Genomic DNA, 144,179 nt, shown 5'->3' on the forward strand with positions numbered 1-144,179 from the left:
GTATTAAATAAAACTCCTCAAATATATTGTGAGCACGGGGGCTGTTCGCACCCCTAGACGATACGGCCGCTCCTCAAAAAAAGCTGAAAGATTACCTTCACATTGCTCCTTTCCTTGCTGGGCTTACTTGTGGCTGCTTTGTCAAGCGATATACTTCCTGCATGGTGCTTCGCATACTTAAAAGATCAAACAGCATGTACTGATTTTTGATTGTTTGCTTTTCTCTCTCTCTCTCTCTTGCTCTGACATTCTCTGCTCCTGAAGGAGGGGGTGTGAGCAAGGGGGGCTGTTCGCACCCCTAGACGATACAGACGCTCGTCTAAAAATGCTGAAAGACTACCTTCACATTGCTCCCTTCCTTGCAGCTGCTTTGTCCGGCGGTGCTTCGCATACTTAAAAGCCCAAACAGCCCTATTGATTTTTGATTGTTTCCTTTTCTCTCTCTCTCTCTGATATTCTCTGCTCCTGACGCGCACTCCTTTGAAGAGGAAGATATGTTTGCATTCTTTTAATTGTGAGACAGAACTGTCATCTCTGTCGTGAAAAAGAGACAAATGTTTGTTTGCAGTGTTTGAATAAAGTTCCTGTCTCTCTACAACCTCCTGTGTTTCTGTGCAAATCTGTGACCCAAGCATGACAATATAAAAATAATCATATAAACATATGGTTTCTACTTCGCGGATTTTCACCTTTCGCGGGGGGTTCTGGAATGCAACCCCCACAATCGAGGAGGGATTACTGTATTATCATACACTGATAATTTCTGTATTATCTATATCTATTATTTATTATTTATGTAATATATTATATATCTTACACATCAATATTGCTGCTACTCCTTTGTCTTGTCTTTGCACAATGTCTTGTCTTGTTTGTGTTTTAATTTTAAATTTTAATTTTAATTCTATTTTTAATTTATTATTTGCACATCATGCTGTTACACTGTGGACCCTGAACTTCGCAATTTCGTCTATCTGTATACTTGTATATGGTTGAGATGACAATAAAGTTCACTTTGACTTTGACCTTTAAGAGAAACAGGTGAAGCAGAGACCCTTGGGGTAGTTTCTTAGAATTGGTAAAAATGAAAAGTAATTTATGGATGTTTGTAGTAAATACAAAGTGACTAGTGGTGTTTTGTTAAGTCAATGGGTTTCTCATACAGTTGTAAAAGTTGCTGCTGTATATTTGGTATTCATATTTTTTTTACATTTCACTGAAGACATCAAGGACAAATCACAACTAAAGACCATATTCACTTCATAGTAAAAAAACATTTTTCTTCTTGCTTTGTACTACACTCCTTGATGGGCCATAGCCTCCTCTGCAACTCTCTTTGGATTTAAATTTGATTTGATTTGATTTTAATTCTTTGATAACAACTGTAGTTGGTACATGTACATACTTTTTAAAAAAGGGCAAACAATATTTCATTTATGTGCACCATAAGGGTTCTACTTCAGAATGGTACAGTCATAAACCAAACACCTGATCTGAACTTTTATTAGTTATACACAGTAAATACAAAGATTTATTTCTGACAGTTTAAATGAATATAAAAAAACTGTACAAGGCAATGTGTAACCTGTGGAGTAAATGAACCAAAAATATTCATCAGACCTAAAAGCAGCCTCATGTTAAAAAAATCATGCAGAAAGACAGTTATAACACACAAGTTTAGCTCATCATGGGACCCTGAAGGCAGCTTTAGCAAAATGGAAAAAAACTTAACAAAAAGTAAATAAACAGAACAGGAAGCAAGTCAAGTGAAATGATTAAAGCAACAGGTCTGGTGTACATATTAAGGCAATACAATTCCTACTGATACATTCATCCCTACTGGGTATTCACTCTGTTTCCAAACCAGGTGAAGAATCTTTATTTTTGGACTTTCTGAAGATTTGCTTGACATCTGTGTTCAAATGCATGCACATTTCAACCAAAGGATCCCAGATCACTCTGCACTCCACATGGGATTACAGAGAGATGCGAATGATAATTATTCATACGGGCTGACAATACTAAATGAATTTAAGAGCCAAATCTTTTAAGTCAATTTTAATGGTAAATTTTCCTTAGTCTGCTTAGCTTGAACTTGAATATAATATGGCTTAACACGGATAAAGGAATATTCAGTTTGATCCACTTTATGTTATAGAAAATGGAATGTTCATAATCTTAACTCTGTGTGACAGTATAATAAAAGCAGAGCAAATGGAGCTATATAATCAACAAAATAATGAAGAAACAGACAAGATCAGAATTACATCAAACCTAATAACTAAATAAAGTATGAACTTTATTAGCTTTGCATGGTCAGTAAACTTCCAAGAACGGTAATGTTTAAAAAACATTCCCTGGTGCTGTATACTAAGCTGGTGGTTCTTGTCAGCATAGACACCCGATACTGTGTCTTCTCATAGACTGCTCTGAATGTTTTTGGCAGACAATAAAAGTCTTTTTAGCATTTTTAAAATGTTTCCCAGCAAATCATTATCTGTTTGTGCTGACATCTTACACAGGGTAATCCTCCCCCAGTCATATAAAAAACTGTAAGAAATAAGGCTTGTTTACTCTTAAAAAGTACACAAACTCAGTTGGAGAATTGGTTTAAGGAGTTTCCGCATAACTATCACTATTTGTTTTGTAACCTGATGTATTAAATTATTTTCACAAAGCAATGGAGTCTCATATACATAACTAATTTCTTCTGCCTTTGGCAAAAAATCATATATTGTAGGACACATTCAGTACTTAGTACATCCAACCATCCATTCATTCACCCATCCAAGTTGAAAAGTTATTTCAAATCAGTGCAACAGAGACAAGGAAAAGGTCAGAATGGCTCCCCAAATCACTATAGTACACATGTACTCAGAGAGAAGTCAAAGCTGCTTCGTCAACCCTTAGCTCACACTAAGTGGGGTCTTCGTTATTAGGATATACCTGAATTGGGATGAAAATATTCTCAATGCTGCTTCTAGTGCTGTGAAGTTGCCAAACACCGAACCATCATTATATTGCTACTATTTGCTTTATGTGCACTTGTTTTTTCTATCATCCTAAAGATGCACAGGGTACACTGATTCACAACTCTAAATTGGCCTAAGTTGAGTACGTATGGATGTGTGAATCAGTGTGCCTTGTAATGAAGCAGCTTCACAGTGTCCAATAGGACCTGGCTTCCTGGCATATCTCGGCTTCATGGAAGTGGTATTATTATTAGTTCTTGTAAATTCACTGTAGTGAACTGGTTTCAAGTCAAAGGCTGGTTTCAATCTAGATAGCATCCAGAAAACAAAGATAATATTATTTTGGCAGACAATATGGTGAAGTGGATAAGGTGTTGGCCCCTCAAATACTGGGCTAGTGGTTCAATCCCAGTCTCATTGAGTGAAGCTTATTTAGCCATTCATGCTGTCTTCGCACAAGTGTGTGACAACTGTGTCTTGGATGATGAATATAAAATGTAATCTTGTGATAATGTAGCAAAAGGGTAGCAAGGCTGAAAAGGGAGTGAGAGTACATTATTTGATAGGACACTGCTGCAGTTAGAAATAAGAACCCAGATTACTTACAGTACTTGAACAGAAGGAGTTATCCTTAGCTCAGCTATGTAAAATGGTATTTTCTGACTCTAAATCCGTGAATACTGTACATGGATAGCCTCTCCATATGACAATGTGAAACAGAAAGGCGTGGTGCCTGGAGTTACTTCTCAGCAGTGGCAGGTTAATAATACTACATATGGACACATGAGAATGTGGAAACTCTATAAAATTGCTAACAGACCATAAATCAACCTAGTATCCTGGAGATGTGAGGCATTGACATGCTATACTGTGCCACCTGAACTGCTGTGGACTCACTCCACAGAGCATCTCAGTTGGCAGATTTGCACTGTGGTGAACTGCGGAGACCCTAGTTCAGAAGCAGTCTACTTACAGTGTGAGCTAATAGAACTGCATCTAGTCTGAGCTGTGCTGAGACCGTTTCTGAACACTTACGAGTACAGCAATTCCTGGTGATGTCAGCTAAGCACTCTCTGTCTCAGCCCCAACCTTCTCTGCGTAACACTGCTACTAGCCCCATCAATCCACAGAGCAAATTCCATCCTTGTTGCCAAATGTACTATCATGGACTCACACCATGAAGCATCTCAGTTCACAGATTTGCACTGAGGTGAACTGCTCATGGTCAACTGTGAACAAACAAAATCTGGCTTAGAAGTGGTCTCCTTGCAGCATGGATTCATTGGAGAACTCAGTCTCAGCTGCATAGAGCACAGAGAGCAGTGCACTTTCTGGTAACGCCAGTTGATCTCTCTCTCTCTCTCTCTTACGGGTATCCCTCAGTCATGTTGGGATTTTCATATATTTTGGGACTTTCCTAGTTATTTTAGCCAGCTTCCCATTTTTGTGGCTGTATAGGCCAGAACAAACAGTTTGCAAGAGGAGCAAGTTGGATTGAGGTGTGCCTCTTCTGGGCAGGCTGGTGAAGATCTTGACCTGCCTTTTGTGAAGCATTTGGAAGCATATGTATTTATTTAATATAGTGGGCTATTGCAAGCATTCTGTTTTGATTAGCACATGCTCAACATTGTGCATTTGTGTCAGACACGTATTCTGGAAAACAGTATCCAGAATTTCTGCAAGAAGCAGTTATTTTAATTCAACATTCTCTAAAGTTATCATCCTCTCAGGAGTCTGTATCTAACCTGTGGTGACTGCCTATAGCATGTGATGGCCAAGACTTACAGTATGCACACTCTACAGATGATTCGCCAATCAAAGCACAGTACTTGCTAGAACCCACCCTCTCAACTTTGATGGGTGAAAATTAAAGTTTTAATTTCAAACCATTTTTTAAGTTGCGTGCAGGGTCACTGAAATAACTAAATAAAGAAATAACTAAACAAATACATAAAGAAATAAGCAACAAAACATTTCATAATAAATATAATTATTAATGCTCACATATTATCATGTTTCAATTTATTAATTTCACAATACATTTATTATTTGCATATGTATTTAATTTTTGTCCAAAGCATCCCAATGTAGGACATCTTCACATAATTGTTTACTTCATTATTTACACTGAGGACGGCATGATGGTGCAGTGGTGGTGCAAGCACCTCACAGTAAAGGAGATCAGGGTTATGTCCCGGGCCCTCCCAGTGTGGAGTTTGCATGTTCTCCCATGTGTAAGTGGGTTTGTTACGGGTTCCTCCCACTGTCAAAAGACATACAGGTTAGGTAAACTGGCAATGCTAAATTGGCTCTGGTGTGTGTTTGGTGTGTGGGGTGTGTTCAACTTGCAGCCTGTCAAACCCCTTGAGCCCTGTGATTGCTGGTATAGTCTTCAGCCCCATACAAACCGGATCAGGATTAAACGGGTTACAAAATGACATGACATTTACTTTGCATTACAGTTTAATCATTCCTTAAACTATCCTGTAACCTTACCCAGCTGGTTCTACTTTCATGAATCTGTGCTGCTTTTATATGTGCTTGCTATTTTTTATTTGTCCAACTACATCATAATACAATTTAACTACAAACCTATGAGGTGTGGTTTGCCTGCCTCATAGACCCACCATTCTAGGTTTGAACTTGGTGCCCCATTCAGGATGGGCTCCTGCCCTGTAGACAGTTCTGCCAGGATCGGCTCCATTACTTAATATCCTGAACTTAATTAAGTGGCAAGTGAAGTATCCAAGTAAATCCAAGTACATTTCCTCATTCCCGCTGAACTCCCCTTATAACAAAGACACACATAGCTACTTAAGTAAATTTTCTTTTGTGATCTAAGCCTGAAATCAATATCTAGCATTAAAGGATTACAGGTTTAAGACTTTCTAGTTCACTTTGCGTCACAGCATTAAATCATTTAAAGTGTCTTTAGGCCGCTATGGCAATTACAGTGCGTTTAAATGCATTTCCGATGCAATAATGATATAATCATGTCTGAAAAAAGATAGCAAACGGAAAAAACATACACGTCAGAACAATGAAAAGTTTTGTTTAGACTAATGCACAAATAGCTCTTTTCACTTTTGACTTAACTCTCTGTTGACCACAGCGCCTTTAATCCATCCTAATAGCAAGCCCCCGCTTGTCGAAAAGGTTTAAGACATGAAAAGTGGAGATGAAAGGAAAAATGTTGATTCCTAAACAGAGAAAAGTAATATCTAGAGCCGTATAACGTTACTTACTAAAAGGTAATCATAATGAATCAGTGTCCCTCGCGATCCTCAAATGAAAAGGTAAAAGAAAGCCGAGTGGCTCACGTACCGTTGTCATCGTAGTAGTAGTAGCTGTTGGGCTGGAGGTCGGGCTGAGCCAACGAACAATTCCCCAAAGCGGCCATAAATACCTGAAGGAGAACTGTAACCATGAATCCAGGCATCCTCTGTCTCATTTTCACTTTTAAAGAGAATTCCTAAGTGGGACCTTAGAAAGACGAAAGGGGGGCGTCGACGAGTTTTAAGCCCAAATTTAGTTTTTTTTTTCTTTCTTGTAGTTTTTACCAATTAAAACATTTCAAAAACGTAAATAAAGGGACTTTGAATTAATACAAAGTTCGCCGATTTTTACCCAAGCTCCAAGCGCCAAGACAAAACAAGCAGAGCGTGAACTTCAAGCGCCCAGAATCTCTGGAGCATTTCCCTCTGAAGATCTCTAATGCACGTGCCCGCATACACTGAAATAAATATAAAGCTACAACTGGGCACCCTGCCGCATCCCTGTCATTGTTCCTGCTTGTTGAGAATCGAGTGAGTCTCGCAGCTTCCTTTCTTTCTCACATACTGCTTCTTTTTTTCTGCTGGCCCCACTGTTTCTGAACTTTTTAATTTATTTTATTAGGACAGTAGTAATTTACCCCCTGAAGGGGTGGGATGTGTGTTTCTGTGAGAGGTGGGAGTGTGTGCTTTTAAATCCACTTCTGGGCTGTCTAAACAAAAAAGTGGTCTGGATCCCAGGACTGGAAGAAAGAAAAGTTCGCAAGATGAAAATAACGCACGGATCACCTCTCAAAGGTGACCTCGTTTTGCCCTGCCATTTCAATCTATTGTGACTGCATGCTTTCAAGTCATCCATTTCCAGCTGAGTAAAGCTCAATGAAAAAACAATGAATGTACTGTATATAAGCTATAGAAACATTTAAAAAAATACTCTTGCTGAAAAATGCTTCTGTTCCTTGAACTGTTAAAAACTACCCACAGGTTTGCCAACTTCAGTAAACCTACACACTGACTGTCTGACTCTTATTGTTATTTAACCTGTCGACCATCTTTACACTTAATTTTTAATCCTTCTTATCCCAGTTTAGGGATGCATGGTCTGGAGTCTCCACAGGCATGGAAACCAACCCAGAACTTGAACCTGAAGTACTCAAATATATCAATCATTTCACTTTGCATTTTTGATTTGTAGCTTGATTTGGATAAATTATCAAGCATATTACTGCAAAGTCTATTAAGGTAAAAATAGAGAATTACATTAATCAGAGGTGAGTGGATTACTGATACTCTGCTTAGAACGTTTGCCTCACAGTCTATTCAGTTTCTATGTGGAATCTGCACATTCTTCCAATGTACATGTCTTTTTTCCTGAAGTAGGCCTACATTGGTTTCCCTTTTCATTTAAAAGGTATGTGTGTTCCAGGTAAGTTGAAAGCTCTGAACTAAGTATAAATGTGTGTGTTCACTTTGATGCACAAGTGTTTATCACTCTGCACAATGAGCTAAGTTGCTGCTCCAGTGGTGTATAACAACTCCCAACTTGTTCACTGCCTGTGTGCCAATAGGTATCTTCTATCCTTGGTACCCTGGTCTCCTTGAGCATGCCAAAAATATGTGTGTTAGGTTAATTGACATCTATAAATTGGCAAAACCTGAGTGTAAGTTTGTCCCATGACTGATTAGATTATTGACTCAGGGATATTCCTGCCTTATGTTAGCATCTCTATAGTTTTCTACCATTTTTTCATAATTAATCTTATTTATACTTTATTATTATCTCATTTTATATGTTCCTATGATTCTGCATGTCAGTAGCACCAAGGCTTTGTGTTATATGTGTTTGACATCACAGCAGTCTTCTTATATAGGGCCAAGTGGTCAATTCAATAATGTCTGAATATTATGTAAAAATAAATTAACAAATCTGTGCAATTGACTCTTCAATTCCACCCGGAGGGGTAAACGTTAACATTATATAAAGTTATTGTCTGTTTTTACCTGCATTATTATCAATCTTTAATTTAATATTGTTTTTTTGTATCAGTAAGGTGCTGCTGGAGTATGTGAATTTCCCCTTGGGATTAATAAAGTATCTATCTATCTATCTATCTATCTATCTATCTATCTATCTATCTATCTATCTATCTATCTATCTATCAATTGAAAGTTAATTATTCATGAAATCAATACATTTAGTTCTGTTAAAGGTTCTTGATTAAGCTAGCCTTTTTATTTTTCAGAGTTTGTCTGCTCCTTTTGTTTTGCTTGTCTTCTGCTCTTTCCCAATGTTTACTCACTCACCACTGACAACAACTCATTGTGCTGTCAACCTTTTTAATGCTACTGGAATGGGCTTTGGCTAGCATGACCCTGAAGTGGAAGATGCTCCTGTTTCCTCCTATAGTCCAAAGACATGCAGGTTTGGTGAATTGGCGATCGTAAATTGGCCCTAGTATGTGATTAGGATGTGTGTGTATGTTCGCTCTACAACAAACTGGTCCCCTGTCCAGGGTTTGTTCCTGCCTTGCTCCCTATGCTAGCAGGGATAGGTTCCAACAGACCTCCACGACCCTGTTCAGGACTAAGAAGGTTAGAAAATGACTAACTGACTGACCTCAAGGGAATTAAAAAGTTGTTTAAAAGGCCAACATTTGATATACCTATAGCAGTCAATCATCAACTTTATTTTTTAATTGACATAACACATCATCACAAGGTACAGTACTTTACAAAGCAAACAAGAGTGGAGCTTAAAGAAATTGAATAAAATGCAACATTAAAAACATGTCAGATGATTAGTGTGCTGTAGTGGCTAAGGCTGTTGATTCAAATCTTGCTTTCAATTCCCTTTGTGACTGTAAGTAAGTCTCCTAACCTGCCTGGACACATATTGTAAAAAATTGTAAACTGTACTTTGGATAAAGGTATTGGACCAATATAGAACAGCAGAGGTTGACTCTTATCCAGTGCATCTGGAACTGCAGTCTATGTGGAGTGCAGGTATAGGAGTGCTTCTTCAAAAATACCCACAGTTGGTTCACAGCTTCCACACCCATGAGGAGAACAGCCTGGGAGACGTTCTTACTACCCTTTCTGAGCTGTTGAATGGTTTCCCAGAACTTCAGTTTACTGGTAAGTGTGCGATGGACAAAGGCATACTAGGCCATGGTATGTCAAGCTTCTGGTGGGGAAGGAGGCAGAACCCATGCAGGAGGTTGAAAAAATCTGCAAGATATAGTCAGGCTTACACCTATGCACACTATTGGCTCTGAAAGAAAACTTCTCAATTAAGGGTCATGTTTCTTACACTAAAGATGAATAAGCCCCCAGCGAGCATGAAGATACTCATAAGCCACTGTCTAGGTGATGTACAGTTAAAGTTTGTTTCGGTTGACGAGGGGAATGTCTCAATTTCTTTTCATGCTGTAGAGAAAATAATTTTGAAAGTTGTTTGTGTGTAAATACTCAGAAAGCTATTCAAAATATTTCATCTTTTTAGTGACATTAAATTCTATGTCCTAAAATTTGCCATCTACTGATTCTGTAGTCCTACTGGGAGACTTTAATGTGTCAAATGATAGGGATAGTTGGACGGGTGTGATCATGAGGAATGGCCTGCCTGATCAAGTGGAAAACTTAACAGAATTTCTGTGTTAGTCATGGATTGTCCATAGAAACACCATGTGTCAAACAGAAGGATTCTAATAAGTGTACCTTTGGCTACACATCAGTGATCAGCTCTGTGGCCCTGTCATCTTATCTGTGGTTGTATGCTCTGAAGGTGAGCTGTCAATTGATTGCTACTTGGTGGTGAGCTGGCACAGATGAATAGGTCTCCTCCTAGGCAGACATGACTCTCAAAAGGGTAGTGAAGGTAATGTCTGCTTAGGATCTGTTAAGTGGTAAGGGAAGCGGTCAAGATAGAGAAAGATACCTTTAATGCATGTTTCCAGGAGATTCTCCAAATTTGATGGAGAGGAACAGGCCAGAAAAGTGACAGTTACAACTTTCAACTCTCACTATTCCAGAAAACATCACAATTTCACCAATCTCAGTCCCACAGCATTTGTTGAAATCTCTGCAGCTATATTTAGGTTAATAGCTCCTATTACATAAAGTTAGTATAACACAACCATTTTTTCTGGATTTTTTTTTCTTCTCATGGATCAATTCAACCTAAAGTTTTTCTGTGAATTCTATAAGTGTATTGTCTGTCAGTCTGTCCATATGCTGTATTTATCAGCCAAATAGTTTTTGATATTAGTCAATGCTTATTAATTATAATATTCATTTAATGAAAATATTTGTACTTTGCATTCATCCATTCATCCATTTTGCAAACCTTCTTTTGCCACTACATAGTGACAGAGTACAAGAAGCTTATTCTGGAAAAATCAGGCACACTGTCAGGAGCAGCCTTGGGTGAGTTGTAATTTTATTGCCATGCATCCTCTTATATACAACCGTACTTACAGTATACTGGGATAATTTGCAGCAGCAGAATTTCTTTGGACCATGGGATGGACCAGGAGCGGAATCCCAGACAAAACCAAGAAAAATCAGAATACAGAGCATGATTAATTTGATAACTAATAATAAAATATTAAGTTAAACTAATTTAGTTAGTTTAGACTTGTGTTGTCCTAAAATCTTATGCAGAGATTTCTTTTTTAAATTATTTTGCATTGTTAGTACAAAACATCCATCCATCCATCCATCCATTTTCCAACCCGCTGAATCCGAACACAGGGTCACGGGGGTCTGCTGGAGCCAATCCCAGCCAACACAGGGCACAAGGCAGGAACCAATCCTGGGCAGGGTGCCAACCCACCGCAGGACACACACAAACACACCCACACACCAAGCACACACTAGGGCCAATTCAGAATCGCCAATCCACCTAACCTGCATGTCTTTGGACTGTGGGAGGAAACCGGAGCGCCCGGAGGAAACCCATGCAGACACGGGGAGAACATGCAAACTCCACGCAGGGAGGACCCGGGAATCGAACCCAGGTCCCCAGGTCTCCCAACTGCGAGGCAGCAGCGCTACCCACTGCGCCACCGTGCCGCCTACAAAACATATATTTGTAAATTAATATGTTGTGTATAATTAAATATTTTAACAGTTAGTCATATTCAAACAACCTCTGCTACCACAGAGAAAATAGAGGAATAAAATAGAAATCATTTAAAGATGTCAGAATACCTAGAAGATTTACAATGATTATAGTTTCACCAGTAACAGCGCACTGCACGATAACGTGCAGTGAATACACTTGACTTGACCATCCATAGTTTTCATACTTTTTCTCTGTACGTTTAGCATTAATTTGCTCAGAGATTGATGCGCTTGCTGCTTCCTGAGCAGCTCTTCTTTTCTCCACCCTAGTGGCCCGCTTCTTCTCTTCTTTTGTCGGCATCTTTTTGCGTTAAAACTTATTAAGTCATTGTGTTATAATTACTTAGTATTTTTTCTTTACTTTTTCACTTAAGCTGGCACTTAAGTCTTCAATCTGCCTCAAGAATGATTTAAAATATGAAGAGGTATGGGAAGTGATGGCAAAGATGGTAGGGATGAGAACGGCGCCCATATGCATGTTCCGCATGGCCGCCCTGCTGGTTGCTGCCGAGAGTTGATTCTGCAATAAAATAAAATAAAAAAAGGAATAACCTTGGAGGTCAATCACCACCCAACCCCCCCAAAAGCGGATAGTAGACTTCACGTAGTATATGTGTACCAAATTTCAGGTCAATAGGTCAAACGGTTTGCGAACTATAGGTGATTTAAAATCCTGGACAAACAAATGAACAGCCACAGTAGCGTATTATATACAGTATAAAGATACTTTAGGATGTTATTGATCGAAAGCTGTCATATGCTGAAAATGAGTTTTTTCTCTTTTGAGTCTTTTCTTCTTTTCTAATTTTAAATAATACAAAACACAATTTTCCCATTTTACTACTGTAGATGTGTTAGGCTTTATCCAGTTGAGATGACAAGCTAGTAATATTTAAAGACCAATAGTCTTTAAATATTGGTGCACCCTCCATTATTAGCCCAAAAAGGGTTATTAAAAGATGAGAATTAATTACAACTCAGTTGTAGGTAATGTAGGTAGGTAAAAATTGTAAGCTGAGTTATCTGATGGTTTAAAGGAATTCAAACCAGTAGACTTTCAGCAGTCAGTGTCAATGTAATGTAATGTACAATGTACAATTATGAACTGAATTAGATAATGTCTCACACTGTTTTAAGAACAATGTATTCTTTTTAGAGATGCCTTTCATTCATTGACAGAGAATCAAATTGTTAGATCCTGTTCTCTGTATTCTCTCACATTATCAAGAGATGTATTGAACTGACAATGATTTTTTTATTTTTAAATAACTTTGGGGTAGAGAGGTACTGTGTATTACATTTAGTAAAATGTCCACCTTGCATGTAACTGATGAAATGTAAGTTACTGTATATTTGTAACTGTATTGCACACTAGGTTCAATTATATTGTTGATGTAATAGTCTCTTAAGGTCTTCATTCCATACATGTATCATGTATTAAATACAGTGTACTTACTTTAGTGAAGAAAATAATACAGTACATGGAATATATTCTTCTGATTGCAGATTAGTGTTGAAAGTTGAATAATTAAGTTTTTGCTATTTTTACAGCAATTATTTTCACATTTTGCATATTCGTAAATGAAACCTTCTTTCAATGCAAGCCATGAAGGTTGTAGCTCCTTCCACATTTATTTCAAAAATGTATTCAGAATTTGATAAATCCAGGCCTCCCCCTCTTTTCCTATTTAAGATCTCTGAAGAAATTTTTTTTTCCAGCCACGGCCTTTTACTATTCAGTGCAAATGTTACACATATATTCAATTAGTTTAAGAGATTATAAGGTTTTAGGTGAGAAATTAATTTTAATAGTATTGCTTCTCTCAACATTAGTTGGATATGGACCCAAAAAGCACGATCTTGTTTATAGTATTCCAGAAGATTCTTGAAGTTGAGTTTGAATAAATATTTTAACTACAGTATAGCATAATTATAATTCTTAAGTATGTAAACAGATGTGAGACTTTTAAGAGGAAATGTTCAAAAATGGTTTTACATCCATAAACATTAACAAGAAAAAACACGCTCATTCCTAAATTGATGTCAAACTCATCTGTCTTTTAGAACTTACCTATTACATTTAACCCATGGGCAAGTGATGTGTCCAGATGTGTTAGCTAAAGCGATATATTCATCAGATTATATTCTCATTCATAATTTTTTGTATCAATGATCATTTATGCAAAAAAAATATGTAAAACAACTGGGGAATTAGGACATCATTGTACAGTGCTACATCCAAAAATGTTGGGTTTAAATAGGTTATAGAAGCTAAGACCTCAGAGTTAGAGTTTGATCATTTAATGCTGTAACAGAGTATTCTGACATACTGTCGGCATTGAGCAGCATTAATTCATGGATATTTTGTTTTTTCCTTTATTTTATGTCATGTCATTTTCTAACCCACTTAATCCCGGCCAGGGTCACAAGGGGGCTGGAGCCTATCCCAGCAAGCATAGGGCACAAGGCAGTAACAAATTCTGGACAGAGCATCAATCCAACTTTTACCTTTATTATTTGACATCTATCAGCATTTATTCTAGTTTACTGCCATGAAAGTATACCTGGTACAGATGGTGTTTGGAAATAAGCTCATTTTTATTTATCAGTAAAAATATCAGATTTATGAACATTCAACTTCTGAGAAAATGTGTATTGCACTTACCTGTGTTCATAAATTAGTTTGTCATTTCCTTTCCATTATCTGTTCCTTTCATTACATATCAACATAAACTGCTATATCATTTTTACAGTTAAAACAAGTTTACCAAGCAAATTTCATACAAGAACAAATTACATTTAAAGACCTATGAGGCGGAACAACCTGCATCTGCATTACCATTACACCTTTTTAAACATTTCGGTTACTTTCTGAAATTAAAATGCACATTAGACGCAATTCCTAGCTTCATTCATGCTTTGTTACTTAAACGTTTATACATGTCAATTGCCATCTAAGGGTCTGTTTTATTCAGATGAGGGTGACCTACTTTTTTTAAAATGATAGATATAAAATGTAAACCTTCAAAAAAACACCTGCATTTTTTCATACTGTGAATGAAATTTGATAAATGCTTCACTTAAAAAATAAAATAGGGTTGATTATGTGTTGCTGTCTTGTTTCTTTATTTCAGAGGCTACACTTACAAACTCACTAACGTACAGCACACAGTACATTTGATTTTTGAATACTGCTTGTCCATTCATGCTGATTCATTACATCATATTCTTAAAAATGTTTCTTTCCTGCTCTTTCTCTTTTCTTCTTCCAGACTCAGATTCCATATGGATTTTCCTTAAAAGCCCTGAAGTCATTTGTTTTAGTTTCAAGCTTAACATTATATGAGTCTGTGTCTTCAAAGGTTGGTAATCGGCCAGTGCAAGATAAAACAAAGATCAATTATTAAATCTGTAATTGTTCTGTCATAATAGACAGGTAACTGCCAGAAAATATTATGGGCTCTCTGGGTTGTGAATACTCATACTAATTTAGGTAATGGGAGTTTAACTATTAATAGAAAGGGCTAGTTTTAGTCATTCCAAATACAACAGCAATAATAGAATAGCTACAAGTTCAGTCTTTTTTAAGAAAGCCAGAATAGTATAAGTTTTAAATTTTATATTGTTGATCATTGGCTTGACTCACACCGCTCTCACTTCACTTTGCTCGAGTGCAGCCCCACATCTGTGTATAGTATGTTTACATTTTTTTTTTAGGATTTCCCATAGATTTGAGAGGTAGTATTGTGGGGCAGTGGTTACCAGCACTGCCTCGCACTTCCATGGGTTTGACTTTGAATTTCCGCCAAGTGTGTGTCTACATATGGACGTGAACATTAGCTTGATTGATCATTTTACATTAGAATGGTGTCTGGTTGTGCGTGTGTGTGTTTCCATGCCATGCAATAAACAATGTTGTTTTTAACGTCTACCTGAGGCATCTGAGGTAGAACACCAGTACGCCTTTACCCTACAGTTAAATAAGTGAATCTGAGTGTCTGGAAAATGGATGAACTTATGACCAATCAAGAAGTCCATCAACAGAAAGTGCCTGAAGAAACTAAACCCCGGGGCTGGCTGATGATGGTCTGCTTATCTGTTATGGTGTCATAAGGCCTGGCCTTGGGTTGTCCAGTCAATAACAGAGACTTATTACAAGGGTTGAGATAAAAGTAACACCTGGACTATGTAAAATATGAGAAAAATACTGCTGCTCTATTTTTCAAACTAAAGTAAGACCCAATTAAAAAAGAAAAAAAATGCTCAAGTATTACAGAGTATAAGGAATACTAAGGAGAACATGATTTAAAGGATATTATAGTGATTGTGTTAATACTGTATATGAAATGATTAATTATTAGTTTTTAAGTTTTTAAATGCTGTTTACTTTATAGTGAAGTGATATGCCTATAAAGAGTCTTACTATTTCATTTTAATGTCATTTGAATTATGCCTTTACTGTGGTAAACACATTATCAATATAAAAATTCAATAAATATTGTTCATTTCAAATTACTCACTACTTCTGTACTGCTGGTGTACTGCCAAAAATACATATGGTATAAATAAAATTAAATGGCTGCCAATAATTATCTTTATACTTACTGTTCTCTGCTACTCAGTGACTACTACACACTTTTCCCTCACTGGCACACACAAATGTGCATGAAATTTCATGTTAATGTTTTTTTTTCTTGGATTTACTTGTCAACAGACTTTTGTCTTAGACCTGTAGCACCAGAACAAAGAGCTACATTGTCCCATATCTTCTGCAGCTGCATGACCTCTGTAACCCTTTCATCCAGCAACCTCTGACATGGGTTATACCTCCACTACATGAACTCAATCAGAAGCTTAAATAAAGACATATGAACATGTTACCTTAAATGGAATTGCAAAGTCACTATTTTAATTGATGTTGGCTACACATTCCACATGTCTGCATAGCCCCCCAAATATTCTGTAAATTTATTTAACAATGCATGTATTAGCAGTATTTAAAGTGTGTACTTCTTAACTATAGCAATTTAGATTACTGGTGTTATCATGTCCAGAGTGGCTGGATATCACAGCTAATCTTAAAATCAATGTTTACAAAGCAAAAAGAGAAAGCCACATGATTGATTTTTGAAACCTCACGGCGTGTGTAAAGCAGAATGCATCACATAAATATTTTTTTTCTCCTGCTACAACTCTACAATGCTAGATTTGGCCCACACAAATTTAGCAGGGTCAATGGGATACCATTTGTGGTGACATTGAAAGGATGTTGCCACTGCACCATTTAAGATGCATAAATCCAAAAATGTGCACTTAGATTATTCAAACTTTTGGCAGACAGCCATTAACATATGAAGCATGTCTAATGCATGTGGAGGTACATTAAATAGTGTAAAGGACAACACGCATGGGCTGGTGTCCCTGCCGGGATTGTCTTTACTCCCTTACAATGAAGAGATTGGGGAATGCTCCATATTTAGGCTGTATGCTACCCCGACCCACTAGATGGCAGTATCCCTGGGCTTCGGTACCATTTGGACACCCAAAGGGAATGCAGGAAGCTGTAGTCCAGTAGGACAGCCCTGCTGGGGTCCAAGGGTGCCTCTGACGGGCAATGCTCTGGCACCAGAAGTACTCCTGGGTCTTCAATCAAATGAAATGCAAGTCAGGAGAGGAGGTGGATAACACTCGCCTGGGAAGAGTGGAGAAAATAAAAGAAAAGAAAGGGAGAAAAGAACTGTGTATTTGTGCATGAACAATATATAAAAAGCCTGTTTTTTGTAAGGTGTTGTTAATAAAACATTTTATTTATACCAGCACTTGTGTCATTGTGGTTGTGTGTAGGGTTTAGGGTGCTGCAAAGCCCCCTACTGGTCAAAACAGACTATAAGCTGTATGTCTAAGCGCTGCTTGTTCACAGTTTATTTGGATAAATATCATAAGTGACACAGATTTTTTATTATTGTAAAATCTGAGACATACTTTATTGCACAAGCCAATATGCATCATAAATAAATGAGTTCATCTAAGTAATGCTCTACAATAACACAGTGGTACAGTCATTAGTGCTTTTCTAGGTATCCCGGTTTCCTCTTACAAATCCAAACAGTTCAATTGATGAGCCAGTGTGGTGTTCCTCACAGATGGCATTAAAGAACATGGGGTTAAATTGATTGTCATGTCCTTTGCTACACTACTAGGACACAGACCTATCCTGCCCATCTGGAGGAATCCCAACCCCTCTTCTATAACTGAGTGGGTAAGCAACATTCTATAGTATCTCAAATTAGAAAAAAATCAAATTCTCTCTTAGAAGTTCCAAAATATTTTTAAAACATGGCAACATGGCAATAATTTTTTTATATTTTTAGAATAAGCATGCTGGGCATGTGATTGGCACTCTTAAGCTATTATTTGTTCCATTATATTTATATTTAAAAAGTTTTTTTTTCTCTTAGTTGGGGGATAAATTTTTGTTTTGCTTTTTCTTCCTTTGAATTTCCATTTTTCTTTTGTTTTCTCTGTATTGATATTAAAGTAGATGTAGCATGCCACTGTAATGCTGTGCTTTACAGAATAAAAAAAATATTAAATCTACTCTATATATATAAAATCCTAAGCCTAAAAGTGCAACGATTTTGTGCAACAATCTTATGTAGCATTTTTATGTCGTGTTTTTTGTCACGCTTTAAATCAGGCTTATTTTAAAACATTTATATGTTTGGTATCATTCTTTTCAGAATTTATTGAACTTTTATGTGACATCATTAGATTTTCAACCAGGGCCAGAAATAAAAGACAAAGAGTAGGACAGCTGCTGTACCGGCTTTTAAATGTTCGAAGCGCAGAGCAAGATGCAGTTCACGTGGCACGGCAGATGCAACAAGCCAGTAGCTGATCAAGCAAAGAGGAGGTAAAAAAAATATTTGTCTTCCATTGTATCACCGTTTAAGAGGGGGTTTCCTTGGGTTATGTTCAGCCCCCCACTTCACAACAAGAGCGACATAGACACAAAGTGGCTGGCGCGTAGCGTAGGCCGGGGGGTTGGTGAGTGAAGCGAGCAGGGGGGAACCCCCTAGTAATGAATAAAGAAATAAAATATTTGATAACCCATTGCAAGTGTATTGAACAATGGGCCCAGCCATACTCTTCTGCCCCCCTTTTTACTCTGATTTGGATAAAGCAGGTTTAAGAATATTATAACTATTTTAACAAAAAAGTGCATGTTTAATGCTAAAATACCAACAGATTCACAACAATATATATGTATAAAATATGGTACACTCAGTGGTCATATTCTTAAATGATCATAGGCCATTGTATTAACTTCGGTGTTCATGTTAAGATTATTAGTAGAAAAAGTTAGAACTGATGGACATGTTTGGTCACTCTTGTTTACCAGATGCAGGAGACAGGTACAATAATTGCTGTCTATTTCTTTTTTAATCATCAATGAAGTTATGAAATACTGAAATTATACAGTAAGAGATTTTTAACAATTCTAAGGCATTTCGTAAGGGTGGGACTAATTTTGCGTTTCAGAGCAGTTTAACATTGATAAATAACGTCAAGGACTGCAGGTATTTTTGAAGCTAGTTGGTAACAAAAGCCAGAATCTGTGACAAATGAAATAGTGAAGTAATCCTCATATTGGCAATAGTCCTTTCCTAGCCTGCTTTCCCAGCATTAAGCTAAAAAGGTCACCAGCTGCCAGTGATCTATTGTATTCAATCCTTTATGCATGCAATGTGCAGTGGGCACAGTGACCAACTAATAAAATATAGAACAACAGAATCACTATGAGGGTATTTGAATTTACACAGGAATTTACTCCACCATTAGGTCATAACCAGAAGTACCAGAATACTGCAACAGTGGTACAGCTTGGCAGCATGCTGTCACAATCCAGGTGGTAAAAAGTGGCATTTGTGATACTGAAACTTGTCCAATCACAACACAGGCACATTTACAGGTAAGAAATTAATAAAGCAATTTAGTGTCCATAAATAGAAAGCCTAGACCTGAACCCTGCAACTCTGAAATGTATTAAAGCTGGCTACTTCACCTGAGTTTTACTACTTTTACAGCCTGCCATAATTTTGAATTAAGTGTAAAATCTAAAGTCTGTTTGTCCAAAACCATACACGGAGGTAAGCTAACAGCAGGGGGAAAATACAACAACGAACAGGAAACAAACTCAATGCATTCATTCTATTACATATTAGAAACATTCACACATAAGTCATGAGAAAATATTGAATTCAATTCAGAGTCACAGGAGTCAGAGTTTACAATGGTAACTTTGGGTGAAAGGTCAGAAATAGCCCTGGACAGGGGGTGCCAGTCAATTGCAGGGTCCAATTAAGCACAAACTCACACTCACACAGGGTTAATTTAGAATCAGTAATTATAATATATGCCCATCTTTGGAATGTGGGAGGTAAATCTGAACATCCGGAGAAAAACCCATACAGCCAAAAAAGCTCCACACTGACAAGAATTGAGCAGGTGATTGGAACTATGAGACAGTAATGCTAACCGCTGCACTACCATGACACCCTATTTAAAAATAAGTATCTTAATTGACTTATATATAAGCAATTCTCAGGTTATTACTTAATGTATATCAGTGATGCTATCACCTTGTAATGAATTGGAATAAAATCAGGTTTCCCTGAACTTTCTTAAGATAAAACCAATAAAATGCAGAGCTTTAGTAATCATTTACAAAAGACCACAAGTCAGCTTGCTTGACTTTAATGCCCCCCAGACCAATAAGCTCAAGCAACTCCGGCTGTTTACTATGAGACTGCCTGCTGTTTTGAGTGATTCCTTTCAAACAGCACTGTTTGAGAGAAAATCAGAAGGCTTTGAAGTATCATATACTGTCTAAACTTTAAAAGCTTTTAAAAGAAATGTGGTCTCAGTTGAAAGAAAAATGAGCTGATAGGTCTGCACCTTTTCTTTATGATGTGCTAAGTATCTTCAACAATTCAGTATCTCCGTCATACTACTAGTATTGTCATGGTATATGAACTCCATTGTGGTATTTCTAATTGTAAACCAAGCAAAGTTCCCAACATGTAACACTCGTAGCAATACTAGAAATCCAGCCTAATCTCTCAGTTTGCCTCCCACGGCCGCAGACAGAAATCACACTGTCAAAGGTGACCAGATGGCTCTATAAATTGTAGAAACTGCACCACAGGAAGGGCTTTAAAATTTGTCTCTTAAACAAAACTTGAATGAGATTCAATTTGCACAATTAAGAACAGTAAAATGAAACTCGAAGCTTGCTGTCATCTATCAACTCGGTGGTAAAGGATGACTAGCATATTCACAGGTTACACAAACAGGAAAAAAAATGTTGAATACAAAAAATACTTCATTTCTCAACGTCAATTTATGTTTCATTCTGTGGAATGCAAGGTATACTTAACTATTCTCTGGTTTACAACAAAACAAAAACAATTCACACAATGTGTTCAGAATGTTGGTTGAAGATCTTGATGGCCTTTACTTTCCACTAAGGTACACTACACTCTAGTTACCTATTTTTTTGTCAGTCTCTCCTTTTACTCTTTGCTCAACCTGTTTGGAAAGATTTACCTCATCAACCATTCTTCATACTCTGTAGTCCTGAAGAAAATGCCATGACTCATCTCCTGATTTTCTCTTGCCCTGATTGGGTCCTTATTATACTAGTTGTCCTACACGTGTGTCTGGGAGACAATTTCAATGCTTGTGGACTTGTAATTCCACCCCAGGCCATGGGTTAGCGCTGCCTTATAATGTTTCACCTCTCCTTCTCTCTGTATATTTGGAAACCAACAAATCAAGGGCTTATGACATCACTTTCGGTTCTGGAGCTCCTGGAGCCACTCCTTTCTTCTCATCGCCTTCATAACCTGCACTACTACCATCTTTCTCCAGTCTAATGTTTGACTCGCATCAGTAAAGACGTTTCTCATACTACATGATAAATTGTGTTAATTGTTTTTGGTCCATGTTTGTGTGACTTTTTTCCCTCTTAAGTGTACATTTTAACCATATTAGGTGTGGTAAAACAATCTTGTAAGTGTGAGTTCAGATGTATGCACAAGTGAGTCCTATCTTGTGTCCAGTGCTGCTTGGATATGCACTGGCTGTTGCAACCCTTAAAATGAAATAAATGTGTGGATGTCAGAATTTGTAGCTTCTGCAAAACCTTTTCACATAGCAATCTGTCCACTGTATTAGGTACAGCTAGCTAGTATCAAACAATATCCCTTTTTGTCAGCACAACAGCCTGAATTCTTTGAGGCGTGATTTCAATAAGGTGCTGGAAAATTTTCTACAGATTTTGCTGAATGCTGTCTCAATAGCATCAGCCTCACATTTATGCTGCAAACAATTCCACCTCACTCCAAAGAAGCTCTATTGCATTGTGATCTCTTGACTGTGCAGGCCTTTGTCTTTCATAATCGAGGATAGGATGATGTGTGCTTTGTGCCATTGCACATTATCCTACTTGAGATGCAATTTGGTAAAAAAAAGTAGGCTGTAACCATGAAAGTATCCTTACGTATGCTGTAGCATTCAAATGATGCTCATTTGTATTAACTGGCCTAATGAATGCCAATAAATCATTCCACTATCACCACCAGCCTGTACCATTCCATTGACAATAGGCAGGCAGTTGCATTCATTTTGCTTATGCCAAATTGTGACCTTTGTGCATATCACAGCAGAAATCAAGTTTCACTAGTGTAGACAACATTTCAGTGGAGACAACTCATTCAGTTTTGGAGATTGTGAGCCCACTGTAGCCTCAATTGCCCCTTTCTCAGCTGACTTGTGTGTATCCTGATCCGGTTTTCTGCATCTGAACCCCAAAGTCTGACATTGTTGTACATTCAGAGATGCCCTGCTGCATATCACTGTTCTGAAGAGCAGTTATGTGAGCATGTGGGGCATTGCTTTTAGTTTGTACAAGTCTAGTTGTTCTTGTCCAGTCTTTCTGAATAAAAAGGTCTTTTTTTTCCCCACTGCTTCAACTCACTAGATGTTTTTGTTTCCTGATGCCGATTAATTCCAAGCAACTGGCAGAGAGAGTCATAAGTCAGGGAGACCAATCGTGGATGACCACTCTCACTCTCTGTAAACTGTAAACTCTATAGTTCACAAAAATCCCAAAAGGGCAGCAATTTCTAAGACATTTAATTAATTTAGTTATTATTAATATGGCCAAAACACCCTGCATACTGTGATCAATTATTTCAAAATCACACCTTCTGGGGACTCCCTCGTACTGCTGGGAGACTTCAATGCTCACGTGGGCAATGACAGTGAGACCTGGAAGGGCGTGATTGGGAGGAATGGCCCCCCCGATCTGAATCCGAGTGGTGTTTTGTTATTGGACTTCTGTGCTCGTCACGGATTGTCCATAACGAACACCATGTTCAAGCATAGGGGTGTTCATATGTGCACTTGGCACCAGGACACCCTAGGCCTCAGTATGATGATCGACTTTGTGGTCGTGTCGTCAGACTTGCGGCCACATGTCTTGGACACTCGGGTGAAGAGAGGGGCGGAGCTGTCAACTGATCACCACCTGGTGGTGAGTTGGCTCCGATGGTAGGGGAGGATGTCGGTCAGGCCTGGTAGGCCCAAACGTGTTGTGAGGGTCTGCTGGGAACGTCTGGCAGAGCCCCCTGTCAGAAGTAGCTTCAACTCCCACCTCCAGCAGAACTTCGACCACATCCCGAGGGAGATGGGGGACATTGAGTCCGAATGGGCCATGTTCCGTGCCTCTATTGTTGAGGCGGCTGACCGGAGCTGTGGCCATAAGGCAGTCGGTGCCTGTCATGGCGGCAATCCCCGAACCCGTTGGTGGACACCAGCGGTGAAGGATGCCGTCAAGCTGAAAAAGGAGTCCTACCGGTCCCTTTTGTCCTGTGGGACTCTGGAGGCAGCTGATAGGTACCGGCAGGCCAAGCGGAATGCGGCTTCAGTGGTTGCTGAGGCAAAAACTCGGGCATGGGAGGAGTTTGGGGAGGCCATGGAGAACGACTTTCGGACGGCTTCGAGGAGATTCTGGTCCACCGTCCGGCGTCTCAGGAGGGGGAAGCAGTGCAGTGTCAACACTGTGTATGGTGGGGATGATGCGCTGCTGACCTCGACTCGGGATATTGTGGGTCGGTGGGGGGAGTACTTCGAAGACCTCCTCAATCCCACTGACATGCCTTCCAATGAGGAAGCCTGGGGACTCGGAGGTGGGCTCCCCCATCTCTGGGACTGAGGTCACCGAGGTGGTCAAAAAACTCCTTGGTGGCAGGGCCCCGGGGGTGGATGAGATACGCCCGGAGTTCCTCAAGGCTCTGGATGTTGTAGTGCTGTCTTGGTTGACACGTCTCTGCAACATCGCATGGACATCAGGGACAGTACCTCTGGATTGGCAGACTGGGGTGGTGGTCCCCCTCTTTAAGAAGGGGGACCGGAGGGTGTGTTCCAACTACAGAGGGATCACACTCCTCAGCCTCCCTGGAAAAGTCTATTCGGGGGTTCTGGAGAGGAGGGTCTGTCGGATAGTCGAACCTCAGATTCAGGAGGAACAGTGTGATTTTCGTCCTGGTCGCGGAACAGTGGACCAGCTCTCCACCCTTAGCAGGGTCCTGGAGGGTGCATGGGAGTTTGCCCAACCAGTCTATATGTGTTTTGTGGACTTGGAAAAGGCATTCGACTGTGTCCCTAGAGGAATCCTGTGGGGGGTGCTCAGAGAGTATGGGGTACCGGACCCCCTGATAAGAGCTGTTCGGTCCCTGTACGATCGGTGTCAGAGCTTGGTCCGCATTGCCGGCAGTAAGTCAAACCCGTTTCCAGTGAGAGTTGGACTCCGCCAGGGCTGCCCTTTGTCACTGATTCTGTTCATAACTTTTATGGACAGAATTTCTAGGCGCAGCCAGGGTGTTGAGGGGGTCCGGCTTGGTGGACTCAGGATTGGGTCACTGCTTTTTGCAGATGATGTTGTCCTGTTTGCTTCATCAGGCCGTGATCTTCAGCTCTCTCTGAATCAGTTCGCAGCTGAGTGTGAAGCGGCTGGGATGGGAATCAGCACCTCCAAATCCGAGACTATGGTCCTCAGCCGGAAAAGGGTGGAGTGCCCTCTCAAGGTTGGGAGCGAGATCCTGCCTCAAGTGGAGGAGTTCAAGTATCTCGGGGTTTTGTTCACAAGTGAGGGAAGAATGGAGCGTGAGATCGACAGGCGGATCGGTGCGTCATCCGCAGTGATGTGGGCTCTGCATCGGTCTGTCGTGGTGAAAAAGGAGATGAGCCATAAGGCAAAGCTCTCAATTTACCAGTCGGTCTATGTTCCTACCCTCACCTATGGTCATGAGCTATGGGTAGTGACCGAAAGAACGAGATCGCGAATACAAGTGGCTGAAATGAGTTTCCTCCGCAGGGTGTCTGGGCTCTCCCTTAAAGATAGGGTGAGAAGCTCAGTCATCCGGGAGGGGCAAAGAGTAGAGCCGCTGCTCCTCCGCATCGAGAGGAGTCAGATGAGGTGGCTCGGGCATCTGATCAGGATGCCTCCTGGACGCCTCCCTGGTGAGGTGTTCCAGGCATGTCCAACCAGGATGAGGCCCCAGGGAAGACCCAGGACACGCTGGAGGGACTATGTCTCCCGGCTGGCCTGGGAACGCCTTGGGATTCCCCCGGAAGAGCTAGAAGAAGTGGCCGGGGAGAGGGAAGTCTGGGCATCTCTGCTCAAGCTGCTGCCCCCGCGACCCGACCTCGAATAAGCGGAAGAGGATGGATAGATGGATGGATGGTATATTGCCAACACAATACTTTTTCATTCTATCTTTTCTAAATAAGGTATATCCATTTATATTATACTCTTTCCTATCTCTATGATTTAGCCACATTTTTCTTATTGCAATAATATCACATTTATGAATGACTGCATACAACTTCCATTTCAGTAACATAGTTTTTCAGTTACAGTTCAACAACTTTATCTATACTATATCTTCTGTTAAAACAAGCAATTTTATTTTCAGCAGGAGTAAATAAAATCAAAAGGGCAACTACATCAAAAAGACAAGGATAAGACAAGTGAGAAAATTAAATGTCACTGATTGAATCTATGAGTACCAATTTCAGAATACAATAGAGAAAAAGACATGGCTTGAAATACACACTGAACTACATCAGACACCTTTGGGTGTACATGGTCCTTAGCATGGAGCAAAAGGGGCTTCTCTTTATAACCAAACTAATCATTTTCTCCTCTAACTTTACAATGTAACAACTGTCTATGAAACTAGAAATTGTCAGAAAAGAATGTGTTCATCCTTTTGTAATCTTAAAGACATGAGACTACTAAATTCACAACTTACAAAAGTGCTAGAATGTTTTGTGCCAGCTTTAAAGGATGTAATAGGAAAAAGGGAAGTTTATCAATTTTCATGTCTCAGATAGAGAAAACAAACAGATGTTTCATATTGACCCACACACTCATACATATACTGTGCATGGTGTTTATTTAGTGGAAGTAGAAATACATATTCGAGCTCCAGCTTCACTAGGCCTTATGTTTTGGGCATGGACCAAATTAACATTATTCTGGACCAAAATCTGTAAATGCCTTTCAGTCAGCCTTGGTGTCATAATCCTTCCTAATCCATTAACAGCTGTGTTTGGTATACTCCCAGATGGGTGTAAAGTGGAGAATGACAAACAAACTGTAATTGCCTTTACTACACTACTAGCACGTAGACTTATCTTGTTCAACTGGAAGAATCCTAGCCAAACTCTTTTAAGTCAGTCGATAACTGATATTTTATACTATTAGTAACTGGAAAAAATCAAATTCTCACTTTGAGGATCTGTTTAAAACTTTTTAAAAACCTGGCAGGGTCTAATCAATAGCGTTTTAGAATAAGCATTTATATTGGATAGAAGGACTCTTTTGTCTCTTTACTACTCTCAATACTTTTACTCTGGCTTCCTCTCTTTCTCATGGGTGGGGGTTGAACTGAATTTAGTTTTGTTAAATTTGACTTTGATTGTCACATCACACACCACTCATACTTTCTGGTAGGATCATTCGGGGAACAGTGAACAAACTCAGTCTTTCTATTCTTAACATGTCATAATGCCATAAAAAGGTCCTCGTTCTTTGAGATTCTTGTTCTACAAGTCTAAGGCTCCTGTATCTCAGGAGTCGCTTTTAAACACACAAACAGGGATAGTGATCTAGCAACCATGCCAAGAATTTAATGGCATTCACTTTTTCATGCATATCAGGATGACCGGGTAATTTCCAGTGTCAATAACATTTATAAATGGAGGTCTCAGTTTGAACCTCAACACCTTGAGAGTTTTGGGAAAAAAATCCTTAGTATTTAATGTTTTAGTAACTTTCTCTAGACGAAAATTGAAAGATGATCACCATTGTTCAAGCATTATGTTTGCTCTAGTTGTTTATTTATTTATAATGTATTAAAAAAATAAAGATCCATTGAAGACATAAAAATACCAAGAATGACCAACTAAAAAAAGAACATGTCATGACTTTTAGGATTTTTTCATGTAAGTCCTAACAGACCACTTTAATTAAATCAAGTGACAGAGATTTAAGTGGCATTACAGAAGGGAAGTCACACATAGCCAAGATGAAAGCATCAAAGCATGGTAAGGCAAGAGACTAAGCTAAAGACAGCATATCAAATATGAAGTCAAAAACAAATATTTTCTTATCATGCAATTGCTCAAAGTCCTCAGAGCCTTTACTTTATATTTCTATAAAGTTCGTACATGCTTGAAAACACATAGCGATGCTGTCACACTTCACAAAATGCATACATTACGTACCAAGTAACATATAGTGTCCTAATGACACAAGGCTCCAAGATGGTGACAACCATGAAAAACAAGCACACCAAAGCTAACATACTGTAACTTCATGGCTGGTCCTTTTATGTGAACATCAATAAATTTAATAAAAAAAAACTATTACCTTATGTGTGCTTTACACAGCAATTTAAATGCTTGGTTTACACATTTAATGATCTAGGAAATTTCGGAGAATTGTTTTAGATTTTCATCTAAGAAATTACAACCTCTCATCAAGCCTTTCAACTAGGAATTTATAAGGTGAATGTTATTTTAAATTAAAACAATTTCGTGATTATGGTATGCTGTCATTTGACTCAGATACTTGGTTGCTCAGAAAAGTTGCTACCGTAATTGTATAACAAAGTCTCCTCACACAACTTCCAATTATATCTAGATTTACATCTGACAAATTATGAAACAAAATCTTAAAATTTGTCAAATATGCCCACTTAAAAGTGACAAAACTGACAGTTTCACAAAACGTGCTTTCTGCATTTCAGCGGTATGTTTATGATAGTAAAACAAAGGTTGAAATCATACGTTTATTAACAATTTTTGGATCTGTTATTTTTGAGGAAAGATTGCTAGTTCTTCTTCATTTAACTAGTGTGTGTGGTGTTTTCTTGCAAAACAGGCTGACTAGAAGCATTCTAAGGTAATAAATCCCAAAATATCTATAAGTAAATGTGCCTGCTGATATTTTGCAAAAAATATTGACACAATGCCTATAAAAAGTATTCATTTTATTGTTATGCAACATTGAGTCACAGCAGATTTATGTTGGCTTTTTTGACACTGATCAACAGAAAAAGTCTCTTTAATGTCAAAGTGAAAACAGGTCTCTGCAAAATGGTCTAAATTAATACAAATATAAAACAAAAGTAATTAATCACATCAGTATTCACCCTTTTAATATGACACACCTAGGCCATCACTGGTGCAGCCAATTGGTTTTAGAAGTCACATGATTAATTAAATAGAGATCTCCTGTTTGATCTCTTGTTTTTGGTGAGTCAGTATGGTGGCCTAACATACACAATGAACACAAAAGAACACTCCAAGCAACTCTATACTGTAAAAAAAGTGACTGAAAAGTATAAGTCAGGAAATGGAGGCAAGAAAATTTCCAAGTCGCTGAATATTCCATGGATTCCAGTTAAATCAATCATTAAGAAATGGAAAGAGTATGGCACAGCTACAAATCTGCGTAGAGCAGGCTGTCCACAATGCAAGAAGAAAAGTGAGGGAGTCCACAAAGAGACCTGTGATAACTTACAGTTGCAAACTACAGTGGCTGAGATTAAAGAGTACTGTGCATACAGCAACTGTTGGCCAAGTGCTTCACCAGTCACAGCTTTATAGGCAAAGTAAAGAAAACGTTGGTAAAAAAAAAAGAAAGTTTGCTGGAAGGTACATGGGAGACTTTGATGTCAGCTGGAAGAATCTTGTATTTAACAGGGGACACATGCTCCCTGAGAATATGTTCTTTTTGAATTGACTTATATATGAACCTGAACATATCACTTATGATTAACCACTGTGAACATATTAAGACAAGATAAATACAGTACAAAACAAAGGATACTGTATATGTAACTTGCTTTAAAATAAAGTATATAATATAATATAATATAATAATTATGTGCATACAGCCAAAGAGTCCCAAGTAACAATACAGTTGTCATGTAGTTCTTCAGTGGGGTCTTTGACTATTGCATGTTCATCTTTCACAGGGGTCAGAGGCATTTCTCTTAGCAGAGAGCTGGCCTCACAATGCCCATCTACATTGCCTGGCATCTGGGACAATGAGGCCCCTGAAATTCCTTATTTATGCTCATGACACTCCTGGTCCTTAAAAGTAATCCTACACTCTTTCCACTGACCGATACTACATATGGATTAGGCTCTACTCCTACTTATTTGGGATATTCACTGAGCTATTTGAATGCCATACACAGATTAGTCTCCCTTCCCCATTTAATTATCTGCTGCACACTGCATCTGCTCTAATCACAAAGATTTTTTGGCTGCTTTTCACACTCACAGCTGACAGGTAAGTGTATTCAACTTTTACTGAGTCATATACAGTTTACTGCAGAATTGTATGCACTGTATACATGCATGCATGCTAAATATATCGTATATACTATATATCAGTCTCACAGATCACAGTATTTCATTAAACATTCATGCTTTTTTGAACTCTGGCTACAAAGGTTCCATGGTCTAATACAACTAAAACTGAGTTTCTTGGCCATCACACTAAATGCCATGTTTGACAAAATTCAAACACTGTACATTATCAAACACATACCATCCCCACCATAAAATATGCTGGTGGCAGCATCACACTGTGGGGATTCTTCTCTGCAATAGGCCCTAAAAGGTTTGTGAGGGTATAGGGTAAAAGAAATGCAGAATAATATAAGGAAATCATAGAGGAGAATCTGATATGGTATGCAAAAAAACTGTGCCTTGGGAGATTTGTTTTCAAGCGACTACTGCAAGCACAAAGCCAAAGATGTATAGGAATGACTTTAAAATAACAAATCATAATATTCTGAAGTGGCCAAGTCAGTGTCCAGATCTCAATAAAATTGAGAATTTGTGGCTGGACTTAAAAAAGACTGCTCACTCACAAACTCCATGCTGCCTAACAGAGCTTGAGCAGTTTTATAAAGAAGAATGAAGCAAAATGGCACTCTCCAGATATTGTCACTCATGCATGCCTGGAAGACAACTTCAGAGCTCATGGACTTGTAATTCCACTCTGAGCCAAGGATGGAATGCCTCACTTCACCTCACCTCTCCTTCCCTGTGCAGATCGAGGGGATGTGGCATCACTTCTAGTTCTGAGACTACTGAATCTGCCACTTCCATCTCATCAACTTCATAACCGGCACACAAGTGCCATCTTTTCTAATAACAGACTCGCATTGGTGAAGATGTTTTACACAATACACGTTAATTTGTTTTTATTATTTTGTTCTTTCATATACAGGGTTTGCCTGAGGCTGCCACAATCCTTTATATTTGTGCTGAGTTTTATTTACAATATGCAAAACTGATGGACACTGTGGACACAGACTTAAGGCTGTCAGGGCTGCTAAAAGTACATGATCTGTTAAATAATGATTTGAAGGGAGTGAAAACTTATGTGATCAGTTATTTGCAATTTACATTTGTAATTATTTACACCACTTTGCAAAGATCTGTTTTCACATTAAATATCAAAAAAGCCAAATTAAATCCACTGTATTTCAATGTTGTATAACAATAATATGTGAAAAATTCCAAAGGGGTGAATTCATCTTATATGCATGGTATGCTGTATATACAAATATATGGTAATGAGAATATAAGGTATTTTACTAAACTTCCCATGAAACCATTTGTTATCCTGATACTTTGAAGACATGACTTGTTGTATTTCAACTGGCTATTAATATACTAATCAGCACTGCAGCAGTGGCCCCATTTCACACATGTCAGGCCACACTGTAACAGGTAATCACTACAGATTAAAAGGGTTCAACAATCTAACTTTATCATATGAAAGTTACCTTCTCTATATGGCCCTTTCAGGCTTAATCACTTCTTCAAACTATTTATTAGGGAAAAGAAAAAAGTTCTTACTACTGCATGCTTGATGATGGGTGTAAGCTCATGAGAAATGTTTTGTTCTCTTTTTTAATATACTATTATTAAAAGGTTGTACATTAATTTCTAATACATTTCTTCTTTGGTGTGAGAAAAGGGAAACCTTTTATTCAGATTGGTGTCTCCAATCTTCAAATGGCTTCATTAATCTTAGACATTAGAAATAAGAGTGAAATGTTAACACATACTGAGAGCTTAGGAGATCTAACAATACCCTGTGGATAAAGTAAAAATCTGAGAGAGATTTTATGTATTAGCATATTAAATGTAGAAATAGCAAAATAAAGCATTTTAATTAAACTAAGAAACCAGTGGCAGTCAGGAATTTATACCTGAATATTTTATAGCTTGGAAGAAAAACAAACATGACAGTTGTCCTCCGGGATTGAATCTGAGAACACTGCATTACAGGGCCATAGGGAGCTGGAGCCCATACAGGCAGTATCCAGAGCAAGGCAGCAAGGAGCTCAGTTTATCACTGAAACACACATTCACACTGTCTTACACTGGTTTAATAGACATTTACTGATTCAAGGTGTCAGGGATAACACATGCAGACACATTCATGATCAGTAAATCCATGCCAATGTATTTAGGATAAGTCAGTAGAGCTGGGCAGCAGCAGTATTAACCCTTAGACCTTTGTGCCAACCATTTTGAAAATAATACTTCCTTTAAATTTCATAAGTGCACAATTTTAAAACCAGTTTCCTTTTTCACATAGAAGTGTTCAGTACTTCCAAAATTCTGGAGAATAAGCATCATTTTAGAAATATCAATGGCAGATAAGCTTTTTAGGATTGTCAGATATTTAATTGATTATGTGGCAGGGTGATGTAATAAGAAATGTCTTATACTGGATTTCAGCTACAGTTCACATGATTTAATCGACTAAGGCATGTCATCTAAATAGATCATGCTTTGCCATACTTGTGATTAAGTCTTCGATTCCTTTACATCCATCCACTTCCTAGTCCTTTTTTTACTAGTCCTGTATTCAAACCTGGACTACTGTATGTCATAAATGCACTGATTCCTGGTATATAATCCACAGAATCACAACATCTATATTACTAAACGACAGTTTAATTTATGCACGGCGGACGCACCGAGGCGCATGCACACAGCGACTCGGCGCCCCAGAGTCAAACCCAGCGGCTTCCCAGAGTCAGTAGGTGGCGCCCAACCAACACAACCTGTAAACTAAACTTGCTCTAATCCACAGTGCCAGCAGTCAGTGTGGCATATTTGGATCACATGACGGTAATTCAGTATTAACCCTTTGCAGTCGTATTTAATTTTCAACGTCACGCTACATTAGTCGTAATTAATTATTGAAAAAACGCCAATAATTACAGCAGTTATTTTTTTCAAGCACGTAGGAATAACACAGGCCACTTTTCTCGACCAGGCGACTGTGCAAATCGGTCAGAAACTTGCAGGGCCACCAGCGGTGGCCTGACGACCTATAGCGCACTTTTTACTAAGGCCAGTTTTCTGGCCTAACGACCGCAAAGGGTTAAAAGTAAGTTCTATACAGTATTACTAAACGACAGTTTAATTTATGCACGTCGGACGCACCGAGGTGCATGCGCACAGCGACTCGGCACCCCAGAGTCAAACCCAGAGGCTTCCCAGAGTCAGTAGGTGACGCCCAAACAACACAACCTGTAAACTACACTTGCTCTAATCCACTGTGCCAGCAGTCAGTGTGGCATATTTGGATCACATGACGGTAATTCAGTATTAAAAGTAAGTTCAATTATGATTCCTAACAGTAAACAACGTCTACCTAACGGCACAGCCACAGAACAACAAAGACGAGACCGCATAGATAAAAACAATAAACGGAGGCTCCTACAACACGCTTCAAAAACACCACACGCAAAGAAGTCACGGCTCCACACAACAAACACGAGACCGCATGGATAAAAACAATACATGGAGGCTCCTACAACGCGCTTCAGACACACCAGAAGCAAAGACATCACGGCTCCACAAACAGAAAGTGATTGCCATTCTTGGATTTGTGATTCTTTCGAGAATCACGGGCTTGCTAGTATTTAAGTTTATATGGTATTAGTCTCTGAATTGAAAGACAAATTACTCTGCATAAAACAATACACAATAATGATGCCCCCTGTGTGTGATCCATTTCCCTTAAATACACACTGTTGAGCATGGCAGCACCATGATGGTATCAACTGATGTCCACTAAATTTGAGATGCAGAATGCTCAGGGATATTTGTAAATGACCATGGCAGGCAGTGTGGTGTAGTGGTTAAGGCTTTGGATTTCAAACCCTGAGTTTATGGGTTCAGATGTTGCTACTGACACTGTGTGACCATGCACGAGTCACTTGAAAAGCTTTTGCTCCAATTGAATAACCAATTGTACTTTAAATGTTGTAGGTCGCGTTAGATAAAGGCCTCAGCCAAGTATGTTCATGTAAATGATCAAAGGTTCTGCACAATACCTATGAGATAGTTGGCCTTTGCTTACTGTATGTGGGAAATAACTCTGTAGCTGAATGGGGTGAGTGTGATGCTGACATTGATTTTGTAAAAGCCATAATCATTGTCACTATAGAATGAACAGTTCCTCTAAAAGATGCTCCTGCATTATTCTTCTGATATGTTCAGGTAGAAGACACAACACTTATAAAAACAAGCATAGAGGCCTGCAGGACAAATAAATCTATATCTGTATAAATCTTTTTCCCTTCAATCAAGTAGTCAAGTCAAGTCAAGTCAAGTCAACTTTATTTATAAAGCACTTTACATACAACAGCCGCTGACCAAAGTGCTGAACATAGGCTAAAATAAATTTTAAACAAAAACAAAATAATAAATAAGTAAATAAAATACAATAAATGAAACTAATTAAAACATAGTAAACACAACTAAACAGAGTTAAAACAGAGTAAAATCAACTGCTCACACAGGATCAAACGCCAAACCAAAAAGGTAAGTCTTAAGAGCAGACTTAAAAATGGGCAGTGAGGAGGCCTGTCTAATGTGGATCGGCAGTGAATTCCAGAGCCTTGGAGCCACAACGGAAAAAGCCCTATCCCCCCTGAGCTTTCGCTGATAGATAGAAAGTTGACAAGAACACAGATCCAGAAGCTGTCAGACTTTAAAGGGGTTCAAATTAAGGCATGTTATAAGGGTGGCAGGTCTATCTGAAATACTGCAGAGCAAACTGAGTGGAATGTACCCACTGCAGAATGTGCAAGATACCAGTGGATAGCTGAAGAGGCCTAGAACAAGACAATAAACCAGGAAGTGCACCGAAAAGCATACGAAAATCTCCATTTGAATTTAAAAAGTTCCCTTCTTTTTTCATTTGCAAAAACAAAAAAAAATCTTCAAATCTTGCACATAACAAAGCTGACATCATCTGAATCTTGCTTAATCTATTAAAAAATGTGACATCATCTGCCTCTGAGCATAAATCTCCCCTTTATGATGTCAGAGGCTATGTTTAAAGCTGATTGATTGAAGGGGAATGACTGTCCTGGAACAACAACTCTGATGATAAAACCTCTAGATATACATGTAGCACAGGTCATATAGCACTGCTACCTCACAGCTCCAGGAAGCTGGAAATCATTCCTTGGACTGGTTACTAAGAGATTGCACATTCTCTCCTTGTCTCAAAGGGTTATATCCTGGGAATCAGTTCTCTTTAAAAACAGTATGGTATGGTATGATAAAAATGTGCGTTAGGTTAATTGGTGACTGTGAACCAGTCTGGCATGTGTGAATGTATACTTATGTGTTGCCTGTATTGAATGGAAATCTAATTTCAAGTTTCTTCCTGCCTTGGAATTGATGCTCTGGGTGGCTGCAATCCTGTAATGGAAATAAAGTGATGTTGTAAAAGTGATAAATGGATGTAAATTCAGTTTTAATTAATAAATAATAGTATTTTTTAGTAGAGAAGAGATTAATCTTATTTTAAAATATGCACCAAACCAGCACATCATCACACTTGTAGCAGAATTGAATAGATGCATTGTGGACCAGTAAAGTTTTACTTTTAATTAACTAAAGAGTCCCTAGAAGCAAACAAACAATGTTCTATTTGAATAAGTCAGAAAAACATCTTTCAGATATACCACAGTGACATTACGGCACATTTGTCTCCTGCTATACAATATATTCATCTCAGAGGACATTGTTTTGGTCAGGTAATTCACCTAATACAGGCTTGTGGTGTTTTTCAGTAATAAACAAATTTATAAAAATAAAGTGCTATGGCATTTTAAATTAGTGCCTTTCTTTTCTGAGAGAATCCAGTGTAGCAACAGATGAGTTTCATTTTCCAACATTAGTCCAGGAATCTTGGCAGATTTACACATTATCAGCTGAATAATGTTTCTAATTTTGAGAAATGGTGACATCTAGTGGATATGAACAGTAAATCAACTTAATTTTTCAGTTCTCTTTACAAATTGAATGAGTTACAGAGTTACAACAGCAAATTGGGTAATTTTACACTGGGTGTTTAAAATGAATATTAAGAAGCTTATGTAATGTTATTTTTATTGCAGATATACATATAAGTATCATAAGAAATTCACAAATCATAGATTTACAGCCTAGTTTGTTTAATGGCCATGCACCTCTTCCAATATTGGTTCCTGCTTTGTTCTCAATGCTGCCAGACCAGACTCTGGTCTTTTATAACTGTACCTCTGCTTTGAAAATGGACAGATAGTTTTGTTTATTTAACTTTTCTATGGCTTTGGTTCCGTTTTTAATAGAATCACATGCTATGATTCCTCCTTAATAGAAAAAAAAACATTAAGTGAAATTCACAATTAACTAAATTTTGCTATTAATCTCCATACGGATTGATTGTATGCATGCTATTATGTTGTATTAACAAAGACATTTACCTTTGTCTGCACCATATTAAGTTTGGGACATCCTATGCAGTTGCGACCATAAGGTGGCCTGTAATGTGCCCACAGGCTGTAATCTATACTAATAAAAGGCAAAGCCCTCACTGACTCACTGACTGACTGACTGACTGACTGACTGACTGACTGACTGACTGACTCATCACTAATTCTCCAACTTCCCGTGTAGGTGGAAGGCTGAAATTTGGCAGGCTCATTCCTTACAGCTTACTTACAAAAGTTAGGCAGGTTTCATTTCGAAATTCAAAGCGTAACAGTCATAACTGGAACCTATTTTTTGTCCATATACTGTAATGGACGAGGGCGGAGTCGCGTATCGCGTCATCACGCCTCCTACGTAATCACGTGAAATGCCTTGGGGCCGATCTGGAAGAAAGTAGCACAGCGCCTTGATTTAAACGATTCCATGTCTTGGTGGGTTTAATACTGTGTAAGCATACATATTAACACATGTGCAATTAAACGTGTGCATTTACGGGGTGATTTCTCAGGCTTAAAAGCTCGCCTTTTATTAAAAAAGTAAATGCAAACTGTTTTCATTCTGAAGGGCACAAACCACGTTGGATTTTGTAATGATAGTTGATTAGTAAGGTCTATTAAGGGATACTTACAGAATGATTAGTAATGCATGTGAATGCCGACGCAAGTAGGAGAATGGGCGTGAACTAAAGAACGAGTAGTAACATGTACAGTAAATGTCTCTAAAGTCTGTCTATTAAAAAGTTATTATATCTTTCAATCCTGTGTATCGATTAAACTACGAACCTAACAAGATCACTACATGGTGTCAGAAGTGGCGGATTGGAAGAGGAATGTGAAGAAGAGGTTCAGCTTTTGAATGAGTCTCATGTCTGTGAGTAACCCGAAAACGTGGTCAGAAAGCGCTAAGACGTTCTAGCAAAAGAGAAAAAAAATATGGAAGGATTACAGCCCCCACCAAATCTCCAGTTAAAGGAAAATGTAGCTGAAAATTGGAAAAGATTTAAACAGAGATTCGAGTTGTATCTTGCTGCGATTGAAGCAGATAGGAAAAGTGAAAAAATGAAAGCGTCTATGCTTCTACATGTAATTGGCAAAGAGGCGCTAGAGGTGTATAACAATTTTCAGTTTGAAGAAGATGGAGACAATATGAAATTGAACAAAATAGTTGAAAAATTCGAAGTGTATTGCAACCTAAAGCGCAATGTGACGTTTGAGCGTTAACAAGTTTTTTACATGTTCCCAGAAAAGCGGCGAAACAATAGACCAGTATGTGATGGAATTGCGTAATAGGAGCTGTTCTAAGAAGAAACCGTCGAGACATCAAAGGACCAATAACCTCTAATCTGAACACTAACACCAGCGAAACAAATATTAACGAGAAAACAAGTATAAATCAGGAAAGAACATCTCAACTGCAAGCACAATTAACCAGAAGATCAAAACGTCAAGTAAAAGTGATCGCCCGCCTATCGCGGAAGTTAGTTCTAGACCCATCAGTGATAGGTGAAAATCCGCGATATAGAAAGACCATATAAATAAACATTTTATAGTTTAAGCCTTAAAATACCCATCCCACACGCATTAAACACATGTAAACTTATAAAACACACTTTGTTAACACATATGATACGTGGATGTCGGACTAAGGATATGAGTAACATCTCTCTATTATAAAACATTTTAAGTTCATGCAAGACAAGGAAGTGAGACAAGAAAACAGCTGCTGTACAGGCTTATTGACATGCAGAGCGACAAGCAGCACAAAGTCCATTTCTCCTTAGCGTGCATTCAGCAAGTCCGCTCCCCCGCCCCCCTCCTTCACAACGCGAAGTGGCAGGAGCGAACGTGCGTTCAGCCCTCACACCCCCCACCCCCACACACACACACACTCCTCCTCCTCCTTCAGAATGCTCAAAGCCACAAGCAGGCATTTTGGCAGAAGCAGCACAAAGTCCACCTCTGCTTAATGTGCGTTCAATGCCCCCCTCTTCACAAAGCGAGTGGCAGACACATCAACGTCTGATCGCTGCGTGTAGTGTTGCTCTGCGGTGTTAAGAGTGTAGAAAGTGTTTAAGAGCATAGGAAGTGTTTATAAGAGTGTGGGAAAGGTTAAAAAGAGAGACAGAAAGGTTTATAAGAGTGTGGGAAGGGTTTATAAAGCCTTAAAATATATATAAATAATAAAATAAATATAGGTCGGTACTTCGCGGATTTTCACTTATCGCGGGGGGTGGGGTCTCTGGAACGTAACCCCCGCGATAGGTGAAGGATAACTGTATTTCTGTTTTATTTAAACCTTTTAAATTCGTTTGCATAGCCCCATTTGGCTGTTTTAGTTTTTTTTTTCTTTCTTCAGTAATATTTAATCTCCTTAAAGAAAAACAACATATGCATTTTAATTTTTTTTGTATCTCTTTAGTAATATTTTAGTGTAAAAGGATAACCAGTATTTAAACCTTTTATGTTACTTTATAAAGTTATTTTACACAATGTTGAAAAATTAATAAGAAAGCTACATATTTTGGCAGCTGCTGCTTTAATTTTCAATGAAATGAAAAAAGCTCTCCAAGAGAAAACCTCAATGAAGAAGAAATAGTTTGCACTATCTAAAAATTGTCCTGCGGTGGGTTGGCACCCTGCCCAGGATTGATTCCCTGCCTTGTGCCCTGTGTTGGCTGGGATTGGCTCCAGCAGACCCCCGTGACCCTGTGTTCGGATTCAGCGGGTTGGAAAATGGATGGATGGATGGACTATCTAAAAATCAGAAACCCTCATTTATAAAGGTTTGCTGCAGATGACTTAACTGAAAATAAATGAATAGTTCCTATGTGTATAATACATATTTATCTATTTGACTTATGCCTTTATTCCAGCAACTTGCAACATCTGAGGTACAATTTGTTACATTACTTTTGTTTTTTGCAGCACAGGCAGGTCAAGTGACTTCCTCAGGGTCACACAAGTGGTGTCAGTACCAGGATTTGAACTGACAAGCTCCGAGTTTGCTGAAATATTACTGAAGAAAGAAAAAAAACGAAAACGGGCAAATGGGGCTATGCATACAAATGTCCATTCATCCATTATCCAACCCGCTATATCCAAAATACAGGAGCCAATCCCTGCCAACACAAGGCACAAGGCAGGAAACAAACCCCGGGCAAGTTGCCAGCCCACCGCAGGGCGCACACACCCACACACCAGGGACAATTTAGAATCGCCAATGCACCTAAGCTGCATGTCTTTGGACTGTGGGAGGAAACCGGAGTACCCGGAGGAAACCCAGACAGACACGGGGAAAACATTCAAACTCCACGCAGGGAAGCGAACCCGGGTCTCCTAAATGGCACCTTTCACTGCGCCACCATTCCGCCCGCATACAAACTTAAAAGGTTTAAATAAAACAGAAATACAGTAATCCCTCCTCCATCGCGGGGGTTGCGTTCCAGAGCCACCCGCGAAATAAGAAAATCCGCGAAGTAGAAACCATATGTTTATATGGTTATTTTTATATTGTCATGCTTGGGTCACAGATTTGCGCAGAAACACAGGAGGTTGTAGAGAGACAGGAACATTATTCAAACACTGCAAACAAACATTTGTCTCTTTTTCAAAAGTTTAAACTGTGCTCCATGACAAGACAGAGATGACAGTTCCGTCTCACAATTAAAAGAATGCAAACATATCTTCCTCTTCAAAGGAGTGCGCGTCAGGAGCAGAGCCTGTCAGAAACAGATAGGAAAGCAAACAAATCAATAGGGCTGTTTGGCTTTTAAGTATGCGAAGCACCGCCGGTACAAAGCTGTTGAAGGCGGCAGCTCACACCCCCTCCGTCAGGAGCAGGGAGAGAGAGAGAGAGAGAAAGAGACAGAGAAAAACAAACAGTCAAAAATCAGTACGTGCCCTTCGAGCTTTTAAGTATGCGAAGCACCGTGCAGCATGTCGCTTCATGAAGCAGCTGCACAGAAGGCAGCAACGTGAAGATAATCTTTCAGCATTTTTAGACGAGCGTCCGTATCGTCTAGGTGTGCGAACAGCCCCCCTGCTCACACCCCCTACGTCAGGATCACAGAAAGTCAGCGCAAGAGAGAGAGAGAGAGAAAAGTAAGCTGGGTAGCTTCTCAGCCATCTGCCAATAGCGTCCCTTGTATGAAATCAACTGGCAAACCAACTGAGGAAGCATGTACCAGAAATTAAAAGACCCATTGTCCTCAGAAATCCGTGAACCAGCAAAAATATATATATTTAAATATGCTTACATATAAAATCCGCGATAGAGTGAAGCCGCGAAAGGTGAAGCGCGATATAGTGAGGGATCACTGTACATACCTTTATTTTTACTTCCTTAACTTGTGGAGGGTGTATCCTGTAGCAAAGCCCTAAGTTTTTTCATTAAAGCCTCTTTCAGTCAATAAGCCTTAAAAACAGGTGTAAAGCTAAACTTGCAGCACCGCTATTCAATTACACTTGCCTAACGCCTCTCCTAAGGGGACATACTGTGGGATCTAGGCATCAGTCAAAGCACCAATCACAGGCCGGATTAGAAAGCGGGAAGCTGTGATTTGTCGTCTCCCTCCCATGTAACAATCACAGCCCGTGTTACAACGCACTATGTATGTATGTATGTATGTATATATGTATATGTGTGTGTGTATGTATGTGTGTATATGTATGTGTATATATATGTTGATATGTGTATATATATATATATGTATATATATGTGGATGTGTATATGTATGTATATATATATATATATATGTATATATGTATATATATGTATATGTAGATATGTGTATATGTAGATATGTATATATATGTATATATGTATATGTATATATATGTTTACATAACCTCTTTAACACACTACTTCTCCGCTGCGAAGCGCGGGTATTTTGCTAGTGTATAATAAGTTTCTTTTAAAACTTGTGTGGATGACTAGGGTTTTAAAAATTGTAAAGTGGCATGAGATCCAATGCTGAGTTTTGTTCCTTATCTACATGTAGAAAGTGTAGCTTCTTCCTAAAGAAGCCCCATTTCATGATCAGTACAGGAGGAATGACTATCACATCTTGTTCCTCAGTGAAACAGGCACGTGATTATGCTGATTCTGTTGTTGCCAATAATTTTGGGTGCATGACACCGAGTCTATGATACAGAAGCTCATGGAAAGCCATGGCTGGCAACCCTCTTTGGCTTAGGAAGTTTGCCTGCTCAGAGATTTGGAGGGTCTTTTCCCAGGTAAGACATTTACAAAGTGAGTGATCCTTTGTTATTTGTGGGTGAACTGTCATTACCAGCAATCAGTCAGACAACTATATAGAAAATCCAGTAAACAATCACAGTCAATATACTTTGTTATTTTCTCACTCTGATTGGTTAATAAAACAGTATTAGATATCTAACAAATGCTAAATACAGCCTATTGTTTTTTTCCTTTGTGTTGCAGTGCTATTTTTCTAGTTCAAGTTGTCAGTAGCATTATTTCGTTAAGAACCTAGCAGATGTAAAATTGAAAGTCTACACTACAGTGTATGACCCTAGATGGTGGACAATATACAACACAACGTACAGCTCAACAAAACCAAAAGGAGAGCTTTTAAGTGGGAAAACACCACAGCACTTCACATATCACAATCTTCGGTACAATTTGGTGGCATACATTGTTTTTTTTGCAATATGAGCACAGTTAAATGAGTCAGTTAGGCATTGAAGGCATTGTAAAGGCAATTTTTAGTTTAAAGTCAACTGCCCTTGGATACAAAGTGATTTATTTGGTAACCCTGATCGAGCCTGCGGGTCATATGGCATGCTGTCCCACTCAACACAGTATCCATTACCTGTTCATTCAACTCTTTTAATTTTCTTCTCAAAGGTTTTCTTCTAAAATTAGTAATAGACTCCATCAGATTATCAATATCCTTATCAATATATACATTTAATCCCTAAAACGTTTTTTTGAAAATTTTTAAATATTAGACTACCAAACCCTCTATCTGCACATTTACTCAATATAAACTGAGATCTTCCAAAGCACATCTTCTCACTCATCCAAAAGCATTTCTTTTGGCAGGTGCTGATCCAATTTGTGGTGGTGTCATGATGAGAGATGTCCTAAACAAAAACAGAACTAGGACAAATTCATATTCCAAAATATGGTCTTGTTATGTAGTAGTTATTTATTGTACTATTGTTTATAACTTGTTGTGGTTGAGCTACAAAGACTGCTGGGTATGTGGGTGTGGTTGTGCCTTAGAAAAAGAGGCAGTAAAATAATGGTGTGTGTGTGATGCTGACATTGACTTTGTAAAAGCCATAATCATTGTCACTTGAGAATATACAGCAGACTTGTATGTAATAAATTTCCTCTAAAAGACACTCCTGCATTATTCTTCTGTTACCTTCAGGTAGAAGACACAACACGTATAGAGACACGCATAGAGGGAAGTTAAAGAAGGAGAAACAAAATGAAAGAGTTAACATTTGACTGTCCTGATGTGCCAGAGGGGATTAACAACTAACCTGCTTTCACATTAATCAAACAGTTTGTTTCTCTCTTGTTCTTTAAATACTCCATTGACTGTTCTTTTACATTATGGAAGACTCTTCACACAAGTAATACATTAATTTAGGAATGCATTAGAAGTAACTATTAACAGCTTATCCTTGTTTTCTAAGTTAGTAGCCAACCCGCATCATTGCATACGCCGCATAATTATTTATTGATGGGTGAACACCTCCTGAACGACACAGTTGTCCAAATGGGGTGGGTCTGAGGATACGACTGTGAGTGAATGAAAAGATGGAACTCTGGAGAGAGCAACATACAATTGTCTGTGACTGAAAACTGGTTTTGGCAGATACAGGCATATCTTTTTGAAAGTTTGTCCCTGTGTCTTATTAATTGTCATTGCAAAGGCCAATCTAACAGGAAATTGTCTGCATGTAAAATTAAAGGGCAAATTTGAATCTGATGGGGTCAAGGATATCCGGGGAATAAGGACAGTTTGTGAGGTAGGAGCTGCGATAGTTTTACACTCCAGTACTGTATATATAGATTGCGCGCCTGTGTGTGTGTCTCTCTCTCTCGCGCGCCTCTGTGTGTGTGTGTGTGTGTGTGTGTCTCTCTCTCTCTCTCGCACGCCTGTGTGTGTGTGTCTCTCTCACGCGCCTGTATGTGTGTGTCTCTCTCGCACGCCTGTATGTGTGTGTCTCTCTCGCGTGCCTGTATGTGTGTGTCTCTCTCGCGCGCCTGTATGTGTGTGTCTCTCTCTTGCGCGCGCCTGTGTGTGTCACTCTCTCTTTCTCTCTCTCTCTGGCTCGCTGCACAGGGAATGCACAGGGAGAGACTGAACACGTGCGGAAATCATCGGCGTGCACGGCTGCTTAGTGAATTGTTGGTGGGCGTGGCTCTGTGAGTTGGCAGGTGTGGCTCTGTCTTCCGTGAGTCTTGCTTGCCATGGACTTAGTGAATTATTTATATAGATGTTCTTGTCTATAGTAAATTAATTACTGGAAAGAGTAAAACTCTTTAAACATATCATTGTCACTTTACATGATTTCAAATCAGGGGTGTCCAACTCAGTGGCTGCTGGCTTTTATTCTAACCCTTTTCCTAATCAGCGAGCAGTTATCACTGCTAATTAACTCCCTTTCCCTTCATTTTAATAGCCCTGCTTTTAAGGATTCAGTCCTCTGAATTGATTTGTTTCTTCATTAAATGGCAGTCAAACAGAAATGAGTTGTGAAACAAACCAAAAGATGGCCAGTTAAATAAGGGCGTCAGATTCCAGCCAATTTCACTCCAACCAGTTTCTTAATGAGAAGCCAGTTCTTGCTGTTAATTAAAACTATCACTGAATATCATGATTTGTTGCTGCTCTCATTCTGCCACAGCAGACTTTTGATTTTCTCATTTTTCTAAGACCACCGTCAAGATGTTTTGGTGACCTGAGCAGACCAACATGACTGAGACCTTCACCTTTCTTTATTTTCAGGTTAGCTGGTCATGTGGAGGCTTTTTTTGTGTCTCATTATTGTATGGCTGCTTATTAAGGAAAATGAAACAACTAAGGGGTCTGAATCACGTCAATAAAAACTAAGGCCAAACAAGTTAATCAGCAGCAAAAACGGCTCACTAATTAAGAAGATGGTTAGAATGAAAATCTGCTGCCACTGCGGCCCAGGACCCGAGTTGGACACCCCTGCTTCAAATCAACTTAAAAATATGTACAGTGTTTTTTATGACACACAGTATGTGTCAAGCTTTTAAACATGACCTTTTTTATTTATAACAATATGTGTAAAGTTTAAAAAAATATTATTAAAGTAAGAAATAAAATAGATTACTTAAATCCTTTGTAAATAATTCCATATGTCTAAATGACTAATCCTGAATTGAAAAGAAAACCTTCAAATGCTGTTGAAGTAAAGTCTATCTCATAAATAAGGATTCTAAATAAACCAATCCCAAACTCTTCTCATAGGTGCCAGACTCAGAAACAGTTTAAATTTCTAAGTAGTATGTGTCTTGTATTGAGTGATCCACCTGATTTGATTGACCACTATCCTACCATAACAAAGAAGCCAAATAAGTAGCTGAAACCAACATAAAATACATTTTAAGGGGTGTTCAAGTCCAAAACCCTGTGGCAACAGAAACACTTACTCTGTTACCCAGCTTAGAGGCAAGTCAAGGAAGCAGAAATTACATTTGAAAACTGTGGAAGTTCAGACAGATATTCTTTTATCAATGATAGCAGGGTATGGTAATCAGCAGATTCTAAGACAAGGCATGGATGGGTGCTCAATGGATCCCTGAGCACCTTATAGCTTGCTTTATCTTTTTAGTGTCTGTGATGGTGCTTAGTGTTCCTATGACTGGATGCATCATCTCATATGACAGACCTGTTTTTCAGACATTTTCTGTTCAGATTAAATGTTGTCATTTGCCATTGTATTTTGAATGTGGCACTGCCCTAGGCCAGTTGGACTGAAAGCGATTGGGTATGTCCATACACATACTGTAAATATACTGTATTTGTTATTTTCATGCACATTGGATTATATTTCAACATTATGTTTTGTGTTTATGTTGCACTTACTGTATTTTTATCACACTTTTTTTAGTAAATATTGTATAATATGTTAGGATTATAAGTAGAAGCAAGCTAAATAAGTATAAATGGAATTGAACTAAGTCCTGTAATGATAAAAATGGGCTCAGAAAAATAGGAGGGTTTTAAAATAACACAGTAGGTCTGGCCCTGCAATGTCTCCAGCAGTTTTAAGAAGGCTGTACTTTAAGTTCTTTCATTTGCTAACCCGCTTAGTCCTATACAGGGTCTCGGGGGGTCTGCTGGAGCCTATTCCAGCTAGCATAGGGGACAGGAACAAACCCTGGACAGGGCGCCAGTCAGCTTCAGAGCGAACACACACACACTGCCCAAACATACACTAGAGCCAATTTAGGATTGCCAATTCACCTAACCTGCATTTCATCGGAATTGTTTTTTTATACACAAAATAACTCACTTTTCTGCACATATTAGTTGTCAAGCAGCCCATACCAGTTGCATACCATTTGCACTTCAAAAGCGGTCATCTACCAGAACCTAAGCATGTTTGGGCCTTGCCAATATTTGGATGGGAGACTGCTTGGGTTGCTGCTGGAAGAGGTGTTGGTGAGGCCAACAGGGGGCGCTTACCCTGTAATCTGTATGTAAATCTGAGTGCAGTGACAGTGACACTGTGCTATAAAAATGGTGTTGACCTTCAAATGAGATGTAAATCCGAGGTCTTGACTATCTGTGGTTATAAAGATCCCTGGGCATTCTTCATAAAGAGCAGGGTGTATCCCATTATCCTGGCTAAAGCGACCCTCTAATCATCCCCTTTCTCTAACTGGCTATCACCCCTTTACCACCTAACAGCTAAGGTGTGGTGAGAATACTGGCACAAAAATGGCTCCTGTTGCATCCAGGCAGATGCTACCATTAGTGAAGTGGTTCCCCTATTCACTTTGGAAGCACCTTGAGTAGTGAGAAAAGCTCTGTATACATGTATATACATAGATTGATTGCTGAGTTGGTGCAAAATCCAAAAGAAAGTATTTACAAATAGAAATAAACTTATACACCCATGGATTTTTGATTTTGATATACTTTATTTATACACAAGGGTAAATTTTCATTTTGCATGACCTTTGGGGGCCAGAGCACAGAGTCAGCCATTGTAGAGTGCCCCTGGTACAATTTTCAGGTTTAGAGCTTTGCTCAAGGGTCCAGAGGAGTAGGATCCTTTCTGATAGTTGATAATCAAAAAAAAAAAAGAAATTTTATGGATATTCATTTTTGTTAAGACAGATGTAACTTTTAATGATCAAGCTTCAGTAGTATTTTCTGAAGAATGTGGCTCAGTTTACTATGCTCGCCAATAACTTTCATATAAACAACCAATAGTGGAAGCAGTTTCTGAAAGTGCATTTGAAAATAGTAATTTGGTATTAATGCATTTAAAAAATTAAAAAGAGTGAAAAGTTATTGTTCACATGTTTTTAAATTAATTACATTTGTGTGTTTTGTTTGCTCCATGCGATCGATACACCTAGGCATCTCATCAAGGTAGCTTATCATACTTCCCTACACAGGTAAAGAAAAAACAATTGAGTATTTTAACTCAGGGACAACATACATATTGCATCTCCACCAGATATGGAGAGGGATTTCATCTATATACAACCATAATCCTCTAATCCATTATGTTAGTACATAGTAAGAAGGACTCTAATTATATCAGTAATCTCTGGAGTTGACATATCTAAGAGAAAAGGGTGAAGGTCAGTAGTGCAATGTTCAGTTTACACCATTACGTTGTAGTTAATCATAGTTATACCAGTGTTGAGAAAGAGGACTGCTGGAGCAAGGAAAAACTTGCCGTGATTGTCTTCGCCTAAATTAATCATGTGTACAGGTACTCCATGCATTTCACTTTTTAGTTTACTGATGACGTCCTGACTGTTCCTAGTTTATTTACAGGAATGCTGGAGGAGTTCTTAATGGGGAATTTAAAGATGGTAGAATGAAGCACATACTAAGAGTAAAGGGCACAGAAGAAGAATGTGGCCAGACCTTGACATTTAACCTGTAGATTTGGATGCAGTTTGGGAGAAAGGAATGTGAGATATGCTGTGCATGCATCCTGGACATCGGTAACAGGGCGCTGTGTCATGCTCCTTTGTTCTGTGTGGCTGGCCAGCATATTGGGTCCCAGAAGTGCAGGAGCGCTTTGACAGTTAATCATCTGGAATGATGTGATCTTTTAGATGTGCCTTTTAAGACATCTTATTTGCTTGGTTTCATAGTAATACAGTATACTGTGTGTATATATATATATATATATATATATATATATATATATATATATATATATATATATATATATATATATATATATATGAATGATGCAATTTGATATGGTGATTTCTATGTAACAATATTACAAAAAGTCATTACTGTTTTGTAGAGAATAATACAATATGATATGCTGATTCATAATACACTAATTAAATTAATGATGCACCAAACTAGCAATACATTCATGAGGCTTTGTTTTTGAGAGCAAACCACTCGGCATTGTTGCATTTTTGTTGGAATAAAGTACATCTAAAGATAAAATAAATAGGAAAGTTAAAAATAAACCATTCTTAAATTCAAGAAAACTATGTAAAGTCATTAAATGATGTCCCAAAATAATAATTTTCATCACAAAATGTTTTAAAACAGAAACAGCACCCTGAAAAGTCTTCAACTGACTTATCAAGGGCTAAGAATTAGATTTAAATCTCACCCTCTCCTGGACTATTTTGAAGATTTTTTCAGAAATAATAATCCTCATTATGAACAAAGAGAAAACTGCTAAGTGTGCATTCACCAGAAGTAATAAAAGTGGCACACAGATACTTTTTACAAAGAAATGAAATTAGCTCTTTTTCAGCAAATATGTTTTCCTGATTTGTATTTGTCTCTCCATTCTTTAGTTGCTGTTTTGGAGTGTGAATTTTTCAAAAATATTTTATATTATTTACATGAAGGCAGCAATGAAGTAAAATCAATAGTCAATGATCACTGTGGTCTGTGTATTTAATAAGCTTTGCATTCCTTTTGTTTTTTAAATATTATTCTTTTATATGCATTGTTGTTATTATTATTATTAGTAGTAGTAATACTAGTGGTAGTTTTGGTATCATCATCATCAGGGGCTGCACAGTGGTTTGCTTGCTGCACGCTCTCTGCATGGAGTTTACATGTTCTCCCTGTGGCTTCATTGGTTTCCTCCCACAGTGTAAAGACATGCAATTTAGGTGAATTGGTGATTTGGTGATGCTATGTTGGCCACTGAAGAGTGTGCATATGTTCACCCTACAATGGACTGACACCCTGTTCAAGTGTTGTGGTGTCCTGCCTTGAACCCAATATTTGCTGGGATAGGCTCCAGCTGCCCTGTGACCCTGTCCTAGATAAGGTGATGAAGAAAACAAGTGGAAGGATTATAATGATTATGTTATATTGTTTGCTTTTCCTTTTCATATGTTATGTATTATTGTCTTACTCTTTGCTTTCACTATTATGCTGCATAAGTCTGTAAAAAATGATTTCTTGGCCTCTGCGAGGAGAAACACAGAGGAAGTTCTTTGTTTCCTGTGATTTCTTGAAAGGAGACATGAAGCTCCTTGTTAGACACTTATTGGCTCCATTGACCAAAAAAACTCTGGCTTAAAAATATAAAAAGCTGTACCATAACTTACAACTGCTGTACCCCAGGGTAGAATGGAGCATCACAGTAAAGGAATGAAGGAAAATGAAAAATAGAAAGAAAAATCTAAACAGGCAATGTAGTGAGCACAGAAGGTATAAATGCACGCAAAAAGACTGAATATGTAATTGCAAACCTGGAAATGAAAAAAAGCACCATAAGTTTAATCAAAAAGAATAGTCAGGGAAAGGATGAGGGTCAAATGCAAAAAAAGAACAAAGAAGAAACCTTTCCCACAAGTTCAAAACACTACAACAAAGAGCAAAGATCTAAAGGACCAGTGTTTGAAATGGAACCAACTTACTGGCAGTACTCTGTTTATGGTGATACAGTGACATTTGATCAAATAGGTATAGTTTTCCCTTGTAAAGATATCTGAAGAGGTGCCGGTACTCACCAGCACACTAAGAAAATGTTGACATTGGAAGAGGTGAGTACCGGCCTACTTCAAAAACTGCTATATATGCTCAAAACATTAAGTTTTATAATGGCGGTGTAATGATGTCATACTGGAAGTCCATACCTACAAGATGTCATGCACCTAACCTCGTTCCACAGGCAATAACAGCAGTTTGGCTATCATTATAAATAAAGAATGGGAAGCAGTGATGCCTATTAGCCAAGCCCCACAAGAAAATTATGTCATGAATGTTATGATGTCATGAACTTTATCAAAAATGATAAAACCTAAACAATAATAATGATAAAGAACAATCACAAACTTATCCTGGATGTAACTGACATGATATTCATTACACAGAGTTGTACTCTTAATGAAAGAACAAACAGATTAAGTTTTTTAAAAATGCTTTGAAAATCAAAATAAAAGAGGAATATGATCAAAAATATAACAGGTAAAAGGCTGGTGCTGTGGTGCCTCATGGAGACATATGGAAAAGAGTTTCAAGCCATTCCACAGGAGTCACAAAAAATGAATGAAGAGTGGTATAGCACAACTTGGGAAAAGCAGTAAGACTGTCTAGCAGTTTTATATCAGCACTGCGTTGTACTGTATATGTAATGCACCATGTAGTGCTCATCCAAAGCACACACCACTACTGTCATAAATGTTTCCTAAATAACAGTACTGTAGCTAGACAGTATAAATAATGTTCTGTTTATGAAAGAGATTCATGTAAAAAAGGGACACCTATTTATTTAATTATAAAGTTGACTGGAACTGAAACTGAATAGCATGTAAAAGTACATCAAGTCACCGAAAGTAAAATAAGACAAAAGGAACAATTCTGGCTAAGCTTCTTTCCATGCCATTTAAAGAAATATCCTTTAAAATCCAAATGCTGTTATTTATTTATACTGTATACATTACAGTTCAAAGTGTGCCATGTGTCAATAAGAAAGCACAAAGTTTCCCAGTCTGCCAGTGCTAATGTAAATAGGCTTTCTTAAGCAGGATTTAGGAGCATTATGGGATAAGTGTTCAAAACACAGTTGTCTGCAGTCATTTCTTATGGAGAAAGCAGACAGTGAACCGCATACATCTGCAACGGTGGTTTTATCCCAGTACACAGGAAGGAAAGCTGTCACACAACAAAGCCATTTTAAAATACTTAAAGTACATGAAACTGCATTTCCTTGATTGTGGGATTTTAAAATTCCTGCCTTTGAGAGGAACAAAGAGAAATCCTTCCATTGACATTAATCCCGACAGTATGCTAAGACTTTGGAGGATCCTTCTTTGCCAACTGACAGCAAGTATATCCTACCACATTGGAAAAGGTAGTGTGTCACTTTTGAATGTTATATTTTAGATTAATTGAACTGTGTAGGTTATAGAAATACTGGATGCAGTGTATTGTATAGGTATTTGCGGAAGTCTGCTACTATTACAGATAAAAATATTTTTGATTTTATGGAAAATGTTCTCATTTAAGAACCAGAAATACATCAATTTACAAGTTAACAAAGATATAAGGACGATAGTAACATAAATGATGATCAGGGACAGTTTCTTCTGTCCACTCTAGAAAGTCACCATATTTTATTATCATTTACTAAGGGTCTTGCGTATTGCATTACTAAAGTATTTAGGCCAATCTCATCATATATTGTACCAATCTGATTCCAGTTTTATGATACCTAGAAAGAAGGATCAGGTGAAAATAGTGTTTGAATTGATATATAATGTATTCTGGAAAAAAATCCAGTTTTAGCTTTCTACTAATGTTACTATTTCTTTTTCTATTCAGGGTGAACTACCACTCTTTGTTAAAACATTTTTATTTAAAGGTCGTTTATTTTAATTAGACAAATTTTAAAAGTTGATTTAAAGTTACTGTAGCACAGTTTATGAATTGAATCCAACAAAAATAAACAGTACTATAAAAGCTAATAGGTATGGGCAATTGTAAAGCAACTAAATGACACAAATAAATTCCTTATTTACTGGCTTTTCAGAAAATCATCAGAAGCCTTTCCTTAATTGAAAAAAAAATGTAATACTTTCATTTTTACCTTTTGGATGCCGGAGACTGATTATGATTGGTTCCATCAGTCAGAGCAAACACTGTAGTTTATCATACAGAACAAGCAAATCCATTTAAGTCACTATTGTAGTGTAGACATATATTTTCTGTATGCTAGCCATTCATCCTTCTTTTGAACCTGCTTTTTCCATGACAGCATCCTGGGGCGTTAGCAACCTATTGCTTTATGCTAGCATAAGAAGGTATTCAACTATTGGCACTATTGGCCAATTTCATAATTCTATTAATTTCTATAAATATTGTACAATAACATAAAATTAATTGTATACAACAGGGACAGACAATTAAAATGCATTTTGCATTGGTGCAACATTCATCCATTTTCTGAATATGCTTCTTCCAATGTAGATCTACACTATACTGTATATTCTACACTGGCCAGGAATGAGTGATAGTGCATGTGTGTATAATATCTGGCATTAAATTTCCTCTTCAGGGTTGTTTCCTACTTGCACCCAGTGCAGTCAGGATGCTGTCTTTTTATTTTATCCTTCCATTTTCAAACCACCTAATCAAATTCAAGATTGTGGAGAACCAGAATCTATGCCAGATGTATTGATCAAATGGAGGATATCAAGCCTGCACAGTGTGCCAGTCCATCACAGGTTACACTCACACACACATGCACACTCATACGTGACAAATTAAGAATCTCCTAAGGGAGGGATACCAGAGAACTCAGATAAAAACTAACATAGGCAAAGAGAGAACCTAAAGACTCTGCCCAGGAGCCAGGCTGAGATTCAAGGCCAGTCTCCTAGAGCTATTAGATTACAGTACAAGACTGCCCCTCCACATTTCACATGAATAAAAAAAATTAATGTGGTTAAAAAGTGCACTTTATTAATTTTTATAAAATAAGGAGGGAAAGGTACCATCTTATTATTGTGTATTGCCCTGTAAATTACCACTAGCATGAACACCAAGATTGCCTTGGCAAAGTGGGAGCTATGCATAGTTTCATCTAAAGATTTACTGGTCACTTTACATTAACATATTCACCTCTGGTTACTGGCTGTGGGTGGTGACTGTATGAATGAGATCACAAGTATACATTGCTGAAGTGAAGAGCCTGTGCAGGGTTTATGTACCCACCCTATGAGATAGAGTGAGGGGCTCAAAGAGGACCTTGGAGTAGAGCCGCTGCTTCTCTGAGTTTACATTAGCTAGCTGAGAAGACTTTGGCTCACATGGGTGATGTTTCATGCATGGGCTACTAGAAAAAAATGACAGGCTGACCAAGAATCTGCTTGAAGGATGATATGTTTTGAATGGCCTGGAAACAGCTGGTAATTCTTCAGAAGGAGTTGAAAGAAGTTACTGGGGAGGGATAAGGTTGCCTGGTTTATCCAGCAAAGTATGTTGCCATCACAAACCTTTTCAGAAATTGAGAAGAGGATATTAGCACTAGAAGGACTTTACTGTAATGAGAAATATATCTTAATACATTTATTTATTCCATTTATTTCACTAGCCAGCCTGTGTTTTGGAGGCTCTGACATTATAGCTGCAATTAGAGAAAACAGTCCACATGGAGTTTTTATTGCAAACATCACTATAGCAGGAGAACCCAGGGCCAGCAGCATTCGTCTGTGTATAACTGGGGAAAATTCTAATTGGTTTTACTTGGAAGGAAGAACAATAAGACTGAATTCTTCTTCAACACGTATCTTGGATCATGAGGTATGAATATTTTTAGTCCTACCATTCACTTTTAGGTGCGTTTGCATATAAAGTACAAAGTACCTATTACAAAAGCCCATGTCTGTCTGTCTGTCCGTCTGTCAGTCTGTTCACATGAAACAACTTGGCTCCTCCGTGGACCAATTTTGTTGAGATGTGGCACACTTGTTCTTCAAGGAAATTTCTTGAGACAGTTCCATTTTTGTTTAGATATCTCAAACAGATTACACTGCACAACATTTTAAAATTTCCATTGAAAAGCATTGGTGAATTTGCCAACTTGTCCATCGTAAAACAGAGAAATGTTCTGTGCAATATCAACTAGGAATTATTTTACGCTTTCAGTTTCACCTTGAGAAAAGTTCCTTGAACTTATGCATTTTGTATATTTTCCTATTTACTTGTCTGACAGCTGCTCGGTGAGTCAAAAGTGAGTCAAACGGCAGGCAGAGAGTGCACATGTATGCAAAATAGCCCACACAGCAGCACCTTTCTCCTGCTGCTTTGGGTAAGTTAACTAAAAGAGCACAAGAAAAGTAATTTCTCTGGGAAAAAAATGGATGTGGAATGCAGCTTTGTAAGCTTAAGTAAGACTGCATTGATTAAACAATATCATCTGCAGACTATCATTTTTAAGAACCAAAGTTATCAATCTGCAGCTAAATGGTGTTTGAACTAATTTATGCTCCCCTAACTGATATAAACTTAAAAATGGACAGCGTCATTAAAAGGTGGGAGGTTCCAGTTGCTTAAGCCCCTAGATGGTAACTTATTTAAGTTCCTTTTCTCCTTTCATAGGGAAATATTGATACTGGATTTATGCTAGTACTGGTAATTTTGAATTATTAGATATTTTTCAATTTGCTAATTATTGGATACTATTCTATTATATAAAAAAGTCATGTATAAGAGAATTAAATAACAGTTACTTACAGACCCACCACAACCATCACACATCAGTTGCTGCCATTTTCACATTACTTGAACTGCTGTCTGCTGTATATAGAAACTATTAAGCAACCACACGCCTCTTTGTGCTCTGTTTTAAACTCCATTGTAAAGTGCTGTTAAAAAGCATGCAATTAATGTAGTCTACTAATACACGTGAATGCTTTCTATTATCACTAATGCTTTTGAATACGACTATGTTACATAACTATTTAATAAACAAAAACGTAATAACTGACTCTTGGATGAAGTAAATAAAAAAAATGTGAAATGTTCCAACATTCATATCAGTTACCTTAGTCACCGAATGCACCTGAATGTTACACCGTACATACATTTCTAATTTGTTATAACTTGAATAATCCAGTTTTTGTGTTATAATTGAAATAGTACATTTTTGAAATGTATCTAATTACAACATATGCATGATTTGATACAAATGTTTATTTTCTTCTACTAATGAATATTATTTATTTTAATTTAAAACCACTTATTTCACTCGGCCATCCATTCAAAAACTGAACAGATAGCCAGACAGGAATTCAGCTAGAAAAGAATATTAATGTTTTATGATATCCCCATAATTATGAGGGATTTATGGTTAACACTAAAATAAAAACAATAATAATATTAGGTACTATAAAATTTGTTTCAGATATTTGGTTACTAGCATTCATTTTACAGCATTTTCTAATTTAAAACACAATTATTCAGATGATATACTATATATGCAGAAGAAACATAATATTTAAATATATCTATTTTTATGCTATGTTTTTCTACAGCAAACTAAAAAGTGACATAGACATTTTTGTAACAATATACAGTATAGCATATGTGATAGTTTTCAGTGGGCCTTACTTGTAGATGTGACTCATGAGTAAACATGTTAAGTCAATCAGCTTCACAAAGAACCACATGCATCGACACTTGCAAGGTCAAATCAAATCTTTATTCTGCTCTGCCATATGATCTTTAAACAAGTCAGCTTAGCTTGTTTCTCAGCTTTTATGACAGTGTACTGTAAAGTGCAATGCTTTGAAATAGTGCAAAAACAAGGCTGAATACTGCAGTGAATTCTGCAGTAAAGTCAGAATTGTTATAGATGTCCATAGTCAGAAGGCCTATGGCTTTGCAAAGTCAGAAGGAAAGTCAATTACTGTTTATTTTGTATTGATGATGCTTTGATTTCTTTATAATGTAGTTGTTTTTATATTTGTACAATTTGAGAGCTGACTGCTTAAGTGTTCAAGCTTAGACAGCATGTCAATAGTACAGACTGAGCCACCAACTTTGTGATTTATAATACAACATCAGAAGCACTAGGAAGTATCAACATTGAATAAAATTAACTCATCTTGTTTGCTGTCATTACTGATAAAGCCTATTTATTGTGTCAGTTTCACCTCTTTCGTCCATTCATTTTTATTTCTCTGCTAGGTGCAGGGCTCTGTGTTAGCTGCTTCTTTGTCTTGCTATGAAGACAACTCAATTCAGGTAAGAATGTTTATATCAAATTTTAATCTATACATTTGAATATGTTTACAGAATTTTACTATATTGATTAAAATAAAGTTTCTGTGTCAGGGTGAGGAGTCCATCAGCTTGTTGACGCATGTGGCTTTCTGGGCTTACACTATTATTTCACATAGATGGTGACATTCCAAGGGATGGATAAAGTCAAACTCCACAACTGAGAAATTTTGCTCACTTTGCTTGAAGGATACATGTAAACATCCATCCATCCATCCATTTTCCAACCCGCTGAACCCAAACACAGGGTCACGGGGGTCTGCTGGAGCCAATCCCAGCCAACATAGGGCACAAAGGCAGGAACCAATCCCAGGCAGTGTGCCAACCCACCGCAGGCATGTAAACATTTACTAATTAAATAATAATAAACTAAACAAGAAACATCCAAAAAGAATAATGGAAAGCATTAAGAAATAAAATACTTCAAAATAACTATACTTGAATAATGAACTGAAATTGAACTAGAATATGGAATATAACTAATATAGTGACTAAGAAAGAAGGCCAATAATCAACGATTAAATAAAGAAATATTAGGAAATTAACATAAACAAAGAAAATAGTCATTAGCCCAGTCTAGAAAGCTGTCACGCAAAGTCCAGCTCATGTAGCAATAAGCAGCACAATGCCATGGTGACACAATGAACAATGAAAGATTCCAGTTTATCTTATATATAAACTTCTACACGTGGAAGTGTGTGTGTCTGTCTGTCCAGCACGGAAGTGCGAGGCTACAGCATGAAGCACAAAGAATGCGACTCTATCGCCAAAGTGAAACCGGCGCAGCTGATGCACAAGCGAGGTGAGCACATCGGCAAAACGAAACCTCCAAGGAGAGAAAACTTGCTTAGCTGCTGATAGACCACAGAGATGAGCACGTCAGTAAAACAAAACCGACGCGGAGCCGCTGATACTCAACTGATGTGATTGATTGATTGATGTGCCAGAATCCATGGTTTCTAGGAGCCCAGGCTTTTTACAGCACTGGCTTATACAGCTAGTACAGTATAAAAGTAAAAAAGTACAGTATAGGGACATTTGTCCTAACCTCAAGCATTACCAAAGCAACCTACAGCTCCATTTTTGTTTATATATCTTGAACAGAATGTGCTGTGCGAAGTTTTAAAATTTAAAAGTTCCCTTTTGAAAATCATTGGAGAATCTGCAGACTTGTCAATCTTAAAACAGAGAAAAGAATTAACATTTATGTGTAATGATGACTAGTTACAAGCAATGTCACTTGGAGATCCACACACACACACACCCCAATTAATAGTCCTGAACTAATGATATCTCCTTCACTAAGTCTGCATAGTCCACATGTGTGTGACAGTGCTAACCAACCTGTCATGTATGGTACACTTGAACTCACTTTTCCTTGGATATAAGCATTATGTGAATGTAAACCAACTGCACATTTTTGTGCCCCCAAGCACAAAAGTAAAAGTCAAAAGTAAAAAATTGACATTATATACAGTATAGTGCATCATGGAAAATTTGCTTTGTGTTTAAATGCATAATTAACATGGAATGTTTTTCATTAAGACAATTTTGCTTGCTTAACAGCAGTACCTCAACCTGGATGATGTAGGACACCTTATTTTTTTAACAGTTAAACTCTGATTAGATTAGATTAGATTAGATTAGCGGAGTTCGAGAATGTTATGCTAAGGTCTGTTGCAAAACTGTTAACAACTATTACTACAGAATATTATAAAAAACACATTAATTACCTATTGCCTTGCATAAACAGAAAATATAGAAACATTTTCTCATATTCAAATATATATGAATGAGTAAATATTTCTAATGTAAAATAGCAAAGTCTCAGTTATTATTGCAGCAGACAGCCTTAGTGTAAGTAAATGCTATTTCTTTCACATTTAATTCATTGTTTCCGTGAACATTGAATTGGATTTTAAATATCTAAAGTTTATCTTTCTATTGAAATGGAAAAAAACAGATGCCATGCCACATACCTTTTTTTGGTTGCCTCATTTACTCTCTATTTCATATTCTGGGCTGCCCTTGTAAATTAAAGCACATTTTAAAGCAGCACTCTGCTCTTAGACTTCAGCCAGTCTTAATGCCTTTTGCACTTTATACCTCATAATCTCAAATAACTTCACAGCTTTCTTTTTTAAGCTACAACTTTCATTACTTCACTTGAAAAAAAAGTATCTGTTCCTAACGTTGATAACTATCTTTTTCCTACTAAGCAACGTTACGCTCCCAGAGCATAACTCCTGACGTTCCTGACAGTCTGTCTGCTTAACCGGATTAATCTCTCCAAGCTCCATGCTTGACCTTTCACTGTTGACTGCATGTAGCTAAGTCCTACCATGAACCCAGCACTGGACGCTAAACTGATTGTAGCTGGTGAATACTTTAAGTGGAATAAAAGGCACCATGGAGGGAGCAGTCAATTACGTAGCTGCTGCTATTATCATGGACTACTTTTTTCTAATTCTTTCAAGTATGCCTAACATTTTGATGTGCATTATAGGAAAATGCAGTTTTTTCTTCACTATTAGGCATTGATTATAGTGTTACATTTTATTCAGCCCATAGCAGACCTCCTTCATCCAGTTAAAGGTTGCTATGGCCAGAGTCTATCCTAGAAGCATTGTGTGCAAAACAAGGACCATCTCTGAACAGAGTGCCAGTCCATTGCAGGGTACACACAAGTACACCCCTCATTGTGCAGTTAGTCACTAATCAACCTAACTTAAATCTTTTTGGGGTTTGAGAGTGAACTAATATCTCTGGAGAAAAATGCACATTGGCACAAGAGACTCCACACTGACAGCAATTATGCTTGGATTGAAGCCCAATACACATGGACTGTGAAGTAGAAGCACTACCTATTGAGATACCTATGCTGCCTCAATTAAAATGCAATGTCATTAAAATTTAAATACTACCATATTACTATGACTGGTAGAATTGACACATTTTGGTGAAACCTCATAAGCTTTTAGTTTGTTTAGTTCTAGCAGAACATTAAAATGGAACATAGAGTTAATTTGGCCATGTCTTATTACAGCCATTTTACAATATGTTTATCTAGCATTTCTTTGTAAGGTTAGCAATTTTTATGCATTGGGAAGAATGTGTCAGAATCACTGGTTTAAAATCACTGGGATTGTCCAGATCACACCAATCCAACTGTGGATGAATCTTCTGGATATATAGTATGTGGTTGTGTCCTTTACAAATCTGATGTCAAGTGTACTGTCTCAAGAAAGAAATTCAGGCCTGCATCTAAATCCGTTAAATTAAGTAGAAATGGCTAAATGGGTTTAATGTAAGTAAAATTAAGAAATACTTACTGAATTTCTGGAGTTTTCAAATTAATCCCTTAATTAAAATGTGACTAAAGTTAACACAAAAATAAATGCATATCTTTGTAAGAACAAGTCACACAATTTAAAGTACACCATTTACAACCAAAAGCTAATAATTTTAAAGGAAAAAATAGAAACAACTGCGGTGGGCTGGTGCCCCTGCCCGGGGTTTGTTTACTGCCTTGCGCCCTGTGTTGGCTGGGTTTGGCTCCAGCAGACCCCCGTGACCCTGTAGTTGGAATATAGAGGGTTGGATAATGGATGGATGGATAGAAACAATTGCCCATCATTAACAAATCCACTTAATCCAGTTCATGATTATGGGGACCTGAACAGGGTGTGAAATAGTAACATTGCAAAAAAAAAAAAAAAGCTATACAAATATGAACTCAATGCTTTATGGTGATGTTAAGTAAAATATTTTAGAGTAGGGTAAGAAGTTGAAGCATTGAAATAAACCAACAGTAAACCAATTGCAAGTACATCTTTGCCTTGTGGTTGAACTCATAATTTAAGTCGATGCTGTTGTTAGTTAGGCCATGATCCATTTCAGAACTTAAGTTGTATCAAAATCCTTTCTAACCAGTCAAATCCATTACAATAAGCCCTGAGCCGATCACTGCCTTACATTTCTGTGTCTCAAAGAATGCAAATAATCCTTTTTAATGTGACTATTGTGGTAATTGATATGAAATAAAGGAATATCGAATAACATTGATGTATACCAGTAAAAACAATATGTAATTCTGAAGGGCAAGCTGAATGACATTGTGCAAAGTGATGACGTTAATAGGCAGCCCTGCTAGGCCAACACAGAATAGAAAGATTTGAACAAATTATACTCAACAAAACAAGATATTCATAGAGTAACAAATGAAGCCAGCACTAACCCAGTAAAGCCAAGAATTTCCCAGCCTGTTTCAAACTCAGTTCATTGGTCTTAAAAAGGAAAATGAGTGTCGAGTCGCTTTGGCTTTGGTTACAATACTGCACATGCAGCACTCCAATCTAAATAAAATCACATCATCTTGTTTATGTTGCAATGTACCATATCAAGTTTACAAAAAAGTGTTGATACCTCAATATCAAGATCAATTGGAAGAGTAGTAAAAACAATTTACAATACAACAGAAACTCAAGAAAAGAGCAAAATAATATTTGGTAAAATTGTTTGTAACATTCTTTTTAGTTTGCATAATTCTGATAATGTTAAGTTCTTAACCAACTGAATCAATTCTCTTAATAATTAAAGTATTTAAAGCATGCGTAAATTTATTTTCCGCATCATTTTAGCTACTTAGCTCTGTCCGGCGAAATACCCACCACAAGGAGAAAATCGTCAAACCCTGGCTAGGGACAAAGAGGGCAATGAAGAAACTTTATAAATAAAAAGATTTACTTTAACAAAAGGCTCTGTTAAACAAAATTAAACTCCAAGGAGCAAAGTCCCAATACAAAATCCATAGAGTGATAATAATGACACAGGAAAGATCACAAAAATCTAGTAATACATAATAATGAAAAAACAACAGATACATGAAAACTCACCACAACCACCACGAGTGCATTCAATGAACCGCAAAGGACTGTGGGTTCTCCTCAGACTTTATAGGGTTGAGGAAAGCACCATCTTGGGGAACTACCCACAAAACAAAGGAGCATAGCAGAATACACGTCAAGAAATGAAAACTAAATAATCCACACTGGTAACATAAAAAGAAACAAAATAGACCCAAATGAGACAACTGAAACTCAGCCGGCACTGGGAACTCTGGCTGAAACACAGCTAGTATTAATCTAATATACATGTATGTTTTGTCTATTTTGGAATTTTGGCATGTGAGGAATCTATTTCTGGCATTATTTTCATAATTTGTCTTGAAATTAATAATGTGATTTTCATTACCATCTTGTTTTTGTTTATACAATGCCTTGGAATTGATCACTTGCATTTGATCATCATGCTAATGACATCACAGGTAGTGACACTATAAATACGACGGTAATTATATACTATATTAATCTCTTGGTGGATACAAAAACTCATTGTTCTTATTGATAGTTGACTTATGACCTAGTAGGGCCCAAGCAGTAGAATATTATGCTCTGGTTACAACTTCTTTCTGTATTTGACTTTTGTCTTTCTCCTTTGATTTCTAGTTACTTGTTTTCGTTTGGCTATTGCAGGATTCTGTCCTTTGCTTGTTATTAGCCATAGTTTCAAGCTTCTTAATCATCTCCCGAATTAAATGAGCTTACAATAATCTTTGGGAACTCTGTATGTCCACAAAGGCCGTATGATTCTAAAGTGACTCATGGACCTGGTACAAACTCCAGCCCATTCACTGTGTTTGCATGCCTCCCCATGTTTATATTTTTTCCAGCTACAGATTACATACAGGTTCAGCTGACTGAATATTTCAACTTGGTTTGGTGAGAGTGCGTGTGTATGTCATACCATAGACAGTTAACCCATTTTCTATGCCTGTATTAATAGAAAAAAAACAAAAAAAACAATGACATACTGCTAATGTATTTGAATACAGTATAGTGAGGTGCCTGGTCAGATTCACAACTGCAAGCAAGCTGAGAGCATTACAGGTTGGTCAGAATCCAACAAGACCCTAAAATGGAAAAGTTCTTTTGCAGTTCATTCAATTTTTCAGTACAGCTCAAGGGCAGCCACTGTTTTTCACAGCTGTTATCCATTACATTGGCATCCAAAACATCTAAAAGTCTCAGTATAGACCTTCCTACTTATTGCTATGTAAATGACAAGCATTAATAATGTCTACTCATTGGGGGTTAATTAACAGATCACTTAAAAGCAAAAACAAAGACAGGTTTGTACCACAGAAAAACGTATGACTGTCAGCATGAAAATATTACGTCACATACTCAATCACCATTTACATCATCCATTGTTTTTAATATATTTTCTCTAACAAAAATCCTAATTTAATAAGTTGTAAGCCTGATTATTTCCTTCTCAGAAATGAAGAGCATAAGCATTTTTCTTTTTAATTAATAATTTTACATGAATAATATTTAAAAAAAACTATTTCATGAAAGCTACTGCTGCCTCACGGCTCCAGAGGCTTTTGTTCAGATTCCAGCCTGGCCACTGTTGGTACAGAACCTGCAGTCTTCCTTATCTGTGTTTCTTTTTCACTTGTACATCTGGCCTTTATTGAATAAGGATGAGAGTGTGTTTTGTGATTAGCATTCATTTTGTCTAAGTTCACTTTCTGCTCTGTTATGTGATGCTGCTAATATAAATACTGACATCTTATAACCCTGATTTGAAATTAGGTATTTGATAAACTGGAATGTCAGATAGATGGATTTTACTGTTTGGTCCATTTTTGTTGGGAGGAAGGACTCGAGTTAAAAGCAGTGTTAGGGTAACAGACAAGATCCTAGCTAGTGCAGGTCTGCAAAAGGGATCTTCTTTAAGTTTTTACCTTTTTCATCTGGTTATTGATGTGTTGGGCCATGAGATAAAAGACCAGGGGCCTCATGTATAAACTGTGCATATGCACTGTGGCGGGCGGCCAGGACCCATGCCCGGCCAGGACACCAGGAATAATAATAATAATTCATTACATTTATATAGCGCTTTTCTCAGTACTCAAAGTGCTATAAGGACCTGGAGAGGGACAATACCTTCCCTGGACCACAGGAAGGCCACTGCCAGGGGGGCACAGACAGTTGTGGAGCCCTGGAGGCCAGCACTTCCGCCACACCTGGAGGGGGAAGGAATTCCAGGGACACCCGGAGTGCTTCCGGGTGCTCATGCAGCACTTTCGCCGCACCAAGAAGTGTCGCCAGAAGTTCATTGGAGAGCACCTGGGGCACGTCCAGGTGAATATAAAAGAGGCCACCTCCCCCGAGTGAGAGAGTCGAGACAGGAGGAAGAAGGCGAAGCTTGGGAGGAGAGGTGGAAAGGTGGAAGGAGAAGTCCAGAGAGGAGAGAAAGGACTGAACAAAAGGTGTTTGGTGCAAGAGCACTGTGTTGTGTGCCAGACTGAATTAATTAAAATGTGTGTGTTGGAGCATTTGGTGTCTGTCTGTCTGTGTCCGGGGCTGGCATACCACAGTGCAAAAAATGTTGCGTACTCCCATTTCCATGCTCACATCGCGATGTATAAAACCTAAACTTGCCATAAAGCCACGCACATTTTCATGCCAGCTAAATGCTTGGCTTACACAAGTTCTCCACTCAATTTTGCAAACTGCCAGCACCCAGCGTCAAAGCAGTGTTTTTGTTCAAGTGTGGTTTCCCTTTCTTTTTTAGATCCACATCCCTGACATGGCTTTATTATATACACTGAAATTAACCGCATATTGTTTATTAGTTTAAGGCATCTGATTGTAATTAACCTGTAACAATATAATGGTCCACGGAATGGACAAACTATTCCAAATACCATAGCTGCTTTAGCGTTGTTTCTCTCAATGCACCAATCAGAGTATTTATATCACTGTATCTCAGTGTGGAATCACAGCTCTACAGCAGCTGATCGGAAAGAGAATTATCGGTATACAGCATCAAGCACAAACTGCCTCAACCATGTGCACAGTTAAACGGCAAACGCTTCAGAGCCTTTTCTGTACGGACCTCAGAAACAGTTTCATCCCAAGAACTATAAACGCACTCAATCAGTCCATCAAGTGCTCTTTGTAGAACTGTTTGTACTTATTAGTACAATTACCTCACTGTAAACTTGCGATACAGTTATAATATTGCACAACCTGAGCCTCTTTATAAAGCGCATATTTAAATATGATGATGATATCATTTTTAAGATGAAATGCAGCAAAAATATATTTATTACATTATACAGATAAAATGTAAACATCATTTAAATAATCTATATTGTTAATAATTAAACACATGAGGACATGGTGGCGCAGCACTAGTGACGATCTGGTGCCCCATTCCGCTTTTCTCTGTTTGCCATGTTTTAGTGTGAATTCTACGCATGGCGTTATGCATGGGGCCCCAGTCCCCTGGTGCATACGTTGTGTTGATGGCACTGTGCTGTGTAACACCAAAAAAGAGGAAGTGGAGAGGAAGTTGGAAAAATGAAGAAGGGCTTTGGAAGACAGAAGGTTGAAGATAAATAGGAAGAAGTCAGAATATATGAGGTTTAATGATAATCAGGATTCAGATGTTAGCATGCAGGGAGAGCAATTGAAAAGTGTGGATACATTTAAATATCTAGGGTCAGTGGTAGCCCAAGAAGGAAAATTAAATGCAGAGACAATCCATAGAGTGTCATGTGGATGGAACAATTGGAAGAAGATATCAGGGGTGTTGTGTGATTGAAGGTTAAAGGTAAGGTTTATAAGACAGTTGTAAAATCAGCAGTCACGTATGGAGCTGAGACATGGCCAGTAAAGGGAGTGCAGAAGAAGAAGTTAGATATGGCAGAAGTTAGAATGTTGAGATGAATGAGAGGTACAACAAAAGTGGGAGATATATCTAAGAAAGTACAGGAAAGTAGGTTGAAATGGTATGGATATGATGAGGAGAGATAATGAATACGTGGGCAAAAGAATGATGGGAATTGAAGTACAGGGGAAGAGAAAATGAGGGAAGCCAAAGTGGGGGTAGTTAGATAAAGTAAAAGAAGAATTAAAGGAAAGGGGCTTAACTGGCAAAGGGGTGCTAGACCGAGGTGTTTGAAGAAGGTTGAAGGTTGATCAGGCACATCGACTCCACATAGAAGTAGAAAAAGATGAAGAGGAAGAAGAAGAAGGAAAAGAAGAAGAACATTGATTTCCTAGTTTTTATTTCTTTTGATCATTTTCTAATTTGGGATTTTTTTTTATTTGGACTTTGGTGTGCTGATTTTTGGATTGTCTTTTCTTGGATATTTCAGTTTCTCTTGTTTATTTAGTTTTTAATTTACTTGTTTTGTACTTTTTAAATTTTTGTTGTGTCTTTGGAATTTCTTTTGATATTTTTAATTTTATATTTTAGAAATCTTTGATTTTTTTAGCATCTTTCTTTAAGGTGTTATTTTTTGATGGCTTCCCTCCCTTTTTGGCAATGCCCTTGAGGCAAATTTTATCACAGGATATGGGAAAGAAACCACACTCCACAAAACTAGAAATAAAACTAATCTAGAATTCTTGCACTAAGTCATTCCTTTATTGAAAACAAAATGACAACATAAAATGCATGATGGCCATCCTTATAAAGATGGTAATCCTTACATCAAACACATAATACTACACATCGCATTCATAACTGTACACTCTAGTAATATACAACTTAACAAGAAACAAAATGGTTCTAAAAACACATCAAAAACATAAAAAAAGAAAACAACAACAACAAAAAAGCAACTTCATTCCAGTTATACTGCACAAAACAGGTTCTCTGCACCTTGGACAAATGCAAAAGAAAATTAAACAAATCTCATCAATTCAGCCATTCTGAACTCATCCACTGTGAAGAATGCAATTCAGATGTGCCTGAAATGAAGTTCAGACATATGTAAAGACAGCACACCAATCTGTGTGGACCTCTAGCAGTACAATAGTTGATGACAACTGCTCACTCAATCACAGAGCATAAATAATATCCTATGGCACAGATAGCTCCAGAAGATGAAAAAGAAAAGACAAATAAATAATAAGAAAAGTCAACAATAGTAAAAATATAAAATAACTGAGTGTACACAGTAATTTTGAAAGTGTATTCATAAGTTGAATACCAAGACATTAGTTAAAACTTAAAATAAATACAAATAAATACAGGGATAACTGACTGGCCAAAAAAAATGGTTAAGGTGATAAGGATGAGCCAGACTGACTTATGTATAGCATCCAAAAGTAATTCTAACCTTCCATATTTAAATTAAGCAGAAAATGGAACTTGATGGCATTATATATCGTGCTTTAGCAAAATATATCTTAAAGTGTCTTAGCATGGTGGAGGTCAGTCAGTCAGTCATTATCCAACCCACTACATCCTAACACAGGGTCACGGGGGGCTGCTGGAGCCAATCCCAGCCAACACAGGAACAAATCCCCGAGCAGGGCACACGTGCACACACACCAAGCACAATTTAGAATCGCCTATACACCTAACCTGCATGTCTTTGGGACTGTTGGAGGAAACCAGAGCACCCGGAGGAAACCCACGCAGACATGGGGAGAACATGCAAACTCCACGCAGGGAGGACTCGGGAAGTGAACCCAGGTCTCCTAACTGTGAGGCAGCAGTGCTACCACTGCGCCACCATGCCACCCTATGGTGAAGGTATCTGTGTAATGCAGTCTACCATGTGCTGCATTTCATTTTATATCCTACTTTGAAATGTTTTATTGACACAATATAATTGTTCATGACTGTCACAGCAATAAACTGTAATACTTAAAAGGAATTTTGGTTGTGCCTCAACAATAGTCTAACGACATCAGCATATTGTAAAAGAGATCTGACATGATATGGCACACCATTGAAATGCACTTGAAAAAGCAGCCTGACCTATTGGACATAAATGATTTGAGGTGATACAATGAGAGCTACTCTATGGGTTGTCTGTGTGTAATTTTTGTCCTTTTTTGAGTATTTTTAATGAAGAATTATGTATTTTTGTTATGTTGACTTTTTATGAAATTAAGGATATTTTATATATAACATAAATGAAATATGATACATTTTTGTAACTTGCTGATCCACTTTTATGTATTAATTATGGAAGATACTTTTACACTTTTTTGGACTCCTTATGATGTATGTGTTGGCTTATTTAGATTGTACTGTATATGTGATGGTGTTCATGTTGTTCAGAGTTGTCAAATAGAAGAAGCAAATTTCCTCTTGGTGGATAATAAAGGCAGTCTAAATTATTTTGTTAACTGCTTTTAATATTTGTTTCACCACAGACCACATACAGAATAATGGTGGAGATCCTTAATGAAAATGACAACAAACCTGAATTTCTTCAGCAGACAATTCAACCTGTTAATATCAGTGAGGTAAAACCTTTTTATTCTTTTGACCTGACCTTTTTACTTTATGTTTGCTGTATAACTTTGACCATGCCCTTCTGATAAATTTCTGAGATGTTGTTTGTAAGTCATGATCTTTTCTTAACATTAACTATTAATTGTCTCATATTTCCTTGTCCCATTTAAAACACTATACAACAGCCATGACACAAGGACTATTCACCACCTCTTCTGTGTTTCCAGTGCACTCTTTTTTCTTTACTTTAATTGTTCAAACACTGACTGAAGTGGCTACATGTCATTACTTTCTTACTGCTGGAATGCCAAATTGCAGACTGTAAAGCTGGTTACTACTTTATTAATTGATTTAAGGGTTATAGCACATCAGTCAGAGGCAGAGCTGGACAGATATTTAAGCACTGGTTACATCCTTTATTAAAATGCAGGAAATAAAATTAATTCTCAAATTTACATGGCATGGAGGCTAATATGCTAAAGCATCTTGAATTTATGATATTCCTAATTATACATTCAGATTAGAAGTCTGAATTGAATCGATAACCTAAAAGCTGAACCATTTAATTATGAGCATATTTTAACTCTTACTTAACGCTGTTACCAATTTCTTCCACAACACAACAATTACATCTTAACTGTTGATGCAACTGGAATGTATCGATATGTTGAAAATTGTAATTAATGCAGAAATAACTTTGTGCAATCATAACACAATCAAGTTGCAAGAATGATAACATACATTTCAGAGACGGCATCTGCATCATTATTTCTTTTTTTAATTATATTTTTAACTTCTGTGATTATAATTTCTGAATAAATTCATTTTTATTATTATCCTATTTCTGTTGTTTTTTCTTGCTTGTTTATTTTGGATAGTTTTCACCATGTTGTGACTGTTTCTGCAGGACATCAAGTGACATTTTTAATCCCACCTATATAAGATGGTGGCACAAGTTTCACATTCAAAGTGATTTTTTTTTGTCTAAGTAATTTTTTGGGTTAGTGAATAAAAACAATGAAATGAAATCAAATTTTATTTCCATCCATTCATTTTCCAACCCGCTGAATCCGAACACAGGGTCACGAGGGTCTGCTGGAGCCAATCCCAGCCAACACAGGGCGCAAGACAGGGAACCAATCCCAGGCAGGGTGCCAACCCACCGCAGACATTAACATTTAAGGCTATTAATAATCTTGCTCCTGCATATCTGTCTGACCTTCTTCATGTTGCCATTCCCTCCCATACCCTTAGATCCTCTTCCATATACCTGATCCATCCCTCTCGCTCGTCCAACCACCATTGGGAGCAGAGCATTCAGCTGTTCTGCTCCCAAGCTCTGGAACTCATTACCTACTGAGCTTAGAAATATTGAATCAAGGCAGGATATAATCAATAAAATTCTAGAATAAGCTCTTAAAACACAGAGGAAATAATTATCTCCGCATTTGTTTTTCCTCTCCATTCATCTCTACTGGCCTATTAAACTCATCAATTTAGGCATGTTTACAAGCCTTAAGTTTTACCCCGTTGGCCATGCTCTCTCTCTCAGGGGTGGGGGTCGACTTGTTTTTCAATCCTATTTTTTGTAAAAATCGATCAATTCGTATGAATGATCACAATAAAATTAATAAAATTAATAAAAAAAAAAAAGAAATATTGAATCATTTTCAATTTTCAAATGTGAGCTTAAAACCCATCTGTTCAAAATGGCTTTTTCTTTATGATTACGGCGGCTTTGTTTGGTTTTAACTATTATATTTTCTGATGTTGTAAATTTTGTTTATAATGCTTTTTTATTTATTGTTTGTTCGGTGTTCTTGAGTGCTTAGAAAGGTGCCTTTGTATAAATATAAATATTTATAATATAAAAATGTAGTACACCCTGGGTCTTACTACATATTTTAAACATTGCATTTATCAGAGCTCCTTTAGTCTCCTGGAACACTGGGATTGTTTAATCTCACAATGACTGCTGCTTGCATGTGGTGGTTGCACATTTGAAATTTACCAATTCAGGAAACAGCATTTCCAATCAAAGTAATTTATGCACATAATGTTGCCTAATATTAGAATTCAAATTTTTCAGCAGTTTCTTTTTTAAACATTTAGCATTTTTCCTACACTGTAATCTCTCCTTAATGCAACTTAAATTTCCCTGTTACTGCAATTACCTGCATCCTGCCCTGCAAGCAAGTCCTCCAACTTGCAGGAAAAACTAGACACTCCAGCCACTGTAAATCAACATCACACTGTTCCAGTGTGGTGCTGAGGTGTCACCCGCTGCACTTGGGTCCTAATTTGGGATCCTGAAGTGGTTTGTCGTGTGGTGAGTACGGCACCACACTGTATCAGTGCATGCTCCCAACCTCTTCTCCACTCTCTGTAATCTTAGTATAAATCCTTGCAGTACATTAAAAGTAACATTACATATTTAACCTGAATGCAGTTGACCTCTAGTCTGAACTCGGTGATGAAGGTTTTTCTGTGACTCACACATTTAAGACGCTGTTTTCTACTGAACAGTGTGAGTCATTCCATCCAGCTTTTGAATCCCATCTGTACTCTTTAACAACATATGGCTGAGAGGCTGAACATTCTCATCGGATTGACTGGCCAGTAGCCAGGGACACCCAAGTAAGCTGCATAGATTGGTTTGTTCTGTATGTTCCACTAACCAGGATACAAGCACAGGCTCTGAGGAAACACAGATAAGATGAATGTAGCAGACACTGACAAAATTCTATCGGACAATCAAAAATAAAGACAGGAATTTGATTCTCCATTCAAACTGAAAGGGATAGTTATGACTTCAGTTGTAAATTGTGTAAAAATAATCTTTGATTTCTTGTAATTTTCTATTTATGTAAACTGCCATTATACAATGGCGACCATAAGAACAGAGAAGCATGAAGAGTAAATTGAAAGGGGATAACTTTCTTTGTTTGATGGTTCCTAAAATAATTAATCCATACAGTGGTTTCTACACCGCGCTTACCGTAATATCCCTAAGTTTTCAAAATATTCATATTTATGAAAGGTCCTGTAGCACATTTGTTATGGTTGTAAAAGTACAGTGAAAACCTTTATATATTAGTCAAGAAAAGAGTTTATGAAAGTATGAACTGCTCTGAAAGTTCATTTCAATTTGCAGCACACTTCCATTTACAAGCTCAAACTGTTTCATACAGCTATAAATATTCATTTATTAACTTATTAATTTATTCATTTCATTAGTTTTTCTAACTCAGTTATTCTCAAGCAAGTTTCTCAGCGCTGAACAGAGCACCACATCTAACACTTGCAACTGCTACTTTGTATGGGTCAAGTGATTCATCAGTTAATAACATGGCATTAGACGATCATATTATATTACAGTTGTGGACATTATGGTGCGGCATATAAAACTGGAGAAGGGAGGGAATGGCCAGTCAGCCTACATCAGCTGTCTGTTATAAACAGCCATCAACCCACCAGTTAGTCAGAGAGATAGATAGATAGATAGATAGATAGATAGATAGATAGATAGATAGATAGATAGATAGATAGATAGATAGATAGATAGATAGATAGATAGATAGATAGATAGGATAGATAGATAGATAGATAGATAGATAGATAGATAGATAGATAGATAGATAGATAGATAGATATTGGTGTTTATGTAAGTAGATGTATGGCTATGCATGCCATATTTTTGTATGTGTGAAAGTGTGAGTGCCTGTCAAGAATTCACAGTCTTATTTAAGAATAAGCTGAATGGCTATAATAAGATTTTTATACAGACCTGTATGCGGCATGGTGAGCACCAACTGAAAACATTAGAATGTCACTGTAAATATTTTACTGAGAAATATACCTTAAAATGTTTAGCAATAGAAGTTTAAGTGTCCTGCTTATTGTTTAACCAATGCATTAAATTTGCATCCATTTTTTGCTTCTTAGTCCAACAGGTTATAGAGTTTGCTATACTGTCTTACATTTCTTTCTTTTAAGATTACTAGGTGTTTTAACTTTAATTTGATTTACTGTTAACTTTACCTATTTTCTCCAATTTTAGTACTGTGTTTATGTTTCTACAGCTGACTCCAGTAAACACGATTGTATTTACAGTAAAGGCTAGAGATCGAGATGAAGATACAATTGCGTATATCATTGACAGATCATATGTAAGTAATGCTTCTCTGACATTTTAAAGCATTCATGGAAGGGTGTTTAAAGTAATGTCAAAACCTAGTTATTGCTCTGTTATCTGCCTTCTTTCTGAAAGTGAACCCTTGTGACTTCAATCCATAGAAAGATAAAGCCTGTTAACACCCTAGTGGGACTGACTGCCAGGACATCCCCAGTCTGCCATGTTTATACTAGAATGTGTTGAAGCCATTCAGTAGCATAGCTCTCATTATCTCACCTTAAATAACTATTTCCAAATAATTTATGTTGCTTTTCCAAGTGCATTGTTTTCATTGCCAGGGTTTTGCACTAGGATGTTCTGTTTTTAGGAGTAAAAGGAGGAAGGGGAGAAAAGTGGGCCCAAGAGAGAGCGAGACAGAATGTATACAGTGTAAATTTGTGCCTGTTTGATTATTAAACAGATAAAGGTCTTTAGCTGATTTATTACCTTTATACCCACTTACACTGGGTTAGTGTTGACATGTAAAACCTTCATGAAATCAGACCAAAGTTTCGAGCTTGGTTTCAAGCTCCATTATACCCACACAGCAAAACACATTTATGGAGCCAGGCATTCTGAATTAGTTTAGAGCTGCTTGCCTGTTGGTGTACAAAGTAAATCCCTAGTCAGTGACTCCCAACAGGCGAGGTCTGTTACTATCTGTACGTTCTGGGATTGATTCTTGATCCTCTTCATTGGGGAAATGATGGTATTCCTCTCTGTCCAGTTACCTGCCTGGTGATTACTCCTGCAGGGGGTTTCTTTTTTGCAGAAACCCACTCTGTGGATTTTGGCTGTGTGGTGTATGTGGTACAGTCGATGTTAGCTTCATTTATCCATATGGACATGTATCCATTATTACTACAATTAAGGTTGTAAGACATTGCATGTTGGCACATAAGGTAGTATTGCCTACTCATAGGGTACCCCATGTATGATGACTTTTGGGGAGAATCTATGCACCCTTTCTGAATTCACATTGTTTCCTATGTATAATTTAGTTTACTCAAACAGTTTTCAGAGGTGCTATAAAACTGGTGGATGACCTGTGTTAGATCAGCAGTGTGAGTCTTGTGCCTGTTGCTGCCATAATAGGCACTGGACCCCCTTGTTCGTGGACTAGGAAATACAATTTTAAAAAATGAATTGGTGTAATCTAAAGCAAGAACTCTCAATAATAAATCTGATTTTCTTTGTAGCCTGATGCCATCTACTTTAGGATTGACCTTCCAAACAGTGGCAGGGTTGTCTTGGCAAAGCCTTTGGACTATGAAACGAAAACAAATCTGGAAATCGTCATTTTTGCTGTGGTATTATTATTATTATTATTATTATTTAATAATGTTATGTAATGTTCATTTGTCTGAAAAGCTAGAAATCTTTGACATTACATAAAAACTGTATTGTTTATACCAAAACCTGCATATTTTTCTTAGTTCTATATAACAAATGAGTTTAATAAATAAAAATTAAATTACAATGAACAAAGCAAATCATTTATTGGTTTGAAAGTTCAGAAGATCTCTGCAGTATTCAAACAGATCTTCATTTCATTTTCTTGTTTTTTTGTCTTCTTTAGAATTTTATTTTTCATAATCACATAAAAAAATTTCCTTGGCTGATTCCATCTTACAGGAAATGAATACCGAAGAGAAGCAAAACACATCGGCCCTTATTAAAATCAGAGTTCTGGATGGAGATGATCAATATCCACAGTTTCTACCCTGTGCCCTCTTGTCACATGACCAGACCAGAGTCATCTGTGCAAATCCAATTTACACGGTGAATGTTACAGAAAAGACACAAGTAAGAAAAGGTGTCCATTTTATTGTTATACAACATATGTTACATTCATTTATTGTAGAGTAATGACTGCAGAGATGCAGCAAATTTCAGTGCATGCCATCTGAAAAAATGCTTTCCTTATTAAAGTTTAAACTTATGTTACATGTAATTCAGAAGGTTGATGCAGTCTTGTTCATTTACTGTATTTAAATAAATGAAAGCCTTAATTAAATTAAAGTGTTTCAAATAGATAAAATGCCGCAATTACATATTTAGTTATAAAGTTTAAAAATGATGAAGTATGAAATTAGCATACCTAACTATTTTTTATTAAAGAACTCAGAATTAATTACTATATTGTAAAAAAACAAGTGTGATGATAGGCCTCAAATGTGTTGCAATTTATGCCTATAATTGTTTGGAAAGCTGAATATTAAAAATGTCTTATTTTTACTTTTTCATTAGGATTAGTGTGTGGCTGTGTGGGGTTTTTCTCTTTGTGTCTCTGGTATTCCTGCTGCATCCCAAGTAGGGCCCCTTTAATGACTCTGTATGAATGGATTAATGCTGTGTTAGGGTCAGTGGCGTAGCTAGGGGCGGGCGGGAGGGGGCGGTCCGCCCCAGGCGTCACATTTTTGGGGGCGGCATTATTGGCCAAAAGGCTCAGAACACTTCACGTGTAAGCAGCAGGGTTTGGAAAAATATCACTCATGAATAAATTCTCTGATTTTCATCCACAAATGCTTCAAAAATCATTTTCAGACGGTCCTTCTGTGATGGCATCAGACACGGCAGTTGAAATTTATGAGGCAATAACAAAAATAAACAGAAACATTAGATAGATAGATAGATAGATAGATAGATAGATAGATAGATAGATAGATAGATAGATAGATAGATAGATAGATAGATAGATAGATAGATAGATAGATAGATAGATAGATACTTTATTAATCCCAAGGGTAAATTCACAAATTCATTACACCGATAATAATTTCTAGGAAGATAAAAAACTAATTCACAATGTATAATTTCATTTCGTTAACAATCCGAATGCGTTCTTGCTCATCCCTACCTATTACTTGTACACCACACCGGTTCTGGTTTTCGCAGCGTAATTATATTAAACTAATAATCAGAACACGGCTTATCAGTGCATCTGTACTATATTCTTGTCTAGTTGATGCTTATAAATAATTATATGTGAAAAAATATTGCTGTTTCTCTATATATAAATAAATCTATGCAAAATGTATCTTAATTTTTCTCTATACGTCATTTTAATTTTCTATTTAAATAGGTTAACATATTCAGATACGTTGGAGGGCGGCAAATTGAAGCCCCGCCCCGAGTGGTGCGAACTCGAGCTACGCCACTGGTTAGGGTTAGTCCTTATGTTGATTTTGATGCTCACGCAGATGTGAATTAAGATTGTTCGATACGGGATAAATGAATATTTGAGATTAACTTTTATTAGTTTTGTATGACAGTAAAATCATAATAATAACCATTTACTGCATTGTATGTTGAATTTGCAATGGTGAACGCTTTGCACCACATAATAAATTTCTTCAACTCCCCAAGGATTCACATTTTATGTTAATTGTTGCCTCTAAATTTTAAAGGATGAATGAATGAGTCAGGGTGTGTGGATGAGGGAACCTTATAGTGCCCTGGTGTCTCTGCCAGAGGAGACTCTAAATAGCCTTTAACTGGCATCTTTTGTTCCATTGCTGCTCTATTTCTTTAATATTTTCACATTTTGATTGGTCTGTCAATCTGATGGGCAGCTACCATGCTCACATACTATCTTTAGATAGCATTGCAAGAAGTCACTCAATGTATCATTTTATATACTTAGCACCGATTAAGTGAGGAGACACTGTGTTCTTTTGTACTTTCTGATAGTTATAATAATAATAATTCATTACATTTATATAGCGCTTTTCTCAGTACTCAAAGCACTATCCACACATGGAGGAGCCAGGAAGCGAACCCACAATCTTCCACAGTCTCCTTACTGCAAAGCAGCAGCACTACCATTGCATCACCTGTTAGTCACATGAGTTTGATATATAACTTGGACTTGTAGTCCTCTAAGAATTATTAAAGATCAAACAACCTAAAACAGCAATAGGCTAGCTATCATAGAGTGATCTTGATAATATCTGTTGTTCCAGGGAATTCATGTGTTGGATACATTTTGTACTCTGATATTCATGGGGCTAGTATCAGATCAGAAATAAAACAATGATGTGACATCAGTTCCATATATAGGACCACTTCATATATTTCCTTTATTCAGCTTTTGTCTTTTTTTAATAGACTGGCGTTTTACATTTTTCCCCTGGTCCAATTCATGCAGTGGATGGTGATAAAGGCATAATGGATTCAGTAATATATACAATTCTGTCAGGTAAGCAGACAGCTTCATTTAATCGATTGAAGTATTTACTGTTTTCATACAGTATACTGTATACTGTATATATACAATCCCATTTACTGTATCGTCATCTGCCAGTTACACTCTGTTGGGTATATTAACTGTGAAAGTGCCATTTATTTGAATGTATTTTGTAATACATGTAGTAATAAAATGCATTGCATTTTTCATTCCAACATATGTCTCATCGTACACATTCCTATTATAATGTGTGCTGCATAACTGAGGCAACAAACTGACATTATAACTTAATAAAAGAAAATTTAAATAGAAAAAAATATAGGAAATAAAAAAGAATAATAGAGGCAGTACTAAGCTCATTCATATTCATTAAATATTCAGGTGATCTGATTTCATTAACGTAGCAAAATCAGAGCAGTTGTCAATGGCGAAAATGAGTAGCAAATTCTATTAATAGCTATAAAGAAGTCATGCTGGCCTTCCAGGAGCCCAATCTAAGCCCCTGTGTTGTAAAAGGCAATGGGCTCCAACAGGATCAGTAGATTTCTCTATCAGCTTTTCTCACTTACCTATCATTTTTTAAAATTAAAATTCCCTAAAGTGGTGATATAATCATATATATGCCATGTGTTGGAATGAAAAATGAAATGCATTTTATTAGTACTGACCAAAAACACCACAGAACAAGCATATCGGGAATGACTCCCTTGATTTAGCATGTCACATGTGGTGAAATAGGTATTGGGGACTGTAGTTACACTCCGTTGAATTCATTTCAATTGAATGACCCTGCTACACTTAGATTTAAGGTCTAGATCAATAGTTCATGATTTATTGTGGACTGGTCCAACTAGCAATATAGTTTAAGACAGCTTAAGATTTGGGGACCTGCCAAGGTTCACGGGAATTGTAGTCAGACATGATAGTCCTGTTGAGTGCCCCAGGGGCTGCCGAGGGGTTCTACCAGGGGAGGTCTCCATTACTTTATGGATGCTTCGCCTGATCAGGAGTGGAAGGAGCGAAAAGGAAGAATTATATATTGTACTGTGCTGCACTGGATTGACTGAAAGAAGCCTGTCATTGTAATCTGGCAAATAAAATAATTTTATGTGAACGTGTAACTGTGGTGCTTCAGTTGCCTCTGGAGGCCACAATAGATAGACAGTAAATAGATACATTGTTTATTGGAGAGAGAGAGAGAGAGAGAGAGAGGGAGAGAGAGAGAGAGAGAGAGAGAGAGAGAGAGAGAGAAAGAGAGAGAGAGTGACTGCAAGGGGACAACCTGAACCCCAAACTGCAGACACAATTACACCCAACGCATTCATGGGTCCACATGAAGATTGTTTATTTGCACAGTATGGCCATTAAAGTGACAATCACATTGCAATTACAGGGCAGAAGCACCTCCAAGTCCTGCAGAAGTTCCCCAAAGTAGGTTAGACATTCACCAGGCACACTGACTGGTGGGACCCAGGGTTGCCCTTCTGATCTAAATGTTCCATGAAGCCCAAGTCGAGAAGCAGGAGTCCAAACTGAGCCTAAAGCAGAGTAATACTGCCACTTTTTGCCCTGGGAGATAAAATGTCCCTGATAACCAGTCACCCCCACCATCCATCTATTATATGATTGCCCCAACTGAGATAGCAACATTTTTATTTACATTTAAGATCGCTAGGTGGAAGCCCTCCTGGGTTGTTATGGCACCACGGATTCCCACAGGGCACACTGGGAATTGGAATTTGCAGGCTCATTCCTATTGGGTTCCAGAGGTGCCGCCAGGGTGTGTTGCAGGGACTCCTGAGCCCTACATCATCGGGCTCCCACCTTACCCAGAAGTACTTCCAGGCCAATCCTATGGGACACCTGAAGTATTCCCGGGGATTACATAAAAGGAGCCAACTGCCACTGCTCAAGGGGCCAGAGTTGGGAGGAAAGTGATGAAGCTTGCTGGAGGAAGAAGAAGGCAAAGAGAGAGAAAGAAAACAAAGACTAAGGGTTGTAGAGTGTGCAGCTTTGTAACTGTGCTTCTTATACTGTGTTGTGCAGGGGGATTTGTGCAGGTAGGGAGCTGGTGCTGCCACTTGCACACACACACACACACAACACACATATGTAAATATTTACAATAGAAAAAATATTTTTTTGTCACACACATATTCAAAAAGCAGAAATGATTTACATATTACATCTTATTGATCAAATACAATCTGTCTGCAGGTCCGCATTGGGATTTCCTTTTTTTAAACTGTAAAATAAACCATAGAAACCATGAAAGACTAAGACTTAGCCAACACTTATTATTATTTTTATTTTTATTATTATTGTTATTATTATCAATAATTGTGTTTATATAACGCCTTTCTCAAACTTAGGGACACATTACAAAAATAGTTTAACACATAAGAATCTAGAAACAGATAACAATAACAAAATAAAATAAAGAACAAAACATACAATATAGTCACAGTCTAGTTACCTTCTACATGGGTTACAAATCTAAGATTGAAGAAAAATATTCATTAAATAGAAAAGTTTCTGATTTAATTTTAAAAGAAGAAAATGAAGAGCAGTCACGTCAGTGCTGAAGTAAGGAGTTCCAGATGCAGAGGACTATGTCACCCATGAAGAAAGTGTAGTCTGCAGGACCATTAGGAGCTCAGTACTAGAGGACCTAAGGGCACATGGTGGATTATATTTGTGAAGGAGATTTGCATGATAGGTATATGCTATATCATGTAAAACTCTAAAAGTAATGAGTGTCAGTTTATATTTGACAGGCGATGAAACAGGCAGCCAGTGCAAATAGTAAAGGACCAAAGTGAAGTGCTCTGTTCACTTGCTGTGTGTGAGAACACTAGCAGCTGAGTTCTGCATATCTTTATAGTCTAGATAGTGTTTTAAAAAGAAGGCCAGTTCACAGGGAGCTATTATACAGGCAGTGATTGTGCCATCCAAAATTTCATAATTAGAGGGAACTAATTATTAAGACAAAACAAAAATGTAGCTACCCAGTACAGCTACTGTATGTTACCAGTCATCACTGGATTAGAATCTGAGACATGTTTAACAAAGATGCTGGAGTCAACAAGAAATATTTCATAGCAGTAGAGCAGTTTAGAGAGTTTTAAAATATTTTTGATAAAGAACTCAATGCTATACACATCATCAGAGTATGCCAAACTACAGGAGTTGGAGACGTAGCTCTCATTTTATGTTTCAGCTACATTCATTTTGAATCTCACTACACGTAGTCAGCAACAGAGCAATTAGCATTTCCTGCCTTCAGTATCTCACAGGTTATCGTTGGTTTGTAGTATTTGATGCAGGAGCGTTAGCCATCAAGCAAACCAGCAGCACAGCAAAGCTTAGCAAAAAAATAAATGAATAAATGGTACTTGTGTACTAAACGGAAGTATTTTGATGAATTCATAACATATATGAAAAATATATAGGAATTTACAGAAATTGGAATATCATACAAATGCATATGTACAATTGTTTTGACAAATTCATAACATATTTATTGGGATAAAAAAAATATAGAGAAATTTACAGAGGTTTCCCCCTACCCATTCCCATGGGGGAACTGCCGTCCATTTACTACATAAGTACCGAATAAATAAATAAAAGCAATACAAGCTTTAACAGTGACAAATTAATTAAGTCACAGGTCAAAAAGTAGGTGACACTGATTAGATTTCTAGAGTTGTGTACCTGAATCGTAGTTGTTTGCAGTAATTGGAAGATTCAATCAAGCTTACGATTTAACTTCCAACAGACCCAAACACTAATCTTTATAAGACAAAGTCAGTCCTTTTAACAAGTAGTAGTGCTTTCAAAGCATCCCTTCCCACTTTAGAAGTCAAAGGAAAATAAAACATTCTTAAAATTTGCCCTTAGTCTGTTCTGATGCTAATGATCAATACTTACAGAAAGAAGACCATGGAAAACCAGAAGAAATGTGTTGTCTCTATGGCCTATTTCTAAAATTGGAAAAGAACAGTTTTCTTTCTGAAGTAGTTGTCTTCATTTTTTCATCCATTGATACACTTCCACGTTCATCTAGGTTGTCCCAACAGTTTGATAATTGTCTTAAATAAGTAATTTGGCTAGATGGTTAGATCTGTTCATAATGATAAACAGTTAAAGTCCACTGATTTCAATGTAATCTTCCTATTGGTAAAATATGCAGTTCCTATCCTACCATACAACTTTAAATCAACTCCTACTTCATTCTCACTTTACTTGTTACACATTATTGGAGTTCCTAGAAACTTGTGTGATCGGTAGCAATCACGTTCATCTCTGGATATTTCTGTCATGCTTTCCTATAAAATTTGTCTTGGTGGTTATAGAAATGGGTCGGCGCTGATCATGCATAACAGTCTAACACCACTGGCCTGGTGTTATTATTGTAATTATTGTAGTCAAAAGTATTGCATAGGAATGTCAATGTTTCTTAAACCATTAGGGGGAAAAAATTGTATACTGTAACAGGTAATTCAATTATATAATGGATAGCCTTTCTTCATTTCCTTGTTATATTTTTGGTTTCTGTCACATGGAGTATGGAATTTGATTTTAAATCACAAAATTGTTACAGTCTGACCCCAGTACATTCACTTTGATGTTCATTTCCATATCTATGAGCATGGAATTCAAATGTCAAAATCAAGTTCCACATTAATTAAAGGGTTTAAATGCTTAATGGTGAGGCAGAATTATGTTTGTCATGTGTAGTTAAAGAGCAGAATACCTAAATGGGAGTTAAACTACTCTAAATTTGGTACACCCTTATTTTACCAAGATGAATTAAATACAAGTTCAGATTTGTTAAGACATCTAAGGTTAGTTTGTAACTAAGGAGCCGAAGTGTTTATTATTGGATATTGTCTCTGTTGTTTTTGAAGGGTTATTTTTGGTCAGGAATGGAGCTACAAGAAGTTTTATATTATGCACAGCAGCACTTGGGCTGTAAGAAACCCCAGTAGTGATGAGAACTTATGTTTCCATACAAGTGCAACTCTGCTGTAGCCATCAGAGGAAACTATTCATATAAATTTAATATGGTATTCTGAAAGCAGTAGTAGGAAGGACAAAGACATAGAAGGAGGGCTGGGAGTGGACAATGAGTAACATGTCTCTCAGTCTGATAGATGACAGTCTGCTACACATGGTTCCCAACAAGATATTACGATAAACATAGATATAAACCAGTTATCTGAGCTATATGATCAAGGTGGGTGGTAAATGGGGACTTCTCAGGGTGCTGTCCCAAGAATTTCAGATACTATTCTTGAACCTGGAAGTCATCCAGGGAATTGAACCAGAAACGATCCCAGGACTAAACCTTAAAGTATCTTCTAGTCCAAGATTCAGTGAGCTTGGTGTTAGGGTGGCACATGTTGACAAGGTTTGATTTTCAGGAGGAAGAGAAGCCAGAGGAATGGTGAGGAAGATATGAGAGATGTTTAAAATGACAGCTGGAAAAATGATGGGGTTCAGGAGTGGAATGGATAGCCTACCTCCTTAAGAAAAGTCGATTAACTTGTTTGGAGGACCCTTAGCGGCACTAGAGTTTATTGCTTTTTTGTTCTGTCCCTTTTTTGGTTCCTCTGTTGTTGTGTATTATTCATCTACAATAAATCTTTATATGCTTTTGCATTTTTGGCATCATTTTGGACACAGAGGAGCTCAAGATTGCATTGAATAAATTAATTGAATGCATTACAGTTTGTGTATTTTATGCTAGCGAATGTTTACTTTCAGCTCAATTTGTCAATCCATGGCAATAAATAAAGTTAAATTTGTAATTTTCTTTTAGGTGCAGACAATGGCCGATTCAGAATAAACAATAAGACTGGAGACATTATAATGACAAAACCAGTAGAAAATCGTTTACTGACTCCCAACTTTCGACTTCGAGTTATGGTAAGAATTGTTTGAAATAATTTAAATTACAGCATAGCATAGTGTGGTGCAGTGGTTAGCACTGCTGCCTCACTGCTTCATGGTCCTCTGTTTAAATGCGATTTCGAACAATGTGTAGAGTTGGTATTTGTGTGCGTTATTCTTCGGACACTCCTGGTTTTATTTCCACATACCAGTGGCTTATATTTTAGATTCACTATTCACTCTAAAATGTTAGTATATGGGAGAAAGTACGCTGCAATGCATCAGCACCCCATTATTTGTTTGCTGTCTTATCCCAGTGCTGTTGGAATTGGCACTGAATAATGTCTATTAGGTAAATGGATGGAAATTTATTTAGAAAGGCAGACATCCTTTTAATCTGTAATAATGAACTATGAAAGAATAAGGTTTTTATTATTCAGTTTAGAATATTTGTAAAAAACATGGCTGAGGCCTTAGGAAAATAATGATTTTTGTCAGGTTTCTAATTATAAAACATATCAGACAGGCATAATAACGGGGGGAACCGCACACAACAACATATTAGTATTTATGCCAGTTGTGCTACCCTTCTAAGACTGGTTGAAATCATAGTAATCAATGCAGACCTCAGAGTTAATGTTTGCAGTGCACTATCCATGCACATATTATATTATCTGTTATATGCCATTTGGTATGGGATTCATGGAAGCAGCGTTAATGTTAGACTGACAAATGCAATGCATTTTATTACTAAAAATGTTTGTGATGCGCCATCTTTTGGAATGACAGAGAACATAGCAATCGGATGGGCACATAGACAGACACACAAACACATCCTTTTAATAAGATGGATATTTTTATCAAATCATCAATGCAGCAGCACTCATTTGTTAAGATTTACATCCAGATTGCTGGATATCGGTATTCATTTAGACTATTAGATTAATTTGGATAACCACAGGTTATTTAGTTATGCCTGGTATATGTGATTCAATGCTTATATTTAATACATGGATGTAGGTGAGTGAGCCCCTGTGATGGTCTGGAACTCTGTTTAGTGCTGTTTTCTGCTTTGTGTGCAAGGTTGTCAGGATAGGCTCAGCACCCCACATTCCTGATTTTTGGAATAAGTGGGTTTAATAATGTTATAATATCCATCCATCCATTTTCCAACCCGCTGAATCCGAACACAGGGTCACGGGGGTCTGCTGGAGCCAATCCCAGCCAACACAGGGCACAAGGCAGTGAACCAATCCTGGGCAGGGTGCCAACCCACCGCAGGACACACACAAACACACACTAGGGCCAATTTAGAATCGCCAATCCACCTAACCTGCATGTCTTTGGACTGTGGGAGGAAACCGGAGCGCCCGGAGGAAACCCACGCAGACATGGGGAGAACATGCAAACTCCACGCAGGGCGGACCCGGGAAGCGAACCCAGGTCCCCAGATCTCATGTTATAATATACTTATGTTTAATATATGTAATTAAGACTTTGTTTAAAACCATGTATTCATCTATTCATTTTCATTTTTTTAACTTTTTGGGAATTCTAAAGCTTTGCATGCCACGATGCAACATTGTATGTCATAACCTGAAATGGCCTATTCAAAATTTGTCATATTAGCTCGTTTTATCATCTATTATCATCAATGAAATGGATGGTTTGTCCAGTGAGAATAACAGCTGCTTCATTTTCAAATGTGCTGCTGCTCAGGACAGAGATTCTTTTATAAAATGAAGAAGTTGGTTAGGACATATTGTTGTGGTTTAGCTAATGTTCTCTCTTTGGCCTCAGTTTCTTTAATTTTTGATGTGTATCTATTCAACAGTTTTCTTTTATTTATTTTGCAATATTTCTTAATATGTTTACTCTTTTCATGTTTTAGTATTTAATAATTTTTTAATATTTTTGTTGTTTTCCTTGAATCATTTTTTGTGTCAGCTTCATTAGTTATGTTCCTTGTTCTTTGTATGTGGAACCCAAGAGGACAGGGCCTTCTAACGCTATAGCTGTGAGGCCACATTCAGCCTTTATAAGGTCTGCAGTTCTACAATACAATTGAGAAGGAATTTGTGCACCTGCTTTTGTTGTTATGACCATTTTGGATTTTGGTTTTGTGAATGCTGTTTTTTATTATTCAGTTATTGAACTTTTACTTTTGTCTCTGTTTTTTTTTATTTTTGGATCATAGACAGGTTTTGCTCTATTTTTAGTTGCCTCTTTAGGTAACCTTTTGATACTTTAGACTTGTTTTGTTTTTTGATTGTTTTAGTAGTACATTGATTGCCACACAATTTGTTGCTGATGATAAAGTAAAACCTGAGTGTGATTTAATGTTTATCTACAGTATACTAATAAAAGGCAAAGCCCTCACTGACTGACTGACTGACTGACTGACTGACTGACTGACTCACTCACTCACTCACTCACTCACTCACTCACTCACTCACTCACTCACTCACTCACTCACTCACTCATCACTAATTCTCCAACTTCCCATGTAGGTAGAAGGCTGAAATTTGGCAGGCTCATTCCTTACAGCTTACTTACAAAAGTTAGGCAGGTTTCATTTCGAAATTCTACGCACAATGGTCATAACTGGAACCTGTTTTTTGTCCATATACTCTAATGGAGGAGGCGGAGTCATGTATCGCGTTATCACGCCTCCTACGTAATCACGTGAACTGAAAACAAGGAAGAGATTTACAGCACGAGTCAAACGCGGGAACGAAGGTAAATGACGTTAATTGTTGAGTGTCTTTTAATACTGTGTAAGCATACATATTAACACATGTGCAATTAAACGTGTGCATTTACGGGGTGATTTCTCAGGCTTAAAAGCTCGCCTTTTATTAAAAAGGTAAATGCAAACTGTTTTCATTCTGAAGGGCACAAACCACGTTAGATTTCAGCCGTTAAACGCGCAAAAATGTCGGTACACCAGATAAATAAGCGCAACATATTATCAGTTGTATTGTATGCTTACAATACATATAGAAATGTGTTAATCGTTAACTAATAGTATGGGATGGTGTTTTTCGACTCGCGCCTTGATTTAAATGATTGCATGTCTTGGTGGGTTTGAGTAGCTTATTGTCAGTATATTTACACCTCTTTTTAAGACTTATTGACTGAAACGAGCTTTCACAAAAAAAGTTAGGGCTTTGCTACAGGATACACCCTCCACAAGTTAAGGAAGTAAAAATAAAAGGTATATATTTCTGTTTTATTTAAACCTTTTAAGTTCGTATGCATAGCTCCATTTGGCTGTTTTAGTTTTTTTTTTTTTTCTTCCTTCAGTAATATTTAATCTCCTTAAAGAAAAACAACATATGCATTTTACTTTTTTTGTATCTCTTTAGTAATATTTTAGTGTAAAAGGATAACCAGTATTTAAACCTTTTATGTTACTTTATAAAGTTATTTTACACAATGTTGAAAAATTAATAAGAAAGCTACATATTTTGGCAGCTGCTGCTTTAATTTTCAATGAAATGAAAAAAGCTCTCCAAGAGAAAACCTCAATGAAGAAGAAACAATTTGCACTATCTAAAAAGGAGAAACCCTCATTTATAAAGGTTTGCTGCAGATGACTTAACTGAAAATAATCCCTGCCAACACAGGGCACAAGGCAGGAAACAAACCCCGGGCAAGGTGCCAGCCCACCGCAGGGCGCACACACCCACACACACCCACACACCACGGACAATTTAGAATCGTCAATGCACCTAACCTGCATGTCTTTGGACTGTGGGAGGAAACCAGAGTACCCGGAGGAAACCCAGACAGACACGGGGAGAACATTCAAACTCCACGCAGGGAAGCGAACCCGGGTCTCCTAACTGGCACCTTTCACTGCACCACCATACCGCCCGCATACAAACTTAAAAGGTTTAAATAAAACAGAAATATATACCTTTATTTTTACTTCCTTAACTTGTGGAGGGTGTATCCTGTAGCAAAGCCCTAACTTTTTTCATGAAAGCCCCTTTCAGTCAATAAGCCTTAAAAACAGGTGTAAAGCTAAACTTGCAGCACCGCTATTCAATTACACTTGCCTAACGCCTCTCCTAAGGGGACATACTGTGGGATCTGGGCATCCGTCAAAGCACCAATCACAGGCCCGATTAGAAAGTGGGAAGCTGTGATTTGTCGTCTCCCTCCCATGTAACAATCACAGCCCGTGTTACAACGCACTATGTATGTATGTGTATATATGTGTATGTGTGTGTGTATGTATGTGTGTATATGTATGTGTATATATATGTTGATATGTGTGTGTATATATATATATATATATATATATATATATATATATATATATATATATATATATATATATATATGTGGATGTGTATATGTATATATATATCTATATGTAGATATGTCTATATGTAGATATGTATATGTATATATATGTTTACATAACCTCTTTAACACACTACTTTTCCACTGCGAAGCGCGGGTATTTTGCTAGTATTTAATATATGTGTACTGTACTAATTAAATGCATTTTGTTATTCAGCAAAATTCACTATAAAAAATGTATTTTCTCTAAAAAAAAAAAAACCCTTTGAATTGTTTTGTAGTTGGCACATGGATCAGAAAATTGTTTGTGTCTTCCAGCTCCTCAGCAACTCAAATGGGTTTAACCAATTAGATCTTCAATTTGCAGCAAAAAATTGTGTTCTTAGTTTCTTAAGGATTTTTTAATCACATTTGTGCAAATGGCCCGTAGACCCCATTTTAAACCACAATAGACACAATATTGTTTAAAATGTATAATATTCACTTAAGAACACAATTTCTTGTAGAAAATGAATGTGTACCATAATTGCAAAGATCTCACTTTTACCTGGAAAATTATTCTCCAACTTGGCTAAAGTGCTTGCAGCAAAAAATATGGTGCTAATGAATGGCTGCCATATACTAAAAATATTTTTAATTGATTCTCCTAACATCAATTCTCTCATCTTTAGTAATAAAAAACATTATTACCCCCATTGCAATGTAATAGGTACAGTACATTAAGTTTATAATGAACTCTTTCTAGGAATGATCATTAAGACGTGGTATTCCATCTTGCCTTATCCCAGAAAGGGCTGTTAAAAGGTTCATGGTGGTCCCATAGCTGTCTGACAGGCAGCTGAATTTTGTAGATTTTTGTAGCATTTAAGTAGATGACATAAGCATAATTAGAAGTCTAGGCAGCATAATGAACAAACACTAGAGATGTAGGATCTAGTCCAGAAAAATATATGTGATATAATTTGTTGAGGTCCCTTACACCATGAATAAGAACATACATTTTTCTGTCTAGTGTTGATGTCCATTTAATTACAGCGGCCTGTCCGTAGGTCATTCAGAAATGCATTATTAAACAAAATCTGGTACAGTCTTCAGATACATTTTTTATTAGTATTAGTACAACACTGTAAGGACTGTAGTGGATAAAGGAGGGAAATTGAGTAAGTAAGCAAAGCTGATTTTAGTGAAATGTCTGATTTGTAAATAATGGAACAAATGTTTAGCCAAAGAAATTGTACTGGTGGCAAATCTGTTATAAGAATAGGGATAAATTATCAGATGATAAGTTTCTGAAGGTCATTGTTTGTTTCCAAAATATTAAAGGTTCATAAACTAAAAAAAAATATGTGAATCAAAAAAATAAAATTCTAATGTACCTACATAAACACACACAATTGCATTCAATGCACACTAAAACTGAGATGTTTCATAGAATAACATCAACAAATCAAAATCCATTATTTTGACATCTTTCATGAACTGGCTGGCTAGCAAAAATGACGGTAGGCCTCATAATGGGCATCAGACTAGAACTCCAATACTGATCTGAATTAATGGTTTGGTCCTCACCTACTGAAATCAAACTGTCCCCAAAATTATGAAGCAGGCATTGCATCCTACAAAGACCTGAAGGAGCCAAAACGTATGAATTAAAAAAGGGAGAGCTCAGTAATTATTAAAGAGTTCATCACAAAATAAAATGTCAGAAAGGTTGCCTAACAAAGGAAAGCCCTGAAGATTAACAAAGTCAGATCCATAAAAGTGTAAACACGTCTCAAAAACAGACCAATTATGAAAATGATGAAACTCCACAATAATATGCACAATTCCAGGAAGAGCCAAAAATATCAAAAATTCTTATCAAAATTCTGTTTCAGTGGTTCATTTGGGTTTTAGATTTGTATTTTGAACCATTTATGCTACCATTTTGTTTTCTACGGGAGTTGCTATTCTGTGTACCCATCACCTGAGAGACTGTCACAGATACTGGGGGCATGGTTATATAACTCCTAACCCCCTTGCTAATTCATGATGGGTTTAAAGGTCACAATTTCTTCATTTCTGTATACAAGTTTGCAGATAAACCCTATATTTGCATGCATTTTTAAAATATAAAAATCCTTTTGAAATTCCTAATTTTGATCTTGTTTTCTGCACTTTTTGACTTTGATGTTTGACTTATATCTCAGCTTAGGTTGACTTTGCTAATGATCTCTTGGTTTTTGACTTATTTCTGATCAGTCTCGTAAAACCTGCCTGTACTATGTAAAGGCAGAAAAATGTCCAGCAGAATAGAAAACAACACAACGACTAGAAAACCAAAACACATTACATGAAAATAGAAAATAACAGGCAATAATAAAAATAATAAAAAAAAGGAATTAACACAGATTTCTATTCAAATATCAAAGGAGGTAAACCAGTAGAGGTCAAAGCATAAATCCAAGATGTTAACCAAAACTTGAAGCTAAAACTAATGCAAAGTGCTTGTCTTCTTATATAATACGCTACCGTGGCTGTCCGCTTGTCTGTCCAGGATTTTAAATCACCTGTAGCTCGCAAACTGTTTGACTTATTGACCTGAAATTTGGTACACATAAACTACGTGACGTCTACTATCCGCTTTTGGGATGATGATTGACCTCCAAGGATATTCCTCTTTTTATTTTTATTTTATTTTATTGTAGAATCAACTCTCAGCAGCAGGGAGGCCATGCAGAGCATGCATACAGGCGCTATACTCATGCCTACCACCTTTGCCATCACCCCCCTACCTCTTCATATCTTAAATCATTCTTGAGGCAGATTGAAGACTTAAGTGCCAGCTTACATAAAAAATTAAAGAAAACATACTAAGTAATTGCAACACAAACACTGACTTAATCAGTTTTAAGGCAAAAAGATGCCGACGAAAGAAGAGAAGAAGCGGGCTGCTAGGGTGGAGAAAAGAAGAGCTGCTCAGGAAGCAGCAAGCGCATCAACCTCTGAGCAAATGAATGCTAAATGTACAAAGAAAGAGGAGGAAAACTATGAACGCTCAAGTCAAGTGTATTCACTGGACGTTATCGTTCAGTGCGCTGTTACTGGTTATATAATATTGTGATAATTATTTGATCAAGTTGCTAATTTTTAGAGAGGTCTTTCCTAAGGGCAATTGAAAGTTTAGATAATAGGCTATAGGCACTCTCTCTTCTGGATTCCGCAGCAGCCAGTTATCAAAGCGAAGATAAGATAAGGGCATATTTCAAACTTGTGTCTACTACATGGGACAAATATGTGATTACATTAGGCTTCTTTAAGAAATAGAATTTCAATAATTAGCCATTAAACTGTATTCAGGGACAGGTGAATATGTATGTAAGCTTAATACATAGTAACACGAGTCTGCTGGACATCTTACCTTGTAAAAAAGCGAATGTCTCTGTCTGAGCCAGGAAAACAGTGAATGCCAAACCACTACTTCATTTTAAGGGTCACAATTTGCTTCCTCAAGCGGAGGATCTCCTCTCTGAGAGACATATTTTCATCAAGCACTAGGATGACAACTGCTGGATCCAGAGCCAAAGCATAGTAGTGGTCCTTGAGGATTTTATCATCCTTCTTCTCACCTGGTATGTCATCCTCCGTTGGCTGCTTCTTCCTCTCCCAAACCTCTGGTCTTGAAAGTGGAACAGAGAAATTCTTCCACTCAATGCAGTAACCACTCCCTTTTTTAACAGTCAGCAACCTGTGTCAGATCCTGGTTTGTGAAATTCCTCTTTTTTAAAATGCTGGCTACAAACCCGGGTATGGGGACTAACCATAATGCTCTCTCGTCGGATGGCGATGATCCATTTTGCTCAGGTTTCTGCATCGGAGGGAAATGTATGAAAACACGTATGAAACATGTATGAAAAGTACCTTGTTCTACTTACTGGAAGCTTGACAAAAAAAAACACAACAATGTTGAGCTGTAGGGCAATCTGTGTGCTAAAACTTAAACGTCATTTTCACTGACATGGTCACTAAATAAAAATCACAACTTCAGTACAGACAATGGAAGTGACTGAGCAGGCAGAAATTTCACAGGAAGTATGCCAGCACTGCAGTGTGCATACACCCTATTCCAGGGGTGTCGAACTCCGGTCCTGGAGGGCCGCAGTGGATGCAGGTTTTCATTCTAACCATCTCCTTAATTAGTGATCAGTTTTTGCTGCTAATTAACTTCTTTTGCCTTTGTTTTAATTGACGTGACTCAGACCCCTTAGTTGTTTCTTTGTCCTTAATTAGCAGCCAAACAATAATGAGACACAAAACAAGCAACCACATAACCAGCTAACCTGTGCCCATCACATAATAGCTGAAAATAAAGAAGGGTGAAGGTCTTAGTAAAACAGACAATCAACAGTTTTGGAACTGTCTGCTGTGGCAGAATGAGAGCAGCAACAAGCCATGGAATTAAATGATGGGTTCAATTAACAGCAGGAATCAGCATCTCATTAAGAAACTGGTTGGAGTGAAATTGGTTGGAGTTTGAATCCCTAGTTTAATTGATAATCTGTTGGCTCGTTTAATGTCTAATTTCTGTTTGGCTGTCATTTAATGAAGAAAAGAATCAATTCAGGGGACTGAATACTTAAAACATCCAACCATTTTCCAACCCGCTGAATCCGAACACAGGGTCACGGGGGTCTGCTGGAGCCAATCCCAGCCAACACAGGGCACAAGGCAGGAAACAATCCTGGGCAGGGTGGCAACCCACCGCAGGACACACACAAACACACACTAGGGCCAATTTAGAATCGCCAATACACCTAACCAGCATGTCTTTGGACTGTGGGAGGAAACCGGAGCGCCCGGAGGAAATCCACGCAGACACGGGGAGAACATGCAAACTCCACGCAGGGAGGACCCAGGAAGCAAACCCAGGTCCCCAGGTCTCCCAACTGCGAGGCAGCAGCGCTACCCACTGTGCCACCGTGCCGCCTCCTTAAAACAGGGCTAAAGAAAAGAAGTTAATTAGCATTGAAAACTGGTCACTTATTATGAAAAAGGTTAGAATGAAAACCTGCAGCCACTGCGGCCCTCCAGGCCTGGAGTTTGACACCCTTGCCTTATTCTACCCTGACTGAAAATACTTACACAGAAGGGACAAGGTAATAGATTTCTTTTTTTTTAGAAAAAAGACAGTGAGATAGTGAGTTAGAAGAGCTAAGCATAGAATCTTAGTAAACAGGGAGTCAGAGTGTTTCAGTACCAAAACCAAAATGATATAACAAAAGTCAAAATAGTAAAATAACCAGTTCTAATTTGCAAAAGGCATTTTGCTTTATTTTAATCCAAAACTTGGATGCTGTGAACTGATGTCACCATCTTACATATGTAAAAGGAACTGGCATCACAATCTGTACCCTTGAGTCTCTTTACCAGCAACAACCATTGGTCAATGCCTCTCTCTGCTTATGATATTTATTTTTTTAAGGAGCCCAGCCTAATTTCCTCTCTGAAGTGAGCTCTTTCTTCAAATCGTTTTCTGAATAAGACTCAAAGTACTATTGGTCTGAATTCAAGGAAGGAATTACTTTGAGTTTATTGTTGGGTCTGTAAAGCCACTGTGCAAAACCAGAGCTTGCTGTACCCTGATCCTACTATAATTCTTAAAGTGATGTATCTCTAAGATAGATAGACAAAACTTTATTTGTCTCCAGGGGGAAATTTGGCTTTTTACAGAAACATTTTAAATACATACATTCACACACACACTAGAATGACTAAAAAAAGAACACTGAAAAGAAAGAAAACTTCTGACTTGGCAGTCCCAGTGCAAATGAGGCATTATGCAGACATATTGCTGTTGGTATGAAGGAGCCCCAGTAGAGTTTCCTTGCACACTTCTGCTGAATAATTCATTGGCTGAGAGTACTCAGTGTTAGTGTGTCGGATAGAGAATATGCAGAATTGTTCATTTTGTTTCAATTCTCTCCTCTGCTACTACCTTCAGGGGGTCCAAAGTGCATCCAATTATTGTGCATGACCTTTTAATAAGTTTGTTAATTCGATAGGCCTCTCTTGAAGTGATGTCACCAGCCCAGCACATCAGAAAATAGAACATTACACTGGCAATCACAGAAGTGTAGAAGATGTGAGGGATGTGATTTCCAACATTAACGGAATACAGGAAAAAGAGCCTGCTCTGAACTTTCTTAAACAGACCCTCTGTGTTCTGAGACCAGTCCAACTTGTCATTAATGTGGGCCCCAAGTATTTGTAGAAGTGAACCACCTCTACATCCATTCCCTGAATAGTGACCGAGTATAGAGGCTCTTTGGTGTGGTGAAAGCTGATAACCAATTCCTTGATTTTGTTGATGTTAAGGTAGCCAGTCTCCACCCCTTCATTTCTGGGTCTAGGTCCTGCCACCTAATGGGCAACCTTAAATTAGACAGCGTCCCAAGTTTTGAAAGGGCAACTTGACCCTCACTTTTCTAGTAGTAGATATTCAGGTAGATATTCTGCCCTCTTACCAACCTTTTGGAGCATCTCTCTATTTCTACAGTGCATCTCAGGGACCTGCTGTCGAATAGCCTGGTAGAGCACTATATATTTCTTAAGCCTTGCAAACTTGGTCCATACTAGTCTCCTTGGCCATTGCTAGTTCAGGAGCAACGTACTTTGACAAAATATCACAGATTGTGCTCTTCCCCTTACATTGGCATACTGATGTTTGTTGCCTCTGCCAGTGCACATTTTCTTCTGTCTTTCCCATTTGTTACTCATTTTTTCATATTTTCATTTCAGGCCAGCTGTTGATCTTAAGCTAAATAAATAACTACCTTTTCTCAAATGCTGCCTGTGAGCTTAGTTCACTACAATGATTATTGTTATAATCAGGCTTTTGTTTTTGATTCTCTGTCTCCTCTAAAAATGACTGAGATCTAAATTTAGAGGCCAAGGAATTGTGTAGTCATAATTGTTTTTGTATTTGATACTTTTTTAAATATGTTGAAAATAAATAACGTTCTCAAGTGATGTCATGTAGTCTTTCTTGGTTGTCACCACGACTTTCAGAGTTATTTGTTGACAGTTGCTAGGTAAAGTCAACCAGAAATGTGAATCACATCCCTGGGTCATTGGTGTAAAAGTCAAGCCATGCACTTCCTTTTTGTCCAAGATTATGCATTCTCCAAAAAGATATTTGCATTCATTCTTTGTTATTATTGGAATCCTGGTTTTGAATATTTTGCCCTACTTTTTTACTACAATTTATCACAGGATTTGGTTCTGGCTCATTTTTATTTTAGGTTACAGTCGCTCTCCTCCAATTATTGAAAATTTCCCACACCCTTTCCTGATTACAATTTTTGAAACACTTCCTGAGCACTATTTGTTTACCTTTTTGTCTGTTTCTGACACAACATTGATCCAATATTGATAGTGTGACCACACAAGGAGGTGCCATAAAGCCCTAAACCACAGACACAGCAGTACAGCAAACAGTTTATGACTAAAATAAAGGATTTTATTCCAAGGCATTTCTCTTCTCCAGCAATCAGCCACAATAATACACAATAATAAGCAATTATTTTTCATTATTATCTCTTGATTGAGCTGTTAGCCTCAAAATAATCCCCACATTTCCATATATGCCATGATCTTCACTAGGTTGTTGGGTTGTGACACTTTGAAACAATGAACACATAAACCTTGCATTTCCAAATGAAGGGACTTGTGCTTAACCAAATATACAAAAATGTATTCCAGAAATCTTTAAATCTGGATTTCCTATTTTTCAATTCTAATCTTACCTAATCTTCTGCGCTTAGACTTTTTTAACATTTGTTTAGGAATTTCTGTTAAAAGGGAAGTAACAAATAGCTTGGATATCAGGTGTATTAAAAATATCAAGCACTCACTTTCTAAAGTGTGCATGGTGCACCATATAGGAAACATTTTCCTCAACCTTTCAAGAGGATTGTTGTAGGCAGTGTATGATATGAGCGCAGTCCTTCCACTCTCAGCCACTCGACCTTGAAATGTCCTTCACATGGGAAAAAGGAAAATAAAAGCAAACAGGATATCAGGGGATAAGTAGATAATTATTTACATTTCTATAGTTTTTAGGGTAAATATTCTTTCTCCAACATGGAGATTTCATTTTCCATGTGGTACAAGTGAGACAGATCCCAGGCTCTTCTAAGTTCCAGTGAGACAGATACCTGAGCTAAATAATGCAATTTTGATTTTTTTTGCACTGGTTAGAATTGTTCATTTTAATTTTTTTTCTTCTCCAAATTTTTGCACGGTCTGTTTTAAGCCTTTTCCTGGTTTTCTTGATGCAATTTTCTCCTAAAATACGCAACAAACTATTTTGTTTTTACATCTATTACACCACGTGTAATATTCACAATATGATGAATTGTGGAAATAGTAAAAAAAATCGATAGGACATTGTGGAATGATCTGCAGACGCAGGTGCAAAATGTTAGGACGCCGAAACAGAGAAAACTCCTTTTAATACAGAACTTTCCTGAGAAAAAATAACAAATAAAAAGAAACTAAAGCAAGTGGTTACCACACTGTCATTCAGTAAGCTGACATCAGGGAGCTCCATTTCTTTTGCCTTCTCTGGTCAAAAGCCCAAAGGGAGTGGGGCTTAGATTGGTCATCAAGGGCGGGGCTAGGCCTCCTTCCTAGGTACTGCTGGGTGCTACAGAAAACAGAGGCGACATTGATAGCAACAGTGCCCCCTCCTGCCTTGGAGCAGTATCAACAGGCTTACCTGAGCCTCCCAGGTGGTCCCTAATCTCACATGCATGACAACATTAAAGAATACAAGAACAGCACAAATGGAGATTATTTAAGGTTTAAGGTTTAAGGTTTCTTTATTTAGTCATATTTACACAGGAAAACATGAAATTTGCCTTCTCAGTTGCATCTAATAACAGGTAACAGACAGAATGAAATAAAACAGACATATAGAGACAAGACAGGTTAAGGTAAGGCAGTTAGATAATACATATTTACACCAAAAAAAAAAAAAAGGTTACAGGATATATATCAAAACCTTAACCATTATATCCGATATTTCTTATTGAAAAGTCATATGGCACTAGGAAGAAAGGAGTTTCTGGAGCGATTTGTGTGGGTTTTCAAAGCGACTATCCTTCCTGATTTACTGAAGTTTAGTTCTACATGTAATGGATGTCTGTCATCAGTTGAGATGATTTCCAGTTTCTTTAGCATTGCCCTCTGACACACACAAGTCAAATCATCTACATCAGCCCCTATAACTTTAGCTACATACTTTGTAATCTGCTGGAGCTTTTTTGAGTTTTGGTTTGTCAGACTATTAAACCAGGCAATGAAACTAAAAGTGATCACAGACTGGATCAGACTGCGATAAAAGGACAACATGAGGTCTTTGTCTACTTTAAATAGTTTGAGTTTATGGAGGAGAAATAAGCGTTGGTTGCGTTTAGAGAATAATTTTTTTGTGTTTGTATTCCAGTTAAGATTGTTATCTAGGTAAGTTCCTAAGTATTTCATATTCAGTCACTATTTCTACCTCCTCTCCCAGAACTACAATGGGTGAACATACAGATTTCTGTCTCTTAAAATCAAATATCATTTCTTTGGTCTTTTTTACATTCAGAGTGAGAGAGTTTTTATTGCACCAGTTTACCATACAGTCCACTTGATTTAGATAGTGGCTTTCATCCTCCCTAGATATGCGTTCTATGAGCATGGTGTCATCCGCATATTTGATAATGGAGCATACCATAATTACTGATTTAAAATAGAAAAGCTTTGAGTTGTGCCTTTGGTATAAATTCAACTGAAGGAGCTTCATGGAAGTCCTATAAAAATGTTAACTAAGTGATTCAATTACCTTACTTGGTCTCAAAGCTAATATTCATTGGTGTCTTCTAATGCAGCTACACACAAACAACTTTGATTCTTCAATGGCACTTTACGGCTCTTTAATAAATTGTGTGATTCCTTCTTGAACATTTTCTTGATAAAGCACCATTTCATTCTGGGAAGGGTTCATTGTATATGAAGTTAGTTCTATGTGCTTTGAAAAGCTTCCTAATATGTAGAACAAAATCATGAAATCTTTAAGGTATGGTAGGCTACCTATCATGACACCAACAGATTAAGAAAACCTGAACTTGACATGCAATATTGTATGCAGCAAAAGTCTTTTTAAAGTTAGGAACTCATTGGCAATTCACAGATCTGCTCCGATCAAGTCATGACTATTTACTGTATGGAGTCCATTAGAGATCTAAATAAATAAAGGTTCTTTGCAGGACCTCCTTGTAGATGGGTCTTCTGGGAACCAAAAGTGGTTCTGCCTGGCATTGCTCTGTAGAACCACGCACTGTTGTGTATGCACTGTTGTACTAGAGGTAAACTGATTTATGTTGTCTTGGCCAAACTCAGTGTTCCTGTTTTCACTCATACTCGCTCAGTTTTGCAAAACAACTTCATTGATTTAAGAAGCTTAAAAGTGCTATTTAAAAAAATGCATGTTTATCTTTATGTTTCTTGTGTGTCTTATGTTTTTGATGTTTACATTTGTCTTTTTGACTTTGATATTTCCATGTGGTATATCATTTTTTCAAGACAGTTTCCAATTTTAATTATTGTTTTTGCTGTTCTGTTGCTTATCTCCAGGTTCAAATACAAATACCATAGTGTGTTACTAACTGCTACATTCAGCATTAGTACAAGCACCAGGGTAGTAATTGAAAATCAGCCTGAAGATATAGTAAATTTAATGACCATTAGCATCTCGCTTGGCTTTTACGATTACCTTTTTAGGCTTCTGAATGTCCAAAGAATGTTTTATGCAAAGCTGAAAAGAATCTAGAAGCCTGATGGCAAAAATATAAGCAAATTGTAAACTGAGGACATTGAAGCTGTGAGGTAGACGTTAACCTCTACAACGCCTTCTGTGAGAGTGTTTTCAAAGACTGACTGTTCTTCTTAAGTCATAGTGTTTGAGATCTATCTATCTATCTATCTATCTATCTATCTATCTATCTATCTATCTATCTATCTATCTATCTATCTATCTATCTATCTATCTATCTATCTATCTATCTATCTATCTATCTATCTATCTATCTATCTTGTTTTCCTCTCTGTCCACTGATCTGTTCATTTGTATGTCTCTATTTTCTTCAAGTAATTAATTAAATTACCTGCAGTTTACTTTTTATTTTTTATTACACATATTATTTCTTTTTTAATCAACAATTTTTAGTTCATAATCTGCTTCCTTGTTTTATTAAATTTTATTGTTAATTACATTATTACTTTTGATCATTCTAAAGTGCTCCTCCACACACTTTACTTTTAATTTTGTATTGCCATATGTGCTACATGTAGCTTAGCTATTAGTTTAATTCATGGTTATTAATTTTCATCTTCTTGACTTTTCTCCCTTTCATGCAGGCTTCTCAAGTAAATGATCCAAACAAATATGCGGTGGCCACTGCTCTAATCAGAGTGCTAGCTGTAAATCACTATGCACCCCATTTTAACTTATCCACATATAAGGGATTTATAAATGAAAACCCGAGCAGTGCAGCATTTGTGTCTACTTATGGAAGTGTGGTTCTGCTAGTACAAGCACTTGACTTGGATTTTAGAGATGTAAGTAGCTTTTGTGCATTTTGTTATTTTGTAAACAATTTACAGATATGTGCATTTTCATTATGGCTATTAGAGAAGAAAAAAATGTGTCTCTTTAAGGAAAATCTAATTTGCCAGTGGTTGTTAAAATAATTTCTGCCCCAATCTATTTTTCTTGTTTGAATTCATTAGTGTTATTAGTATTAAGTGGGGCAGCACAGTGGTCTAGTGGCTATCACAGTTGCCTTATAGATACAGCATCATGGACGCACTGTTGATGTGAAGTTTTCATGTTCTCCCACACCTTTCATGGGTTTTCCTCTGAATACTTCAGTTCTTTTCCTACATCCCAAAGACAGGAGCTGTCAGGCACCATCCCTCCAAAACTCTGACTTAGATTAAACTTTTTCAGAATTGTATGCTATGTTATATAAACTAGATGCTGCTCCTTTTCTACAATAACATTCTCAATGCACAATCAATCACTAGGTGTAGGTGAGTAACTTTTCAAATAAAATTAAAAAGATCTGTTCCAACATAGGCAGTACATATTTTCATGCATATGTGTGCATGAATGGACAAATAAATTTGAATTAGGGAGCAAATGTTTACAGAAAAAATAAAAAAGAAAGATGTGCTCATTAAAAGCAACAACAAATGTTTCACACATTTTTTGCCATGAAGCAGTTACTGACTGCTGGATGAAAACTACTTTACTATTTAAAGATTTGTTCAAACAACAACAGCAATTGCAAGCTGGCTGGACATGTTAACATGTTTACATTTGGATAGTACAGCCTGAGTAAGAAAAAGAATGAACTGAGGTTGATGTAAGTTTAGGGTTTATTTATATCAAAAAAATTGGTGTAGATGTAATTAATTTATTTAACGTACATTGTCTCACTTTGAAGACAGTGTGACCTGGTGGCTAGGGTGTTGGAGGTTAAACTAAAAGGTTTATGGTCCAATTCCTGCCTCTGACTAACAGTGTGATGCTCAGATGCTCTTGCTTAATTGACCAATGTTTCAACTGTAAACATATATATATATATATTATGGCATACAAATGGGCCTTCCCGGCCAGGAAAAAGCATGGATTATTACCTGGACTGGGGGCCTGAGGGAAACGTCACTGGCCAGCTGGGTGGAAAGATTATATTGTGTACCCAGCCAGTATAACATAATGGAGGAACCAGAAGCCAAAGATTGGGAGTGGGTCCATCCTCCATAGGCTTGGTGTCCCAACTGGGCTCTTACATGAGGACCACTGCCACCTAGCATAAGGGGGATGGACCCACTCCCAAACTCCGGCTTCCTCTGGTCCCTCCAATATTTTATACCTGCTGGGCACGATATAATCTTTCCACCCAGCTGGCCAGTGATGTTTCTCTTGGGCCTACCGTCCAGGTAATAAGTTATGCTCATTACTGGTATGTCACAATATATATATACTGTGTATGTGTATGTATATATATATATATATATATATATATATATATATATATATATATATATATGTGTGTGTGTATATGGCAGTGAAATTCTTTGACACAGTTTACATATTTAAATCTAGTAATCCACAAAGGGAGAAAATGAATCACATATCTTAACATAGTCTTTTATTCCTAAGCTTTCAACCCCTATCATTAGTCATCATCAGAGGAAAATGATTAGACATACCGGAATCAAAGGCAATGTATAGCAAATGAACAAGGGGGGTGGGGGTAGGTGGGTGTAAGAGGAGTGGATTAGTAAGGTGGGGTTCAGAGGGTGTTGGTCTTAAAGTCTTTTTTTATTATTGATCTTTTTAAGCCTGCATATGCTGGGTTCATATCCAAGTGTCTGTTAATGTCGTTTTCATTAGAGAGCAATGATACAGCCAGCCCTGGCACTCTTACCATTAGGCCTGAATCTTACTTGCACCATGTCCCACTTAAACGTGTGTCTGGTTGAATTGGTATGTACATATATCACAGTCCTGTAAGTAATTTTGGGTAGAAGCGCTGCTGAATAAATAATACATTCGCCATGAATATAACAGATTTATTGCAGTTGAGTGAAAGCTGAATGAAGCACTTCCCTGGACCATAGCACATTTGTGTGCTATAAAAGATGTGATCCAGTTGGATAAGGCAGTTTTTAACATTTGCTCCATAACATAAACCTTGCAAGCTTAACTCCTCTTACCTTCAGTGTATATGCTCATGGTTGTCTTTGTAAAAGAATTTCTTAAAATTTTATACTGCAGCAGACTAATCATACACATATCATCTAAAATGCCTAAGTAAAATCACAAGCTGTTCACACCATGACTTAAGATATCAAAAATTTAGCTTGGAATAGCAAATTAATGTGATGACTGAGCTTATTGATTTTCATGTCTTTGAAAAGCTTCCACTGACTCTAATTAAACAGCAAAAAGATAAATTTTGAAGATCTCAATTTAAATCCTGATAATACAGACACTCATTTAGGCCAGCTTTTTTTGTTGATAAGGCTCAAAAAAAGGCCCACCCAGACATGAAACCATCTAAGGTAACAACTTAATTTACAAATTGAATGATAAAATTATACATACAAAAAGTAGCCTTAAACAATATTTTATCTGGCATTTATATAAACACCCAATTGTTAATTTGATATTATCTGTTTCCAAATGCTGAAATGTTCTTAAAGACAGTGAATGTAGCCACAGCCAGAGAGGAGCCCAATAAACTGTGCACCATTTGTCTAACTGGCTTCACTTAAAGTGTAGAGATCATGCGTAAACCAAATGACTGCTGCATTCAAGTGATAGATAATCTAAAATTTTTATGTAAAACACCTTGGTTGGACCTGAGATAGTTTTAATGTTTTTTAGATTTCAGTATAACTGATTCAATGATAAATTGATTACTTGACCTTCTGTTTCTATCCCGTATCCTTGCTGCACATGCACTGTTTGTGTCGCAAGACGTTTACCTTGATGTCTAAATACAGGCTTAACACCTCGCCTTTCATTAACAGATTTCAAAAAGGAAAGCATTCCTGAGCCTAATCTGGGAAATTTAATTTAAAAATTTTTTGTGCTCTTTTAACATTCTGCCATAAGAGTATTCTTGAACGTTATGGTTAGTTGGTCATTGTCTATCCCGCTTAGTTCTGAATAGGTTTGTGGGGTATTGCTGGAGCCTATTCTAGCTAGCACAGGGCACAAGTCAGGAAGAAACCCTGGACAGGCCGCCAGTGCACTGCAGGGCAAACACACACACACTGTAAAAAGAGAAAGAGAAAGGTTTGGGGATTCACCTCGTATATTGTAAAGCAAAAATGAATATTCAACCAAGTAATCAAAAAAGACTAAGTCCCAAATAGACTGACTGGGGAGGAGAGATGCAGGCTTTTATAGGTGGGGTGCAGGAAGAGGCGGGTCTATGAGGGAAGTGGTGGAAGTGAGGTCAGTAGCAGGGCGTGATCTAGACAGGAATGCGGAAGTTGATGTCGGTTTAGCTGGGCTTCCCTTCTGATGATCTGTAGAAGAGTGAGAAAAGAGGTTAGCGCACTTCATCAGTCCCTGAGCTGACATCTTACCCTCAGTTAAGCCCGTTGACTGATTCCTATGTGTATGTGTGTGACAAAACACAAACACACACACCCACTATAGACTAAGGCCAATTTAGTCTCACCAATCCACCTAACCTGTATATCTTTGAAGTGTGGGAAAACACCAGAGCATCCTGAAGAAATCCATGCAGACATGGGGAGAACATACAGACTCCACCCAGGACTTCTTACCTGTGCCATTGTGTTGCCCCTGAAAGTTATGGTGTTATGTCAGACTCATTAAATTTAACTTATCTATACAAGACTAGGTGCTTCATATTCAAAGCATGTTCTGGAAAGTCAGCTATTAGGCAGCAGACCCTACTTCACCAGTCTCTACTGCTTTTTAATTCTGTATATTGTGAAAAGATCATCTGCATGGTCTGTGCAAATACTGTGCATATCTGCAATGTAAAATAGTAGTGTAACTTAATATTCATTTGAATCCATCTGGTATCTGTTTTTTTCTATCATATATTATGACATCTGCTACTAACTTACAAAGCTGTAAATTTCAATACATAAGACCTACAATTACATCAAACCTGTGAGCCACATGAGACCCTCTGAAACTGGCTTATTTGCCATTCCAAAGCCATGTTATGTAATGATTATGTACAGTAGCTCTGCTGTGTCCTTCTACATTTAATTCTCACTCTTTGTCTGGCTGTGAGGCTCTGTTGATTATGACATGCAGCATTAAAGCAGCATTATCTTTTATGCATATGCATTTTCTACAACTGGAGCACAAGCAAGTTAAGTGACTCGCTGTAAGTCACACAGGGAGACTGAACCATCAACCTTGAGGTTTAACGTCCAGGGCCTTATCCACTGCATACCAAATAAAGTAAAGATCATTCATTAATTGACCTGATCTTTAGTATTGCATATGGAGGGGAACAGCACTCTTCTGAAGAATTATTAATGGCAATAAATAAAAAATGCTACTTACAGTATACATTTTGGGATATGTTTAAATAATCTTTTTTTTTTTTAGGGTCTAAATCCCAAGATACAGTACTCCCTAAAACCAAAATTCAACAACTCCAGGCTTTATCAAGTCACTCAAGAAGGTCTTATAATAGCCAAAGCCAATCAGCTACGAGCTAATGAGAAACATTATTTAGAGGTGAGATATGACATTAATAAATGAAGAACCTCATCAATGTATAACACAGAATTTAATGCAGGTAGCAATCCTATTTATGGTTCCCAGAGGGTACTACAAAATGGACAAAGGGCTTGACAAACCACTAAACTACACAGTTTGATTGAGGATAGTGTTTCTCATTTGTTTAGGCTTTTGATTTTTCCAAAAAACCATTCCAGTTTGTGTTTTGGTTAGAGGTGTAACTTGAACATTAGAACATTAGAAAAGTTGTGCATGAGAAGTGGCCATTCAGCCCAACCAGCGTGTCCATCATATTCACCTAGATTTTCCAAAATAACATCAAGTCCAGATTTCAAGCACCTAAAATCAAGGTACTTTCAAGGTACCTAGAGTCCTGTTCTCCACCACATTACTTTCACTTGTCTATGGTTCTTTGGATGAAGAAAAACTTTTAAACATTTTGTGCAAAATCAAGTTAACAAGTTTCCAAAACTGTCCACATGTTCTTGTTGCAGAGATTATTCATTTCTTTCGTAATTATTTTTATTTTTTATATTTTTTATTTTTTTTATTTTTATAATTGTAAACACATCAGTCATGTGTTCTTAATCTCTGTTTGCTTAAACTGAAAAGATTCAACTCCTTCAATCTCTCCTCATAGCTGGAATCAGATTAATTGCTCTTCTCTGAGCACTGATGATTTGTGGAGACCAAAACTGGCCATAGTACTGTTTATATATAAATACAACTAATATTTGACAACCATTTATGTTTTATTATTTTGTGTTTCCTGTATAAAAAAAAAACGTTGCTGATTTTGGGGCGGGTAGTGTGGTGTAGTGGATGAGGAACTGAAATCTAATATTCAAAATTACCAGATTTTCCCCCTCCTCAAAGTCACAGTGTCACCCAGAAGAAGTCGATTAACTTCGATGTACCTATTGTGCTAGAAATATACAGTATGTCAACATTTGTTCAGTTAATCTGTAATTGTGCTTGTGGTTTTACCTATAGAAAGCCACTATATAAAATGAAGGTTATTTGTCCATACTCATTGTTACATTATGAACAATATCTGATTTCATCCAAAACAAAAAGAAAGGGAAGACTTGATCAGTTGTTTGGTTACTAAGCATAAGCAAGGGCTTCAGAGCTAATGATATCTAAACTATATCACACACCATGTTGCACATGCTAAATGTCTTTTCAGAACCTTCCTTCAGAACACAAACCAGTTAATATGATTAATATACAGGACTTTATTTCACACAGTAATAGTCTATAATTAGAAAGAGAGCATTTCTTGGCGCATAACAAGCCCAATGCTTTATACTGAGGTATGATGTTTTAGGCAAGTCATTTTAGTTAGCCACTTTACCATACACAGTATGTCATAGTTCACTCCAAGAAACAACTTCATGAAGTATGCCATGACAATAAACGTGTTTGTATAAGCTAGTAGATGCCCATTTAACCGCATGACTGATGACCAATATCCATTAAGGTTTCTCAAGGAATTACATTACTACAAAATATGATTGGGGTATTGAAGGACCTTGATATTATTAAGCATAATATAAGTAGAAGTTGTGTAAGCTGCCAGAATGCCTGTGGTGGCACATGTAGAGTAGTATCAACAGTAAAACGTAAGGAACTCTCAGATTTTGATTATACAGTTTTTTTTAAGGAGTTTGATGAACTGAGATAAACTGTAGAGTTCAGTGCTATGCAGTGGAATGACTGGAACAGGTAATCAGGAGTATTGAGTGATTGAGGAATTAATGCGGGTGTTAAAGGTGAGGTGGCATGACCAGCAATGGCGTATGGAGATGAGTCCTGAGCTAGTAAAGGACGCACTGGAGAAGACATTAGATGTAACAGAAATGAGAAGGTTGAGAAGGATGTGTGAAGTTACAAAAAAGGACAGAATAAGAAATTAGACAATCAGAGATACAACAAAAGTGAGAGAAATATCTAAGGAAGGAAAGTAGGTTTAAATAGTACAGACATGTGATGAGGAGGGGCAATGAATATGTGGGCAAAAGAGTGATGGGAATGGAAGTGCAGGGGATGAGAAAGTGAGGGAGGCCAAAGTGGTGGTGGGTGGATAAAGTAAATGAAGATCTGAAAGTAAAGGTTTTGACTCGGGAGGAGGTGTAGGATCAAACTGTATGGAGAAGGCTGGTCAAGCACATTGACCCCACACAGAAGTTGGAAAAGATGAAGGGAAAGAAAGAGAAGATGAACACAGATTACCAATCTGTTTTGAGTTGAATGGCTCGTTCTCATCGAAACTTTTCCAGTGATGTTATGTGTTTTTAACGATGGTAAACTCTGGGATATAGAAAGTTTTACATTTGTAGCATAGCAGGCCTGGTATATTACAGTGTTCCTATTTCCTGGATGAAAAGAGAAAAGATGAGATAAATATTGCTATAATTAAATAAGCACAGAGATGCCAAGTCCTCTGTGAGTTTGTAGCATAAATTCTATGCATCACACATACAGCATGCTTTCCACTAGCATACCTTTAGTTTCACTTTAAAATAAATAGCTAAATAGGCCCAGATGTTGTTAACCAAAATATAAGTGTCAGGTGAAAAACAAAATACAGCATTGAGAGGGATCTCTAGTAAAACCCGGGAGTAAAGCGTCTCCATGCGCATGTACAAAGTAATTGGTTTAGTCTCTACCAGCAAGAGAATGGTGCACAAAACAAATGGCAGGAACATTAAGAGTGTAATAACTTAATTTTCAATTATTTTTTCAGCCACCTTTGTAATGTTTCTTTCTTAAAATCATTTGATTACAATTGATTTGTTTTCACAAGATATCGTGACAAAGGTGTGAGCATGAATTTTGAATAAAGTAATGCTATTTGGCTTTTGTTTAGATATTAATCAGTTGATTATGTTATTTAAGAGACTTTCTTTTGTAGGTTTATGCTGTAGATCAAGAATCAGGGGAAATGGCAAAGACTACGGTTGAAATTAATGTTCTGCATATAGGACAAAAAGGTAAAAGTATAAAATGGATTAGAAACGTTTGCCATTTTATGATTGTAACTGCTAAAGTTTAAATGTGCAGCGGGGTTCTCCCTTCCTCATTGTTGATGTTTTTGTGATGGCTTCACAGTCGGCCATGTGTATTAAAGCACATAGCGTGTAGCAGCTAACCTCCATGTGTCACTACTGATTATTTGCCATGCAGGTAATTAAGTAGTCTTTGTGAAGCTTTAACCTCCAGCCTGGAGGGTCAATCAGCCTAAGAGATTAAATTACCTTAACAAACGTCTTTAACATTAACTGTTAACAGGATGTGGGGCGATTCAGAAATCTCTGTTTCTTTTACAAAAATGAACAAGAAAGACATATTTAAAAGCTGGATTTAGAGGTCCTTTTTTTACATTTTAATTTCTTACTACCATTAGATGGTACTTCAACACTTTTATGACAAGAAATTAACAAAATGAATTGAAAACTAAGATTCTCAGGAAATGTGGTAAAAAGGACCATCACGGGGCACATTTACAGCCCGTCAACCTATAGTGCACAGTGAGGGTTCAGAATAATGAATGGATAATAAATGGTATTTTCATATGCCCTTAATCTTCTCTTTGCTAAACTGGTATCTTTTCCTGTTGTTCTTCTAAAGTACCCAGTACACTTATACGGCTCTAGGTTCACAAAAATATTTCTACATAGGAATGTGTGTTTATCAGTGTGCAGCATGTCCATTGACAATCAGAAGGGTTACATTAGTGCTCCATTGTTGGCTGAACACTGAAATATTATTGTGATACTGTTGTATATAGCATGCTATCACTTCGAAAAAATATCATAAATAGACAAATTTCATCATACATGCACAATATACAAACAAAACCCTCACCACATAGTACTTCTGACATGCATCACAATCGAAATGGCGATTGTTTATGACACAAACTCACTTCTGTGCAGGAAGGCAGAAGCCACCAACTCACTCGCTGTAGTGGTGCTAAGACTTGCTTCAACAGCAACCAAGCTTACAAATGAAGTTGCTTTGTTGTGACATTGTTATTATTTTGTTTGTTTGCCTTTTTTAATTCAGAACTTACAGTTAAGGAAGTGTGTTTTATTTTGGGACAGTATCAATGAAACATCATTAATAACACCTACCACAGACCAGTGCTGCCATTCCATTTATTTAAAAGCATGGACATCACATCATGGGTGATGAAGGCTTACTAACAGGCAACACACTTTCACAGTATTTTCTTGCAAACTCAGTAAAAGACACTGAGTGATTTATAATGCCATAACATGTTTTTAAAAAGTATTTTCAAGGACCATCCATAATTTTGATTTTGAGGCTTTCAAAGATAGAAAGAGATGATTAGGAGGTCTCAGAGCATCTGGGACCCCTATAATGTCACACCTTGCTGCTTATACCCCCACTGTCAGTGAAGTATGTAATGTCTTTTAAGAAGTATTAAGAATGACAGTATAAGGTGTAAATGTGAAGTTTTAATTCTACAGTGAAGCCAGGCTGTGTGAAAATTTAGGTGACTTAAAATGTAAAATTTAGGATTTCTAGCAGCATAATTATGAAATGCATTATAAACAACCTTAAACATTTATTACTCAGTTGACAATTTTTATGGTTAATGATTTTACTGTTCTGCTTCAGATATTCTATGAGTCAGAAAGCAATGTGTTGGTATTGCTCATCAAATCTAGAACATTGTCAGCTATGAAGTACACTCTTAAAATTTTTGGTTCTTTAATGGCACTTTATAGTTTTTACCGGGTTTTGTGGTTCCTCATAGAACTATAGCTTGACAAAGCACCATTTCATTCTGGGAAGAGTCCCTTGCATATGAAGTTGGTTCTTTGTTCTTTGAAAACTTCCTAAAAAGTAGAAAAAAAAATCTTTAATGTACGGTAGGCTGCCTAGCAGGACAATAACAGATTAAGAAAACCTGAACTTAGCCTGTGTTACTGTATGCGGTGAGAGTCCTTTTAAACTCATGACCGATTGGTATTTCACAAATCAGTTATCATTATTCATATTTATTTAAAAAGCCTGTTATGGATCTAAATTAATAAAGATTCTTTCTGGAACCTTCACATGGGTGCATCTTATGGGAACCAGAAATGGTTCCCCAATGGCAATGCTCTGAAAAACCACTCTGGCACCTTAATTTAACACTCAACCAACCAAGGGTTTATTTTTCCTGAAAAGCGCTGCTAAATACAGTTTTTGTTTTCTTTCCACTTGTCCACTAGCAATATCGCAATTATAATACTAATAAAACTTTCTTCTTCTTCTTCTGGCTGTTCCCGTTAGGGGTTGCCAAAGTGGATCATTTTGTTTCATATCTTTCTGTCCTCTGCATCTTGCTCTGTCACACCCATCACCTGCATGTCCTCTCTCACCACATCCATAAAGTTTTATATGGGCATAATTTTGTTGCATGTATCTGTTGAAATGTGGGTCGAATTACTGTTTGCAAATATTGTAATGGTTAAAATGTTTCCATTATCATGCTATATTTCTAAATTTGCATTATTCAGATAGGAGTGCTATACAAAAATAAGCTGAACTGAATTAAATGTGGTGTATGAAACAGTCTTCTGTAAAGTACATTGTGTTGTAAATAATAAGAAATATCAAAAGGCAACAGCAACTGCCTTAAGAAATGACCTTAGGTTCAGCAGCATAGTGCATTTCTAGTCTTGTGGAACAGCTGAAAATGTTGCAGAAGACCTGAGTCTGAGACCGAGCTCCTGCTGCAGTTCACACCCTTGTCTGTCTGAATCTGACAGCAATGTTCATGCGTGAATGTGACAAAGCAGGTGTATCCAGTACCAAAGCCTACAGACACACGCTGTCAGGTCAAAGTAAAGTTCAAGTCATGTCAGTTTCAATGGTCTCACTTTGAGAAGGCCTATTAGAACAAAGATATTGCAGAATGCAATTGAAACAACATGTACAAGACATGACCTCTCTCATGATGTATTAACACATGTGTCTTTTTCAAGTTCCTGCAGATCCATACAGAGCTGACCATTTCTACAACCTAATAGACGTGGGTATTCTGGGAGGAAGTCTGGGAGCAGGGCTGCTTCTTCTTGGTATTGCTATGTTTGCTGTTGTGCGCACGTTGAGAAAAAGGCGGCAGTATCAGAATGCCACTGACAGGGCCTCTGTGGCTGTGGAAAAGCATCCAAATGTGGTAAGAAAAGACATCTTAGATGGACAGCTACTGTAGGTGGCATTACTTCCATTACATGACCCTGATTGTAGCCTGTACCTGTTTGTGGGTGCTCGTGTATACCTCTGTGTAAGAGTATTATTACATAACACAATGCTGAAGCAACTTTTATTTTTTTATTCACTCAGACATTTAAAAATGTTCATGTTGGGTTCACTGATGTGAAAACAAAAGCACAAAAATGATGAATAGGAAGGTTTGTGGTCCTGGATTGGGATGATCCCGATTTAATAAAGTGTTGGAGAATAAGTGTGCTATGTGTGCTTTAGTTTAGGATTATCATTTTCTATTATTTACTTAAGAACATTTTTGAAATATTGTTTTGTACAGTATATATTTTTGTTACTTTTCACATTGCCATTATTTATTTCTTGGGTAACACCATTTTGCAGTATTTAGGTATAGCTACTGCCATATTCATTGTTACAATGCCTGTTGCCAGTCAGCTGGGTGTGACGCATCCCAGAATGCGGGTGAAAGTTATGAGATTGTTGTGCACACTCTTTAAAACGGTAGGGTGCAGCACACCAACGTCTGAGTTTTTAATTTACTTTTTAAAAGAAAAAAGTAGCTGTATATAGTGGCAGTTTATCGTTTGTGTACCAATCTTTTTGCTTTGTCTCTTTAACTTCAATTCTTCTATCAAAATGATAATTGTTTTTTTTTTGGAAAAACACATGAAAGTACATGTACACCATAAAACAGGAAAATGTGTACACCTAAAAAAACAGATTTATAAAACCTGGTATACACACATTTCTATGCAATTTACCCTGCTAAATAACAAGCATCTTGCAAATGTGTGTACGTGAACATGCTTCAAACCTCACCCTGAAGCAACTATACCTGGGCTATGTTAATAAACCTTGTACATACTGTATATAATCACAATGCTGCAGATTCTCATTGACTGGTAGAGTACGGATGGATGGTGCTTCTTTTATAAGGAATGGTAGCAGCTGTGTTAGAAAGCACTGAGCAGAGTAGGACTCTTTCTGGGTCAGAAAATTGAAAACTTTACAGGAATCAACAGATATGTAAACCCTTTTGATTTATCTACAACCTCCTCCTGCCAATACTCTTTCGTAGTCCGCAGTAACCTTCTGTGAACAATCTTGTCTCTGTCACTGGTGACTGGCCTGGTCTAAGTGAGTGTAGTTGTGCTTATGAGTGTGCTCTGCGATGGACTGCTACATGTGAGTTCCCTTTAATCTATGCCGATAGTAGAAATAAAACACTGTTGTAATTATAATGGGGAAAAGAATGATTTTTTACATTCTTCTCCTTATCAGTTACTAACTTTAAAATTAGGCTAATGGCAAACACTAAATCCGCTCCCCTGCCATGCATGTGTCTGCATGACCAAGACTGAGATGCTGCCTTATATCCAATAAATGAATGACTGGACAGACATGTTCTAAACTTGCACCGGGTGGTGTTGTAGTTAAATATTTTAAAAATTGTATAGGGACTTTATATCTGTAATGTAACAAAATAAGAAAGAAAAAAACAAACATGGACTATTTAAGTTGCTTAAGCATTGTTGCATGTAATTCTACAATTCTTTTAATGTTTACTTTTTCAATGTATTGTTGGCATACATTGTGATTAAAATGAGTATTGTGTCTACCTAATGTATCAGTGGTTGTTACTTTCCTTTGGATGGTATAGTTTCTCTCTTTTTAGAGTGCAGATTTGTACCCTTTTTTTGCTTTTTGTTTTGAAATCCAATGTTTATGCCTTTAAAATGTTAAAACTGTTTTATGTATGTAGGGGAAACAGAAATCATTAAAAGAAAAATCTGAGCAGTAAAGGCTTCTATTTATATTATTCTGAAGATACGTGCAATAAAAGGTGCCCCATATTTTTGTCGGGGTGAGAGGGGGCATCCGTTACAGTCATTGCTTCATATCCTCTTAATGGAACAATTGTCGGCTGAGTGACTTTCCTTTTGATTACATTCATGTTCAGTATGGCACCTACTCTGTTTTGGTTAAAAAGAACAAACTTTTGGTCAGTGCAGCCATTTTTACAGGGCAAAATGTCTTGCTTAACATGATCAGATTGGTATAATTATGTCAGATGAGTGCTTCAAAATAAAATTTTAGCCACCATCTGTTTGACTGTGAAATCACAAGATGCTATTAATTTGGTATATAACCAAATTCACTTCCCAGGCCCTCCCTGCGTGGAGTTTGCATGTTCTCCCTGTGTCTGCATGGGTTTCCTCCAGGTGCTCCGGTTTCCTCCCACAGTCCAAAGACATGCAGGTTAGGTGCATTGGCGATTCTAAATTGTCCCTAGTGCGTGTTTGGTGTGTGTGTGTGCCCTGCAGTGGGCTGGCACCCTGCCCGGTGTTTGTTCCTGCCCTGTGCCCTGTGCTGCTCCAGCAGACCCCCGTGACCCTGTAGTTAGGATATAGCGGGTTGGAAAATGACTGACATTTAGGTTCATCAACAATCAGGTTGAAAGGAATCAGACACTAACTGCAATGAAAGGAATGGAAAAAAGTAAATTATGTTAATAATTCAACATTATTCATTCAGACTGGTTTTAATTTGCACCATATAGGATTAGTAGCAGTATCTGCATTTGCCTTTATGGTATGACATATTTTGTGCCCTGCTTATAGAATACTGCAGTTTTTTTAAACACAGTAACATACTTAAAGAGTTAATAATAGATATTTATAATACATGTTTCTCATATAATAGGTTTACTGAGCTGCAAGTTTGGCCTGAAGAATGCTAAATTATTCACAGTGAGCTCCTATAGCTGTTACATGCTAGAGGCTGACATGGTCTTTTGAATAAACAAATGCATGAATGAAACCACATTACCAGGCAATAACCATACCATAACAATAGAAACAAACAGTATACGTACAATGGGCAATATGACATCACCACATTATATTTATCAGCATAAAATGGTAATACTGTATACTGCACATTATACCCTAAATGTGTAAGTCAGATTGTTAGCATACAGAACTGCACTCATGCCCCCTTCTATGTATATCTTTATAAGTTAATATAAATTAATCTGGATGGAGATGGTTAGAAATCTTGGAGAAACAGAGGAGACTTTAGAATTACATCTGACATAAACGACTGACGTGCCAAGTGGCTTGTGTTTTGGTGGTTTTTCCAGATGACTGTGGTCATTGATTGTATTGCCTGCCTGTTTCCTGACTTGATATGTATATAAATACTGAACGGAGTTAAATTTCTAGCCTATAATTTTTTCTGGTCCCCAAGCAACACTTTGCATTTTATGCTTTTAGTGAGTAGAAGTGTTGCCAGACCAGACCATTAAAAATGATTAGGTGTGGTCTTCCAAGGGAATGACAAGCAACAAATTTTTGGGGTGCCAACAAGACTGTCCCCGTTTACTTGAAGTTTTAACAAAAACAACACACAATGGCATTCAAAAAGAAACAAAACTGCTGCCACCGCAACACTTGGTCAGAATGACTGACCTGAATGTAAGTAGGCTGTGGAGCTCTCTTTCTTAGGTCACTTTGACAAGAAGTGACGCCTCCTTCCGGGCCATCTTGCTTTTATGGTCCAGAAATCGGAAGGGGCGGAGTCATTTGCCCACACTGGGCAGTTTCTCTGCATTGTGGAAGAAGAAGAAGAAGACAACTCAGTTAGGGGCAGCTCCCCCTCTCGGCTCAGGATGGTAGCACTTGGAAAGAACTTGGATGTTGACCCTCTGAGGCACATGTGGAACGGAGGACAGAATAGCCATCACCTACTGTAAATCAAATACTGAGAAAACCACTGACATGATGACCCAGATGACTTTAGTAATAAAGGCAAGTACAGTATGTTGCTAATGAAGTACTTTGGTTTATTCTTAAAATCAATACTGATGTTTTTGTTTAACCTTTATCATTGCTCCTGTTTCTATATCAAATGATCTATATACAGACAATTTTAAACAGCTGGAAATTGTACTTTCATTAGTTGTGCAAATAATTATGTAGGGAGGTAGCAAAAAAGAGTAAGACATACAGAGTCAACATGAATGTGGGAGAGAGATGTGAGGAAAATCACTACCTGGGTTGATTAAGAAGTGAAAAAACAAAAAAACAGTAGTCAATAATACATTGCTATGATTTGTGCTAAAATTAGCTTGCTGATGAGTGTTTTATTTTTACTCTTATTACACATGTGCACTGAAGAAAGAAAGTAATGCAACTTTTTTTGGATTTAAAATTGCCCCACAGAAGTCTTCCATTTCTAATTGGTATCTCAGCTCAGCTTTCATACGCAAAACAAAGACAAATGCTTCAATTTTGTGGGCCTCCCCTCCCAATGTCAAGATGCATGCTTTTTCACTAGATTGTTACTTCAGATTTCCATGTAGTGTCTGTACTGTTGATGGACTGGATGTACTGTAGCAATTTTGGTCATTTTATTGATATTTTCCATGTAATGTTCAATGGATGGTATGACATAAATTAAAATTTAATGACAGGTATTTTTAACAGATTTAATAAAGTAAATGTTATAGCCAGCTATTCAGCTTCACAATTGTTAGCTGATTTTATGTTTCTGTGGATGCATCACACTCCACGTTTTTCTCTGTATGGCATGGAAGATGAGGAATGGATTTTTTGTTAGACGTATGCCACTGGATTTAAGCAGTGGAGCGGGTCTCGTAAATGCTATTCATTGAGTGTTTGATCACCTCTCTCTCTCTGTCACACACACACACACACACACACACACACACATACTGCTTCTCAAGATGGCTCCACTCCTTTTGACAGTGCTTCTCTCCCAGGTCTGTATGGTCCAACCAGAATTTTTATTCCAACAATGCCAATGTAACTTATTATCTCACAAAATCCTAATTGTAATACCCTCTGGAATTTACTCTGCTTCTTTCTACTCACTCTTCCAATGCTGATAAATTCTGTCAGCTCACAACACAACAGAATTGTAATGGTAATAGATAGACAGATTGATATATCGATAAAAGACACTAAATTATAGATAGATAGATAGATAGATAGATAGATAGATAGATAGATAGATAGATAGATAGATAGATAGATAGATAGATAGATAGATAGATAGATAGATAGATAGATAGATAGATAGATAGATAGATAGATAGATAGATAGATAGATAGATAGATATTGTCAATGTCACTTTTACAAAGGAACAACAAAATTGAAGGTTCAGTCGAGGCATAAGAGTTAAAAAGACAAGAAGAGAGAAAATAAAAACAAACTGAATAGTAATAAAAAAAGTACTTTACAAAATAAATAAATAAAAATTTTGTTATGGTCCGTATCAAAAGTGGTTCACAAATACAACATTAGCATACCAGTTGTAGTCCTGCTGCAGCAAGTCTTCAGCTGTTTGGCTGTTGTTCCTTGACTGATGGCCCTGATTTTGGCAAACAGGTCTTTTTTATGTGCTACCGTAACTTCTCAGGGCATATGACTGGTGAAGCTCCCTCTTTCAACATTTTTTACAATGACACTGTTCTGTAACTCTAGTGTTCCATTTGTTTTTCTTTTTTTCTTTCATTACCCGAGCTTTGGACTTAGACCAGCTTTGGATGCTGGTCTACAGAAACAAATTATGATACTGGAAGCCATGACATGTTATGATAAGGAGTAATATCCAAACCTTGAAATTTCGAGAAACATAATGGCTGGTACAGCCAACTAACTCTGCTGGATAAGAGCAAGTTTCTAATCTGATCACAAACTGGAAGCAAATATTCCAAGATGTATGTATAATTCAGAGGTGAAGTGTAAAATAGAGCCACTAGGAGGCAGCACATGAGAAGAGATGTATGAAAATGTTACAAAGCCATTTTCCATCCAGGCAAATGTATTTGCCAGTACAATAGCAAGAAACAAAAAGAAAATAATGGTTGTGATTTTGAAAATGGTAAAGGGTCACTTCTATACAGTAAATTCTTATTGATTTATTCATATTTGTGCTCAGGTATTTGAGTTATATGTACTAAGACAAATACAGAAACTGATTTTTTTTTCCCTTTTGTTATGGTGATGTTTTACGGGATGTGTTAGCAAATGGTTTCACATTGTGATCATTTTTTGGTTACAGAACATGTTCACTTTGGAAAGTTGTTATTTTTGAAAAACATTTTTTATATCAATTTGTTGCATAATGTTGACTTGCAATAACACGTTTTTCCCTTTCAAATGCTACTCCAAAAAGAGCTTAAGATGGTTTCAGCTGGTGAGTCTATATGCCTCTGACAGTCTGTGTTTCTTTGACCATGTATGCTCTAGCTAATAGTCTGTGTGTCATGTGAAACATTATTAGAAATGTAATTATTAACAGTGACTTTGGACCTTTTTGTTAGTTTCTTAAAGTGAATTTTTCAGTGACGATTCCATTGTTAAAGAAGCTAAACACCGTTCTGAATTACAGATTGTAAGGACATTAGGGTAACTACTCAAACAATCACTTTTTCACCACTGAAAAACTACTTCTGCTGGTGTCACATTAATTTTACACGTACTATATTAAGAAAAATATTTGATGAGAACAAGTCATTCAGCTAAAACAAAGCTTGCCAAGCCAAGCGCTGTTCAGCTAACCGTTACATAATAGCATTGATAGATGAACAAATTACAACTTTAATGCTAATTCATAATACTAAGTGCGAAATAAGAACCAAAAGATGTCCCTTTTATTTTTATTCTTTCTTAAAGTCAGTGTGTATCCGATTTCCACTATGGCATTTTCAGTTAATTGCTGAATTAACACTGTGAACTAACTCCTTGCCTTCTACTTTAACCTGCTGTCCCTGTAGCAGATTTAATCGTAACCATTGCTCAGAGTTCCTGCAGAAATGACTAATGTCATCCAGAGGAGGTAAACCTCGCACCACTGAAAAGCTACTTGGTGAGCTCCTGTATCCAATCGCAAAGTCATAAGATTAAGTTTATAATAAATATTTTCTGAATGGTCATTGCACTCCAATAAAATGAATCCAGACCTACTTTAAAAGCTATGTTCAAAACATTTATAGCAAATGTAGTGATGAGCAAAGCAATTCGTGCAAAACTGAATTTGCAGCAAAGCTCAGCATTTTGCTTCAGAAAAAAATTGCACAATAAATTCAGTTTCACTGCCAGTGAAATTCATGCCATTCACAAAAAAAGAGAGTGCTTAGTTCCTGTCTGGAAGCGTTTTCATGATGTAATTCTGCATTTAGCATTTAAATAACAATCTCTACTAAAAACAAAAAATAACACCAGACATGAGCATATCCTCAACTAGAAGAAGGCAGTTGCTAGTTAGTTTTCCTGTGGATTGACGTAACCAATGGTACATTTTAGAGTGTCTTTGTCTGGAAAATATGCACCACATTGCTTCCTCTGTGAATGAGATGCATAAATATAAATGACTTTACCAGTGTGGTATAAAAATAGTTGCCTTCACTTCCTGTTGTTTATCCTAGCATGGCACACATCATCCTTCCTGTGTTTCCGCATTTCTTTATCTACAGGATTCGTAAATTGATTGACCTAATGAATTCTTTGTAGAGAAAATCTTCACAAGAAGATCATGAGATGGCTAAAGGTATACCTAAGCTAAGTGTGCTCTTTTCCAGGTTAACCCTGGAAGATCTCTACCGCTTGTTGAGGAGATCTCTTACCAAAATGAAGGATACAGTAACTTAGGTGAAGAAGACGTTATTTCAAATATTAGCGACAAACCAGGGGTCGTCACTAACAATAATGAGAAAACAGGCATGCCATCATATAACATGGAGAAAGCTGCAATAGAAAATGACTATGAAAAAATTGTTTTGCGTAAAGTGCAAGAGGTGCCTTCCCAAGATTGTGAAAATGCATCACTACCTATACAATTCAATGAAAAAACTGCAGAAAAATCAAGTTACAAATCTGTGTGGTTTGAGGACGAAGTAATACCTGAAACAGGAAATATCACCGAAAAGACAAAGATCATTGAAGGCAGTTCAGAGCAAGGAAATATAAATGACAGCATGACTGGTGAACTGTTAGATGGTCAGAAATACATCACTTCTCCATTACCTTGTGATCCAAGTAATAAAGAAGCTTCCGTAAACATGAGTGTGAAAGAAACAAATGATAAATTAGAAATAAAGGAGCCAAACTGTGTGATGGGCCACTTTGTAGAAGGCGAAGAAGACGATGATGAGGAGTCACAAAACCCCTATGAAAGCATATATGCAGAAATCAGTGATACAGACAGTGAAGATGTTGCTATAATCAGAGAGCCGGATACTGACCAAAATGATATCAGTGAATCACAGTATTCACAGCCATCACAAACTAACAGAAGCTCAGAAATGAGTAATAATGGTGGCTCCATGGTGGAGGGCCAGACGTCGGTCACCATTCAGCCACCAGCATCTACAGTTGAGCTTCAGACAAGAGACAAAGAGAAAGAGACGCTGGACTCTCATTTGCAGCCTCAAATGGGATTGCTTTTTTATGTTGAAGATTCAATGGAGTTTTAACGGCTACTGTTTAAGTCTAATGACAAAAGGCCAAAAGAATATATGCAATACACTGTATAACACATATATAAACATACATTATAAATTTATGAGTTAGTTTGATAAATTTATTGTAAAAATCAATTAGCTGGTGATTAATTTCATTAAACAAAATAGTTACTTTTAGTAACCTCTAATCAGTTTTTCACTGTTATTAATGAAGTGTGGTTACAAATACTGAAAGAGTGATAATTTTACAGTACAAGTAACTGTGTACATTTTTAGATGTTAACAGCCTTAACAAACTGTTGTATACATTTTATATGTCTGTCGCTTAACGTGTAATTTTTCTGTATAATAAAAGTGTCTTTTATTCCAGCATCTTCCCTCATACCTAAAAATCAAAGCATTTTTTCCCAGTGTGTTATTCTTACTGAACATCCTCACAAGAGCCAGCTCCTTTCCCATCAACGCTTATGCTTCATACCCAGAGCCTCTCTTCCTATATGCAGATTATGCACTGTGTGGGGGGTCTGTGATTAGAGGGACAATGTGGGGGGCTTGTTGGGGTTTTGAATACCTTTGAAATTTAGAAGCTCCACTTTGGATTGCACGTTTTTATCATTTAGTTTACTTGACTTGAGTCAGATAATTTCTCCCACAGTCCTAATCTTCACAATAGCATAAGCAAGTATATCGTGTAACATCACTCACGTATAAAGCGACCACCTCCTCAATGGAGTGAAGCTCTGGAGGTTCACAGCTGGAGTCTATTGGAATCAAATCTGTTTCATGATTGTTAACTTCACATCGTTGACAGTCACCTGTTGTGATCGTTTTCCATTAACAAGCAGAGAGGTGGCTTCAAGTCAACACCAGTCAGGAGCACAGAAAAGAAAAAAAATGAAAATATGAAGAAGCCACTCAGGCTGCACTTGCACGTGTGTTTGGAAATGTAAATCTGTCTGACTTCCAGTAAGCTAGCTAACATTACATCAATTGCCACTACACTAAAGCTAGCAGTAACAATAGCATGTAGTGTAATAGTTTTGATATCACATGTTTAACAGATATTATCTGATGTTGTAGTACCTAGGTGACCCATGGTTCAGGATTATTTATTGCCACCATGTAAACCTCAAGCCCTGTACACATTGCTAAAGGCTGCTAATGTCAGTCAACATATGAAGTGCTCCGACTGTTGTTGTATTGAAGACACGTTTGTAAATTTCACCAACACGCAGGCTCTCTGGCTTACTAGTTAGTTGTTGGTTGAACTGATGGAAAGCACCTTGCAAAAAACTTTGACATACAAAAAGAGCAATTAGCTCAGATTAACTTCAAATGTAAATTTTATTGGTAGCTATCACTATTAATTTAGTTAATGCCTTATTGCTATCCAGTATCATTGGGGGGGGGGGGACCCCAAAAAGATTCCCCTTTGGCTAGGAGTGGCACTAGTTATACCTAAAGAACTAATTTCCACTGCTGAGGTCTAGTACATCAGATCTGGTGGGGTTCTGTCTCTTGCGACTGGCCTGGGAATGTCTGGGAATGCCCCTGGAAAGGAGAAAAAAAGGTGATATGGATAAACTGAAGTGGTACACCCAGCTTGGCATGTTGCCCTTTCCCAGGCACAGCAAAGTGAACGTGTTAGGCTGGGCTCTAATTATATGAGTCGCAACTGAAGTGAGCACTCCTGTAGCAAGTTAACAAACATAGTACATACCAAGGATACCAATACTTTACTAATATTACTAATAATAAAGTACTTGGGAAGAGATGACCAAAGGGAGAATGCCTTATAGACTCTCAGAGTCTTTGTCTATTGTTGCCAATCCTTGTGGACTATCTGGGATTGTTTGTCAATAAGCAAAACAATTTGCATAAAAAAAAAATCACTATGCCAAAAAAATTTGTGAAAAAAATTGCGTTTTGCTTCCAGCGAAATTTCTTGGGTGTACAGTGTGGCAGCAGTTTTGAAATTAAATGGAATCAGGAGAAATGGAGAAGTATAAACTAGAAAAGATTAACTACTGGGAGACTGAGAATCTGGAAAACAGTGCACAAAACCAAAATTGAATTTGGGGGTACGGGCAGCATGGTGGCACAGTGGGTAGCGCTGCTGCCTCTCAGTAAGGAGACCTGGGTTCGCTTCCCGGGTCCTCCCTGCGTGGAGTTTGCATGTTCTCCCCATGTCTGCATGTGTGTTCCTCCGGGTGCTCCAGTTTCCTCTCGCAGTCCAAAGGCATGCAGGTTAGGTGCATTGGCGATTCTAAATTGTCCTTGGTGTGCGTGTGTGTGTGTGTGTGTGTGTGTGTGTGTGCCCTGCTCAGGGTTTGTGTCCTGCCTTGTGCACTGTGTTGACTGGGATTGGCTCCAGCAGACCCTCGTGACCCTGTAGTTAGGATATAGCAGGTTGGATAATGGATGGATGGATGGAATTTGGGGGTTTTGATAAAAAAAACAGAAAAGAGTTTGTATCCAAGAATCAAAGTGATGCACAAAAAATAACACTACAGAGTTTTTCAGTTGAGACTGAAAACTTTGACAAACTAGGAAATGGACCACCCTGACCTTACTTTTTATTACATCCTGGTACTGATGTCACATGTCATACACCCCTGGTTGCTTGCCTATTAAAGGAACTTTTTCAAAATGGCGTCACAGGAAAATGTGATTTAAATATAATGTTTGTTAAAAATTTATCAAATTGAGAAACAAATGACATGTACAATTTACATAAGTAGAAAGGTTGCTAACATGCATTAATTCTGCATGCCCCTGCCTGTCATTTAGTTTTTAAATAAAAAAAATTACTCCTATCCTGTCACATGTGGACATTTTGAAGTGTTCTGGTAGTAACATCGCCACTTTACCAATTATGATGACAATCCTGAAGACGCAATGGAGATAAAAAAAAAAACAAAACCTGAAGCTTCACAATTTATGAAGAGTGCAGATCCTCAATCTCGTCTGCAGGAATCAAGAAACAGAAAGGGCAGTTGTTACTGTAGGGTGGGGGCTTCCCACATAGTGAAGAAAATGAAGTAATACACATGATGGTGCATTTTGGTGTGCCTTCATGTGGAAAATGTGCAGCATGTTAAATATTTAAAAACACACACTGCTCTCCTCCACAGTGATGTGAACGAAAAGCCTAAATAGAATCGTTCAGAATGGTGTGTGAGAGATTACGCAGCAGCAGAAAAGAACACAGGTAAACATGGAAATGCTCAGGAGGTTTTAAGGAGCAGTACTCTTTTATTCCACATCAAAATCATTCAAAACCTCTTTTTATTGAGCTCCATGTATTGCAATTGTAAAATCACTTATAAAGAGAATTTTAATGTCAATTTAGAAAAATTGTATGCAAATTAAAGCTTATTATTACTTGTTAACTCCGCCACCTCTGCTCCCACCAGTGAGCCCTTACTACAACCTTTACTGTGGACCACCAGCCTGAAGAATCCTTAAATCCCTTCCTAGGATCCCTTCTGGGAAAGCCTAGAACTGCTTTCAAGCTCGGCACCCACTGAGGACAATGTTCTGTTGAGACTGCAAAGGACTAGTTCCTGTTCTTCCTTACTTAAAAGGATTGAATGCTCCCACTTCTTCCAGTCAGGGACTCTGTGCTCCCCCTATCAGTCTGGAATTTAACTACTGGGTTTTGCTCACATTTTCTAGGACACACCTATGTGTCACTCCTGAGTATGCACTGTGCTGTGCCTCGGAGCATAAAGCACCTAAGGGCTTTTCTTCTCCTGTTAGCCCTCTTTAGTCTTTTGATAGAAGGCTAGAGAACCCTGTTTCTTGATGGGTTACTTGCTGTTTAGTGTCATGTTTAAACATTATATGTATCCTGCCAGTTCTGACTTGTTCGTTTTCTTCCCTTTTCTACTTCCCTTTCCCTTTCCCTTTCTGGGGAAACTTGTAGACTTACCATGTGTACAGCTCTCTAGTGGTGCCCCTTCTCCTGCACTGGCACAGTTGCATATGTTTTCCCACCACTGCATGGTTATCTGTCCACAATAGGTTTTCCTGTTTCATCTTTGCCCATTGCACAATCTACCACTACGCATTTTAATATTAAACGTAAAGATTTTGGATACCTCATATTGGCTAATCCGTGTTTTTTCATTCAGATAGCAGAAAGGAAATAAACAACATCCATAAATTTACAAGCATTCTTCATTAAAAGTACCATTTAATGCCATTGCAGGCATAACTTAAAATAAATTTGTACACTGCCATAAAGTTGTGTTTTGGAAGACTTTTAGCATATTTTGAAGACTTTAAGGTTCATTATTTTCTGCCTTTTATTGAAAAGTGGATTTAGGATGCCTGCTAGTATATGACTTGTGCAGCTACAGAATATGCATGAGGGTGCCTGTGTTGGAATGCCATACCCATTAGGTGTTGCTTCCTGCCTTGCACCCATGGCTGTCGGAGTAGGAAGATCTTCCAACTATCGACCTCACATGCCTGAAATGGAAAAAACAGATTTAGAATATGAAGGGGGGTCAGGTAGCATTTTCAACATGTACAGCAAAGCCTGTGTGTTTAAACAAAAACTTTATGACAGAGCAAAGTATACAGTACTGTCCTTATTGCCAGCTAAGGAACTCGTTTTTATTTTATGCAGCACCTTTCATATTGAGTACCATCACAGAAAAGTTGATAAAGTCTCAATTTCTACATAGCATAGAGAACAAGAGTAAAGAACTTTATCTCAATTGAATTTCTTCATTGCATATGATGTCTCAACATGGCTATGTTCAATTAAATAAGAGCTTTGGCAGATATATAAAATAAGAGAAGCAAAAAATGAAAAAAGGGATGCACGGTGGCGCAGTGAGTAGCGCTGCTGCCTCGCAGTTAGGAGACCCAGGTTCACTTCCCAGGTCCTCCCTGCGTGGAGTTTACATGTTCTCCCCGTGTCTGTGTGGGTTTACTCCGGGTACTCCGGTTTCCTCCCACAGTCCAAAGACATGCAGGTTAGGTGCATTGGCGATTCTAAATTGTCCCTAGTTTGTACTTGGAGTGTGGGTGTGTGTGTGCGCCCTGCGGTGGGCTCACTCCCTGCGGTGGGCTCGCGCCCTGCCTGGGGTTTGTTTCCTGCCTTGCGCCCTGTGTTGACTGGGATTGGCTCCAGCAGACTCCCATGACCCTGTAGTTAGGATATAGTGGGTTGGATAATGGATGGATGGAAAAATTGAAAAAAAGTAAAAATCGGGTTGGTTGCAAAGGCACAATGGACAACTGGTTTTAAATCCCAGCCCAGTCACTGTCATTGCCACATTTGCCACATGTATGTGTGGGTTTTCTCTAGGTGCTCTGCTTTTTTCTCTCCTGCAGCCCAAACATGCGCAGGTTAGCTGATATCTGGCCATGTCCACAGTGGGTGTCTGCCTTGTGCCAGATGCTACTAGTAAAGGTACCAGCCACAGTGGCCCTGAACTGGGTTGTATAAAATGAATGAAATGATGGAATTAAAAATGCATAAATAAGCAATAGAGAATGAGTGAGAGAGAATATTAAAGAGTTAAGACTCACTCAGAATGTTCAATACAAGCTCATTTAAATGTCATAATAGTCACCTCAGGCAGTATCTACATTGTACATTTTCATCTCTAACTTGAGAAGTCACATTAGCATCAAAGAATAATCAAAGGTAATTGACTGATTCTTCAAGACGTGCAGCTATTAGCTAATGAGATTGTCACTTAACAGAAACCATTCTTTAAAACATCAGTGGGCCTTGGCTTACAAAAATGATCAGTGGTTCTGACAAACAGGGATAGTTCCAGATTTGCTATTTATTATGTTTCCTCTAACTCTTCACTAGATAGATAGATAGATAGATAGATAGATAGATAGATAGATAGATAGATAGATAGATAGATAGATAGATAGATAGATAGATAGATAGATAGATAGATAGATAGATAGAAGGCACTATATCATAAAAAAAGGGTGTCCGGTCCTGGGGCCTCATGTATAAACGGTGCGTACGCACAAAAATGTCGCGTAAGAACATTTCCACATTCAAATCGCGATGTATAAAACCTAAACTTGCCGTAAAGCCATGCACATTTCCACAGTAGCTCATACCCTGGCATACGTAAGTTCAGCGCTTGGTTTTGCAGACTGGCGGCACCTAGTGTCAAAACAGTGCTACTGTTCCTGTGTGGTTACCGTTTCTTTTTTAGATCCACATCCCTGACATGGCTTTATAAATACACTGAAATTAACCGCATATTGCTTATTAGTTTAATGCATCTGATTGTAATTAACCTGTAACAATATAATGGTCCACAGAATGGTCAAACTATTCTAAATACAATAGCTGCTTTAGCGTTGTTACTCTCATTGCACCTTCTTCTTCTTCTTCTTTCAGCTGTTCCCATTAGGGGTTGCCACAGCGGATCATCTTTTTCCATATTACTCTCACTGCACCACTCAGAGTATTTATATCACTGTATCTGAGTGGGGAATCACAGCTGTACAGGAGCTGATCAGAAGGAGAATTATCAGTATACAGCATCTAGCACACGCTGCCTCAGCCATGCTGTCTATTGAACTGCTCTCATCCAACCAACGTTTCAGAGCCTTTCCTGTACGGACCTCGCAGTTCAGAAACAGTTTCATCCCAAGAACTATAAACGTACTCAATCGGTCAATCAAGTGCTCCTTGTAGAACTGTTTGTACCTATAAATACAATTACCTCACTGTAAACTTGCGATACAGTTATAATATTGCACAACCTGAGCCACTTTATAAAGCATGTATTTACATATGATGACGATATCATTTTTAAGATGAAATGCAGCAAAATATGTTTATTATATTATACAGATAAAACTTTAACTTCATTTAAATAACCTATATTGTTAATAATTAAATATTCTTGCTGGTGCTGGAAGGATAGATGGTTAGAATAATTAAACACGTACTACGAAGATATTTCAATGTTCCTTAAAAGTTTTGAAGAATCAGCATTCTAAGCTTACAGATGGCTTAACGTCTATTACAGAGCTGATTGTGTGGTGATTGGGTATTTGGAGAAAGAAAAGTAAAGACAGGAATTGGAGGTTAGTACGTTTGAAAGAGACTGTACTGCTGCAATAAATTATTTCATCGAAGGTCGCGCATGGCGCAGTAAGCATCTTGCATGAGACATGAACAATCACTGCGCCACCGTGTTCCCATGTTTAATAACATGCTTTAACTCCTATCATCATGAAAATGATATCAAGTATACATCTCAGTATTTTAATTATTCAGAGAGCTGTAATATCACGAATGTAATGGATTCTGTGTCCTGTCGGAGGAAGAGAAAGCCCGGAAACATGTAGTGATTTACACACATAGAGCACATAGAAGATCAAATACAAAACAAAGCATTTAACGTGCTACTTTAGTTACAATGGAATTTGAGAAACTAAACATTAAACGATTTTAAGATGAAGATTATGATGTTCTACTTTAATGACAAAATAAACTACATGATTAAAGTGGAAATTTCAAGATTAAAGTTGACATTTCGTGCTTTTTTCCCACTGTGTGCCTTTTTTTTTTTTCTGTGGGCTACGACTTGGCTTTTCTCGGCGACTTTGATATCTGACAACTTATTTTTTATTTCGGGTACTGTGCGACTTTGTGAACTTGAGCTTTCGAATTTCTCCGACACGCTATGTCACTCAATAAGCTTCCTTTTGTTGATTATATCACTATTTAAACCAACAAATAGTATGTTTTCTTTGTCTCCACTTGGTATTTGCTGAAATCCTTCTATTTATCCTCGTGCTTTTGCCATTGTCTTTTCACAGAAGGCTGATCTTAAGGGCTATTTATATTGATTTGCATATTCAAAGAGGAGTAATTCTGGGAGGAGTTGGGGCGGGACAGCAGGCACGTGCACGTGTGTTACTTTTCACACTGACTGGGATTTATGGAGTGAAAGTTAGCGTTCGCACAGATTTATGTATCTGGATTTTTTTTGTGCATAAGCACATTCCCGCTTTTGTGCTTACATCATGTTATAGTGCGAATTCTACATACGGCGTTATGCATGATGCCCATGGTGGGCTGCAGTGGCTGCAGGTTTCCATTCTAACCCTTTTCCTAATCAGTGACCAGTTTTCACTGCTAACTAACTCCTTATCTCTTCATTTTAATATCCCTGTTTTTAAGGATTCAGTCCTCTGAATTGATCCGTTTCTTCATTAAATGGCAGAGAAACAGAAAGGAGATGAGAAACGAGCCAACAGATGACCAGCTAAATTGGAATGTCAAACTCCAGCCAATTTCACTCCAACCAGTTTCTTAATGAGAAGCCAATTTTTGCTGTTAATTAAAGCCGTTAGTGGAAATCATGATTTGTTGCTGCTCTCATTCTACCACAGCAGTCTTTTGATTTTCTCATTTTTCTAAGACCACAATCAAGATGTTTTGGTGACCTGACCAGACCAACATGACCGAGTCTTTCACCTTTCTTTATTTTCAAGTTAGCTGGTCATGTGGTGGCTTGTTTTGTGTCTCATTATTGTTTGGCTGCTCATTAATGAAAAAGAAACAACTAAGGGGTCTGAGTCATGTCATTTAAAACGAAGGCAAAACAAGTTGATCAGCAGCAAAAATGGCTCACTAATTAAGAAGATGGTTAGAATGAAAATCTGCTGCCACTGTGGCCCACTCTTCTCATAGTTAGATAGATAAGGCAATATATGATAGATAGATAGATAGATAGATAGATAGATAGATAGATAGATAGATAGATAGATAGATAGATAGATAGATAGATAGATAGATAGTGTATTTACATTACAGAGCATGTGGCAAAATAGTATCAAACAGAATAACCGTTCCATATGATTTGTTACAGTAAAACTGGAGATCTATGAAATATCTACAGAATAGTTTGCTGAACTATAGGTAGCTCTCAATGATTTAAGTCATTTTTTCATCCAAATTGTTAGGCCATGAAGACCGTTGTTCACACAGTTCTACATTCGAAGCCATGGCTGCATACGCTCTTAAATATCCTGTTTTTTTAATGGCATTTTATGGTTCTTTTCTGAGTTGTATGAGTCCTCATAAAGTTATTGCTTGATTAAGAACCATTTCATTCTGGGAGAGCTTTCTCTGCATATGAAGTTGGTTCTTTGTGCTTTGAAAAACTTCCTAATATGTGGAAAAACAACTGAAACCTTTAATATATGGTAGGCTACCTACAGAGTAAAGAAACCTGGACTCAGCCTGTGTTATTGTCATTACAGCATGAGTCCTTTTAAAACCATGAGCCATTGGTATTTCACAAATCTGTTACTATCTATTCATGATTTATGGAGCCTGTTAGGGATCTAAATAAATAAAGGTTCTTTCTAGAACCTCCATATGGATGGGTCTTTTGGGAACCAAAGATGGTTCCTCTGTGGCAACGCTCTGAAGAACCACTCTGGCACCTTCATTTTTAAGAGTGTAGGTGAATCAGTTGTAGAAAGTGAAAGGGTAGTCTTGTGGTTAGAAGACAGGCTTAATTAAAACAGTTGTAGTATCTTAAATAAAAAAAGGTTGTTACCCATCATGGGAAGTTCTTTTAAATAAACCACCATACTGGATATCTACAACAATATGACTTGAGGGGACTACCAAATCTTCACAAACACTCTTCCATATACTGTCATGACAGTGTTGTAGTGGTGAGCTGCCATTTCACAGTTCACATTTTATTGTCTGCACATATTTTGCACATTTTTTTCAAGCAGTTTGTACTGTTCATTCTTTCTGTGTCTGAATGAGTTATTCCTGTTTCATTGTCATACACACCACAGCCACAGCAGTGCACACAGAAAGGTCATTCAGAGGCACCAGTTCACCTGATTAAGTCTTTAAACTTTAGATGGAAACCTATGCAGGGATAAGGAAGATATACAATGACACAAAATTAGTTGCTCAGTCAGGAATAGAACCAGGTCACAAAAGCTGAAAATTAGCAACACTTCACACTGCCCTCCTCTAATCCAATGTAATGCACTATGCTGTTCAGTAGAAAATGTTCAATATACTGCATTAATGAGCAACCCACAACAGGAAATGGTACTATAACACTATCTGAAAAATAAAGAGGCAATACACCACAAAAAAACCAAACAATTAAATCCTTGTTGTTCCTCTTTGGACTTCTTCCACATATCAGTTACCTATCACACTGTGGAAAACAGCTCAACTGCCCCTGCTTCCCAAATCTTTTCTTTCACTTCCTTTCATCTTTAGCCTCCTGTTCCTCTCACTGTCTTTCCTCCCTCTCATTAATTTGTTGCCATTCTTATCTCCAAAATAAATCTAACTGTTCTGTTGTCAGCAGAAAATTTATGCACAATCTTTTTAAGAGACCGAGGGGTGTAGGGTAGTCGGAAAATAACAGGAGCAATCACTGCACTATGGCTACATGTGACCGTTATGCAAGAGAATAAATGATGGTGCCAGGAGGCTGTCATGTTGAAGCTCAGAGACAAACAGACGACTGACTATTAGAAAGCTAAAAAAGAACTCAAAAAGGGCTTGGGATTCAACTTTGTCCTGACTGGATAGTTTTGAAGCACATTAATTTAATTTCTCTAACTGAGCTGTGTAATAATATTTTCACTTCTAAATCAAAAATAGGAGGTTAATATAAACTATAAAAAAGTATTTGTGGAAGTGGGTAGTTAGAGAGAAGCTGTTCTATTCTAATCCACCACAGGACCCTGCAGTAACAGGAATATGGCCGTAGTATATAAAAAAGGTTCCATTGTTGTAAAACAAATGTGGTGGACAAAACAATGGGAGAAATCTCATTCTAGTCTCTTTTTCTTGTGATTGATCCATCAGTCAGTTGTTAATCTGATTAAAGAGTTCAGAAGCATTGGGAACTATCCTCAAAGGAGCAGGCAGGCAGTGTGGTGTAAAGGTTAAGGCTTTGAACTTCAAACCCTCTGAGGTTATGGGTTCAGATCCTGCCATTGAAACTGTGTGACCATGAGCAAGTCACTTGAGCTGCCTGTGCTCCAACTGGAAAACCAGAAGAAACGCAATCAATTGTATCATAAATGTTGCTTAAAGGTGTCAGCCAAATAAATAATCTATTTAAGTATATAAGTAAAAGTATTAGGCACAAGCTGTCAGTCTATTACAGGACTGTATTAACTGAAACTCTTCTTCAGCAGAGCTTATTAATGCTCCTTAAATAAAGGGGGGAGGCAGATAGATAGTTTGTACTTACTAAAAACTCTTTCAAATTAAAAAGTATTTGGAGCCAAAGGAGGCGGGCCACCTAATTTGACTTGCAATTATTATGTATGTGTGTTTTTTACGGATTTACTGGTTTGAACCCCTGATTCATCTTAAGGTACTGTTTATTGGTTTTACCTATTTTTGCCTTTTTTCTGACATCACTTGGTGTTATTATTTTTTCTTTAAAAATATTTTGAAATATTTAAGGAATTGTGTTTGTTTTCATTTTGCCAGAGGGTTTTTTCTTATAATTTTTCTTGCTCTCCTTTTGATATATGGGGACATTTTGAAATTCTTTGAACATTTAAAACCTTAGTCCCATTTTGAGACGGTACAGTCTGAAAGCCTACCTTTTATGGAGCTATGCAATCTGGGGATGAAGCTAATTAAGTAGGCCCGATCTAGCATTTAGGGCTGGTTTGGCCTTTTGTGTGGGTTTTTTGAACATGTATCACCCACCTTATGTGCTTTACTGTGGTAGGAAATCACAACATTATCATTGTGCAAATCAGGCTGAGAATGTCCTACTCTGATAAATAAGTTATGCTTCTGACTGTATGACTAGTATGACTAGGAGGACCACAGGAGGAATGGTTGGGGTACCAGCCAGGTGGTCCCCATTTAATTAGTAAAGTGTTCAAAACAGTAACAACGCAAATTCTAACAGCAACTGCAAACAATGCTGTCTGGAGGGCTTGTTTCCACAAAGTATTAAGGAGCTCTGTCTCTGCTTTGTACATGGATCCAAAAGATTACCCATATCTGTTGGAACAACGCAATATATAGCTCCTGTCCCAGAAGGGGCGAGATGTCATATAAGAGCCAGGGGTGTGGTCATTCCTTGGCCTGGCATGTCTCTGCACTGTGGAAAAATGAGAAGAGATTGTTAGCACCAGTGTCCCCTCTTGTTCCAGGGTGGTATTACTCGCATGAAAAGAATTCTGAAGATAATCCCTGGTCAACATGTGTGACAACTGACATTTTTCAAATTATGTCATCTGGTTTAATCTTATTTAATTTATTTCTGCTTTGGACTAAATTGATGCTTTTTTACCAACACCAGGAACTAGAATGTGTCTGGTGCCTGGTTCACGATTCTTTACTATTTCAACCAAGAAGGAGGCATAACTTATACATTTGCTACATGAAAAGAGACTGTGATGAGAGAGGCAAGTATTATGTTTTTTTCTGTTTTTCTGTGTTAGCTTAGGTTTCTTCCTTTGAACTTCTTACACAGTGTAGAATACTTATTTCTGACTACTTTTTAACAATTCACTACATGGATTGAATGAACAATTGCGTACATTTTGTATGTGGTGCAGTGCACTTGTTACGTCATTTTGTACAAAACAGGAAATCTAAATAGCTATACCACTAAAGTAATGAACAAAAGGCTTTATGGAGGAACAATGATGCTTTAAGAATGGGCTGGTTATGGACATGATGAAGTTGGCTGGAACCTATCAGTGATCACACCGTTACTATAGCCTCATCTGGCATTCCCACAGATATGGTTTTGGAGGAAGTCATTGTAACCACATTGTAACTACATGAGCACAAAAGATGACCCTAAAGGGGACGTAAATGAATGGACAGTAAACAAAGTAGGCATTATTCCTATCAAAGGTTGAAATATACTGATAAACTAAAGTTCAAACATACAACAGAATGCATGATCAAAAGGGGAACAACATTTCCAAACCGTAACTAAACCGTCCTTTCCCCAACTAAAGAAATTATACTTCTTCACCACAGAGGTTTTGTTTTCAATTGATAAGCCTGGAAGCCATGTGGTATGTGCTGCCATCGTAAATAGCTGAGGAGTGACTTCCGTGTCAACAACAACCATAAACAGCACGGCAGTCACCATCTAGAAACACAAAACGGTGGCTCCCATCCAAAAAACTAGAACACAAAATGGCATTGGGATCATGACACCAAAAAAAAGATACAAATATCAAAAAAACAAAAATGTTATGAAAAAATCTTCATACAGGTTGTAAACAAATGATAAGAAAAGTAATAGATTAGCCTGGTTCCAATTTCTTAGGCAGGTAGCACAAGGGTTCTTCCATAGCACTTAAGGCAGAAGATGTGCACGCTTTGTAGAAATGTTTCATAAAATAGAATTAAGATTCATTGTCCCATATTTGCCCAAAAAGTCAATTTGTTTCTTAACCATTGAGTCATTACTGGATATTCTTTGACAAGTCATCAGCAACATTGTGCACACTCTTTAACTGTATCTGATGTTGACAAACTGAAGGCTTGGTCTGTTAGTCCTTTTACTAACTAAAATGTTTTCTTTGCTTCAGCTAGTAAAATCCCCTATTTTCCCTGACCAGATGTCCACCAGCAGTCCCATAAGAAAGGTGTAATTAGCAAATTCATTCTGTTTCAGCAGAAATACAAGCTACTTTAACAGCATTAAGGGACCAATTGCAGAAAACAACACATGGCATAAAAGCCCCGACAGGCTTTACCACTAGTCTGAACAAGTTAGAAAACGTAACATGGCATTCGATGACTAAGTGAACTGATATGAAAGTTGTAGTATTTCACATTTTATAGTTACTTCATCCAAGAGTCAGCTATCACACTTTTGTTTATTAAATATTTTTATAACAATGAATCATATTCTGAAATAACAGTGATAATAGAATGCAATTACATGTGTTAATGGACTACATTAAATATATGCTTTTCAACAGTACTTTACAATGTCATGTAGTTAAAAATGTAGCCTAAACAGGCTTCTGGTAGCTGAAAAGTTTTCATAGAAAGCTGATTCCGTTTCAAGAGATGTAATAACAGCATTGATTGATGTGTATTAGTGGTGGAGGGTCTAATTGTTGTTCAATTTTCTTGAAAATAACATTTTTGAAAGTATACCCAACAGAGTAGTATCTAATAGTCACTGAAAGAAAGATAACTCACTAAAATGTTAAAACCCAGTAAGTCACTAAAATAATTTAACTAACTTAGACATTGAAAAGGAGCTGATTTATTGTATAAAAGGAATACCAAAGGAGACACTAATCTTAAAGATTTTAATTTCAATCTCATGATACTCAGTAACAAAAGTAGCCCTTCAGATACAGATAAACCAAAACCCTGGCTAAATCTTTGTCATATGTTTTACCAGTAAGCAACCTTTAATCACTGCACCTACTGTAGTTCTGCTCTGTCCTTGCTATTTGTGACGCAATCACCTTCTTTGCGCACTGCAAAAAAAGAGCACTTCAGCCATTGTTGAATGAATGGTAAGTGGCTCCCATCTTTTGCTAGCACATCAACAGCAGTTTTCCTGTAAACAAAACATTAAGTAGATGAGCTCACTCTTACATGTGGAACTAATAAGTTCAAACACTGTTTATGCTGCATGCTGATAACGTCTATTCTTTTCAGTCTTTTCAATCTACAGATATTACTTCAGTCAATTCATTGTTTTTATGCTTACATACTGTAATAGCTTTTATCTGTTATTCATTTCCATAGAAGTGAGTTTTTTCATGAACTTTTATGGTTAACTTACCCAAAGCAGCAGAAAAAGGGTGCTTGTGTGTGTCCTTTACTTGGCATTGTATTGGGGATCCAAAGAGCTGGTGGATGAGTAAAAAAAGGAAATACACAAAGTATAAAAGATGGTATTACTGCTATCAAGGTAAAATTACAACAGTAAATTGATTTGTGGTTGAGGTTGCACACAACGTTTCTCTGTTTAAAGACAGATGATTTCTCACATTCACCAATGATTTTAAAGGGAGATTTTGAACTTTCAAAACTTTGTAAAGTGCAACCTGTTTGAGATATGTCTCAAGGAAAATTGAACTTTCCTTGTAAGAGCCATTTCCTAGTTACGTAAGATTCATAAATGTTTTACTAAATGACCATGCATAATCTATGGGAGGTTCCTATAACCCCCATAAGTAGGATTGAATTGGTATATTCTAGCCATTTCTAACAGCTCTGACTAAACATTATTCTCAGTTATTGATCAGCATTGCCATGTGCAAGGTGTTGAGGGCACAAGGTTTTAAACTGTGCCTCACGTGCCTTTCGTGTCTTTTAAAAATTGCGTACCTTGTGTGCGTGTTTTGTTTGTCACGTAATATGTAAGACAAAGTGCTTAATTGTAAGTGCTGCGCCGTACATTTAAAAGATACAGAAGAAGAAGTTAAGAATCTTTAGGTATAGAAGAAGAAGTAAAGAACTTTTAAGTACAGAAATAACTAAAGTTTCTCAAGGAAAGCTAAGTTTAGGGAAGATACATTTTTTTCTTTTTTTTGCATTTTATTCTACGTGTGTAGCAACTTTTTTCTTTATTCTTGTGTGGATTATTTGCCTTTAATTTTCACTAAATATTTTAAAACGAACGTTTGGACTTTGAGATTTCTTTCGACACGCGATTTACCCGTGCTTGAACTCGCCTTATACTCCGGCGGCTACATTCCTGACAAAATTCTTTGAGGAATAAGTGTGCCAAATGACAACAAAATCGGTTCATGGGGAAGGGGGGTGAGTTTTTTCATGCTGACAAACAGACGGGCATGGCTATTGCAGTAGGTGCCTTTTGCATTATATGCAAATGTACCTAAAAAAAGCAATTAATTGTGATGGCCTCATGGTCGAGTTTTACTGCTTTACTCACTGTGTGGGTGGATGTAAATGTTTAAGTTTTAACTAGATCCTATAAACAAGTAAAAATAAACACCTCCAGTGCTGCAATAGCAAAAAAGATATATTGGTATGGATAAAACAAGAGTGCAAAAAACAAAACATGCTTAAAAATATTAAAGAAATCAGTATGCTAAATAAAAATACATAGGAAAAAATCCTTTAAACTTCAACATGTTCTGGCAGTTTTTAAAGAAAATGACACAATGTGACCATGCCCACCATATCACATTCTCAAACTCAACTATTCATCATGATATGGCAGCCACCTTGTATCCTAGCCAAATGTAATTTTCCCAGACAGGAATACACAATAAAAGAACTGAAGATAACATAATAAAAAATATGTCATAAAATATTTTTCAACTGGCTGAATAATATACATATCTATGCATTACTTTGTTCTCCCAGAAGGAGAAAAACATGTTGACAGGTCCCAAGGGCAGTGAACGATAATCCCAGGAATCAAATCACAAAGTTAAGTCAGGCAAAGGTTGTAAACCAAATAATCTAATCTGCAACACCTAACCCAAAGAAATAAATTAAACTTGTCATCAAAAAGCCTTGCAAGAAATTCTTTACATCTTTTAAGATAACTGAAAAGCATGGACAAAATTTTGTTTCTTCTTACACAATCTTGGACAATGCAGAAATCTACCATGGTGACCATTAAACTGCTATAATAATGACATCACATTTCCTGAAAGAAACGTGAAAGATGTTACAAACAAGAAAAAGCCTTAAAATGGCAGCACCCTTGAAAAACAAAATAGCATCTGATATCAATGACAACATAAAGTCAAATAATAAAATCAACCTCAAAACAAAACCAAATTTTTGAAATATTTAGATTCAGCTTGTGAAGAAACCGTAGAATACTCAGAAAAACTACATTGAAGATACCATATGATGAGTAAAAAAGATTAAATTCACAAGGAATCATAACAGACAGTCAATTGACATTAAGAGGAAATTGTTTTAGCAATAACTACACTACATTGCTGTGTTTTAAAATAGAACTTTTTTAGTGCCACATCCCAAAAAGTGATCTTGATAGAAAGACTGGTCTTTTTGCCAAAGGCACTGGATACCTAGAGAGTGTACTACTGGTTCTAGGAGAGAGATACTTGCCTGTATAGTGGAGTGACAAGGACTAACATGGTGCTGTCAGTTTGTTATTACTGACTGGTATCTACTGCTCTTCTGAGGATTCATTGATTGATTCACACTCTGAATCTACCTCTTTGTTTGCAAGTGAGTGGATGTTATATCAGGAGAAAATGTACAGTAATAGGGTGAAAGTGACCTTTCAGCTATTGTGGCCATATTTCCACTTTATTAGGCTGACCAGACATCCCAGTGTTACTAGGACAGTCCCAATTTTAGGCTATGCATCCCAGTTATGCTTATCATACGATCCGTTCAATTTTGCATCATGTCCCATTATTAGGCAGCAGAAACTCAAACTGTCCTACTCCAGATTTCAATTTCAAGTGCATTTTTACAAGGTTCACAATATTCCATGTGGGACAGGGACTTCACAATTCTCCATGGAGGAACCCCCTTCGCCACTGAGTCTTCAATTTTAATTTGTGTGTAACATAATTCGCTGGATTAATCAGTTGTGTCCCGTTTTGGAAGAATGACAATCTGGTCAGCCCTACAAGTGTCTTGGCTTGAGACTATGAAAATCTGGTTACATTACACTTTATTGACATATAACATCTTATAAATCAGCATGCGGAAGAATCTACTTGATGTAATAGCATAATGGCCCAGCACTAGCATAAAGAGAGTCAGCACAGTAATTGTAGCTTCTCATCACCACATATTAAAGTAACTTTCATAAATAAAATGGTTAAACCTATTTTTAAAACCTGAGAAATTTCCACTCATATGCTGCTCACATGCATATGAAAAACCCTAGAGCTAAGAAATTGACAAGTCACGATGATTTAAGGCTAGTGCTTTTGAAAATTATTTACCTCTGCCTAAAAGCAAATACAACATGCAGAACTGAAAACCACGGTGAATTTCCACATAAAGCACATATGAATAAAAAAAGCAGTAAATAAGGGTCTCCTACAAAGGACTGGGCCTGGAGACAATTTCTGTTGTATGGTTGATGATACAAGAACAGGCTCCAGCTGTGCTCATGAACCCAAACATTGGACTAAGCAGGATGAGTAAACCATTCGATGAATGGGTAAATATAATTAATCAGAAATATCATCCTTATCAATACTACTGTACATTACTAGGGTGTTACTGGTAAATAAGTAGCGATTTGCTCTGCTATTTGAACTGTTTAATATTTTATGGCACCAATTTTCTTCATTGCAACAGACCTAGTAGACCACCAAAAATTATAAAAACTTCATATCATATTATTGTATCATTACAACATACTGTACCATTATAACCACTGTGACATTTTCCCAGCCACATTTGCATTGAACCCTGACTCTCAGACTCACAACCCCACCATAAACTGCAGTCACAATTGACCTCCTAGCAGAGCCAAAGGGATACCAGCACCGCTAAATGTTTGGGACAGTGTGGGCACAGCAGCACATCAGACTTGCTCTTTTAATACTATTACAATTTGCTACTTTTATATATTTAAAATCAGAAGATAAAGAACATACCATAACATCACTGCCAAAGCAGCCATTACATATGCTGCTTCTTCCTAAGTAAGATGGAGGGCAGTTCTTAGGCTGCAGCATCAGGCAGGCCAACCCCATTGGGTTCAACATGTAGGCCACAAAGAACATGATTTCAAGAACTACACACAGCATAATTAATACACAAAATATCATAAGTACATATAACCTAAAATGAAATCAAAAACAAAATCAGAAATGTTTATACTTTTTAAAAGCAACAAAAAGAGAATACAGAGCGAGAGATGATATCCTGGCTGAACTATAACAGTTTCTTTCATACACTGTACAAAATGCTACCAGGGTAGCCTCAGTCTTCCTATGAGCCTGGATTGGAAAACTGGATGGAAAACTGGGCAGGTTGAGTAGTTTCTATACTCTTTGTGTAATTTTACCATTAATTAGTTTTATGGTTTCAGTGGCTGGAGGCATGGTCCTAGGTAAGGGTTAGGACTTCCTACTGCAGTATTTTTTGTCTACAGCAGCTGGGGCTACACCATTTCCACTATAGACAACACTACACACTGTCTATAAAATTATGCAATACTAACCCATTAACAGCTGTGTTTGATGTACTCCCAGATGGGCTTATAGTGGAGAAGGACAAACAAACTGTAATTGCCTTTACTTCACTACTGGCACGTAGACTTATCTTGCTCAACTGGAAGAACCCTAACAGACCTCTTTTAAGTCAGTGGGTAACTGATGTTCTATCTATCTATCTATCTATCTATCTATCTATCTATCTATCTATCTATCTATCTATCTATCTATCTATCTATCTATCTATCTATCTATCTATCTATATACTATTTGAAACTGGAAAAAATCAAATTCACACTTAGAGGATCTGTACAAAACTTTTTCAAAACCTGGCAGTATCTAATCAATAACATTTTAGCATTTAAATTGAAGAAGCAGGTTTTCTTCCCTCTTTTACTCTATTTATCTTTATTCATTTATTAATTTATCTATTTACTTATTTTTGCTAGCCTTAAGGGTGGGGGGTGATTTGTTTCTAACCTTTTTTTGTAAAACTTGAATTATATGTATGGAATGTTATTTGATTTCAATAAAATCAATAAAATCAAAAAAAAAATTATGCAATCACCCAACACATAATAGCTTAGTAGATGCTAAACAAATTGGTATAATTTTGCCAGGGATTGTTGAGCAAAACTAGGTTCTTAACATCAACATTCATAAATGCTTCAGCTAACTGGTATTATACCTACATTTACCTAACATGCACCTGGATGTTAAATTTTAACACGCCCAGATTCCTTAATTTGGGATATTTAGAAAACACTGGGTGCATGGAATATATAGTCTAAATATGGGAATTGTCACAGCTTATGCAGTCACCACACTTGGTCTGTCACATCTTGGTATGATTGACAGAATGCAGTTAACTGCTTTAACATCTGCTGAATCATGGGTGGTACTGATGTCTAAACATATCAAATTATACAGAAAATTAAGTTTATACATTTATAGGTTTATTGGGTAATTATTATCACGTGTACAGATTACACTGAAATTCTTACTGGAACGTGCTAATCAACATGCAAGACATCACCTCTCTGCTGTGTCATGAATACCCTGGAGGCAAAAAAGTGTAGAAACTTGATGAACCCTCATATAACGTCCATTAATATGCAAAAAACATAAAGTAATTAAGAAATGTTAATCTTTTCTTTTTTAATTAAAAATGGCAACATTTCAGTTACTAAGTACTTTGGCTTTAAATTATTGATTATATAAATGGTCCCATTATTTGATAGATGACTTCTTGCATAAATTATGGACACTGTGAATAACATTCTGGAGATTTTAGAGGACACACTTTTTTTATAAAAATATGAAAACTTTGTTATTAATTAAATCATATTCTTTACGAAAAATCTGCAGAATTCAGTCACTTTTGTATGATCTGTGGATCTTCTTCTTTCGGCTGAAGATGTTAATTTTTTAGTACAAAATGATTGCCTACTGCTTCTTTATTTGGAAATTGTATGAGTCACTGTGGTATAACATGAAGTCAGTTATGTAGACAAGATGGCACAAGTTCTGTGTTTTTGGCACTTTCACTCAATGTAAAATCTTTACTGTAGTTTTAAGTTACTTTAGTAACAAGAATTTTAGGTGACTAGACCAATGGATAGCTATACCGAGTAATGTTTATATAAATTGGTGGGCAAAAGCAGGTTTACAGTTGTGAGTATGTGAAACACAGAGTTTATTCTTTTATTATTATTTATTTATTACTGTATTATTTATTTGTATTACTTGTCTACTTTTTCTTCTTCTTCTTCTTTCAGCTGCTCCCGTTAGGGGTCACCACAGCAGATCATCTTCTTCCATATCTTTCTGTCCTCTGCATCTTGCTCTGTCACACCCATCACCTGCATGTCCTCTCTCACCACATCCATAAACCTTCTCTTAGGCCTTCCTCTTTTCCTCTTCCCTGGCAGCTCTATCCTTAGCATCCTTCTCCCAATATAATCAGCATCTGTCCTCTGCACATGTCCAAACCAACGCAATCTCGCCTCTCTGACTTTGTCTCCCAACCATCCAACTTGAGCTGACCCTCTAATGTACTCATTTCTAATTCTGTCCATCCTCGTCACACCCAATGCAAATCTTAGCATCTTTAACTCTGCCACCTCCAGCTCTGTCTCCTGCTTTTCTGGTCAGTGCCACTGTCTCCAACCCATATAACATAGCTGGTCTCACTACCGTCCTGTAGACCTTCCCTTTTACTCTTGCTGATATCTGTCTGCCATAAATCACTCCTGACACTCTTCTCCACCCATTCCACCCTGCCTGCACTCTCTTTTCACCTCTATTCCACAATCTCCATTACTCTGTACTGTTGATCCCAAGTATTTAAACTCATCCACCTTCGCCAACTCTACTTCTTGCATCCTCACCATTCCCCTGACCTCCCTCTCATTTACACACATGTATTGTCTTGTTCCTACTGACCTTCATTCCTCTCCTCTCTAGAGCATATCTCCATCTCTCCAGGGTCTCCTCAATCTGCTCCCTACTATCGCTACAGATCACAATGTCATCAGCAAACATCATAGTCCACGAGGACTCCTGTCTAATCTCGTCTGTCAACCTGTCCATCACCATTGCAAATAAGAAAGAGTTCAGATCCGATCCCTGATGTAATCCCACCTCCACCTTGAATGCATCTGTCACTCCTACCGCAGTCCTCACCACAGTCACACTTCCCTCGTACATATCCTGTACAACTCTTACATATTTCTCTGCCACTCCCGACTTCCTCATAAAATACCACAACTCCTCTCGAGGCACCCTGTGATATGCTTTCTCCAGGTCAACAAAGACGCAATGCAACTCCTTCTTGCCTTCTCAATACTTCTCCATCAACACCCACAGAGCAAACATCACACCTGTGGTGCTCTTTCCTGGCATGAAACCATACTGCCGTTCATTAATCATCACCTCACTTCTTAACCTAGCTTCCACTACTCTTTCCCATAACTTCATGCTGTGGCTCATCAATTGTATTCCCCTGTAGTTACTGCAGTCCTGCACATCTCCCTAATTCTTAAATATCGGCACCAGTACACTCCTTCTCCACTCCTCAGGCATCCTCTCACTTTCCAAGATTCCATTAAACAATCTGGTTAAAAACTCCACTGCCATCTCTCCTAAACACCTCCATGCTTCCACAGGTATGTCATCTGGACCAACAGCTTTTCCATTCTTCATCCTATTCATAGCTGTCCTTACTTCCTCCTTGCTAATCTGTTGCACTTCCTGATTCACTATCTCCACATCATCCAACCTCTTCACTCTCTTGTTCTCTTCATTCATCAGTCTCTCAAAGTACTCTTTCCATCTGCTCAACACACTCTCCTCACTTGTGAGTACGTTTCCATCTTTATTCTTTATCACCCTAACCTGCTGAACATCTTTCCCAGCTCGGTCCCTCTGTCTAGCCAATCGGTACAGGTCCTTTTCTCCCTCCTTAGTGTCCAATCTTTCATACAACTCATCCTATGCTTTTTCTTTAGCCTTTGCCACCTCTCTCTTCACCTTGCACCTTATCTCCTTGTACTCTTGTCTACTTTCTGCATCTCTCTGACTATTCCACTTCCTCTTTGCCATCCTCTTCTTCTGTATACTCTCCTGTATTTCCTCATTCCACCACCAGGTTTTCTTTTCCTCCTTCCTCTTTCCAGATGTCACACCAAGCACCCTTCTTGCTGTCAACCTTACTACATCTGCTGTAGCTTCCCAACTGTCTGTTAATTCTTCACTGCCACCCAGTGCTTGTCCCACCTTCTCCCTAAACTCAACCTTGCAGTCTTCCTTTTCAACTTCCACCATTTGATCCTTAGCTCTGCCCTCACTCTCTTCCTCTTCTTGATCTCCAACATCATCCCACAGACCACCATCCTATGCTGCTTAACTACACTTTCCCCTGCCACCGCTTTGCAGTCTTCAATCTCCTTCAGATTGACTCTTCTGCCTAGGATCTAATCTACCTGTGTGCATCTTCCTCCACTCTTGTACGTAACCCTATGTTTCTCCCTCTACTTAAAATGCGTATTCACCACAGCCATGTCCATCCTTTTGGCAAAATCCACTATCCTCTGACCTTCTTCATTCCTCTCTTTGACACCATACCTACCCATCACCTCCTCATCTCCTCTATTCCCTTCACAAACATATCCATTGAAATTCGCTCCAATTACCACTTTCTGTCCCTTGGGTACACTGTCCATCACTTCATCCAACTCACTCCAAAAATCTTCTTTTTCACCCATTGCACACCCAACTTGTGGTGCATATGCACTAACAACATTCATCATCACACCTCCAATTTCCAGCTTCATAATCATTACTCTGTCTGACACTCTTTTCACCTCCAAAACACTCTTGACATACTGTTCCTTCAGAATAACCCCTGCTCCATTTTTCCTCCTATCCACACCATGATAGAACAATTAGAATCCACCTCTGATCCACCAGACCTTACTCCCCTTCCATTTAGTCTCTTGCCTGCACAATATATCAACCTTCCTTCTCTTCATCATATCGGCTAACTCTCTCCCCTTGCCAGTCATACTGCCAACATTCAAAGTTCCTACCCTCAGTTCCACTCTCTTTACCTTCCTCCTCTCCTCCTGCCTCCGGACATGTCTCCCCCCTCTTCTTCTTCTTCGGCCAACAGTAGCCCAATGTCTGCCAGCACCCTGTTGGCTAACAGAACTGGTGGCAATCGTTGCTAACCCGGGGCTCAACTGATCCGGTATGGAAATTTGTATTATTGTCCGCATTTTGATTTAGCAACATTTTACACCGGCTGCCTTTCCTGACGTAACCCTCCCCATTTATCTTGGCCTTAGACCAGCACGAAGAAACACCTGATTTGTGCATCCTCTGTGGCTGGGTTCTTATTATTGTTATTAAAGTGTGCTTGAGTGTAGCAATCATAACTTGCATATCTTTTTCTAGACAAACAACTGTAAACCTACTTTTGCCCACCCCTGTTTTGGATGATTAATGTAAATGTTGCAACACTCAGCTTTCCATAATGTCCTGAGACATTTTCATCTGCTTAAACTGGGATAAATGGCTACTCTAGTCTTGCCCTAAGGAAAAAGCCTGCATTAATGAATTTACACAGGGACTGAAGCAGGTTGGATTATGTCTGTAAGAATAAAATTATAACTCCTTCAGATAAACAGTGAATAAACATTAATAGGAGATAGTCAGTGTGCAAAAGCTACCTAACATTTGGAAGATGTAAGTAGGTTTTTAAACGGCTCAGTGTTTATACATTTGGTTTGCACAGACTCGCATGCCACGTATTTAAAAAAAAAAAAACTGCAAGAACCAAGTACAGTATGGGAGTAAACTAGACACAGAATTTAGCAACTGTAGAAATTTGTGCAATGTTTGGAAGGGATTATGATTGCTTACAAACTGTCCAGACCACTTTAATGCTTTCTATGTCCATTTTGATTGCAGTCTGCCATTCGACTGCCTGAAGCACCACATGATTAGTCATACTTTGTTTTGTACATGACATAAGGAGGATCCTTAAACAAGTTAATGTCCACAAGGCATCTGGTTCAGATGGAATTTCAGGGTATGTTTTAAAAACCTGTAGCAACCCATTAGCTGACCTCTTCGGTGACAGCTTTAATATCTTACTGAGACAACTGGAGGTCTCCATCTGCTTCCAAATGACAGCAATTATCCTTGTGTTAAAGAAAACAAAAGTAAACTCTCTAAAGAGGCACTCACTCACATTGTGATGAAATTCTTTGAAGAACTGCTGCTAAGACATTTTAAAAAGATCTGAATATTATCATATCCAGTCTACAGACAAGGCCAGATTCTTTGTCCTTTATTTGGGCAAATCCGGATGATTAAAAAAAAGTACTGTACTGTTTTTGACTATAGCTCAGCATTTAATACTGTTTTACCATCCTAGCTAATCACTAAATTCTTTGACATTGAGACTTCGAACCACACTACTGAGACAAAAACTTGGATTTCCTTAATAGGACACTCCAGTATGTCAGAGCTAGCAGCATCACATCTTCCATGCTGACTCATAACACAGGGAAGTGTGCAGAAACCCTTTTTGTACTCCTTGGTCACCTATAAATGTGTAGCCAAACTCAAGTCCAGCTCTTTCATTAAATTTGTTGATTACACTGCCTTCTTATGTCTAATTACCAGCATTAATGAGATGGCTGTAATGTGGTTCAAAAACTTGTATTTTATCTCTCTATTATAAAAAAAATCTTGGGAGGGAGACTAGGGAGATGAGATGTGATCTTCTCGGAAGACAATTTGACGTCCCGCAAGACAAGGCAGTAAGACAACATTTAAAACAAGTTCATGGACATCTAGCCTAGCAGTTGTTGGAATGTTTTTGGCAGAGACACTTGCTCTTAAAACAACGAGAAGCAACAAGCAGAACTTGCAGCTCGCTAGCAGCAGCAAGCCAGCAGATGATCCGACCGCTTCTCTTTAGCGTGTGTTCAGCCCCCCGCTTCACAACAAGAGCGGCAGAGACACTATGTGGCAAAAGGACAGCTGCTGTACAGGCTTTTAAATGGTCGACTCGCAGCGCAACAAACATAACAGGCAGCTCACCACCAACAGCAGCAAGACAACATAATCCGACGGCATCTCCTTAGCGTGCGTTCAGCCACTCCCCTTCACAACACGAGCAGAGTTATATGTCGTGCGAGAAAGAGATTTAACCACGCCCGGGGCTGGATATGAAGGACAAGAATTGTTTTTACAAAAGTTTTAAAGTAAAAGTGGAAATAATGTCATGAAAATAACAATCTCTTTAAATTGTATATCTAGTAAACCAAACCCGGGAGTGGGCGAGCAAAGCGAGTTTATTAAACTTTATTAATTAAACTTTATTACTTGTTTATTAAATAAGACATAACATTTAATCTGTGTGTTTCATTTTAGAGAAAATGTCACTTTTAAGTGAATATGCTGTGTGACTAAGAAATAGCGACACTGTAGGGATTATAAGTGAAAACTAGCACGGCTTTTAATTGTGTGTTGTTGCTGGATGCGGGAATGACAGTTCCGGAAACAGTAAAAAATTTTGTGGTACCAACAAGCTCATCCTTTTTATTGTCCAAGGACAAAGCAGAAGAAGAAGAATAGAAAAGATGCCACGTATGTGGGGAATTCAGGTTATTAAATCACTGGAAGGCTTTTTAGTCACTGCTAGCAAAGTTCCATCTGGGGGTTTGGTCAAGCCTGTAATGATGCCTCCTTCCGGGATGCCCAGGGTCTTATGGCAGCTGGCCCGAAAGGGATTCTTGGTACTGTGGAAAAAGAAGGAGATGACAATGTTAGCAGCAGTGCCCTGTCTTGTCTCAGTGGGTTATTACAGTATATACCTCATCTGAGCCTACAAATAGGTCCTCCGACGCATGACAGTGTATTCAACCAAGAGTTTAGCAAAAAGGTTTGGGTAAAGTTAAATGTAGGCACAGGATAAAAAGTACTGACAAACAGGGGATTTAGCTCAATGTTCAGGGACAGCTGGTGGAGGAGGAAGCAGATACAGGTGAATGAAAACAAGTGTTCGAGGGGCTAATGGGACAAGAAAAAGTTTAAGAAGACAGTGTGAGCCAAGTATGAGAACTTTAGAAAAGAGATCCACTACATCTGTTACTTTTTTGAACCATCAACTAAAAAAATCTAAGGGAATAAAACTGCATTGAATTCTGGTGGCGAATATGCATGCTAATACAGAGAACTCAGGGAGAAATATGCAACTGTACAGCTAACATTAGGTAGAAGTGTTATCGTTTAGAATGGTTTATGCTTAAGCTAACCAGTCTAAATATGTCTGTAAGGAAATGTAAAATGAAGGCTTTTGGGGACTTTGTTGTTTAATTTGTACCTCATAATTAGTTTAAAGTAACTTCGTGGTTGACAGAGGATCGAGACCAAGGGTACATTCTCAAATTATCCATTTTTTGGCTAATATCAGTTACTAAAAATAGCCATGTGCATAAAACAACAGTAACAACAACAATATTTATTTATATAGCACATTTTCATACAAATGATGTAGCTCAAAGTGCTTTACAGGATGAAGAAAGAGAAAAGACAAAATATAAAAATAAAATTAGGCAATATTAATTAACATAGAATAAAAGTAAGGTCCGATGGCCAGGGAGGACAGAAAACAAAAAAACTTCAGACGGCTGGAGAAAAAAAAAAACAAAATCTGCAGGGGTTCCAAGGCCACGAGAATGCCCAGCCCCCTCTAGGCATTCTACCTAACATAAATTATCTCAATCAGTCCTCATTGTATTCAGGGTTCTCATGGAAGAATTTGACGATGATGTTCATGTGGACCTCTGGGGGGTATTTTTCGTACATGGATTAGTCGTTTAGCCGGATGTAATTGTTGACGATTTGGCATGATCCTGGATCTGTCGAGTTTTTCGAAACTCTTGCTGGATGTGTTGTCATGGCAACACATCCTAATCCTCAAACCTGCTCGGAGCAGGTTTGTTCTACGTAAACAAGGATTAGTTTACACACGTAATCAGTGACGGTGCGTGGAAGTCATCCAGTCATGGCTTCGCCGTTCATGAATGAGCGACCAATTGATATTGGTGCGCAAATTATACGAAGAGAATTTCATATAGAGAGGGTTTTGTGCAATCGGCAAGATCCTTTATTGCTCCTGGAGGAAATTCTTTTCAAAAGATACCGCTATAGCCGAGGGGGAATATTGTA

The 144,179-nt window shown here is 37.5% G+C and overlaps 2 protein-coding genes across 2 annotated transcripts in view; one reads left to right on the forward strand and one right to left on the reverse strand.

Moving 5' to 3' along the window:
* Window positions 1–6,900, reverse strand: part of kcp (kielin cysteine rich BMP regulator) — a 273,671-nt gene extending 266,771 nt beyond the window's left edge. The window contains exon 1 of the mRNA XM_028814659.2: window positions 6,297–6,900. Within this exon, the coding sequence (XP_028670492.1) occupies window positions 6,297–6,423 (127 nt within the window). The 5' untranslated portion in view covers window positions 6,424–6,900. The remainder of the gene's footprint in view (window positions 1–6,296) is intronic.
* A 43,207-nt stretch (window positions 6,901–50,107) lies between these two features.
* cdhr5-rs (cadherin-related family member 5, related sequence) lies at window positions 50,108–116,495 on the forward strand. The gene is made up of 15 exons (XM_051930253.1): window positions 50,108–50,368; window positions 52,610–52,818; window positions 55,207–55,263; window positions 66,552–66,644; window positions 70,716–70,802; window positions 72,007–72,117; window positions 72,443–72,613; window positions 74,918–75,008; window positions 80,821–80,927; window positions 96,648–96,848; window positions 101,407–101,538; window positions 104,459–104,537; window positions 107,547–107,740; window positions 113,993–114,013; window positions 115,398–116,495. Exons 1-15 carry the CDS (start codon window positions 50,209–50,211, stop codon window positions 116,289–116,291), a joined length of 2,607 nt encoding a protein of 868 aa, XP_051786213.1. The 5' UTR covers window positions 50,108–50,208; the 3' UTR covers window positions 116,292–116,495.
* Window positions 116,496–144,179: the final 27,684 nt, after the last annotated feature.

This window comes from Erpetoichthys calabaricus, chromosome 1 (assembly GCF_900747795.2).
Source record: "Erpetoichthys calabaricus chromosome 1, fErpCal1.3, whole genome shotgun sequence".
NCBI classification, from domain to species: domain Eukaryota; kingdom Metazoa; phylum Chordata; class Cladistia; order Polypteriformes; family Polypteridae; genus Erpetoichthys; species Erpetoichthys calabaricus.

Excerpts from the sequence above, each read along its gene's own strand:
- cdhr5-rs (XM_051930253.1), top strand. The coding sequence starts at position 50,209 with ATGAAACTGCATTTCCTTGATTGTGGGATTTTAAAATTCCTGCCTTTG. Across the intron at positions 72,614-74,917 it reads ATGTTACAGAAAAGACACAA|ACTGGCGTTTTACATTTTTC; the intron begins GTAAGAAAAGGT and ends TTTTTTTAATAG. Across the intron at positions 107,741-113,992 it reads TGGAAAAGCATCCAAATGTG|AGCTTAAGATGGTTTCAGCT; the intron begins GTAAGAAAAGAC and ends TACTCCAAAAAG.